Source organism: Zophobas morio, unplaced genomic scaffold, assembly GCF_036711695.1.
Source record: "Zophobas morio isolate AGI-343-1 ecotype UQ-CSIRO unplaced genomic scaffold, CSIRO_AGI_Zmor_V1 ptg000227l, whole genome shotgun sequence".
NCBI lineage: Eukaryota > Metazoa > Arthropoda > Insecta > Coleoptera > Tenebrionidae > Zophobas > Zophobas morio.
Genome location: NW_026972331.1, coordinates 1 through 125,703, shown reverse-complemented (window position 1 = coordinate 125,703; position 125,703 = coordinate 1). Strand labels below are relative to the sequence as shown.

Below are 125,703 nucleotides of genomic sequence, written 5' to 3'. Positions count from 1 at the left end.
CTCATTTTCTTTTAAAAGTTAAGTTAGCTTTTTATTTTTATTATTAAAAAGTTTTTGGTAAATACAGTGATTATTATAAGCAATATATTTGTGTCTTTGTAGTATTATTATATACTTATAAATATATTTTTTTTAAAATATTCTTATTGTATTTGAATTACTTAATTATAATAGTGCTTGCTTAGATAACTTTCAGTAAGTAATTTAAACATTTAGTACGTATGTATCTGCCTCACTTTGAAAAACCAATTCTAATTATAGCGGTACTTTTATTGAGTTTCGCAACGGGATGATCAACATTAGCCCAATCGGTCGTAACTGTTCTTACAAGGAAAGACTTGAATTTCACGAATATGATAAGGTTTTAATAAAAACTATTATCAGATCTTAATTTTTTTACTTAATAATTATCCAAGTAGGTTCATCGCATCCGCGAAACCATGATTACCGACTTACAACACAAATTTCCGGAGATGGTGCGCTGCATAAAGTTTTTTTTTATTTCAAAATCTTAAATAAAAAAATTATAGGATATGCAGTTTTCTATTGGAGGACAGATTAGCTTTGACTGCTTTCCTGTTGGCTGGGATAAGACCTTCTGTCTAAGGCATCTCCAGAAGCACGACTTTCGCTTCATCCATTTTTATGGAGACAAATCGGAGGAGGTGCTAGTCTACAGTTTTTTTTTAAATAAAACTTTTTACGTTTCAAGGGAGGAACAGGGAGGAAACGACCACGAGCTCTTTTGCAGCAAGAAGACCATTGGACACGCGGTCACCTCTCCGGAACATACAGCGGCTCTTGTTGAAAAACAGTTTGGTCCGTTGTAAAAACTTTTAGCTAAAGTAAAAAAAGTTTATAATATTATTAATACATTTATGATTGTATTTAGTTTATTAAAAAATGCAGATTGTATTTTGTATACGCAAGAAAGTTATTCAGAATAGGCGAAGAAAGGGCTGGAGGTGGCCCCGACCGCGGCCCTTCTACTAGAATTTGGTGTAATCAATATCAAAAGAGGTCATATTTCGATTGGCCCGAAGCTGCCTGTTAAGGGTGTAGTTGCACTTTTTTTCCAAAGTCATTCTAATAGCGTTTGTCACGTGACTTATCTCGTATCCAGCAAAGCTCTGATAACTTTTTTGGGGAGCATTCATGGTGCTTCGCTTTATTTGACAAGCACATTTAGCTGATGCACCTGTAGAGTTAAAGCACTAACAGGAGTTGAGGGAGACTTCAACAATATTATCTACCAATCACGTCGAGGGATGTAGAGCTCTTTATGCTTTCTAGGTTTTTTGTAGATGCCAAGTCCATTTTGTTAGCGATTACAAGAGAAGGCTTTTCCAACATTTCGGGCTTAAATAATCTTAATTCTGTCTTCTCCGTTCATTATATTAATTGTAAATATCATCACTACCAGAAAGAAAAATACCTGAAGATCCTTGAGATCGTCAGCAGGATTCCTGCAGTCGACTCCTGGACGCAGTAACAAAGCCATGGAACAACCCAAGTTATATATCTGGTGAAACCTGCAGCATCGATTATATAAACAATCATCTTGCAGCGTTCGATATGCCTCAAAAACTTATGTCCGAGGCCGACATCCTCGTGAGCGCCCCTAATAAGACCGGGAATATCCGCCACTGTGAATCATAAAAAATCCATGTGTTAAATTTAGTTATATATTTATTACTTAAAATTCTGTAATGATCAGAATAGTCGATTACGCCGATATGCGGATTCAACGTTGTGAAGGGATACGGCGCGATTTTCGGGTGCGCGCAGGAAACAGCTGTTAGTAACGACGACTTTCCTTTTTTTATTCATAAATAATAACCGTGCGCATTAAAAAAAAAGAAAGTAGAGAACCGGCGTTAGGAAAACCAACCAGTCCCACATCGGCCAAACTCTTCAGCTCCAGAAAATACACGTGTTCTACGGCTTTTATAGCAAAACATTATAATAGGTCAGTGGAGAAAGCGCAGAGCTGTACCCGGCTGCCCCAGGGTAATTGAACGAGGTGCCTGATTCGTTGCTGATTTAAAACAAGTGTTTCCTATTGGTAGTTGATAGCTCAGGGGACGCAATTCTTTTAACCCGATTGACAGATCATAATTGGCTGTACCAAAACCTCCCAGTCCTCCGAGGGCTCCGCAGTACTCTTGACCTGCCTCAGTAAAATCGAAGAGGATTTCCTGTATATAAACATTACAGTTACTCTAAAATGTAGACAGCGGATCAACTTTATGCTTTACAGAGTTTTCGTTCATAAGAAGGGTGCCTATAGGAAGAGGAATCACAACGCTTTTTCCAGCCGCCCCCTTTCCTGTTGTAGAAATAAAATAAAAGTCAATAGTTTTATAAAAAGTCCTATATTTCTAACTAACGAAAACTGGAGCCCCCTGGAGCCCCCGCCTCTGCAAAGTTCAAAGTTTTCAAGTGACTTAAGTCGTGGTGGTGACTTTCACACCTGAGTATAACATCCCCTCCTTTTCCCCCGTCGCCTAGTAGAAAAATACGCAATTAGTTAGCAAACTTAATTTAAACATAAAAAAAGTCAATTTCATAACTATTAGTTAATAATAGTTCAAGCGTAAAATCTAATTTTAAAATATGTTTTTATAAATATAATAGTTAGTTTGTATCAGCAAAGTTTGTAACAGCTTCAAAACGGTTTACTACATAATATAGGGAAACCTCCGTCAGGGCCGGCAAATTCTTTGTACTTAATAGAAGCGAAACTGCACCTCCCATCGCCGCCCTTCCCTGAACGGACAACAATTCTTTTATAATCGATGAATCTTCTATTCTTTTATATGAAATTAAGTAGTAAGATACCAAAAGATTGAAAATTAACAAATTTAATAAAAATAAATACATTTTTTGCGGCAAGATTATATGCATTAGCTACGCCTAAAAATCGACAGCAGGGCAATAATGAAGGCACTACATACTTTGATAAATAAAAAAAAGTACTATAAGGATTAAACTCTTACAGACCCTTAAAGACAAAGACTAATTTTCCAATCATCAATAATAGAGAATTTTAAGACGTTGATAATAGTGCAAGACGCTGGCTTTAAAAAGAAGGGTATAGAAGTACTCTAAGCTAACTCAACTTGAATAAATGCTTCATTTCCTGAGCCACAAAGGAGCGTACTCTTTTTAAAGGCTTTAAACCACTTTCCACCACCAGTTAATTTTTCAATTTTAGGATTGCTAAATTGTAGTTATTATCCACACCGATTAACAAATTGTAACTATTTATTTTAGTAATGTAACACTTATAGCAATAGTTATACTCACGCTGTAATTTAACTAAGTTTGCTCTCACTTAACTCTATACCCAGCTGTCCCTTTCTGGTCCCTCTGTATATGTAGCCATTTGTTATATGTTTATACATTCATAAATTAAATTTTTTAATTAGGAGCACAGGTCAAAATTATGCTCTGTAACCCTTCGATCATTAAATTTAACCCAAGATCAAGTTGTATCAGGAGTACCTTCAACGCAAGACTTACATTCCTCTAGCACAGTTTTTTAAGTATCCCTTTTAAATCATCTTCCGTTCAGTTAAACATTTTGTTAGAATAAAGCGTTTCATTGATCGAAATGTAATATTATAAGTTTATAAGCAGACTTATTACGGCAGTTATTTGTTTTTAAAAGTTATAAAGAGTTGATGCCTCATATCCGCCCTTTTCTTTTTTTTAATTTAAGGATAATTATATATTATTTGAATTGTTCTTTTGGTTAATAACTTTTCACTACTTACCTCAAAACCCCATTAAGGAACAGCAATGTTAAAATTTTATATTGCCTTTGCGCATAGGTTGTAAGGGTTTTCTACTCGAGGTGTCTGCGCAAACCGTCTTTTTAGGGTATGTAACCGCATTAGGGGCGTAAATTACAAACGTCTAGTCTGAAGTAAACTCAAAGTAAATTCATCGATACACCATAAATATTTAGCTATTTTAAAGTTTTGAAGTTGGATAATAGTTCGAAATTTAGAATTAAACAAAAAAAATTAATTAAATATAGTGTATAGGTAAATTGGTTCTAATTTGAGGATTAGGCGTTACATCAACCAAGAATTTTTTGCTCTTATTGCGAAATTCAGCATGAATGCGTCCATTAAGACAACGTTCCCATAACTGGTACACCAAGAAAAGCAACTGCTTGTGGAAGATTTTTAAATGTGAACCAACTCGCTAAACAGCCCCTTATGTTCAGTGATAATTAAGCCGAAAACAAGTAAGAACTAGTCTTTAGATGATAAATTTAAGCAAACTTATGTAAGACAACTTTTTAAGAGTGTTTACAAATGCTCCTCGGCACTTGCGACTTTCTTAATAGCATCGTGAAGGCAAAGCTTGGACTACATAAATGCTAAGCGCTTAGCCGGAAACTCTATTGAAGCAATCGAAGAATAGTACTATGGGCTATTAGCTATGTCCATAAACTAAAATACTCTGTTTTCTAGATTTAGACGATCTAAACATCTTTTTACGTGAGATAATAACTCCAAATACATGCTTTTTAAGAAAAATTCGACAATAATATTGAAGAATTAGTTATAATAACAATATATTAAATAATAGTAATATGAGAGACAATATGGACTAATCATTGCTACAATAGTTATAGTAACGCAGTTTTAACAATAAATCTGCATTGTATCCACTAAAAAAGTTAAGGTTTAACTACTCTTTACTAATCATTGCTACGACAGTTATAGTAACGCAGTTTTAACAATAAATCTTCTGCGTAGTATCCACTAAAAAGGTTAAGGTTTAACTACTCTTTAATAAATTAAATTAATATTCTGCACAAGTGATTTTTCATATAGTTAAGGCCCTACTAGCGTAGTCTCTTAAAATTACTATAGCGCTTATAACAAAAAAATTAATATAGAGGTAGCAAGTTTATTGGACTATTCTGCAACAGCACCTACAAGACAAAGATTCAAAAGAGACTGGACTTTTTCTTAAAAAAACTACTTTGTCTTCTTAATATAATTAAACAAGTTGCTCTTGTAACCTTGGCAATTAAAAAAGTTTCCTCCCTAAATTCTTAAAAAGAGACTTCTCAAGCTTGGTTAGTCAAGTTAAGAGGTATAGTAACTAAATGCTTACTTCCATTTAAAAAAAACACTGTAATTTTAAACTAGATACATAGAAAAAATCTTAACATAACCATTGGAAGACGAAATAATGACTTTTCAATAATAAAGTTTTAACACGCAGAGAATTATAACAGAAGTTAATGAGCTTCCTGGAAAGTCTAATAAGGTAGAATAATAAAGAATTATTGCCATTAAATAATTAAAAATCTAGTGAATACCAACTTATTTCCCACAAATCATAATACTTTAAAATCCAATATTTGTAGTTCTAATGATGCAGTACTTTTAGTAAGTAGAGCAGGTTAACTGCGTTGGGACTTACAAGGGCTACAGGCTATCCGGCTCTAATAAAGTCGTCACTTATAATACGCCAGTGGTAACTGTCACTACTGTTATCAATGCAATATTTATGCAAGAGATTTACACATATTTATTCTTATGATAAGTAAATAAAGTATATATTATTAAAACAACTTAAAAGCCAAATAATAAAATGGTTCAAGATTCTTTCAAGTGATCGCTAAAACAGTTGTTCAACACTTTTACAGAAGGATCCTAAATAAAGCTTTGCAGAGTTTTATAGCAGTAAAATAATGATGCGAAAACCTCCACAAAAATTCCAAGTTTGGAAAAAACTTCATCCCGCAGACGATCACATTCTTTTAATAAATCTTTATAACCACCATTTTCCAGATCTCTTTTCTTAAGCAAAATATAAAAAAAGCTAAAAACACTGACCATAACTACTACGAAACCTTGAGGGCCGCGAGAGAGATCGACCTCACCACGCTTCGAAAAGAGAGAAATTGTTTTTCTAATTCACTCTGCTCGCTAAAAAAAGCAGAGCGTAAAGTCCGCAATCCCAGCATACTGAAAAATGAGATAACGTAGCGAAAACACTCGCTTATAACGAGGCTATTCACAGCAGGCCGGACGGGTGCTGCAGCAATTGAAATTCTAAAATCTGTAGAATTGGGACCTTCTTGCAAATAATTATTTGCAGCGTTTATTAATTTAAACACCTGCTCAGAGTTTAAGTATATAAAGAAAAACTTCAAAAAAAAATCACCTGGCGCACAGCTTTTGGAGTATCGAAGTCACTTTTAAGATAATCATGGACTAACGATTTAGTTTGCATAAGGCTGGGGAATTAATTTAGAAAGATCCGTGCTATGGAACTATTTAATTACGTTTCTTTAAACTTTAAGTCGCGTGGGGAAAAGCGGACCGTACCGCACGCCAAGTTGATGCTCGCTACAAAAATTAATACTAAATGGTTCGTAAGAGAATATATATAAGCAATACCGAGCCGGTGTGAAACATTTTGAGCCCTGCATAGAAAAGCCTGGAGCCTCTCTACTAATACTATTGCTTCTTTCAAGGCATCGTCAGAGTAATTTATTACTGAATTATATCTGATAAAAAAAGGTTTGCACTAGATTAGTAGAGGAAAAAATAAAGATTATGACTTGAAAAATTTGTCATAGCTGGAAAGCCTTACTTAAACAACAAACAAAGCATTCGCAAATGGTCAGGAAAATAACTTTTAAGAAACTCTTGAACAGATACAAAGCAATTAGAAGACTTCGACATCTTTTCATTGTGCAAATTTACAAGCCCTTCAAAATATATTATTATAAAAATTCAAAGATAAGCCAATTAAATCGAGTCCAACACCAAAATGGAGCCAGTAATTAGCCCATTGATCAACGGCATGAAATGCCTCCGATTGGGCCAACTCGTTTTCGTGGTGAGGATAAAGAAGATCCCTTCCCCCAGAGTGGATGTCTAAGTGTTTGCCGAATAGCGAACTAAAGAAAAAGTCAAGGAAGCCGTGCAGGACTGCTTTAATACCAACGGACCTGGCCATGGCCGAGCACTCCACGTGCCAACCCGGCCGTCCTTTGCCCCAAGGGCTATCCCATAGCGCACCTTCGAAAAAATTTTAAAAAATTTAAACAAAGCATAAAAAGAAAACCTTCAATCTTAAGCTCTCGAGCGTTACCGCTTTTCCATAGTGCAAAGTCTCTTTCGTTTTTTTTAAGATCTAAAAAGTATTATTATACAGCAAAATTCACTTAACCAATCCTAATGTGGTAACAAAAAAAAGACACTTTTTTTTCCTGGTGGATATTCGGAGAGAAGGGCTTCGGGGAACAACTTCCCGTACCTTCCACCGTGGACTTCGGTGTCAAAGTAGACACTTCCTTCGAGTTGATAAGCCTTGCTTATATTTTACAGATGAACTAATGCTTAATACAAGGCAGAGCCGGAAAACTATACCCGCTGAGAATTAGTTTCTCAATAAAACGTATAATATCATCGATATGCTCCGATACACGCAAGATAGAAAAGGGCTCCAATATCTGTTATTAATAAGGTAACAAAAGCTTTTTATAATAAAGTAGAGCTCAAAAATTATACTATTAATTATATAATTGACTTACATTGAAAGAAGTCATATCTTTAAAAAATAAATTCTCGTATTTCCTTGCAATAGAAAGAGCACTGCAGTTTAGCTTTTCCGCGACGCTAATTATCTTGTCGTCAATATCAGTTATGCCTAAACCATGAAAGCTAAACGTAAAATAGGTGCAACCATAATAAATAATTTAAAGGTGTGCTGCTCACCCAATGCAGAAACTACGTTAATTTTAAAGTAGTCAGTAAGTATTCTTCTTAAAATGTCCCATCTTAAGTAGGTACACGCATGACCGATATGTGATATATTATATACAGTTGGCCCACACATATACCTTAAATTTTATAATATATAGTTATTGACTTCTAAAAATAAATAACTACTCACCAATGACAAGTATTATTTAATGGAATATATAAAGGGACTTGAGACCTTGTTAAGGAATTATATAGAGTAATACCAGTGTTCATTCCATTAGGTACAACCCATTTACCACCTTGGTTTATTAAGAAATTAAACCTGAAAGATAAAAGTTAACTAGAAACAATATATTTAAACAATGACCTTTAGGAAAAATGACTGGTTTGGTTGTTGTGCTGTAACGCTCGAAACTTTTTAGAGGAAAAGTTAAAGGTTTCTTATGATAATATTCGCAAGGTAATAAAATATGGAAAATATTTATTATTTGTACAGTTTTGCTATGATAAAACTCACGTCTAAGTTTTTGAAACATTACTGTATTTAGATGCGTGTCGTTTATCTATGCCAGGTCGAAGAAAAGTGACAAATGGCTTAACCTACCACTAACCTCTCCCATGTCTGTTTGTCAATATGGTGTACCTTTAAAACGAATTTACTGCACCCAACTGTGGGGGTGTCCTCTTTTGGAGTTGTGGTTGTTATTGAGAGCATCCACATAAATTGCATTTCATCCTTAAATGGGAATTGCAGTCTAAAAGACCGAAATAAGAAAAATTTAGGTACAGACGTAAATATTAATTTCATCAATATATGTTAAAACATAAAGTTATATTAATAAAAGGAATTATTGTAGTAATATTAGGGGTTTGCCTTAAAAGTTTATTCTAATACTTTATATACGCAGAATAGTATCCGGAGCTCGTGCCATTGTAACCTTTTTAGGAAGTAGTTTTAAGCGGTTTTTACTATAGTATAAAAGTATTACAAAGAGAAATAATATAAGAAAACATAAAAAAAATAAGAATAGTAAAGGGTGCAAAGAATACAGGTACGGAAGCAGAGTAACTTATTATTTGCTTCTTCCCATTGAATGCACGTACATTCGTTTAAAAATTCAATACTCTACAATGAGGGCTTCATGAGACTTGGTTCGATAGCAGATGCCAAAGATTAAGATAATTCCTATAATTTGTAGTAACTTACCGCGCTTGAATCTAAAGAAATCTAATGTGTATTTAATTTAAATAAATTTTTTTTTCTGGATTTCATTTATCGTGAGAAGCTGCAGATTAGGAGGTAGGTAGGTCTCTGACTAAACTATAAAATTATTTGTAAACATACAAATTGTTTTACATCATGATAACCCAAAGAAAGTGACCTAAGTTAAGCATTTAAACTCTTACGAAATAGACTTTATTTAAAATAAAAAGGTTTTTTCTGTGTAGGCATGAATATAATTATTAAAAGCTCGTTTCCCTTTTAAATAAATATAGTTAGTACATTTTTCTCATCTTAGTTTAAAATTTATTACTGCCCTAAACTACTTAGCTTAAGAACACTAGGATATTTCGATGTCTAAAAGCACCCTTTGTTCGGTGGCTTGCATTTTATACTTATCAATTATGGCCCTGGTTTTAGGCATAGTATTAAGTTCTTAAATATTGTTTTCTGTTATTATAAACTGATCCAATTTATGACTTTTAAAATGTAAAAATATTGCCACATCATTTGCAAAAAGACGAGTCAGTATTCGGAAGTCGTAGAAAGTCATACATGAGCTCGAGAAAAGCATTGATAATAACATTGAGCCAGCCACCCTAGTTGAATATCTTTAAGTTTTCTAACCAAAAACCAAGTCCACAGTAAGGGAAGGACAAAATTGTTTAGATATATAAATAGGCCAGTCGATACTGTTTTCTTATAACGCCCCGTCGATAACCAAAAGCAAATGGTGTCTTGTCTTCAGGCCCTTTAATAGGTTATATAATTTTTACAAAATATCGTCAGAAGTTATAGTAGTTACCTGCCCCAATCATTGGTTCACACGTTAGGAAATGCAAGTGTGAAAACACCACATGGCGCAGAGTATTTCACCTGGCAGTTCTCGAAGACTCTAAGAACTGAGCTTTGTTTGAGTAATTTTACTAAACTTTTTGTGTCACTACTTTAGATAGTATCTACTAGGGATCAATACATGTTATATTTAGCCACGTATCGTATGCTATATATCTCATGGATCCTTTTTTCACTCTTCGAATCATGAGACTTTAGTGTAGACTTATTGTATCAGTAATGTACGTTATATCATATGTGTATGTAAGGCATTTAAATTCTGTTTTTGAAATTACAGAGAATTGTTTATTTCTAACATTATATATTTAATTTTTGCTTTAAAAAATTTTTAAGTTTCTTGTAAGTCACCCAGAAATGTAAAATCACTTACATCTTAACTCCGCCATCTTTTTTTTAGTATACATACTTATTAATTTTGCTTAATTTATAGCCATACTTTTTAAATCTACAATTTAAATTTTCGTTTCAAAGAAGTTTTGATTTTCTAAGCCCATAAAAAGCAATATTTATAGGACGGCGTATTTTCTTAGTTTTATATCTTGTAGATAAAACATAACCTGGTGTTGTGTAAAAGTAATATTTTATAAGGCAAAAGCCTAAGTTCCCAGTATATTTAGAGTTTTTTCTTAGTATAGTATGTAAAACAGAAGTAGAGATGTTAGTGTATGATAGGTTTATTGTTTATTAACGTTATTACCATAAATCGAGGACGAGGTAGCTGTGCAGTATAGATACACATTTTTTCCGGTGAATTTACTACTAACTTGCTTATCTATCATATTAACTTAATTTTTTTGAGAGAGAGATATATATTTGTATATACCGCATAGCTATTACTAAATTAATTTTTTTTATTTTACTTTTCACTGTTCGGTGCGAAAGTGGTTTATTCTTTACGGGCATGAAGGTGGGCTTGAAAACCCCTTAACCCTTTTAGTTGAAGCTATAGAAGAAAGCGAGACAAGCAACCTCTCTTATTTTTGCAATGAAAATAATGCTTATGACTATTTATTTTAAAACAACTGTAAGCTCATGTTATACAACAACTTTTATATGAATCTTTTTAATAGCTTTTATTACCCCATCACTACTTCATTTTCAGTTTTTAACTATTTTCTCCGCCAACATTTATTAACTAGGTTTATTAATATTGTTTTAATTCATATTTTTAAATCTTAATTATATTATACTCTATATATTACGGTTTACCAGGTATACCTATACTGACTTCTAATGAAAGGGCACTCAGTTGTTCCCAGAACAAAAAAATATGGAATTTCGCCTCTCCCAACTAACAGACACTCAATGTATGAAAATTCATATGAGCTTAGTTAAAATTTCTTCATGGGCCAAATATATATTTGCAATGTGTTTTTCACTTATAAAAGCTTTCTTTGGAAGTAATTTTTTTTTTTGTATGTAAGATTTGAGGAAAATCGTGGTGAACTACAACTAACCAGTAATCTAATAGTTATATTAATTAGTTGTCGTTTAATTAACTATTTTAAGTTGGTTCTTTAAGAAAATTTTGCTCTCCGAGGGATTGTGACTTGAAAGACATCTACGTTTCAGTAAGCCTTCTTTGTTAGAAAATTCATTTCTATTGCTTATTTTATATAATAGAGTAGTTCGATTAATTTTTTGTAAACAGATTCAACTGATTACTTCGGGAATTCCAGGAGAAACTAAGTTCACAAAGAAAAAGTCTGAGCTTAATGCGGTTTATCTGGAAAACTTCACGTTGTATGTCTTGTTTTTCTTCTCCTTTAGAATTTCAATGCAGCGATTTCTCATCACTGCAGTTCATGCGCCCATATTGATCTCGTCTACGCCCAGATTAAAGTCCTCGGCATTCTTGTAAGTGGCGGAGATTCTGCGGGAGCTGAAGAGCTCGAGTATCTGCTTGGAGAATGCTTGCATCCACTCAAAGTAGAGAATTTGAATTGAGCTTTTATTTTGCGGAGTGCTTTTGAAATTTTAAAAAAACTCTTTATTTTTTTAGGTTTTAGAGTTGGACGGGGAGCCTTTTTGGATCCGCGCTTTCAAGCAGCCGAATGGTACTCTTTTTAAAACTTTGTATAAGAAATTATTAATTGTTTACTGTGGAAATCAGAGCCTTCAGGTGCGCTAGACAGCAGCCGAGCGATAGTAACTGCAGGGGAAGTCCAGCTTTCAGGGACTTTTGATTATTATCTTAAAAGGTTAGCAGTCAATCATGCTGAATTTGAAATCTTTTAACTCTTACTGCTCTCTAAATACCCCTTTTAGTTTTTTATCTGAGATTTCTTTTTTCGTTAGAGGCAAAAAAGAGGACCTCACAATGGATATTATAAAAGAAGATGCAGAAGTTGTTGCAGACGCTTTGCTTCAAAAGGAAAAGTTGATTAGAAATAAAATTGGGTATTCCGCTTTATTGATTATTTTTATTATAAATTATTTTATTTTATTTGCACAGCCAAAGAAAAAGTTGTCTTTTCGATTTAGAAACTCGTGCTGGCGACTATTTAGAAGATGGTTCTGTAAATTCGCTTAAAAAAGAAATAGACCAAATTGAAAGGGAATTAGGTTCTTTAAGAAAATTTAAATTTAAAAAGAATTAAATTTGAGAATTGCTTTTGGCTCATTTTTAACGAAAAGGGCAAACAACTGCATCTCTTCCAAAAGCTTCAGATATGGGTAGAAAAAGTTTTTATAGTTTTCCTTTATTACTAAACTTTGTGGTCGCCACTTTTTCTGTGCAATAATTTTTTTTGGTAGTTATGCGTGTTTTTATAATTCTGTTTTTGGATTCACTACCTTTTGTGACGTTAAAAATTTATTTAGGCGGCCTGTCATTTTTTTTAAATTTATTTTGTATAAATATAGCACAACCGCGAGTAAACAGCAGTAACCTTACGCGCAGGGAACGTGCGCGTCTGGTGGCCTCTACTTACCACGCCTCTAAACAAACGGGTACATCCTATTTGTCATCCTTCCCAGTGGGGCTTTTTAAAGAAAAACACATTTTTTTAAGGAACCAACATTTATGGGGAGGTCAGTCCCTTCATGGCAGGAGCGAGCATCTTTAAAAGCGAGGCACAATGAACTGTTTTGGCTTCGCTTCAGTTTGCTCACACGCACGTGCACAATCCAGCATCGCCCGTTGCCGCCCGTCGAATCATTAGTCGTTCAACCGCTAGCCGAGACGGACGGCCGCCTGAAAGCAGTAAAGCCGCTTGTCGAAGGCTTGTATAATTTTTTCAAGCATTCTTATTCATAAGGCGGTTGCGGAGGCATTGCTACCGGTTCTCTGCCGTCTTGACAACCTGCAAAGAGAACTCTCGTTCTCGCATGTAAGCAAAAGCGATGCGTCCACCGACGTCGACACCCGCATCGTCCAGCTTGAAGCGGAATTGGCTAGAAAAGAGGCGATAATCGTACAACTGGATTTGCTTCTTAAGAAAACAAGTGACTGATTGGATGCTCGAGTCCATTTCCGTTATTATATATGATTTGAATTAACCAAAGTGCTGAGTTTTGGAGAAAATGCATCGTTGTCGGTCATGCAGGAACTAACAAGCTTTGATATAAAAAATGGGCTGTATGTTTGTTGTTTCCTTTTTTTTTTTTTTAAAAAATATTTCTTGCATAATGAAAGAGAAGTTTTTAGTGATGAAGAGGAAAATCAGCTTCTTAAGAAGAAAAATGAATTACTGAGAAGTTTATCGGTTGCGAATAAGAAGGTTTAAATAACCAGAACGTTTTTTTTAAGCCGCTTTTTTTTTAAAAATTTATTAAAGTTTGCTGAAGTTCGGCTAAGAAAATTAAGAGAAGAAGTGAACGAGCTGGAAATTTCCTTAAAAAAGGTGACTATCGTGCTATTGCTTCTGCCCTCATACTTAAATGTAGTATCCTCCAGAGTCAAGCAATACCCGCTCCGTCGCCACTATCTGCCCCCGCCTTGCCGATTCCGCTCAGCTCACCCACACCTGCTAAGGGCGTTGTTCCCCAGGACATCGACTCGGTTTCCCTTATTACAGCTTTTTTAGCGCAGTGCAGTGCAGTTTTTGCTTTATCTGTAGCCCTTTCAGTATTTTCGAACTGACCCAACAAAATATTTTTACGGCCTTCATAAAAGATCTTGACGCAGCTGGAAAAACTCGATAAGCTTGACAGCATCCTCACCAAACTAAACGAAATGAACGTTCCCCGTTTGAACCAGTGAGTTTCCCGTCCCACGTGGGCTTTTTGTTTTTCCTGATGGTCCGTGCGGCAGAGGTTTAAGCGGCCCCATGCGGAGTCTGGAGGACATTCAGGGGGATATGAAAAAGGAGCTGGAAGTCATTATGAGCGAGACCGCCACGGAAAGGGAAAGAGAAGTAGTCGCCAACTTCCTTTTTTTTTTGCAAGACCAACAATCCCTTTTAGATGGCCAACATCCAATACGAGCAGCTCATTGCCGAGATGGAGAAGTGTCCCGAATTTCAAGAGGAGCAGAAGAGGATAAAAAAACAAAAGGAGGCAGGACTCTTCAGCCCTTCCTTCACTATTATAATAGCTAATAAGCTTCGACTGTCTACCGGCTGCTAGGAAAAAGAGATGCCCCTTAATCGCGCTGCGTGGGAGAAGCTGAAGGACGAATTTTTACCAGACCGATTGATTAATGAGGGTGTGCACTCTTTATTAAGAAAGCTGCGACTTTTGGTTTATGGCGATTCCTCAGACGTACGAAAGCGTCTCCAGAGGAACCCCGAACTGGCCTTGATAAGTATAAACAAAGAGCAAATCTTACAGCGCCATGCTAATGACTTCCGCGCCTTTGTGCTAAACGGTATACTAGTATTATAATGAACCGTCTTATAACTTGCCATGATTGGATGTCAGGGTTAAGCTCAGAAGAGCTCAGAGCGCTCTATTATAACCTGCCAGACTTCAAACAAGATCAACCTGTCCAATCAGAAGTATGGACCCGCTCCTACCCACCACTCGTTGATTTGCATGCGCTAAATTTCTTGCTTAATTACTAGTTCAAACAAAGGGTCTTTGAGAAAATCGATGAGACTGCATGCAGAGAAGAGGAACTGAGGAAGAACCCTCAACCTAAGAAGGTTAGCGAATGCTCTATTATAATTGGCAAGTCGACACGTGTCTCATTATAATTGAAGGTTGCTAAGAAACTGAAGTTCCAAAAAGTTTCTGGAAACTTAATGGATGAGCTCGCACTATTCCAACAAAAGTTAGCAGCACCAGGGGAAGAATGACGCGCTCGCATAAATAAACAGGAAAAAAGAAAGCATTGAAAACTTTATTACTTTATGTTCATTGGTTAAAGGTTGGCCACTTTTCGTCTCCTACTCATAAACAAGTTTGAAGCAGAAGACGTGTCTAATCCGAGTTGATCTTGGCCTCTTTTTTTGTTGTCTGCTCGTGAGTTTTAATGGATACTGATAAAAAACTAAGAGTAGCTAAAAAAAACGCCCACCACTCATGCTAGGAAGTTCGATTCTCCGCAATACCGCCAATAGTTCGTCCACGTCCACCAGAGGGTCTCGCGTGGGCCCTGTTCATTATAAAAAAAAGGGAAACTCTAATCCATACAAAAATAGACCTCGTGGTGACGTAAACTTCATCAATTGGAGAACAGAAAGGGGAGCCTAACAGTAAATAAAAGGCGTCATAATAAAGAGGGGGAAACTAATAACTTTTCAAAGCGCAACTCACCAAATACTCCGGTGTCGTGCATTCCGCTTCCGGATTGAACTTGATCATTTGCTGGGTATCAGGCATCGATACCTAAGATAGTGCCGCAGTGCTCACAAAGAGATTGGCGGTTGCGTCGGAAAGAGAAGCCTATGTACGTCGTGGACGGCAGCGTCCGCTTTCTGGGAGCCGTCTCGGGCGGTAGTGGCCTCCATCGCAGGACTAACGCCGAAAAACTTGCACTCTGTCAATAAGATAAGAATAAACAGTAACAGTCACATGAGTTGGTGTGCGGTACCCAATCCGGAGCAAGGAAGCAAGTCTAAATATCGGTAGCGTTCGATAGTCACGGCCATCCTGGAGTCCTGCTTGCTTTCTTTATAAACGAGATAGTCCTAATGCCCATTAATAGTAATGAGCAGTTATACGCAATGAAACTAATAGAAAAGTGCCTTTTCCACGCGGTTTATTATTTGCAAGGGAAAATGGTTGACCACAAAACGCATGTACCTCGACCTATCCGAAAGCACGGCAGTCGTCAAATACAGGGATCGAGCACTAAGAAACAAACACACCATATTTCATCCAAATGAACTGGAGAAAAAGTGCGCAGCATTTGTCGGTATAAAACTTCAATTTCGTTGTGCTAATTGTGAGCCAAATCGTTAAATTTGAAAAGAGAGAAAAAAAAATCTAAACTTACGCATTTGTAAAACGCCAAATAGTCAATATACTTGAACAAAAACTCTTTATCCGTAGCGCACTTCTGCCTTCCTAATGCAAAAACCTTATTGGCGAACTCTGCCTGTCGCGTGGTGTTTGCCGTTAGAAAGGCAGCAGGAAAGGCACTCCGCCGCCAGCCAATAACCTTGCCAAAGTGGTGCTCCAGACTGGCATTAGCAATCCAAATGTGGTAAGTGCATCTCCCTAAAAGTTGCTTTACCCCTATTAGCTATCAATTCTTTATTAATATGGCTACCATCTTTACGAGCCCCGCGAAAAATCTCCTATAGAATAAAAGTTCGCGAATCCCCCAATCAGAAAAGGGCTAAAAAAAATTACCCTGACTTTGTCCATTCCGTACACCCTTTTTGCAAACTTCATAAACTGCACGTACACCTTTCAAATAAAATATTCATAAAAAAAAATAATTGTCCCTAAAAAAAATTGACAGACCAGAGTAGGATCAATGTCGTTTCTTGCAGCCAAATTCTCGTATATGTTCTTTGCAAGCTCGTTGTTTCCGTGGCGCTCCTCGTATTCAGCATAAGAGAAGGCAATAAGAAAGCTGGTTGGGTTGATCTGCAGAGCCTGCAATGCAAGGTAATCCGAGAATGCCCGAGCGAAGCGGGTGGGTGTTCGTATAGGGACCTGCTGGAACACGGCGGCACACGCGTCATGCTGGCCGTCTAGGAAGGAAGCGTATTGCAGCCTAAAAGAAATTTAAACAAAAAATTTTACAGAGGGAAAATTAGAACACGTACCAAATATCGGAATGAAAGGAATAACACTGCAGGCACTGCTTATAAGTAAAGATAACCCGCTTCTGTAGATCTTTAAGATCAAGTTTTAAGGAATTTTTTTTTTCCCAGTCTAAAACAAAATAAATCAGCAGAGGAAAAAAACAAAAAAACAGTGCAACACCAATATATTCCTTCCATAACTTTACTTGCTGTCGCTCTTTAGCTGAGTCTGCTACAGGTACAGAAAGAACATTTCTAACAATTTTCTAAGCAAAAAATTTAAATTTGTGTGAATCAGTGAATTGTCTCAGAACAGTACACACCTCCAGACGAGACGTCCGTTCGACGAGTGCAGAGCGAGCTAACATGTAACTTGCAGTCAACTCTTCTCGGAATTTTCTCTCCATCAAAATTTGGCCTCCAACCTAAAATAAAAAGATTCCAAAAAAAAAAAAAAAGCTGGGTGTTGCGGGAGACGCATTTACCCCTCTTTCAAAAGCTTCGTATTCGCTCCACAGCTATTATAAGGATAATTGCTGAAAATATTTTCAGTTGCAAGAGTAAATTAACCGCTTCTAACTGGTAAATAGGATTCTTTATAGCCTCGTGGTAAATCTGACGCAACATTAAAATTTTCTGAGACTCATCAAAAGCGACTTCAGGTTTCCATTTCTGAGAATAATTGTTTTACATATGTTATTATAATTATACGAAAACAACCATACTTTAATAAATTCAATGTAATCTCGGTATATAACCGTGCTCGATATATCAATCGAAACATTCTCTAGCGCAAAATTAAACGCTTTCAGCATGACAGCTCTATTGAATAGTTAACGAATATATATATTAATATAAAATAAGAGTCCACCTATACTCCATCTGCTCTAAGCCTTCATTTTGAGTATCGACAAAATGAAGATAACAGCGCCAGAGTTCTATATTAGCGCTGCTCTTTAGATGTTTTTGGAAAATGTTCTGTACAACTCCTACATTTCCACGCTAAACATTCCATAGAAACATATATATACGTCAGAAAAAATCAAGAAATCTTCGAAAAACCTGAAGCTCAAAGTCTATGTATTCCTTGAGTTTACAAGGGGACAATGGAAATCGCCGAAAAAAACAATCAAAATAACTACTCATAAAGAGATGATAAGCTATTTTTTCTTTAAAAAAAATAAGAGATTTGAATCTTACAAACGTCCAGTGTCTACAGAAGAGGACAAACTCTCCTTTAAAATTCCTAACCAGGCCTAGTTAATTGCTTATGTATTTAATAGCATAAAAAGAGTACTATTTGAATAAGTCAGGTATTATCTTGTAAAGTAAGCTACAATAAATAAGTATCCCCTACTTTGGTATCCCATTCGTTGGAAAGAATTCTTTGCTCACACCGTAGAATTCGTTCATTCCTTTTGATTGCGGAATTGTTATATAAAGCAGGCTCTTCCGGAAGGATACTACTTTTCTGCAAGGGTTCAAATATACTGCTTCGTCGAAAAGGATTTGTATTCTGTATATTTGAGCTTTTGGGAGGAGATGAAGAACTTATCAAAGGTTCAGCTTCTTTAACGGGAGAAGTTACTTGAAAAAAATAAACCAAAGGAGGTTATATACTTGATTTCTACAAAAACTCACCGGCCTTACTAGAAGTTGCTTCTTTTAAGGTTAAAGAAGGAACCGTTTTAGAAGAAGTATTTGAAGGATGTTGTTGCGGTTCGTTTGTTACATTCTTCTTCTCGACAGTATTTACTGGAGAACTAATAGTGGCCTGCCCATCTTGCAAAGAATCAGTGGTAACCTCCGTACTCTTCTGAGTTGAGGACATAGTTTATTTTTTTTATTAGCAATGCAAAATGCAACTATCAAAGGAATCAAAAAACTAATAAATAGTTTTTAGATATATATTTAAGAACAATGTAGTAATTTTATTATCATGCAAAGAAAAGGTTAAAAGTGATTTTATTTGCAAGCTCGGCTTTACTTGCCAGTTGGAATATAGGAAAAGCGAGGCGCTCTTCACGTTGCTTTCCCACGGGGCCGCGCTTTTCCCGCTAGTGTGTGCGAGAGCAAGATGTTCTTGCAAAAGTTGCGATCTAACACGGTTTGCGTACTCACCGACCATCACTTACGCTTCTTTGTGTGCTTCTCGATTTACAACGTACATGTAGAAATCCACTGCAAGTCATAACAAAAAAAGTTAATGCAGTTGAGAGCCGGTACCGCAACGACATGACCTTTTCATGCTGGGTTGGGAATAGAACAACACTTTAGAGCCATCCTCTTGTTGCACGTACTCGGAGACGCTATATCTCAATATTTGTATGATTTATATGAAAAGAGTATATTAAGGCAAGGATTAATTAAAATATGTATGATAATCTTTATAATTAAGTAGAATAATGTAGTGTTATAAAAAATATATAGATACAAATGAAAGAAATAAAAAGAGAGCAAGGAAGGAATTTTCTTACCAGTTTCGGTCTGTATTTATTCCTTAACAAAAGGTCGAAATATGCTTCATATATGTACGGAAAATTAAAATTGAACCAGATAAAATTTTACTTTGTTTAGTTTGTTTCTAATTAATAAGGTAGATCAAAATAAATTTTTTATGTTAAAAAAATTTTAATTCTCTTTTCTTGAGCTTTATTAGTTGTTCTTCAGTTTTCTGATTGGATTAATCAAGAATCATTTTTTCTGCGAAAAGTTAGGAGGTTAGTGTTTTGTGTTTGCGTTCATGGTTGCATGTATGTGTTTTATGGTGGTGTACTTTACACTTAATATATTATATAATATGTTTTTGTAATCAATTTTTATTTTTGTTTTTCTATTTTTGTTTTGTTTTTTCTGTATAATGTGTTTTGATTTGTGTATTAGGAGTTCTGTAGACTGTGAATTTAGTATATTTTCTTGTTGCATTGGACATAAAAGATAACTTGAGTTAGTGAACGCGCTGATAATATATAAATATAGATTACGCAGTCTACGTTTTAAAAATGTCGAGCTACTGTAAAATTAATTTATAAAAGATAATAAAGCATAGCTTTGCCATACTAATTTCATTTCTTTTGCACTAAGATAACATGACCGCACTATTTTAATTTTAATTAAAATAACATTTATTATATATACTTAGAATATTATTAGCTACCGTTATATCTTTAATATTCCTTTTTTTCCCTCTAATCTTTACTTTACTGTGAAGGCTTATAAATTAAACCCCTTGGTAAGTTAATGTCATGTGAGTTTTTAATACTATTTTCTTTTAAGTTAATATGAACAATAATTTTTTAAAAAGTTATAATAAACCTATTATTTTATAATTATGAACAAGAAAGTGACTTGTATACTTCAACCTAGGACCACTTAAACAAAATACTAGTGGCTAATTAGTTGCATTCTTGTCGTTGTTTAAAGAAGCAATCCTTAGTTTTTTAAATAAACCAGCTTCCTTTAGATTTCCACTTTCTAAATTTTTTATAGAATAAAATTTGAGCTCTATCTTTTTGATTTCTTTAAAATAGAGTGTTGATCACCGAGATTTTTTTTTTTTAGGGAGAATCGTTCCTTCGTAAGTTATTTAGGCTTACAGAAAGTGAAAAAGAAACTTAATTATTTAACTGTATAAATTTTATGCTCCTCGGGCCAACCAAAACCCAGTTTTTTTTAAGTTAGTGGGCGGATTGATAGCTAAAAATAAAGTTTAGCCTACTTTGAAGTATGATTTCTATTGAGAATTTTAATGTTATTCATAATTTCTAAACTTAAGCCTAAATAGAACAAACTCAGAGCACATGGCACGGGCAACATTAGGATCGTTCCTCCTTATAATTCGTAGTGAGTTCGCTTATCAGTAATCATTTAGTATCCCCGATTAGCCGTTTCGTTGATGGAGTTAGCCCTGCGATGGAGTGGACCCCGTTTTAAGAGTTGGTGTAGAGCAACGTTTCATAAGCGCGCTCGTTATAACGTGCAGTAGCATACCGACGCTGATTTTTGCGCAACGAGGGTCTAACAAACAAAAAAATAAAAAAATCAAGAAACGAGGTCCGGAGTTTATTTTATTTAGTTATTACTAATGATATTTCCTGGTGCTCGTTTGGGTAGTAAAAGAAAACACCAAATTTAAGAGTTCTCAATAGGGGTGTACGCATTACCTTTAAGATTGTGTTGAAGCAAACTCATATATATATTAAAAATAGTTCTACTCCTAACCCATATTATATATTTTGAGTCCATTGCGCGAACGGAGATGACATGCGCAGGCCCAGATTTCTAGACGCTGACTGAGCCGTTCGTAGGTAACGATGGCATTGCGTCGAAAAACGTTTCTCAGAGGTTCAATCTGAAGGTCTTTATGTTAGGCATCGTTGCGAACAAACCACGGAGCTCCCGTCTTAAGGTGTAGCAACTTGTTTTGTCTTACTTGAAGCGAAGAGACTATTGCCGTAGACCCAAGCAGTTACGCGTACGTCATAATCGGTCGGATGCACAACAAATACAAGCGTCGTTTGTTGTGCAAGAGTTTGCTTCGAACCCAAAGTAAAAGGTAAGAGTTTGAACCACCTTCTTGACCTTGGCCGCGATATAGTTTACGTGCGGCCGCCACGAGAGCTTAATATCAACAATGACATCCCAGGTACTCCGCCTGAGGACACCAAGGAATTACCTTATTTTCAAAGGTGAGCGGCGGTGGTGGTGTAGTGCGCTTCTTTGTGATAAAAAGGGCTTTGCTCTTTTCCGCATTATAGTAATTTTCTAACGAGGACGCAAGTTGGAAAACGTCGATAGGTAGTACCGCATATGCTGGAGCAGTATGGCGGGTGACTGACGAGGAGTAATTCTCTGTGTCATCCGCATATAAGTGAAGCTGCATGTGAAAGTTGTCTGGCACTGGCAATGGAGGTTTGAAGTTTATGAAGCATTACATCCCTATACATATGAAATTTAATGGAGCGAGAAAAAAATTAAAACAATTCGGGAAGATTTCTTAAAAAAGTCATGTTTCTTGTTAGTCTGCTCTCGACTAAAAGTATAAAGTACGTTGCTGTTCACTGGGTAGTGTTATGTGGGTGCAATGCCCTTCTTCGTAAAAAGAAAATGTTATTGTTTTTTTACACTAGCATATTACGTTCAGTACTAATCTTAAAACCGCTTAGTTTAATTTCCCCTCCAAGAGGAAGACGGGGCGTGAATGCCCTACGGTGCATTTCCCCGAAATAACATGACTCTTTCGGAGGAGTAGGAGGTAGGAGAGATGATATCTGTCTCAAATTCCCGTTATTCAACCTAGAGCGGCGGAAAACCCCTAAAAACCACCACCATGGAGGAACTCTTAAGTACTAGACCTGTAGCCACTTGGAAACCAGCCAGTCACTCTCCCCGACTAAGTGTCCCCCGGAGGGGAGGGACCTTCAAAGATAATCTTTTTCTCTCTTCATCCGCTATTTAAAATTTTCGACCAGTTCGCAAACACGACTAGATAGCACTGCCGAAGCTGACAAATGGGGCTAGTGGCTTTAGCAAAAGGTAAATTCCTTCATCTTATGCATGTAAGGCATTCTTCTTGGTAACCATGCTGAGGCATGTTTTGCCTTAAAGCCCACAAAGCAAGGGGATAAAAAGAGCTCAATGTGGAACACTGCAGTTAGCGTTAAAAAAGAAAATGTTTACTTTTAAGAATACTTGGAAACAATAAAATTCCTATAAATACAAAATTTTAATTTAAATGTTGTCCCCGCTCTCATTTTTCTCACTCCTTTATTTGGTCTCGTAGTCTTTATCATGACCTTCTTTAGTTGCATTTTGGTAACTGTACACCGCTTACATATATGTTTAAGATGCCAAACGTTAAGGTTAAACTTTAATGCGCCGGAGAAGACACCAGTAAAAACTATGGCGCCTTTATGATAATATATAAAAAACGTTAAATGATTAATGATGGAGCTAAGTAAGTTACACTTTTTTACCTTAAAAAAATTCCACAAAAATATTTTCGGGCCTACCGCTGAACGAAGGCAAAGTGCTAGGTTAACATGTGTAAAAAGAGGTCACTGCATTTCCAAAAGTTACTAAAAAGTTCTGTATCCTTACTTTAAACTTTTTTTATGATTGCGAAATACATATGTACAGCTAACTTATATTCTTCTGGATATAAAAAACTAAATAAACATCTGCTTTACACTCTTTGGAATAATGTGGGTTATACCACCTCAAACATTAATTGCAAGGAAGCGTTGCTCGTTAAATTTCACTCGGTGAACAGCAGACTCTACAATAATTATCTTGTTTTAGGAATTGAAACAAGCTGTGATGACACGGGTTGATCTATTAACTACTCTTTTTACAACTAAATTTTAACCTCCATAAAATAGGTATTGCTATTCTCGATTCTCAAGGTAAAGTCTTATCGCACGTAAAGCGAAATTACTGGGAAACGTTAAGAGAGAAGTTTATATATAAATGACTATAAAATGAAAAGATCGGTTTAGTCTTTTAAACATTTCAGCTGGGGAGGAATCAATCCTGTGAAAGCAAAGATTATGCACGAAAATCACATACACAACCTTTTAAAGGAGTGTTTAGCGCAGGCGGGCGTCTGCTTGAAGGTATTATTGAAATCTGTTGTTTTATGTAACCTTTCAAACTTCACTTTCTTTAATATTTTAGGATATTGATGTTGTTGGAGTTACTCAAGGCCCCGGACTGGGTGCTTGCCTAGGCGTAGGCTTAGCGCTCGCTAAGGAAATAGTAAAGGAAGATTCAAAGTAAATTTGTTATTTAAAATATACTTAAATTTTGAGATTTTTTTATTGTCTTAGCAAACTGTTAATGGGAGTGCATCATCTTGAGGCTCATCTCTTGACTTCTCGTTTGACTGATTTTATTGAGTTCCCATTCATTGCTCTTTTGGTATCTGGCGGTCCGTTTGTTATGTTTATTAACACTATTTTATTAATCAAGTTTAACGGGTTGTAGTCTTTTTTTTTTAGGCAACTGTCAACTGATCCTCGCTTCCGATGTAGGAGATTACTCTATGCTGGGATACACTCTCGATTCCGCGCCTGGAGATGTTTTTGATAAAGTAAATTCTCTTCGTCGATGAATTTTGTTATAGTATCCAAAGTTATTATTGAGGTTGCACGTGCCATGAACTTGTCTAACGGAGCAGAGCTGGAACAGTTGGGTATATTTTTTACTTTTTATATATTTAATACTCGTTATTAATTTAACTTAACTTTCAAGCAAAATCCTCTACAGAATCTTTACAAGGCCCGAAAATACTGGGCACTTACAGGAATTGCCACTTTTCTTTTGCTGGCTTACGAAGTTGGGCATCCGGCTGCCTTGAAGATTTTGGGCCTGCCGTAACAGAAATTGTTTTAATTTAAATTATTTATTTTTACTTGTAACTTATAACTTTTAATTTTAATAGCAAAAAGCTAACGTGGCTGCGGCCTTTCAGGAGGCCGTTATAAATCATCTTATGATTAGACTTGCTAGAGCGATAAACTACTGCGACTTCTATAGAAGGACACCCATCAAGTCTGTGGTATGCACTTTTATGAGCTTGACTAATAATTTAAATTCTGTAATTCACGTGTGTCGTTATGTCTTTTTTTAATATCCCATGTGTGCGCAGTATTAATATTTGGTAGCCAATTATTCGCTCGCTATTATTCTTATCTAGCCCTTCATTGATTTTAACGTGAATCTGAATATCCATTAACATTATTATCATTAATTATTTTCGCAGGTTCTTTCTGGAGGTGTTGCTTCTAATGAATCCATTCGAGTGAATATTGCAAAATTGTGCAGAATATACAATAAGACTTTTTTTGTTCCTCCTAAAGAACTTTGCACGGACAACGGGGTGATGATTGCTTGGACGACCATAGAAAGGTGGTTTATTATTATTATTAACTTAAACTTTTTGTTATATAAAAAATCTTTATATTTAATATTTTTTTAATAACTTTTAACTATAATTTTTTTTCTTATATATATACAATAACTATTATTATTTCTATATATAAAACTTTTGCAAGAATAAGATTTAATAAGTTTGACAAACTTAATGAGGAGCAAATTCAAAAACTTCAATACCGCATAGATTGGCCTCTCGGGTTCATTAATAATAATGATAATAATAGCAATCATAAAAATAATAATTAAGAAATAGTTTAATAAAAATTAGTAAAAAAATTTTAAATAATGATATTAAAATAAAAAATGGCGATAATAATAGTAGTAATAAAAAATAAGTTGTAAATAATAATTAACGTTTTTAAAATGAATAATAGTTGTGATAATAGTAATAATAAAAAGTAAATAAATAATAACAAATTAGTACTAGTATCAATTATAGTAATAGTTATATTAAATATAAAAGTATAAATTATAGTAAGTAATATATAATAATAAGAGATAATAGTATTAATAAAAAATAATTATAAAAAACAAGATAACAGTGGTAATAATAGAGAGTAATAATAATAGTATGAATAATACGGAATAAATAATAATAGTAATATTCATAGTAATAATAGTAGTAGCATTTAAAATATATAAGAAACAATAATAATATTATATTAAGAGTAGTAATAACAGTAATAATAAATAATGACAAAATAATGATGGTGACAATAAAAATTGTAAATTATGAATCACGATAATAAATTTAGAGCCGACGAATCAGAATTTGTCGAAAAGTGCAAAATAAGAATTCGAACGAGGACCTTCGAACATAGGTACAAATTTGTACATTCAAAATAATAAAAAATTGATTCTTTTATTTATTCTGGTAGTAAATAAAAGTTTATATCCTATAAAAAGTTTCAGAATTAGTTTTGAAGAAGCGAGAGAGCCACATGTTTAGGACACGTGTCAATTCGACTTTTATTTCCAGTATTTTTGATACCTTTTTTATAAAAAATTGTAAAATAATAATAAATAATACCCATAAAATATAATTTGTTATATAAATATTAGTATTATTATAAGTTACTAACAAACAATGACATTTTGCTATGCTCATAAGAATTATTATTATCATTATTATGAACCGTAATAGCAATCCGCATATTCGAGCATTTCTGGATGGAAAGTGGTTACTATAAACTGATTGTGCTCTTTTAGTGAGTTTATACGCTCAGCAATGGCCAATCGGTACACACTAAAAAGTAAATGGTTAATACTTTTATGAAAAATAAAAAAAAATTAATATAAAATACAAAAATTAAATAAAAATGTATAAAAAATATTACGTAATATATTTATTTTTTTTTAATTAGAGAGGTTTTCGAATAAATTATAAAAATTATGAACAATAAGGAAAAAAAATTAGCCCTACTTATAAAAATAAAAAATTATACAGTAGTAATACGTTTATATTATTATTATTATTAAAATTGTTACTATTATTACTTATTACTATATTGTTATTATTACCACTATTAAACTACCTGTCCATGGCCTGGTCAATTTCATCGAAAATATAAAAAGGCGCAGGATCCGCTTTCTACTTATTAGTTATTTAAATTACAATTTTTATTTTTTAGTCAGTCACCTGAATAGCAAAAATAAGGGCCAAAGCCATAACCGACTTTTCTCCTCCGGACAATTGGTTAACTTGGGAGTTCGTTTCTCCCCATTGGACGTCAATATCCACGCCTAATAATATTTAATAATAACATAATCTTAATAGTAATTACTTACCAATATATTGGCTTTGTTCGTTTTCGTCGGTGAGCATAATGAGCCTTGCACTCCCCTTTTTGCCTTTAGCAAGTTCAGCGAATATTTCAGAAAAGTATTCTTGCACCTTTTAGAAACAATAATATAAATATAAATATAAATTTAGTGAAAGAGAATTAGTTTAAAAAAAATTTTATACAAAAAAATATTTTATTTAAAAAAAGTTGTAATGTTCAAAAATTAATGAATGAATGATTGGATATATTAATAATAATAATCACTTGGCGAAAAGTTCTCTGGATAGCCTCATCTTTTTGCTTGTCCAAATGGTTAATCAGACTCTCGATGGCCTTCAGCATACAAAAAGAAGTGAACCGAAATTAACCAATTGCAAAAGAATTAATTAGGCAAAAATAACTATTTTTTTTACTTTTCTGCTTTGATTGAGTTTTTTTTTACGCTCAAGAAGTGTTTCTTTTTGCTCGCTAAAATTAATGAACTGGTCCAGTGCCTTTTTGTTCACGTGGCTAAACTTTTTCAAGTTTTCGTTGCACTTTTGAAGTTTATCGTGGAGCTTTTGGAAATGAAAGTTGTAATAGAAATAACAACAACAATAGTAACAGTATAATGAAAATAATAAAAATAATGAAACCTGGTTAAGAGTATACGAGGCAAACTCACGTGTAGAGTTAGTGGGAAACGAGCCGAGTTCCCTTATTTTTATTAAAGTTTCTTCCTTTTTTCTTAAGTAAATGCTTCTTTTATTTACAAGATGATCGCGAGATCGAGTTTGTTTTTCGATATCTTCTTGAATTTCTTTACTTTTAGCCTAAAAAGTATAATAATAGTAGTAATAATGGCGATAATTAATAATAGTAGTAATATAAGTTTTTAAAGTTGTAATAATGGAGACTTGCAAGTCTTTGATAAGTTCTTCTACTTCTTGAATTTCGTTATCCAACATTGTGAGTCGATCATCCATTACTGTAATAATAATAATAATAATAATAATAATAATAATAATAATAATAATAATAATAATAATAATAATAATAATAATAACAATAATATATAAAAATAACAATAATTATAATAACAATAATAATATATAAAAATATGAAAAAAGTATGTAACAGAAGGAAAATAATTATATTATAATATAATTTTTATTATAGTCAACGAAAATTTGAATAAACGTTTAAGCACGTTGAAGTTCTCTTTTGGTATTCTCAATAAAAGTATTGAGAATATGAAGCTCGCTTTGTCGATCTCCTTGAGTTACTACACCTGAAAAACTATAATAATAATAATAGTGATAGTAACGGTAATAGTAATAATAATAATAATATAAATAATAATATTAATAATGATATTATCCGTAAAACTTCAAATCGAGGAGATGTTGCTCAAGTTCGGCTTCACGAATCAGAAGATTCGAGTTGATTTCATTTTCGAGAGCCTTCATGCTTCCCTCCGTCTGTAGATAAATTAATTTTGAGCCGTTTTAAAACTGTGAAAGCGCTTTTATACTTAATTCGGTTGATAAAATAACCCCATCGGCGTCAAATAGTGTGCTGCGCACTTTTTTTAATGTTAAACGGACTCAAGAAAACGTACCTCTGTGCGCGCGATTCCACACTTTTCAGTCTGAAGGCGCAGTGCGGATAGTCGCTTATTGAGGGTCATTACTTGTCACGTGTTTTATTAAAAGGAGGTTAGCGATTGGTGGTTAGTATGAAAGTTAACCAATAGTTATGAATTTTAACAAAACACTTAAACATAAAAGTCTACTATCATTTTTGAGAGTTTGCCTAATGAAAAATATAATATTATCTCCTTTTGAAAAAATATTTTATCTCAAAAAAAGTTGAAACGTTAACTGTTTACTAAAAAAATATATAATATAATAATAAAGTTGTAAGCCCAAAATAATTTAATGAAAACTTTATTAATATCTGAGCGTTTAAAATAAATAAAGCTTAGATGCTGCTAGCAATGACATATAAAAATATAAATAATAATTCTACTCAAATGTAAGTGTTGTAATGGTATTAATTTTCATTAAAAAAGCACAAATAAAATATATTTTTATTATAAAAATATAATTAAAATTAAAAATATTTTTTCAATATAAATATTATTAAGTATAATTTTTAATGGTTAAAATTTACATTCACTATCCTCAGCACGTGACAAGGAAGCCACCATTGGAGAGTGGAGTTCCTTTTCCAGTAGTTTTATTTCCTGCTGGAGCGAATCAGTGCTGCGCATTAGTGCATCGAGATTGGTTTTCTACATTAATGATAATAATAATAATAATAATAATAATAATAATAATAATAATAATAATAATAATAATAATAATAATAATAATAATAATAATAATAATAATAACAACTTTATTTTGCAAAGCTTCCAAATAAAATTTTTTCTTTCCAAGGTTGTCGCGGTACTCTAATTTTTCTCTTTCATATCTATTAAAAGTTTCATTATTATTATTATTATTATCCCTCTAATGCAAAGTTCACAAAAAACCTTGCTAGGGCTTGTTTGTGCAACGTGAGCTCGCTTTCATAGTCTCCAGTCACAGTACTAGCTTTGAAAGTAGCCGCTTGAACCTGCATGCGAAAAGTTACCATCCCTTCCTTACTTAGTAATATCCAATTAAAATAATAAGTTAAAAAAAAGCTGCACACCGATTTGGTGGTTTCCTGAAGCATCAGTTTAAGTTGCCTTTTCTTTTCTTTAAGGCTTTGTACCGCGCGAATGGCAGATACACGAGACCGGCGGGCATCCAGAAACCCGCCAGTAAGAGAGCCTTTATGACTGACTTTATCGCCTATGACAGGCCGTTGATAAAAATAAACCAATGTGCCAGCTGTGTTGCGGTGTTATTAATGAAACATACCATCAATCAGCACACAGTCAAACTTAAACGACTTGGCCATGTGGATGGCTGTAGGAAAGTCTTTGCATAGCATCGTTTTACCAAATATCTTATAAAATATTATTTATATATAATCCGTTAAGCACCAACTAGATGTCATTTACTAGTTCAATAAGAATAGTGATGGTAGTTTGCAATAATAATAACGATATATATTTACATGTTCCATAACAGGCTTGAAAGATGGATGTTTGGGCTTTATATACTTAATAAGCGGATCTGCGTTCTATATGAAACATAATAACTTAAAAACACGTGTCCTTCCAAAAATATTTTATAAAATTGTGAAAAGCAAAACTACTGGATGCTCAGGATACGTGTGAGTACGGATACGTAGTTGCTGGAGTGGCACAAACGTTACTCTGCCGCTCTTTTCTCGCTTTAAAAATTCAAGAATCAGCGAGGCCGTTTCTTCTTTGTCGACAATGACATAAAATAAACTATATAGTAATGAAAATAATAATTATAATAATTATAATAATAATAATAGTAATAATAATAATAATTATAGTAAGTAAAGCCTGTTGCCGCTGGATACTTCTACGGCAGTATTAAAAAGTCTGTCGCAGGCAAAATTCTCTATAACTGGGCCAAAATAGCCTATTATGTGTAGATTTTAGTTTTTCATTGCACATAGTAACAATAACCTGAAAAGGAAAAGGTCTTCACAGAAATAGTAGAAGGCGAAAAAACTGATAGTCTCATTAAAACTTAATAATTTTATAGTGGGAGTTAAAATGGTAGGTTACACTATTAACGGGGTTTTATTAGGTTGTTAATCATTAAATAAAGAGAGCTTTTATGATTAGTAGTAAAACAGCTGAAATGGTATAAGGTAGCGATGCCTTGACCTTTGCGCCAGTATTATTAGTCAATGAGAAGCTTATAAAAACTGAACGATCATAATAGATTAGTCTGATTTTTTTTATTAGCTAAAAGTACTAAAGAAGAATGAATGATACGGAAAAACTAAAGATGGCTTGCACTATATCGGTGGTCTAATAAGACGAGCGCTCCACTATTTCCTTTCTTAGTAGAAAAAAAATGAATGAACAAAAGAGAGAAAGATGCCTTTTGGAATTCAAGCAGAATAACTATAAGCTATTCACTAAAACTGTGGAGGGAGAAAATAATGAAAGCAGCCCTAGTTAAAGAAAAAGAGGCAATGTACGCTTAAATAAACGCTAATGGACGCCATTTTGCTACGCTAAGAATAATATTTGACGTCCTTTGGATAAATTGATTATATATGTTAGTAAGTCTACCGTCGATTATTCTGTCTAATTGATCTTTTTTATCGATAAAAAGGCCCAATAGAGGTAAGGAAATTAAAATAGCAGCTACCAAATAAGGAATTGATTACCGCAATTTAACTATTAATAAGCATTTCATAAAATTTTCATATGCAGGAAAAAAATTATTAAAAGAAATAAAAGAAAACAAAAAAGTTAATTTCGTTAACTATAGAATAATTTAAATAATAAGAAAAAAAAAACAAACCTTCAATATTATTGTTCCTCACAATTCTTTTTACTGCGCTCAACGCGTGAAAGTGCGACTAAATAATTTCATTAATTTAATTTTACTTATTTAATATATATCTTTATAAAAATTTCTACTTGTTTAATATTTTTATTGATATTATTTGTTTATTAGTTATTTTATATGTTTTTCTATTTAAAATTTTTAATATCTAAATAATTATAGTAAAACTTTATTCATGGTGGTTTCTTGATAACGTTTGGCTCTTTGAAGATCCACTTTGACAGTTTCCAACTCGCGTTCAAGTTGTTTTTGTTTAGCCCAAAACTTTCTAAATAAAAAAAGGTTATAATTTTTTTTCCAGAAATAATTGATTAAAACCCTATAAAAATTAATAGTTTGCGTTAAAAAATGAGATAATTTGTAACAATATTAGTTAAGGGCGCTAATAGTACAGGAAAATATTCAATGGCTACAGTATGTGGTCTATCTGACCAAATTATGATAAAGTTGGTCTTTATTAGTCAGACCTAATTAAGATAACGTTAATCCAATTGTGTACATAATATTCTTTTATGTTATTGGCCGAACTTTCAATTTCAATAAAAAGCACAAATAATTGTTGAACTGTTAAACATTTATATGAAATAAAAAATATTGTTGCCGTATTAAAAGTATTTTAAGGCTATTATTGTACATTTTTATTAAAGTAATACTTTTATTTATCTATTTCATAGTTTTATTTAATAATTTAATTTATTTATTTATTGTGTTTACAGTTTATCCCAAATTTCTATAAAAAGTTTTATGAATATACTCATTGCTATTATTAATTTTTTTCATATTATTGGTTCATTCTTATTAATATGTATCATTCCTTTTAGAATAATTCATTTTTATTCGGATATATATTATTTATATAATATATAATAAAAAAACTTTTGCTCATTGAGTGCTTCATCGCGAAGTTTTCGCTTCTTAGTAATTTGTTGTTCACTGTATTCAATGTTTTTCTTAGTTTCTTCCAATCCCTAATGTTATAAAATTAATTAAAAAGTTATGAAATAAGATGAATCGGTAACAAAAGGGAAAAAATTTAGAAAAAAATAAAAAGTTCCAAATTGGGTAACATTGAAGCGTAAAATGGGGCCGATCCTCTAGCAAAGCACCAAATAAAAAGTGCAAGACTATAAATCTTTAAGGTATGCTCACACGCGCGTCCGTCTAACTAAAAGCCTTCACTCATTAAAAACTACTGAATAGACGGGCACCCTTGTTCCCGAACGACCAATAAAAGTTGATAAAAATTAGCACTCCGCCAATGACAACAACTGAAGTGGTTTAATTACAAAAAAGGTGCAGGTATTGGTTGGACTATAAGTAGTTAACGAAAATGATACAAAACTTTACTTTTATTTGGAACTTCAACGTTTCGGCCAACTTTTTACTTTGTAATTCGGTGGTTTCATAATTTTGTTGTTCTTCCTCAAACTTTAATGAATTTATAAATAAAATTTACTTATTAATATAATTGAAAAGGTATATTAATAGTAATAAAATCAAATTAAAAATATTCACTGAAATCATTAAAATAATTAATTTAACAATTTATGTTATACTAATAAACATATTGATGCTCTAAAATTTGAATAACTGTGAAATATTATATATATTTATAAAAATATTAATTGTTAACGTTAAAACTTTTAATAAATAAAACGTTCAGTAACAATTATTTATTGAAAATAGCACAAATAGAGTTTTAATGTATACATAATTTTAATATATAAAGTTATTAAGTTATTTTTTGTATACATACAAAACTTGTTTAAACGCGATAAAATTCTACAAATAAGTAATAATTATATATAATAAAGACAAAAGAATAACTACCAATATATATTTTTTTAATGTATTAAAATTTGGTATAATAATACTAATAAATTTTGTAATAATAGTATTTATAAATATATATAATTCTCATAATACATTGTCTAATAAAAAAATAAAAGGTTAAACGAAGAATGTATACTAATAGTGTAAAGCTGTAATAATAGTTTGAATCTATAATAATAATAATAATAATAATAATAATAATAATAATAATAATAATAATAATAATAATAATAATAATAATAATAATAATAATAATAATAATAATAATAATAATAATAATAATAATAAATACCAACGATAGTTTTTCATTAAGCTTTTTTCTAAACAAGTGAAGTTGTTCTTTTATATAAATATCGCGGTCTTCTTTTTTGGTGAATTGCTTGGACCTTCCTTTTTTCTAAACAAGTGAAGTTGTTCTTTTATATAAATATCGCGGTCTTCTTTTTTGGTGAATTGCTTGGACCTTCCTTGCTTTGTAAGCAATTCCTGCCTGCGCAGCTCAGCGCTTTCCAGTCTAAAATAATAAAAATACAGTAAGCCACAAAAACACTAAAAAAAATATTGAAATAAGAATAATTACCTTCATCATAAATATTAAATTTTTTTTTTTTTTTAAAGACTACAATTATTTTATATTTTACAATTTTATAAATTCATGAAATATTTCTTCTATTTTGTATAAAAAATTTACAATTTTAATAGAATTTTTTAGTAATATTGAAACCTTCCCCAACTCATTATTTTTTATGCTCTTTTACTCCACAATTATGATTTGCGTTCTTTACTCATAATAGCTTCAAGCGTGACTAGCATAACTATATAATCTCTTTTATTATATTAAAGTTTTACTTATGGGTTATTATAAAAATACATAAACAGCATCCCAAAACTTTTCGATGCTCTTCACTATATTTTCTGTATTTTTCACTATTATTTATTATTATTAATACTTTTTTTTGATTAAATATTTCATAAAATTAAATAAATTTTTTTTTTCAATTTCCCTTTTTACTATTATTATTCCAAAAGTATTTTCAACACTATCCACTAGTTTTTGCGTTTTATTATTTCAAAACTATTGAAGAAGGAAATTCTTAAAATTTCATGATATTCACTTAAATTTATGCTTTAATGTTTTACTACTAAAAGTTTTATTTTTATTTAAATAAAATCTAAAAAATTATTTATTCTTAAAAAAAACATTATAATAAACATATAATACATATATAACTTTAATGTGTTATAGATATATCATTTTTTAAACTTTTTAAGGTTAATGACAATATTATTATATAATATATTGCTTACAATAAAAAAGGAATAATAATTATAATAACAATAACAACAACAACAATAATAGTTAATAATAATATAAATAATAATAATTAATAATAATAATAATAATAATAATAATAATAATAATAATAATAATAATAATAATAATAATAATAATAATAATAATAATAATAATAATAATAATAATAATAATAATAATAATATAATAATAATAATATTAATAAACTTTTGAATGGCCACTGCCTCTTCCGCTTTGACTTTTTCATAGAGAGGAAGAAAACTTTTATACTCTTCACGCTTCTTATTGATGGTTGATTTGAGAATCGCAAGTTCTTCATAAACTTGTTTCTTCAAAATATTCATTAAATAAAGGGGGTTTTACTTATATATTAAAAGAATGTAATATTTCATAGTACTTGTAATATTTTGCAGTGTACTTAAATATAGTGAGAATATGTACAATAATAATAAAATGAGGAATGATGAACTTTTTTTTGTTCTTTTTCAGCTTCGTCATTAATAAGATCGCTCAGTTCTAGTTCGAGCTTAACCCGTTTCTGTTTGAAAATATTAATTATAATAGATAATAAAGAATAATAATCAATGATTAATTATAAAATAATAATGGACTTTAATCGCTCCTTCAAGTTCCTCTTTTTTGGAAATTCGATTGGCTAGTAAAACGTCTTTATCAGAAGTTATTGCTTTGTATTTTTCTCGAGCAGACTGAAAGTTTATATAAAATATTCGAGAACATTAAAAAATTTATTATTAATAGTATATTAGAAATAAAATAGTTCTTAGTTATTATTATTAATTACTTCACTATCTGAATATATTTTTATAAGCAAGTCATTTTCTTTGGAGCTTCTGTCATTATCTTTGGAATAAAGTATTTCAACCTAAAATAAAAATAGTAATAATAATAATTATTATAATAGTAATAATAATAATAATTACATCATCTAAATTTGACTGAATCTCTTGAAGTTCTTTTTCATATAAAACGTATTCAAGTATGCGTTTTTGTTTATCGAGTTGTTGATACCTTTTTAGCTAATAATAAAAATTATAGAAATCATAATAATAGTAGTAATAATAATATACTTCATTCTTTTCTTCTTCCAGTTCCACGAGACGCTCCTCAATGTAATTCAAAACATTTTTTATTTTATCCGCCTTAGCGTCTTTTATAGAAAATTTTTTGTATTTACTTCGTATTTTAGATAATTTTATTATTATACTATATTTTTAATATTTTTAAAAAATTTTTATTTTGGAATATATACTTTAAAAATCATAACAGTAATATAATAAAAACCGCTGCTTTCTAATATGGACAGGCTTTCTTTTCGTCTCTCCTCGTACACACGTGTTCCAGCTACTTCTTTAAGTAACTCCAAACGGTCTTCAGGTTTTGCATTGGTTAAGGCCATGATCTTTAATAATAATAATAATATATAAAATAAAAATATTATTGTGTATAATTGGATGAAAAATTATATAAAAGTAACAAAAATAAACGTAGTTTTAAAAATAAATAATATAAAAGTATAATAAATATATTTCAATAATAATAAATTACGTAATAATGAAAATATAGTAAAAATAACGCAAATATAATGTATATAAGCCAAAAGTTGCAGGCTAGTAGGTTTTATTATAATAATTTTTACTATTCATATTTTTCTTAATAATTTCTATTTATTGTTTTTATTACTATTTAAAAATAATATGTATACCAAACTCTAATAATGGCTCAACGCACCAGCAATAGTAATTACATATATTCAGGAAATAAAATATCACTAAAAAGTGTTACAGTTTTTCTTACTTAGAAATCCTTTTACATCTAGACAATTTTTTCTTCGGTGTTCCAAAAACTTTAACTTATTATTGTTTTATACATATTTTAGAACTCTTTCTTTATTTTATTAATATTTATATTAAAAAGCTTTAGTTATATTTTTTCTTAATTTACAATATTATACTTTTTAATACTTTTTATTTTTTTAAACTATTTTTTACTTACAATAAATTGTTGCTCCTAAAAATTTAACTTTTTTCGCATTTTTCAAACTTTTTTTTGAAAAACGGAATTGCAATTAATAATTGTTATTATTTTTAAATAATATTCAAAAATTATTAATTTTTTTGTTACATATAAATAAGTTAAAATGTATATTTATTTATTAATTATAATATTTTTCATTACAAACTTTTTCTAATACTTTTTGTTAAATTTTTAATTATATGATTTCTTTTTCAGACCTTAAAAAATTTCTTTAATACTTTAATAATCGTATAAACTTTTTTTATTTAAAAATATTATTAAAATTAATATAATAACTGATAATTTTTCAAATTCTTTAAATAAAATAAATAAAAATATTTAAAACACGAGTCCAAGAAGCAATAAAATTTAGTTGTAATATAAAATTTTTAATTGTATAATTTAAAAAGTTTTTATATTATAACTAATTCTATTTACATTTCATTATTTAAAATGCTTTTCAAACTTTTCGTAGATAATATAAACTCTTTTTAAGGTTAAATGATATATTTTTTTCATTATATTGTTTATTATATCTTTATATAACTTTAAGATATCTTTATGGCGGGCATAACAAAGTTTACTAAAGATAACTTAACAGCTTTACTATATTTTATATATTTATTGAAAATTTTTTAAATATATTTACTTTATAATACATCTATATAACTTTTTTAATAAATAGTTTTTGAGTTTATAATAGTATTATAATAATAGTTAATATGCAACTGAAAAAATTATTAAAAAAAAGTATTAGATTTCATTATAATTTGCAGTTTATTAACTAAAATAAAAAAAATTAATTCTTATTATAGATTTTTATTATGCATTTCTATTATAAAAGTTTATACTTTAAGTACATATAATATTTCATACTATATTTTATATAGTTTTGATATTTAATAACAAGTTTATATTTTAATTTTACTTTATATATATATATTCTATATAAATTTCTATTGTAAAAATTATACTTTTAGTACTTATAATGATTTATACTATATTTTACATTATTGTGTTATATAGTAATAAGTTTTTTTTTATATTTATCTTATCTATAACATAAGTAAGTGAGCTGTTTAATTTTATCATCTCTTTTATTATAATAAGAACCTTTCCTTGTTGAACAATATAATATGGGTTTGATCTAGAAAAGCCCGCGGTTTCTAAAAGATTCATTACATCTTCTTTACTGAAAATATAATTGAAATAAATAGAAGTAAAAAATAAAAGGTGAATCATATGAATTATATATAAATAAGAGTATATTATATAATATATATATCCTCTTTTGATAATAATTTTAATATAAGTATAAGACGGATCTATTATTATCTTTTTATCCTTATCTTTTTATCCAATTATATTGAAGTAGCACTAATTAAACAGTCAATAAAAACAGTTTAATACATAAACAAGTAGCCTAAAAAGTAAAGGCTCTGATAAGTTTTTAATGAGCTACGCATGCTAAAAAGATTTATTATTTTTTAAAAAATCAGCTGAAAAAAAATTTAAAAAAAAAAAAATTCAAGAATCTCGTATAAGAGTATATAAAGCCGCTGGAAAAAAATTTATACGTATGACCCGCAAAAAAACCATTTTTACTCAAGCTTGCATTAAAAAATATAGAACGACGTTAAACACGTGTTTTTAAAACTCACGAGGTCATTTTTTTATTAAGATAATATTCTCCTTTTTTCATTCCCAAAGTTCTTCTCAGTACAACTTCATCCTCGTCAATCTTTTATTAATAGCAAAAAATAATTGTAAAAGATAAAATTTAGAGTAATATATAATAATAATAATAATAGTAATAATAATAATAATAATATAATAGTAATAATAATAATAATAATAATAATAATAATAATAATAATAATAATAATAATAATAATAATAATAATAATAATAATAATAATAATAATAATAATAATAATAATAATAATAATAATAATAATAATAATAATAATAATAATAATAATAATAATAATAATAATAATAATAATAATAATAATAATAATAATAATAATAATAATAATAATAATAATAATAATAATAATAATAATAATATATAATGTACAGGAATAGTGCGGTCGGTATTATCAAAAGTAATCTGAACATAACCAGAAGGAGCGATATGGCCGTCATCGCGTTGCTATTAGACACAGAAAAACGCTTAAAAATACCGTAATATAATAAACTATTATATATAAAAGAAACATAATAAACATAATAAACTATAATTAAAAACATTATAATAACAATGAATTATTATATATACAAATACTATATATTATAAAATGAAGAATTTTTTTAAAATTATTATAAAGTATAACAGGAAATATAACATTCATGAATTTAATATTTATACCTGTATTATTAATAAATAATTAAAATAATAAATGAACTTTTAAATTTTTATAAATATTATAAATATCATCTTAAACATATGTTTAATCCGATAAAATTTTAAAATAGTTATATAGTTATACTTCTGAACTAGAAGCTTTTATTTATTAAAAGTTTGTATAAATTAAATAATATTTTTAATAAAAGCATAAAAAGTCAATAGTTTGCTTTTAAATATATTAAAGTTAATAAATATATTATTATATAAGATATTAGCCTTAATAATAACTTGAAACGAAAAGTAGAGATGTATAGAAAAATTTCCTTCTAGTATTAAAAAAATTAATAATAGTAAATAAAATATTTTCTGGTTAACTAAAAATATATTTGCCGAATGATATTTATAAAAAAATTTTACTGTAATAAAAATAAAAAGATGTACTGAAATTTTCGCTAGTTTTTTTTTTTAATCTTTAAATATTAAAAAAATTGGCTGGTTTTTTTAAAGTAATATCAAAAAGTAAAATTACTTTTCTTTTTAGTAATATAATAGATTTAAATATATGAAAGTTTTAAAAAAATCATTTATAGTATAAAATTTGCGTAAATATAAACAAGAAAAAAGTTTGGTTTACTAATTTATTATAAGAAATACCATTTAAATAAAAAAATGTATTGAAATTTATATAGACTTATATCTGGAATATACTGAAATTACAAATCAAACATAAAATTTATAGAAAATAAAAAGTTCTAAAATATAACTTAATATAATTAATAAAATGAAATAGAAAACGTTTCAGTTTATTTTGTGTAAAACCGAAATCAAATTTTTTTTTAATAGTAAAAGCTTATTTATATTCATTTAGTAAATTTATTTTATAATTAAAGTTGGTTTATTATGAAAACATTAACTTAAAGCTTTTTTTTATTATAATAATTTATATTAAAAATAAATGCCACATAAGTATTTTTAACTACATAAATAGTAGTCATTATAGTAGTGATAAAAATAATTTTAAAATTTTAAAATTTATTATTTGAATCAATTATACTTTTTTTAATAATTTTAAAGTTTTTTAAATTTTTGATACAAGTAAAAAGTCTATGTTAATACTAAAGAATAGACCTGGATTTAACTTTGTTTACTTATAAAAAAAAATCCAAATTTTCTTAAAATTTTTTAAATTATAGTAGTAAATATATATATATATTTAGTAAACTTACATGTCTCAGTCCAGCAACCGATCGCATATCGTGTAAAACAAAACGGATGGCTGACAATAAATAATTCATTATATTAATTTTAAATAAAATTTTAGTAAAATGGAATTATAAAAAGAATATTTATAGTTTAAAATTGAGAACTTTTACAATTTCAATTTTCAAAAAAGTAAATTTTAATAATTGACTGAAATAATTATTTTTATTACAATTTAAACTGTTACTTATTATGTAGAAAAAGCAATACAAGGATATTAATTTTTCCAAAAATTAGAATTTCATTATTAGTATTTATTGGATTACTAATATAAGGACTTCATGTCAACAACTTTATTCTAGATTCAAAAATAATTTTTATAAAGTTATATAATTAATTATTATTTAAATTTTTTATTATTAAGAAGTTATAAATACTTAAGAATTTAAAACAAAAATTTTTTAATTTTTTTTTATTTTACTATAAATACTAATTAAAAATTTAAAAAAGAAACAGGTAAAACAGAAATTAAAGAAAGATTTAGAAAGTAGAAATTAAAAATATATATGTTATGTTATTTAATTTAGAGTAATAAATGGTATAAAACTTAAAAGTTCTAAATTTTTTAATAAAATTATTTAATAAAAAAAGGCAGTGTAGTTTATATATTTTACAAATAACTTTTTACATTTTTTAGGAGAAAATTTATTCTTATTTACTTTAATCAACATTGAAACAAAGTTAAGAATTTATTTAATACTTTTACTAATTATATTATGTATTTTTCAAAAAAATTTGAAACAATTTTTAAAAATAATGTCTTTTTATAATTGTTTATATTTATATTATTATTATTCAAAAGAATATAAAAGTATTAAACGAGGTTGGCTGAAAGGAAATTAAGTTAAAATTCCTTTTTAAATTAATAGCTAAACTTAATCTACTCAAAAAGAATAAAAATAAAAAAAGGATTTATTATAAGAAACAACCTTTCAAAAAATTACTTTTTCCAGAACCATTTTTCCCAACTAGGATTATTACAAAATTAAAAAACAAATATAATAGAATAATTAAGTTTAAAAAATTCGTAAAAGAAATGAAGTTCTCACAAAGTCTACAAGTTTATTGGTTTTATATATGATAACTAATACTGGAAATATTATTGACTAATGTAATAAATTCTACAATAATTTATAATTTAAAATTGTTTTGCAATAGAAAGTGTTTCTATTAGAATTTGTAAAGTCTTCAAAGTTATTTATAAAACAATTAACTTTGAAAATTATACGAATTAATAAAACAATCTAAAAATTAACAAAAATACAACTAAAAATTCAGTCAGTAAAAACAAAAATTGATAATTTTTTTTCATTAAAAAGATTCCTTATATGTAATTAAAATATCAGCGTCATTTAGTAATTAATACTTAAAATTATTTGAATTTTTTGAACTTCAAACTGTTCTACTTGTGAAGAATTTTAAAGAAAATATTGATTAATAATATTACAGAATTGCTATATATATAATTAAAACATCAGCGTTATTAAGTTTTTAAAGAGTTTAAAATTATTCAAATAATAATTAACCTCACGGTATCATAAGAACTAACAGATAAAATTCAGTTAAACGAAAATTCTTGAATCAAGAATACCTATAACGTTAAATTTTGGATCAAATTCTTCAACGTATGGACTTCCTTTATTATCACTGGTATATGTAGCATACTCGTAGCTGGTAAATCCTACAATAGCGACCTTATAATTATTTTAAAAGTAAATAAAAGTTTATCACGAAAAGTTAACATCTAATATATGAGCCTGTACCTGTTTTATATGCATGCTTTTTACAGGGAGGAAACTCTAAAATAGAAAAAATATATGAAAACTTTTAAAAATGATAGCATATAAAAAAATTTTTTTTAAGATTTCGAATTTGTACAAACGACTTTAATAAATTTCTCAGACACGAAAATTTTAAGTTAATAAAAATGAATATAATTTTCAGCTATTGTAAAAGACTTACAGGATGAAAGAATACAGTAAAATTGATTAGTTTTGAATATTTGCATATAAACTTAACTATTATTCAACTAAATTTTTAAAAAATGATAATTTCCTTTCCAACTGTCTGCCCCAAATGAGGCTTTACAAGGACAAGAACTACCGCCAAACCGGAGTGGACTAACTTTTTGTGAATAGCTTTACCCAACACCAGTAGGAATTTAAATGTTAGTGGATTAAGACTATGACCTTTCTGTATAATATTTTTTTAAACCGGTTGTCATACCTGCGGAGCGCACTTACAAAATGATTTACTTAATTTATCCCAGTTTTACGTTTCTGAGTCCATGGCTTTTAAGGACTAATAAATATGTATAAAGTGAATAAGAAAACAAACTTTAAATTTAAAACTCGATTTCATTATTTTTTCAATTAAGTAAATTTTACAAGCAGCCCTCAATTGTAAACGACTAAGTCTTACGAACTTTATTATAATAGTTTGAAAGTACTTCTTTTTGCAATCTAAGTTCATCAGCTGTTGGATTATAATATTACACAAAATAGTGTAAACTGCATTACTAAGGATAGAAGTTGTGGAAGGAAGGAATGCTTTATCTACTGCTAGAAAAACTTATTTTATTAATTATTAATATTTTTCAATAAAACCAGAAAGTTAATTTTAAAAAAATAAGGATAGTTGAGTTGCCCTCTATATTTACTGTAGGTAACATGGTAGAGGATACTTCCATAATTTATGTAAGCTATTTAGATTTCTTTCTATGAAGTATAATAGCATTCGTCTATCCAAAAGTTTAAAAAAAGCAAATTATTTTTGTTACAATAAATAATAACTTATAAAAACCTCAAACTATCGCTTCTAATATATTAGTAGGGGCATGACAACTGTTTTAAAGAACTATAGCAACAGTTTATTATAATTTTTATTAAGCATGAGTGAAAGTATTCCTTATTCAATTATTTATAAAGCGTTATTTTGGGATTAAAAATCTGCAGCAAAGTTAATTTAAGACTGGTATAATATAGTAAAGGGATATAGATTACTTTGTTTAGTTTTTGAGGGTAATTTTTTTCTTTAAAAAAGGCATAATAATAAGCTATATTAGTTAAACAGCGTCTGTACCAAGTTTTAGAGCAGTGGATAATTAACGGATCTTTTTAAAAAGATCAGGTACTAAGTAAAACAGGATTGTCCTTTGGACTGAAGGAGTAAAAAAAGTTTTTACTTGTCTTTTAAGTAAAATATAAAAAAGCAGAACAAGACTGCGTACGCCTAATTAATTCAATTATTTGCCAATTTGAAAAAGAAAAGGATGAAAATAAGGAGGGTACAATAACTTTTAAAATAATGTCTTCTATATATTCGTCACTCAAAACATCTACGCTCTTTGCTTTTAAAAATATGAGTAAAGTTCTAGAAGTTCAGAGCACTCCCTTTAAAATATTTTTGTAAATATAATCTTTATGTTAAATTCTAAAATCAGTTTAAATTGAGGTTTTAAGCGTACATTGAAGCTCCCACCATAAAGAGTCGCAATTTAACTTTTTGCAGTTATCTATTTCGAATAACTGGATATCATGAGTATGCGTCACTCAATATTATATATTGTATAGTGCGGTTTTTCTGCATACAACTTTGAACTTTATTTACGTTAATAAATGCAAATACCTTTAAAATAGAAGCATTATTCAATTTGAACAAATTCTAGTAATATAAGTAAAGGAACACTTATTTTGTAGGACTTACATAAAACGACTTTAATAAGGTCTAATAAAATTAAACAGAAATTTTTGTAAGCAATTTAGTAAGATTTATTCACTGTTGCACTAAAAAAGATAATTATAACTTTTAAAATTTAGAAGTTTTTGCAAAATTTTATTTTCATAGATCTGAAAAATCCTCTTGACCCTTCGTAAGTGTTGTGGGGGAGGACTTTAGTCTTGGTTCCTTTGCTCACTATCCGTCCTTGATAACGCGAGGAGTATACATTATTTAGTGTGCTAGCTTTATAGTGTAAAAGTCCCTCTTTCCCTAACACAGGGTAGAAAGCATCTAAAAAATGAGAAAATTATTTGCTAAATTCCCATTGTTTATGATGATTCCTTAATCTGGAAGATCAGGGAAAGGGTTAAAGAAACTAGAAAAAAAAACCCTCCACCCATAGCTTTATACATCTGGCCTTTATCCAGAGGTCATAAACTTAAGTATGCTATATCAACTTAAGTTATAGTAAATTTTATTATGTTTTTTACTTACAATAAATAACATAAAGAATATGAATAAGTTATTCGGCCGCACTAAAGCTAAGGAGCCTCCTGTTACCTTAAACGATACTATTACCAAAGTACATAGTTTAGGGGCTCTAGATATATAAAAAGAATTTAAGTCTTCTATATAATAGAACGACTTGCGCATAGAAACTTTTGATAAAAAAATTTCACAACTAGAAGGTGAGTTAAGAAAATATAAGCAACAAATTGCCCAAACAAAGAGCCCCGCAACAAAAGTGTGTTTAAAAATCTTTGTAGTTTTAGCTAAAAAGTTAGATATAATTTTTTTTAAAAAAAGAATATGGTCAAGCAGCGCGCAGTTCGAATTTTAAAACAATTAAGAATGTAAATTTTTTTAGCTTTATAAAAATATATATTTCTACCATGGAAGGTTTATCTATAGGTATGAAAAACAACGAGACCAGCTGTTGCAGCAAAGCTTTAACTTTGAGCAAGCCAACTTTGCTGAACAAAGTATGAAGGATGCAAAGACTACAGTTTCCCTTATTTTAATTTTTTCGAATTTCTGTTTCAATCAAAAGCTTTTTTCTTTAGGTTTTTGCCATGAAAACTGGAGTAAAAAGTATGAAAACTCAGTATAAAAGTTTTAACATAACCGAGTTGGAAGTATACATTCTTTTGCTGGACAAATAAGATTTTACTTGCTACAATTTTTTTTAAGGATGTTCAAGATGAATTACAAGACATGATGGAATATGCTGAAGAAATAAACGAAACACTTTCGAGGTAAAACTTATTTATTTTTATATTCATTAATTATTATTATTTAATTTTTCTACAGATCTTACGATATTGGGGATGTGGTGGATGAAAATGAATTAGAGGAAGAAGTTTTTCTTTCACACTTTTATTGCTTAACATTTTATTTAAATTAATTTTATTTTTGAAGTTTAACGCTTTGGCTGACGATGTATTCGAAACGGGGGAAACTGAAGGAAACTATTTAGATGATGCAATTAACGCCCCAACGTCTAAACTACCATCCAGCGATTTGGTATTATAAATTATGAAAATTACTATTTTGTTAAAAAAATTATTTTTTTTTAACCTTTTTTATATTAAAATTTTACATATTTTATTTTATTTTAAAATAAAACTATAATTTTAATAATAGCTGGTGTACCGACTGCATATAATCGGAAAATTAATTATTGATAGTGTATACCATTTTAAAAAAATATTATTTTAAATTTTTGTTGTAAAAATATTTGCTTGAGCATAATTGTATTGTTATTAACGGCAAAAAGCTTTTTTTTTTTATCCAAGTAAAATAATATATAAAAGTCTCAACTGGGATAATTTGAGATTAACGGTTAAATTTTATTCGGAATTCAATAATTATTATAGTAATTTTTACAGGTGCGTGGATTTTAAAAAGTAAGGAAGCTAACAATTTTTAATTTTCATACAGATTTTAGATTTTTATTAAAAAATCTTCACTTCGTGAATATTAAAAAAAAAATTATAAGATAATATGTGCTTTGTGTATTAAAACGCCACTTGCTTTGAAATAATCATTAATTACAATACTGTTTAGAAATTTTTTGGCCCATATATGTTTATGCAAAACATGAATTTAAATTTTTTTTTGATGTGTTTTTGTTTATAAATTTTATTTTTTTTAAGCATCTTAATTTGTTTAAGTTCATCTTATTTTTTAATTAATAATAATTTTATAGATTCTTTTTATAATATTATTAGTCTAAATTTTTACCAAAAAACTTTAAGATTTAAAAATAGCATTCTAGTATTATCTTTAGTTATATTTATAATTCCCCAAAAAGAGTTCTATTTCGTTAATGTTTCATTAAATTATTTTTCTCAGTAATCTTTTTTAAACACTTTGGCATATTAACTTTTAATATATATTTTTAAATTTTTACTATATTTTTGGTTATCGTTATACTTTCAACTTTAATATAAGTTTCTGAAAATAATTCGATTCGTGAGTTATTTAAATCTTGCAAAGTTATCTGAATCGAAAGTTCTTAAAAAGAAAATTCCTATTATACTTTTTCATATTTTCATTTATATTAAATTATTATTAAGAACATTTTTTTATAACTTTATATCATATAATAATTAATTATTTAAAAAGATATTTTTTAAATATAAACTTATGATTAGTATGCACATATTAATATTCATGTAAAATATTTATTATCTTTTATTATTAGAAAAATTTATAGAACTTTTATTATTAATAATAAATATCTATTTTTAAAAAATAAACTTGTGATTATGCAGATTTTAATAACTTTTCTATATTTAATATTGTTAATATTAATTATACATTATTATAATACAATTTTTTTTAGCAATTACAATGTTAGTTTATTAGTGTTAATACGATAATTATAATAATTCACTTTTATTTTATTTTTTATATGTTTATTCAGTAATAAATAAATCTTAAAAAAAGTATAAAGTTAATAAAATAAAATATATGAAAGTATTTACTAAGTTTTTTTTTTACTAACTTTACGGTTTTAGTACGAAAATTTGATTATAGAATTTTAATATTTATAAAAAAAAAAGAAAGATTTTTTTCTTTTATAATTTAAAAAAATAATGGTAATTATCATAAAGAAAATATATAAAAAGTTGTAGAAATAATAGTAAAAAAGTATCTTCTAATTTTTATATTTATAGTATTTTTACGTTTTCTCAAAAAAATTAATTTTTTTTCTTTAAAATTCGAAAATTTTAATAAATACTTTTAACTTAAATAATTATTATATAACTTTGGTATTATAAAAAGTAATATTTTTCCTTTTATATTGTAATTCTTTATAACCACACTTTTTATTATTTTATTATATAGTACTAATAATTAAATAACAACTTTTATTAAAAAGTTTAAATTTTTTTTATCATTCTTAAAAAAAAATAAAAAGTTCTTTACAATTTAGTTTTTTAATTTTAAATTATTTAAATTATTAAAGATTTATAAAAAATTAATAATTTTTTCATTATTTTTATATAATTTTATTTTATTTGGAAGATTTTAGTAATGGGATTCATTAAATAAAAAAATTTATTTTTTATTATTTTGAATTTTGGAATTTAAGTTATAATTCACTATAGTTTAATAAGAAATGGATCAGATTTTAAATATTTTTATTAAATAATACTTTCATCATATTCTAGCTATTTTTGCATTAAAACTTTAAATTTTGAAAATTCAGTTTTTTTTTTAGTATGCAAACAGCTATTTTCTAATTTGTAAGATAAAAATTACAGTTTATATTATTTTATATTTAAAAAAATATACAAAGAGATTAATATTCATTAATTCTTATTTTTTATCATAAATTTTTTAAAAAATTTTCTTATTGTATTCTCTTAAAAAATTATACTGAATTTTTAGTAAAAAAAAGAAAAGTTTATATATAATAAGTTTTTATTTAAAAATTATAAAAACATAATATAAGAATATTATAATTTTAGTTATAATTTTTTATAAAATAATTTATAAATAGAGCTTTTTTTTATCTTTTAAAATTGATAAGCAGATTGGTTCTTTTTTTAATATTTTTTATATATTTTTTCTTTTGTTTTCTTTTTTTAATTTATAATACTTTTTTCTAATTTCAATTTTTAATATGTAAATTTACATTTTTTTAATTAATTTTATTTTATTTTATTTTGTTTTTATTAACTATTTTTAGTTTTCTATAACTAAAATTATACAAAACTACTTTTTACAATAAAATTTTATTATTTTTAATTTTTCTTTTTTTTAAATTTATTATATAAAATTACTTTTTAGTAACCTATAATTATTTTTATTTTTTGTTCATCTATTTTTTTATTTTTTTGGCTTAATTAATTTATAAGAAAGCTTTAATTTATTATTTATAATACTTTTTTGATATTAAACGGACTTTTTATATATACTTAAATTTTTTATTTATTATAGATTTTAGGCAAAAGTCATATCTTTACAGTAATAAATAATGAATTCAAATTACTTTTGTGCAGCTTAATAAACTTTTACGCCGCAAAAAAGACCTTTATTAGTTTATATAAAATATAACTATAATAATTTTTTTACTTATTAAATATAATTTATTATTCTTATTTTTGTTTTATTTTGAAATTTATCATTTCACCTCTTTAAACTAGTTAATCTAAAAACATTAAATTTCTATAATTATTCAACAAATCTTTATTATAAAATTAATGAATTCATAACTTTTTTAATTTAGTAAGAATTTCATTTCTTTTTAAAAAATAAGTTTATCTGGTTTATAACATTAACTTTTTTTTTTATTTCCAAAGAAAATTTCTTCTGAACTGGATGAGTTCGGATTGCCTCAGTTGAATTCATAAAAAAAAATTATATATGTTTTTATTTCTTAGCAAAAGTTAGAGAATTCTTCGAAAGCACTGAAAACAGACTTCCTGTAAATCTTTCAAAAATTTTAAAATTTATATTATTTTTAACATTAATAAACAGTTACAAATACTAATTTTTTTTGAAAGTTTTTTAATAATAATTTACTAGGAAACGTCATATAAATTACGAATTGACATTTTTCATAATAGATAATAAAAATATTGAACAAAAGGCATTCAGTTATACTAAAAGTTTTTTTTAATAAATTAATACCTTATAAAATTAGCATCAAATATTTTAATTTTATATAAAACTTAAATAATAATGATAAAATTTTAAATAAGTAAACAGTTTTTATAATAATGTTTTCTTAGATGTTAATTTATTTTACTTAATAATTTTTGTAACAAGAAAATTTACCATAAAATATTGTAAATATTTTTTTTCATTAAAAAATTAAAATATATTTAAAGAGCCAATAATGTTAATAATACTTTTATAAAGTTATTAAAAAAGGGCCATTAGTATCTGATAAGAAGCGAAAGCAATCAGTGATCAGATATAGTAATAAATTAATAGAGTTGTGATTGGTTATGTTTTTTATAAGGAGATGTAATAAATTTTAATATTGATTCAAGAAAATTTTGGCAATTAGCAACATCATTGGTGTAACCAATGATATTATTATGTATATAAAAAAAGAAGTTATGGATGTATAATAATAATAGCACAAAAAGTAATGTATCTTGATGGTCAGTATTTACAATACTTTTCATATAATTATAAGAAAAGGTCATACAATCATTTACCACATAAAATAATGCAACTTGCAGTTACAATACCTACCAGTAACCACTAAATTAACGGAGTAATAACTAATAGTTATACAAACGAGGCTATCACTATAATAAAAAAATTAGGCCTATTATGTGTATTTATAACAAGTAATGTGCAACAATGAGCAATAATAATTATATAACAGCCAATAGTAATTATAAAATAGTGATTAATAATATGCTGAACAGTTTTAAATATAACGAATTGGAAAACTAGCCAGTATAACGTAATAATACATGCTATTATTTCCTTTATGAAACAGTGCTGACCAATAGTAGCTAATATAAAGTATAAAAATAATAAATAACCAATAACATATCAATAAACTCTATTAGAGAGAATAAGCACGTTTCTATAAAATAGTAATTAAAAACTTAATAAAAAAGTATATATATTATTATTTATTAAGCAGTTGTAATGGAATGATTACTTGTAATGAGTACCGCGTTGACTAATAATAATTGTTGATATTTTTAGTATACTTTAAAATAAACCCATGAAAATGCTAAAATGCAGCATTGACCAATAATAATTTATATAATCTATAGAACTTGAATTAATAAATAACATGTAAAATTTTCAACTATTTACTAAAAAAAATAATAAATCTCCTGTTTTAAAGAACGAAATATTACTGGATTATATTAATAACAAAATATATGGTGAATTGCAATGGTGACCAATTATAATTTCATGAGGCTCGTTTAGTCAGTAATAATGTAATATTAAAAATTCTTTTAATAATAAAATTATTTTAAAATTTACATAGATATTTATTTTATTAAATAAGTTTAAGTGTATAAAATTAAAAAATGCGGTGAGTGGTCGAGAGTTCTTTTTAAAAATATTTAAAATATAGAGTAAATAAGTAGAAAGTATTTATAATAACAATATTTTATCTGCAATAACGAATTTAAAAATATATATTTTTTTTACTTAATAAGAATTACTAGTAAAATTTTTATTTAGTAAATAGTAAGAGTGAAACAGTTATATATGAAAAATAAGACTTTATATATAAAAAAAGTTATTTTTTTTAAGAAAAAAGTTTAAAACCAATAAAACGGCCAAAAAAATAACTTCCTAGTTTCGTTGGTTAGGTTATGTTGGGGTAAATTGGCTGGCTACGTTATTGTATTACTTATAACAGCTGCTTTTAGTGGATAATAAAGTTTATAAGTGAAGGTGATTGGTGGCCGGGCATAATTATTAAAAAAAATAGTAACAATAACGATAAAATATTAGCCAATAAAAGTAGTAATACTTTGGAAGAGAGTGGTTTCTAGAGGAATCAGAATTCTTTAAGAGTGGCTTTTCCTAATTTTTTTTTAAAATATTATAAAATTTTAAACCACAAAAAAATAATAAAAGCCAATTAAAAAAAGTCAGCATTCACTTTTGAGCTTGAGCTTTTGGAATTCGAGGAAAAAGTAATCATCATTGATTTAGTGTTCTGCTTTTGAACTGTTAATGCTGCGCTCTTTTTTTTTTCATAAAAAAAAATTAATAAATGTAAAAGCAATCCAGAAATAATAATGGATAGAAAACTCACAAAAGAAGATAAATGATTGGCCCTCTTTATTAGAGAATGTTTAGGTTGGAAGTTCTGCTGCTTAAGAAAGCGTGGCCCTTCTTTAGAGCCAATCAGAAGACTTTGGTTACCTTTAATTATTTTTATGGATAGTTGTTATTACAACTATTATTAATGCTATAAAAATTTTAAATAAAATATTTACACGTGTTATAACTAATACACTTTTTAATATCTACTGTGTAATTATTAATCACTATAGCAAAGTTTATAATTATTTTATTTCATTATTATTGCGTTATAATATCATTATACATTGAGAGCGGCTGCAAGCAAGTTTTACTACTTCCGAACTTTCTTCTTCAAGCTCGTTCAAGCCCTGCGAGTGGTCTTTTTTCTGTGCGTATAATAATAATAAGTATAATAATACACATAAAAATTATAATTCCTACCGATTCACTAAAAAACTTGTGTTTGTCCACCATTAGAAATCTCTCTTGGATATTTTCTTCTTTAAAATTTAAAACTTCATCAAAAAATCCAAAACCAACAACACCGTGGCCGTTTCCTATTGTTATATAAAAAAGGTTCACAAAAACAATAGCCATTTTTCACTTCGGTATAATTTTTGAAAACCTACCATATTATTTTATATCAACCAATATAATAAAAATAAAAAATTTCCTGCATCCTTGTACTTTTCCCGGTCTTTTTTAGCTCGTCTTCTTGCGGCAGCCAATAAGGCCTCTTGCTCGTCTTGAAATTGATACATGTGCCTTTTGTATCCGGAAATCACCTTGAATATTTTTTTTATAATAAAAATAATTAAAATAAAATAAATGGAGCACACAAAAAAGAAAAATAAAACAAATATAATAAATAATCGATTAATAAGAAAATATTAACAGTATATAAGAAATGAAGCTTAAAATATATAAATAATAAAAGGTAAATAAAATTATAATATTAAATGATAAAAAAATAAATACGTGAAGTATAACAGATAAACAAATAAAAAGTAAATAAAAATATAACAATTAAATATATATAATAAATAATAAATAAATATAAATGAAGTACAAAATTATGTAAATAAGTAATAAAAAGTAAAAAATTTATAATATAAATAATAAATATTTAATAAAATAAATAAAAAATGAAGTGAAAAAATATATTAAAATAATGGAAAGGAAAAATTATAGATAAAAATATTAAATAAATAATGAATAATAATAATGAAAATAGTAATAAGGACTAAATGAAGTTTAAAATTATATAAATAAATAAAAATAAATATTAATTTTTGAAGTATACAAAACAGATATATAATAAATAGTTAATAAATAATAAAATAATAATAATAAACAAATAAAATACTAAATAAATTAATAGAGTAATAATAAATAATAATAAAAAATAATAATAAATCGAGGATAATATTAAGTAATAATAAGAGTACACAAACTAATTGATGAATAATTATAAAGAAAATTACTTCTGCCTTTATCGCTTCCACTTCTCTCGTATCCCGTTCTTTTTCCATTTCTCTAATGAAAAAAAATATTCACACGTTTATTATTTTATTTTATTATTTTTTAAAAACTGTTTTTTAAATTTTAATTGTTTTTGTTTATTTATAATAATAAGCAACAAACTTATGAAAGTAAATAAAAATAAAAAAAAATGAAAAAACTTTTTACTAATCATTACTAAAAACTTTTACATTCACTTATATACCGAATATAAAAATAAATGACACCACGGGTTTCCCCAACAAAATTAAGAGGATCAATAAATTTAGTGAAAAACCTGATTTTCTTAATTAAATTCTTCTCGTCCTGCTCTTCTTCAGAATCTTCATCCGCCAATAGAAAACCGTCATCTTTAAAATAAAAAAAGATTTATTTTTAGTTTTCATATAAATTTTTTAGTGGCCTAATAAATATTTAGCTCCAACAAAATACTTTAGTATAAAATTTATCAATACAATTATTGAGCTCAAAATAATAAACTTTACTAAAAGTAATGAATTAATATCCAATTCGTTGTTTACATCGTTGTGTAATGCATTCAGTTATCATTTATCATTATAAATTATGAGAAAAGATTTTGTAATAAAAAAATAATCTCATATTTTTTACATAATTTTTTAAATTATTAGCCAATAAGGAAGGTGCTTAATGCCTTTTAACCAGATACCTGCTTCAGAGCCCTCAACTTGTTCGTCTTCCGATACGTCCGACCCGGAAACTTCGGCTTCATCGTCTAAAATTTTACCTTCATTTTCTAGTTTTTCTGAACTCGTAGTTTTCATAGGGGGAGGTCCCAACAAAGGCGCGCCTAAATAATAATAAATTATTTATAAATAAATACAATAACTATTACGAATAATAAATAAATAAAGAAAATAATAACAACTCGAATTCTTTACGGGAACTCCAATTTCCTTCGAATAAACTTCCTTTTCCTCGTTTTCTTCAGTCAATTCCACGCGCTCAAGACTTTGTGAGGGTAAAAAAAAGTTTTCAGAGTTCATGTCTTTTTCCTTTTTTTTTTTAAATATAATAAAAGAAATGATAGGAATAGTAATAATAATAATCAATAATGCCTGCGTAATAAAATTATTATTTGAACAAAGTTGAGTAATACTTTCGCTCAACGAACAACGATTGTCAATATTTTGTTCGTCATAATCATTTATTCTATATACAGTTATAAAAATAAATAATAAATGTTTCAAAAGATTCGTAATAATAATGCATAACCGAGAAAATGGCGAAAGCGATAAGCCGGATAAACTTACTTTTTCTTCATTAGCAGTTCTTATATATCTTTAATAAAAGTTTCATTAAAAATATTATAAATATAATCGTTTCTCCTAGTTTTTAACAATCTTTGTATATATTTATTGTAATATCTATAATAAATTAAAAGGTACCCGTTCCGGTCAACAAAAGTGGAGTTTCCACAAACTTCCTCTTCCTTTTATTATTAAAAAAAAGTTTAAAAATATATTTTAAAAGTTATTAAATATATATATTCTCAATATAAGAATATATAAAAAATGTTACTAAATACGTGTAGTTCTGTAAAATATATCAAGAATGTTATTAAATATGTATTATTTATATATAAATACTGAAAAAGTTACTGAATATATAAAAATTACAAATTAAAAAACCTTTTAAAGTCTATATACTATTTATATATAAAAGTTATCACAAATTTATAATATTTATTTTATAGTTTATATAAAAGTTATTATATATAAAAATAATATCGATAACAAAATAAAAAAAAGTACGGTTTCGATATGAACCGAAAGAGCCGTTGCAGTATCCATAACAGTTTCTTAAAAAATAAATATTAAAATAATAATAATGGACAGTAAATACTGAGAAAATAAAAGTTTGCATAGTCTATTTAATAATTAAAAAAAGTCAGCCACCCCCTTACCGCCGCTTCTTGACCTCGCCTAGAGCAACCCTCATACTGACCCTTGCCTCTACCACGTGGAAACTTGAAATCTAACCTTAAGAACTTGCAAAACACTTGTAATTTTCATTTTTAATACACTTAACAAACTCGTTTTTTCATTAATTACTTATATCTATATGAAATAAGGATCGCCACGAGTCCCTTCCTTAAACCACGTGAGTTTAAAAACTTTGACTTTTATTCATGGCCAACTTTTTTTAATAATTAGAAAATAAAGTTTGCCAATTTTTTTAATAGAAAAAAACTAATAAAAAGGTTTCTTTTAAAAAATTGTTACAAATAATAATCAATGAAAGAAATGATTACAGCACATTTTCTGCGAACAACATTGACTGGTCAATTTAATTTTTTGACCAATCATATTTAATAGTTTCACTAATTACTTTTTTTTAATAATAATTATAGAAATATACCTTCAGAAAAGCCATATTTCGTAATATTATCTTCATTTAAGCAATTTTTTATTATATTTTGCTCAGAATTATCTTTATTTATGGAAAATACTTCTTCCTCTTCATTATTACTTTCAACATCACTATAAATTTGAAAATCATTTTCTTCATTCGTATTATTTTCGTTAGGCTCTTCAAAGTTATCAGGCTCGAGTGGGTCCTAAAATTCTCTAAAATAGTAAAAATACTTGAGGATTGGTGAAAAAAAGTTATTACAGAAAGCGCTCCATCGTCCTGTTCTTTATTTTTACTGGTTCTTCTAGCTCTTTTAGTATATCATTAATATTATTTTATATACAAATTTTAACAATAATTACAGGTGTGGAAATATATATAAAAGTTTAAAAGTTTATAAATAAAATAATTTATATATATATATTTATTAATGTAATATTAAGCATAAACTTTTTTTTTAAACGCAATGTTTATAAATATATATACATATAAAAAAACATAATAAGTAAAACTTTTTTTCCTTGAGTTATTGCTTATAATAATAATTATTATTATATCAATATTTATATATTTATATTAGCACCGCTGAAAATAAACTATTGACTGCAGTTCCTCTCGTAAGACAGAGCGCGATAATGGATGCCTTTCGTCGTTAATTTTTAATTGATGCTTTAAAAATAATGATTATAATAATAGTATTAGTAATAATAATAATAATGATTAATAGTAAAATTCAAGAGAAAATTGAACCTCTTTTGTTTAACATTTTTATATAATAACAACCTACTTTACGAATATTTTAAATTATTAAATTATAAAAATTATAACTTCTAACAATTTAAAAATTTTTTATATTATAAAATTTTACTATTTACTTACGAGCATAATGGTGATAATAAATAAAATATAATAATAATACATATATAACTACTTAAAATTATAAAAACTAATTGAAAAAATACGAATAGTAATAATAATAATTAAATAAATATTGATAAATAAGAGGAGTATTTAAAAAATATTAAAAAAATAATGATAATAATTTATTAAGTTTAAATATTTAATATTATTGTTATTATTAATAATAATAACAATAATATTAATTATAAGGATAAATAACCGCTGAACTATACTTCACGGGCACATTCTTGCCTTTACTCAGAACGGGAATAGTCTTTAAAAGATCTGAAGAAACTCCTTTTTTCTTTAAAATATTCGTAACGTCGTACTCTTTTTTAGAGCTTCTAAAAATAATAAGAAAACTAAAGTTAATAATAATAATCATAATAATAATAAAACTGAAAGTTCTGTGTACTTCCCACACAATAAAGTTTTTATTTATATTTTTCTTTAATAAATTTTATTTACTATTAAAAATATGATTTCATTTTTTTATAGTAATAATTCAAAGTTTAAAAGAATTTTTTATTATAAAAATTAAGTAAAAGAATAAAAATATTAGGAAAAAAAAGTTAACTTGTAGTTTTTAACGTCATGAAAAATATAAAAATAAAAAATATATTAAAAGTACAAAAATAATAATAAAAATGAAAATTTTTTTTTGAGTTTAGTTTTTGATGAAGTACCAATAAATAGTGAAAAATAAATAATAACAAAAATAAATAAATAAATGATAAATTAAAAATATATTTACTGCCTTTTCATAATAAATTTTTGAATAAAAAGTAACAAGGAAATTTATTTTTTTTAAATAAAAAAATTAAAGAAACTAATAATTCTTGTATACATTTATGTATTCATCACTATTTAAAAAGTTTTTATATATATTTAAAAAAAAAGTGATATTATCTATAAAAAATTTAATTTATTTTTATATAAAAAACTTTTTTTACTTTTAATTATTATCTGTTTAACAAGTATTTTAAAGTAATTATAAAAAATATTTTTAAACTATTTGAATTTAATAAAAAAATATATATTTATTTTAAATTCTTTTAATGTAAAAAAAAAATTGTTATATTTTTTAAAGCAACGAATATAATATCTTAACCAAATCATAATAAAAAAAAGTGAAATATATTTTTAGAATAATTACTTTTAATACAAACATTTTTATTGTAATTTTTTTGTTTATATAAAAATTTAAATAATCATCAAAATTTTATAGAATAATCGAAAAATATATAATTTTTTTATTTTTGTTATAAATTATTATATTATTCACAAGCGAATATAAAATAAAACTTGGTTATTAAACTTTTACCTGACAATAAATAAAATAATCTTCTAAATTTATATATTAATGTTATTAATAAAAAATTATAAGAACTTCAAACTTTGCCACAAAATATTATGAAAAAAATAAAAAAATTATTATTTAAACTCTTTTTCTTATCATAAAATTTACTAAAAAATAAAAGGAAATAATAATTAGTTTTACCGTATATGATTTAGCAGAGCAGACTTTTCTTTAAGTTTTACTATAATATTTGCTAAAGACTTCGGCTTTGGTTTAGCGACAGTAATTCTTCCAGTTTCTTATTTTTATTATAAAAAATGATATATCATTTTAAAAAGGTATAAAAAGTATAATAATGATAAAAGAAATGATAATAAATGTAGAATCTCTTTAAGAAATATACAAAAAGATATAATTTTATAGAAATAAATAATAATGAAAACCCCATCTACAAATATAATATATGGAAAAAATTTTTGAAGTATAATTTAAATATAACTAAGACATATACTTTTATAAATATAATTATTTAAAAAAATAAAGTATCATTTTAGTAAAAAAAGAGTTATATAAATTTTTTTCATGAGTATAAATATTTGCAGATATACATATTAAAAAATATATTTTTTATACCTTATAAAAATTAACGATTTTATTTTAATAATAATCATTATTACAATTCGATATTATAATAATAAGTTGTAATGATAATTAACAGATTTTGATGTGTTCTTTTTTAATTAAATTAAAGATAATAATTAATACAAAATTTTAAGAGAATTTTTTTTATAATGTAATGATAATAAATTTTAAAGCAGTTTTTATAGCATTAATAATAAAAAAAGAGAAAAGTAATTTATTTATAACTATGCAAGACTAATAATAATAATATATAATTATAATTATAATTAATAAAAAAATATGAATCGGTTTTCATCATCATAATGATCAAAATACTTATAATAAGTAATCTACGTTTAGTCAAAACACCTCGTGCTGTCCAGTATTTAGTGAAATTTTGTTGTAATAATAATGAAAATCTTAAACTTTTTTCTTTGAAAACAAAAAGTGTTTATATATATATTACTAAAAAATTATAATTTTTTAATTATAATAAAAATATATTTCATTATATTTACATCTTTTTATATAATATAAAAATATTAAAAAAAAGTATTTTTTGAATGTCTTGATAAAAAGTTTCTGGAAATTTTCAGTTTTTTAAAATTCATTTATAAAAATAAAACCGTTAAAAGAAAAAAGTAATTATTACTAATTATTACTAAATTTTTAAAAGTTCATATTAATTAAAAAAATTTAAATCAAAATTTTTAAACTGCAAAAGCAATTATTAATTATTATTAATTATTTTCAATCACGAAAAACTCCTTTAAAAATTTGAAAAAAATAATATAAATTTACATAAAATTTAGCAAATCATTTATTTTTCTAACTTAAAAATTAAAAAAATTATTCTATAAACACGCAGATGATTTACAAAAAAATTTTAAATTCTTAAATGAATTATGAAATTTTAAAGAGTAATATTTAATTTTCTCACTAGTATTATAATTATATAACATTAAAAAAATATTTTTTAATAAAAAAATTATAATTATATATGCGCGCTATATAAAATCATCAGTCAATTTTATAAAAATTATAACAAGGTAGAACTGAAAATAAAATATTTATATTGAGTAATTAGTTCTGTTATTTTTAAAAATATATTTCCTATACCTTTTTTAAGAAAATTTAGTTCAGATTCTTATTTTTTATTATATCTATAAAATACTAAAAAATTAATATAAATTATATTGAAAAAAATAAATTTTGCTGATAAATTTAATAATCATTATTTATATTTATATTTTTATTGTTATTAGAATACTTTCAATAGTTAACATAATTTAGATTCAAATATAAATAAAATTTTATAATTGAATTAGTGGCATTGACTCCATAATTTTAAATTTTTTTTAATATTAAACTTATACGTAAATATAATATATTTAAAAAATTAAAGTTAATAGCTATTCTTTTAAAAATTTAGTATAATTTTGTAAGAATAATCAAATTAAAATTAAAATTAAAAAAAATCAAAACTTAAATTCAGTAAAGATTCTTTTATTATTTTATTTATTTTATAAAATTTTTAAACTTTTTAAAAATTATTTAAATTATATTAAAGTATTGTTTAGTTATAAATAATAATCAGTTCTTGAAATTTGTCACAATCCTTTATAAAAGTTATTAATTTTTTATAAAACTTTTAAACTTATAAAAGTTTATATAATTTGTATCTATAATTTATAACAATTATTCTATAAAATATGAACGTGTTGGCAACTTTTAACGATTGTTATCAATCCGTGTAAAGTGTAATAACCAATTAGCTGACTCATTAATTGCAATTTTAATTGGTCTCGGATAGTTCTAATTTAGGAGAACGCAGAGTAAGTAGATTAGTCATATAGAGTAAATAACTTGTTACACTTTGGTAGAACAAAAATAACTACCACTTTTTATTTCCTTTAAATATATTTTTAAAGATCAAAATTTTAAATTAACCTTTTTATAAAGCAGTTATTGTAATTTGAAACAAAATTATTTACTTTTACTTAATGTATTTAAATTTTTTTAAAACTTAAAATTTAATTTTAAATACAAAATTGATTAACATTTCTTTAAAAAATCAGTTGTAAGATCAGTAAATCCTTTTTTTAATTAAAATTTTTAAAAGTATAAATTTTTTCTTTAATAATAATTTAATTAAATATAAAATCAATCAAATATAAAGTTCAGTAACAATCGTTTTATACTTTTATTAACTTTTTTTTTCTAATATTAAAATTTAAAGAAATTTAATATGATTTAAAAAAAGTATTATAATAATGAGATCTAAAGTTATATATAAAATTTCAGTAAAACTCTTTCTTATTACTTACTATTCTTTCAAAATTATTAAACTAAAAAGTTCATATAATTCATTCTAAGAAAAACATTTATAGTAAAAAATCAATTCTTCAATTCAGAAGCAAATATTTCCATAAGTTTACTTATAATACTAAATTAAAATAAAGTAAAGAAAAGAGCATTATAAATTTTCGTTCAAAATAATTTGTATATAACAAAAAAATTTAAAAAAATTCAGAGAAAAAATAATTTTTTTTGAAAAAAGTAAAATTAGCAAAATTAGTTGGAGCAAAAAATGTAGCAGAAAGTATTACTCAAAAATTATCTTAAAAAAAAATTAAAATAGTGGGGCCTTAAAAAAGTTAAAATTTAAATAATTGGATAACAAGCCCGGTACATATAAATAAAAATCTATAAAAAGTTACCTCTTATAACTTTTTGAGCTTGTATATGAGGATCTTGAAGGTGTTTTTTATTCTTCTTCTTTTAAATAAAAAAAATAGTAATAATGAAAGGTAAATAAAGAAACAAATCTAAATCATATATAATATTGTATACTAGAAACTTAAATTTAAATTAATTTATAAAAATAAAAATAACAAACAAAAATATTTTATTTGTATACCTATAGTATAAAAGAATTGTCTTATTAAAATATTAAATAGTAGTAAAATATATATGAGAAGCATATACATACGAGAAAGAATAAAATAAAGAAAGTAATAACTTTGATTAAGATAAAAGTTTTAAATATATAAAACCTTTAAAAAATAGACTTCAAAATTATACAAAAAAAAAGTATTGAAGTAAAATTAACACCTCCTGCCTTTGAAAACCACATAGAATTTGTTCAGTTTCTCTGTAGTCATCATCGCCTAACTGGTTAAGCTTTTCGGATAAAGCTTATATATAAAAGTAAGAAGTTGTCTAGATGGCGAAGTACTTATCATTAACTATTAAGTTTTTTAAATGAGCCAAAGTGAGAAGACTGAAATGCTTGAATATTGTTTTCGGCATCTTTTTCATTTTGATGTTCTTTTTCCAGTAAAGAATTTAAAGAACGGTTTTCTTGCGAAGTAACAGAGACGCTAATATCGTCTTTGGAAAAAGATTTTTTCTTTTGCAAGTCGGTTAAAAAAATTTCATCTTCTGAATTTTCTTCTATAATACTTATACGGCTTTTACGCCTTACAAGGGGAGGATCACCGTCATAATAGCTAGAAATTAAGTTGGTTTCTAGATTACTTTTAGCTATTTCGTTTTTATCCAGTTCTAGAAGAAACATGCCTTAAATATTTATACAAGAATAGATTTTCTTTATATATATATACTTCTAATGCTTTTACAGTAGAAGTGGAACAATAAACACAAACACAACGTTAAGAGAAAGTAGCACTCCCTAATATTAGTGGTATTTAGGCTCCCCGCCTTGGCTACAAAAGAAGTGATGAAAGAATTTTCAAATTTACAAAACTAATAACAATAATTTAGTCCTCATGTTTTTAATTGTGTCGAGCTACCTTTTTATTCCAAGACGAATGTTATGATAGTTAAACGATTGCATTGAAATTATTTAAGTTATTAGAATACTATAATATATTGCTTTAAAATTTTAAAGTTGAAAAATGTATTATTTTACCTTTATATATACGTTAGTTAAATATAGTTTAATTGGTATTTATCATTCTAAAGAATTATTATACTTTACCGTAGCACAGTGATAAGAAAAGAATGCCAAAACTTTTTATTTTATAATAAAAGTTCGTGGGGAGTTAAGGAAAACAAAACTTTCTTGCAAAACCAAATTCCTCTTTTACTTTATTATATTGTTCACTGTATAAAACACTTTGAGATCACTAGAAAAACAAAACTTCTTTGTATTACTAATATGTCGTTGTTGACTTCTAACTTTTTACGTATAGTAGAAATGTAAAGTTACATCACCTTAATACTTACATTAATACAAGATCTAGTAATGACAGAATAGACTGCTTCCTATTCTTTAAAAATAAATGTTTGATTACCTTTTATTTAATATTAACTTAAATAAACTCAATTTACGATACTGAACATATATTATATAAGGTAAGTGACTAAGAATGTTTTATAGATTTAAAAGGAGGTCAGCTTAAATTGTGTTTTTAAAAAAATATACCCTGTTACTTGATTGAACAATCAATCCTATTTTCTACCTAGTTCACCATGTAGTTTGGTATCCTTTTTTTTCATAATTACTTTTGTGTATCCTTTATTTTTTCTTTTACAAAAGTTGTAAACACAAAGGATATATTCCCAGTAAACTATAATTTCAATTTTTTGTTTTCTAAAAACAAGAGCTTTGCGCCCGTTAGTAGATAATATTAACTAATAACAAAATCAAAATAAAGAAGAAATCCAAAAAAAATGTTTTTAAACTTAAACAATGTCACCAACATAAATTAAAAATGAGAAGCCTCTCAGCCTCCCTTTGCTAAAATTTTTGTTAGAGCGCTCGGCGTTCTTTATATTTATCATGTTTGCGTTTCCTGTGATGCAGTAGCTTCAAGCTCGCAGAGCAAAAAATGAGTTACATAAGAAACTAATAAAGTTTTTGGGTATTCTTAAATTTGATAAAGTAAATGCTTTTTTAAGCAAAATATGTTTATCAAAAATAGCTCGAAGCTGCCAAAAACAAATTTGCGTAGGCGATATTAGTTAAGGCCGTGTAGAAGAGAAAAAGTTTTCATTACAAAATTTTTCTGCTGTTTTAAAAACAAAAATAATTGCTTTATTTTAATTAAAATATGTTTATAAAGAGAAATGTATACTGTTAAATTAAAATGGTTTAATCCTAAAACAAGGGGGGGGAGTATATAGCACGCTTAGCATTCAAATCTGTTAATACTGTGCAAAAAAAACTGCTAAAAAGATTTTGCTTTGCAGTTAATTACTCCTCTCCACCTAGAACTTTAGGATCTCAGTTAAATGGCTTCTTTGTTGTTGTAAATATTTTTTTATATTTTTGGGTTTTATAAATAGTTATTCCTTTTTGATTAAATCTTGCCTGCTGTGGGCTATACTGTGTCAACAAATTTTTATTATAAAATCTGTTAAGTCATCAGGTTTAGGAGTTGTAAAGTTAAAGAACTTCTTTAAGTCCATGTTAGACTTATCAACAATCTTTAGAAAAGGAGCAATTATGAATTCATTGGATAGGTAATAAATTTATTTAAATTGAAAAAAAGGAAAGGATCTCGATGCATTTTTAAAAAAATTCAGTAGCTAAAACTTTTTAGATATTACACAAAAACTAGAGCAGTTGTCTTTTAATGGAAAATTTTTTTACTTAGCCGGCTGTGAGTGATAAAAAAAGACTAAATTTCTAAAAAAAGATGACTTGAGACACCACTAGTAGTCCCTTTAAGCCAGCGTATGCCCTAGGGAAGGTTATATTTTTAAGACGAAACTACATAAACAAAATTCATATAATCAATCTTTTAATTGATGGCGTAAAATATTAATAAAAGTCGTGCTTCCAAACAAAATTGTATTGTCTCGACTACTCTAGTCTACTTTTCTAGTTGAATTTAAGAAAACGGTCACCTCAATTGAAATGCATTCACTTTAATGTTCTTTAAGATGATTTTATAAATGTGTTTAATGCCTAGGTTAACATGGAAACAACCTTACGCCGCATTTAAAAATTTTGACTCGGTACAGCCTAATGTCGGTGAGAACATTTTCAGTTGCATATTGTTAGCTATGTGCATTTTTATTAAATGAGCCCCAAATGGGGAGCCACGGATTAATATGCGCTAAATTAAAAGTTTGATTTAAAGATAGCGTATACTTAATGCGCTAGAGCCAATTATACTAATTATAATAATATGTTCATGTGAGCAGCGTTTATAAAAAACCCTAAAACGAGGTACTCAATTTTATCTGTCGGTGGTGTAGTGCGGCGTATTCAGTTTGCTCCTACCTTCTTTTTATAATATAATTAAGGTGCTATAAGAGAATCGTAATAACTAAGAGAAGTGGAGGTTTAGAATAACGATATATAAAAAACTTTTATGGTCCCAGTAAGTGGGTCCCCCTTTTTGTGCATATATCTCATGTCTAAAACAAGAGCCATTCCTTTACAAAAAACAGTGGTGGCGGTGAATCCAATTCGACAAAGCCTCGTTTATATGTATAATTTTGTTACAAAGAAAAGTTAATAAATTTTATTTTTAATTAGGAAGTGTCTTCTAAACCTAAAAAAAGGGTAACATTCGGGTATATCTTTTGCTCAAAATCATAAACCGAGCACAGAGTTTGCATCCTGTATAATTATATGCATAGCATAACTACATTTAATATGAACTTCCTGTAGTACTTAAATTTGAATAATAGAGATGATCGCTGCAGTTAGTCACTTTTAATAGATAGTTGGCCCCCTTCAATAATTCTGAAAAGTTTTACGAGATTTTCATATCCGGGCCCCTTTTTCACACTTACTTTTAGCATGCCTATGAAGAAAACCGTTAAAAAGCAGAGAACACACACTTCTAAGAAATTACTTAAATTTAGGACAAACTTTTAAGCATAATTTTACTAACGCTACGTCCCTTGACTTTTTCCATTCTAAAAATTTTATTTGTGCAATTAGAAAAGTGGTACGTTACTTGTTAGCTTTTATATATTTATTTCATTTTATTTATTATTGTCAAGTGATTATTCAATTTTAATTTTAAGTTTTGGTATTTTAAAAGTTTCATGTAATTTTACTTAGTTTTTTAAGTTTCAGTGAGTCCTAAAGTTATCTTTGTCTTTTCTTGTAGGCTGTGCGCTAAAGTGACTTCCCCAGTGTGACTTTTAACTGAAGCTCACTCTCCTTTACCAGTCTTCTATAAACTTTGTTTATAACAAAGGTTGCACAAAAAAGTTTCCCGCCATGCAGATTAGTGATTCTGAACTCTGCATACTACTTCAAAGTGTTTTAATAGATTTTTACTTTGACTTTTATATAAAAATGACCAGATTTTAAATTATATCCTCAAAGTAAGTAAAATCTTTAGCCTCGGCTTTGTTATACTTTTGTTAAGAAAAAATTATTATCTTTTTTAATTTTAAAAGTAAAGCTAAATAAGTAAAAAGTATTCTAAAAAAACTGATCTACGGATACAAAAGACCGCGTGTTTACAAATTTTTCTGGTAATCCAACTTGCAAGTGGTGGTCCGCTTTGTTTTATAAAAATATTTTTTTCATGTAAAGTTATTATTAATGACTCCTAGTTTAAAGTAGAAGTGGACTTCTTAAAGCTTATGTAAAACATAAACTACTTGTAGGTAAATATGTATAAGAAATTCAGTAAAAAGTAAAGTTTTATAAGATATATTCCCTGTGCGGAAGTTTATTGTATAACATTCATAAAATAATTTGTAGTAAAAAGTTAAGCTTATATAATTTGAAGTGTTAATATTGAAAAAAAATCGAAATTATAATCTATTTATTTATCTTTTTAAAAGTATATATTAGGATAATTAGAGTTTAAAAAGTTATATATATTTATTATCCATATGTGGTTTATAATATGAAGAAGCTTCATAATTATAAGTAAGCTCCTATAACTCTCTTTTTTTTTATCAAGTATAATAATTTATAATATATGTCAAATTTAAAAGTTTTTATAAACTTCTGACTTTACGATAAAATTTCATAAAACTTATACTAGTAGTTCTTTCAAGTTGTGTTTATTGAACACGAAGTATAGAAAATCATGTATAAAAAAATCTTTACTATTAAACTATGTTTAGGAGCAAACTTTGAATTTTTTTTTTTAAAGGGGAGCTTATAGTGAAGTGGTCTATTAATAAACTTAAGAAATATACATACCGCTAAAAATTTAACGTTGAAGGAATTTAAAGTTTTAAGAAATATTCGGAAGTGTTCTAAGAACTAGGCATATGCACTGTATTTACTATTTTTTTATAAGTCTGTGACATGTTAAATTCTTTTTTTTCTAAGTACTGTTTACTTCCCTACTTTAAAATTTTTATTTTCATTTTTATGGAAGAAAACTTAAAAGAATCAAGGATATAAAGTTTTCTCTTAGATGGTTGCCGACATGTCCAAGGACCATAGCGAAAGTAAAACATATATACTTTTCACAAGTAAATGACTTTACAGTTATCGTAGCGCTCACTCCCTCTTCAACTGTACGCTCTCCTCCAGCGAAAAGCATTTCTGCTACGGATTCTTCCTTTGCTGTCAGCAATAGAGATATTGAAGATAATAATTATCTTAACAAGTGGCATGCTGGACAAGTTAGTTCATTTTTCTGTAATAAGCAAACACCTAGCGCATCATACCAACCGGCGCTAAATCGTGAAGGGACACTTTTGCACGCTAACAAACCCATACGACCGCGTATACCTTTAAGGCACGCGTCCTTTCCAGAGAGACCAGTCATTACGACGTGTACCAATACAAGTGGTGTTTTCTCCAGCGGCCCTTTTAGAGATCCGTCAGAATGTACTAAAACTAAAAGTGGAAGTGAGGCGAATTTAAAAAGATGCGCGGAAGAAGATCCTGAAAAACTTTTTAGAGAAAAAATTGCTGAAAAGTATTTTTTCTTTTGAAAAAAGGTGAATTTACCTGTGTATATCTCACGTTTTTTTCCTGTCTAATAGAATAGGAGATAAACTTAACTCTGACGTTCAGAGTTTAAACACCTTTCAAGGCTTGCAAAGGTCGTAGCTGGTTCATATTGATAAAGCTCTATTGCCAAAATGTTTTTTAACATATTAAAGGAGGGCAATGAATTTTAGAAGCCTTACGCCCGTTCTGCTGCCATTTCACCTTTTTAAAAAAAAAAGACCCTGCACCCAACTAGCAGAAGAAGGTATGGCTTCTTTTGGAATAGCGATTTCTACCAATCTTATGCAGAATTTAATAAATTTAACTACAAATTTTTTATTTATTTTTCCTTTTAAAGACGATCGCAACTTCGAAAAAGCATGCGAGTTGGCCTACAACTGGAGCAGACAGAATTTCTATAAGTTTTCGGAATTAGTTATTGAGGAAGAGAGTGTAGGATTTTATCTGTTACACAAATTTTAATCATTTTTACCTTTTATATGATTTAAAAACTAGTGTAACCGTTATATAGACGAATACCTCTTATCGCACGCAGCTTTGCAGACTATAAAAAAAACTCAAGATGGTTTATAATATGAAGAGGAAACGGATGTAACCTTTATATATTTGTTTTTTTTTTAGTTACCCACAATATATAAAATACTTGTATTCCTTAATGAGATTCTTGCGTTTAAGACCCCGGTGCCCCTTTCGAACTTCAAAGAAAACTCGGATGGGAATAATATAGAATTCGATACCAATTATTATACTTTTATTAGTCATTATATACACTATCCCTCTAAAAAAATTGTTTTAAATTTTTTTATAGAAATTCTGTAACGCCTTAGTTAATGACTGGTTATCTTGATCCTTATACATATATAAGTTTGGTTTAAGATCTATTTAGTGTAGTTTGTATTCGAGGAATTGCTTTCTTACTGAAGTCTTCATCGCTTTTGAAAGTTTGGGTATCGACTGAACCGATTTTGCACCTGGCCCCCCTCTGTGCAAAATTGTTTCTATGTTTATATGAGATTTCATGGTCACTCAATCATAGCGGGTTTTTTAGAGCGTTTGAGTGACTATAAAAAGTAGTTTATACAGAGACCTTAATTTAATATTGCGTAAACTTTCAGTCAATAAAGAAAATGAAGTAAATTGCCTTTTAAATCATGACAAACCTTATACTGAGGTCCTCGTGAATGTGGTGTCACTAAAACCTCAATATCCCGGATTAAAGCTCATTATGATCTAAATTATCCTTGCACTAAACCTGACTGGCGACAGATCGTGAATAACCGGAATGTAGCTCGACTTGTACGTCAAGTGACATCGGGATTCGTTTGAATTTGCACAGAAAGCTATATAAAGGTCATAGAAACATAAGATAGACCAATTTCAAGATCGACCACCTCGGGAGCATTACAGTTTGCTGGTCTTTGTGCGATAAAACTTTAACTAAACTCGCTTTGACAGACCGTCACAAGCGACTAAGATTCAAGTTTGCCAAGAAATAAAAACATTGGCCCATTTCAGAACGGGGAAAAGTATTTTTTTTGGACGCGGCCAAGATCCATTGATATGTTCAAATAGTATTAAATGGTGTGGAAGCGATCTGGCGATAATCAAGTACTTCAACAGTTGGTGCAAATGTAAAACATGGAGGAGGATTATTTATGAGTTAGTCCGTATAATATCTAAGGGAGTTGAGAATTAAAAAAGAGTGACAGGGAACATGACGACAAGCACGTATTTAGACATTAAGAATGACTTACCCAGAACAATAGGGTGTTATTACCTTGATGTACTAGTTTTTCAGTAGGACAATGCTTCGTGTCACACTGCACTATCGGTGCGATCATTGCTCCATTTACAGTCGTTCCAAGTGCTAGACTGACCTCCGCAATCTCCTGATCTCAATAACATTTAGCATGCATGCATGGAAAATCTTGAAGACGGGATTGGGATCATACGAATCAGCCCCTGCTAACTTGGGCGAGCTTTGGACCCTTGTACAATTAGAATGGGAAAATCTAACGCCGTATCTATGCTACAATCTGTTTGCCAGTATGTCAAAGAGGATACAACCAGTTATTCTGGCTAATGAGCCATTCGCAATTTCGCTGTATTAATGTTCCCATTTATACTTTTAAACATGCCTGGCTTAATCTTTGAGACAAGCATTTGACTACTGGCAGGCTCAACCAAGTATCAACCATGTCGATGTCTTTAAAAAAAAAAAATAGAATAGAGTGAAAGGAAAAAGAAAAAACGAGGAAAAGTGATTATACCATTAAAACCTCGTTTACGATATTATATTTTTAAACGTGCAAAATTATTTTATAATCTCTCAGCTTTATTTTTTCGCATATTAAACCAATTTAAGATCGAGTATTACCATGTAGACAGAAAATAGAAGTTTACTGTGTATTATTTTAAAGTAGACAATTTATTGAAAAGTAAACCTATATTAAATAAAAAATACATTAGGCTGAGACAGTTTTGAACCATAGTGTATGTTGGCGTTAGTAAAATATTGAATAGTAGCTGAAAAAAGAAATACTATTTTTTTCTTCAACTTTGTGCTTTACGAACTTATATTCCTTTCTTTGCTCACTACTAGAGTTATTATCTAAATTCTGAAGTTTACAATTTTTTATAAACTTAAACTATTAGTCATATATCGAATACTACCAGCTTTTAATGGAGTGTGTGTGGAACCATTTTTACATAGACCACTCGTCGAGTCATACATATTTATGTGTGTGGGCATACTATATTAAAATGTAATTTAGTAAATTAGTAAATTTTACTCAATGCACTTTAGCTTATCTCTTTTTTTTTGTGGGGAATAAAAGTCAACTGACCATGATGGGAATAAAACAAGGATTAAATAAATTACATGTTAGAGTAGCACAATAAGTAGCACTTTAGTAAAGGTAGGGTCTGGCACAAGTGAATGACATTGTACTTTGTACCAACGGCATCCTTCAAGCAAAGTATATTTTCTACTTGGAAGTTAAGTGCTTTAGTTATTTTTAATAACAGTATGCAAATTATATAATAACTTTCAATAGCCGTTCATTTTTAACATTTTTTGAAACCGGAAAGGGTAAACTGTTTCTTCTAAGCTATTCACAACTTCGACTACGAGCCAATATTTTATTATTATTATTATTACCTGACTTACTACGCTTAATCTGATCTAAATGCGCACGAATGTACATTTCTATAGAAGACCAGAAAATAGATCGGCTATAACATTTAAATTTTCGCGTATACAAACTTTATACCAGCCCTTCTTATCAAAAAGCCCCAAAAGATTCTTTAAACCTGTTCTTTCCAATTTTTAAATAGTGTACGCGAGGAAACTAGCGAAATATTCGAGTAAAAAGTTAAATCTTCTCTGCAGTTGCTTCGAAAACAATTGGAGCCGTGTAGTGCTGTATAGTACTTTTGTAAATTGAGTATATTCGGAAAAAGGTGTTTTACTATTCTGTAACAGTTTTCAACAATAAATATTTATTAGATAGTTTTTTCGAATAAATTTGCTGCCTATTTAGTTTGTAAAAAAATTGTTAATAAAGTAATTTTTATATTTTTAAATAATAAAATGTTTTTGCAAGGCTTCATATATTCAAATCAATTCCTTAATTTTTTTTATTACCTGGGTTTAATTTTATAGTAAGGTCGTCTACTGGTAAAGTAGTTGACTGTTACGGTGTAGGAATTTTTGTCTTCTATTATTTATTATTAAAAGTATATGTATTGCTTTTTGGTTTATAATATTTCTTCCTTCCCTTTTTTACTGCTGTGATATAGCTTATTACTGTCACGGGAAATAGTTTTTTTTTTTTTAATAACCTTATGACTTTCTGTTTGCTTTTTTTTTTCTTTCAAGACCGAGCTTGTCGGCGTAAAATTAAAAAAGTTGGCCGTTGAGATTATCGATATACGGCAGTTAGAGGGCGGATGCACTTAGTTAAGGCCCTTCTCTAAAACAACTGAAAAATATACAACAAGGGCGTATCGATCTGAGGGAATAGTGTCTTGCTAGGGTGACTTGTAAGCTGCAGATACCGATACGGGCTCCTGGCTGGTTAAATGGAGAATAACATTAGCCGCCTCAATTCTTTGTAGGGCTGGCAAAGATAACACACCGCTTTTAAACAATTTAAAAAATCATTGTTTTAATAATAATTATTCACTTTAGCATTCCCTCATTTTTTTTCTATTTAAATTTATCTAATACCTTATATTTATCTGCACAGGTGTAGCATTTTTACATAATAAAGCTGATGATAAATTTAGTTTTCTAATTTAACCTGTAGATTTTATTGTAACCTTAAATTAGGCCAAATATGCAGCATCTATCTTTGTAATAATTAGAAACTTCAAATAAAAAAAAGTTGCACAATTATTTATTAATTATGTTCAAACAAGGGTTCACGCTTCATTTTCTATATAAAGTTTTCACTGCTAAGATTAGTAATAGCGTTGCGCAGTGAAATTTCTAAAAATTAATTTTATTGTAAACGTTTGCTTTTTAAATAAAAAGTCGTAGCAGCGCTTACTATCAAAAAAGTTTTCGTGCAGTAAAGAATGCAAATTTCTAATAAAAAAGTATTAGTAGAAGTTGTAAATCAAAACTTCGTTGACTCCTTTAAAGCAAAAATATATTTTTTTAATTTCGGCTCTTAAGTATTTTATTATTTATTAAAGGTTATGTAATAATTATTTTAATTGTATATAAAACTCAATGGCGAATCAATTATAAAAAAATATTTACAATGCCCGCTAGCATAATTAATAAGTCCTTATAATTTCTTTTTTTCCAAAAAAAAGTTTTATAAAAATTTTTTTTTTATTTAAGCAAGTTATAATCTACGTAAAAAGGATTCGTTCAACGTGGTCCGTTTTTCTGTTTGTATTTTTAATGAATCCCATATAATGAAGTTCGGTGACGGCCTCCATAAAATAAACGCTTAAATAAGCAGAAAATAATTTAATTTGGTAGGACTAAATAAATAAAAGTAGCTAAACTGTAACTCATTTCTTCTTTCAGTATTTATAGTGACATCCAAGTTAGGTTCAATTAATTCACAGAATGAAGTAAAAAGATCGTATAAGTTTATAAGCCTGAACGTTTTTTTTATGTATAATAATACATTACTGTTAATACTTATATTTTTTTAAGTAAAAATAGTATGAAAAAAAAAAAACAATACAATAATGATAATTATTCAAAAAAAACTAATACTTCCCGCAGTTTAGGTATATTTTGTAAACCACGCAAATGTAGGGGCTCGACCTGCATTATAAGCAATTTTTTAATGAAAAAAAAGATAGTTCTTCATAAAATAAATTTTAATAAAGAAGAAATAATGAAAGTTTTATCTATTAATTTTTATTAGTAATAATAGTAATAAATAAAATTAAGCACCAATAAAAAAACGAAATAACTTTACAAGCCCAATAAAAAAAATTTCTACAATTATAATAATTGTTTTATATATTACAGAAATAACTCTCTTTCAAAAAAGGTCAACAAGAAATTCAAGAAAAAATTTCCATATGTTTAGTTTAATATTTAAAGGTTTAAATATTGTGATAAACATTAAACGCATAAAGCAATTTCACCCCTTAAAAAATTAAAAAAGCAAAAAAAAAACTTTTATTGGTATATATAATAATTTAATATAGTTTCATAATTTATTTATATAGAACCCTTTTCGTAATTTTTATTAATATAAATATAAAACATATTTAAAACTAAAATTTATAGGAAATATTTTATTAAAAATTAATATTTATATTTTTTTTGAAATTGATAGTATAAAGAAAATAAAGAATTATAATTAATAAAGAATTCATTTATTTATTTCAGTAATAATGATAATGATTTAGTACTAATATTATTAATAATAATAATAATTATAATATAAATATGAATAAAAGTAGTAATTATAATAATATTAATAATGATAGTAATAATAATGATAATGAAACCTTGCGAATTCGTATAGCGACTCTGTAACTTTTTTAGAATCCAAACGCATATTATACTCCTCCGGATTGGCCAGAGCATTCTGTTGAGTAAAAATCTGCGCAAGAAAAAGATACATAAATAAAAATACACCAACCTGTAACCGGCTTATATACGAGCCTCCAGTCTCCTTTTTTAACGAGCTGATATCAGTACAGTAAAAAAGTTCAGATAAAGGAAGTTCACTGGGTTTTTTAAAGGCTTTCCTACCACCAATGAAAACCTTTAAAAATTAATACAAAAATAAAAATATTCATTCATATAAATAAATTCTCAGGACATGTCATAAATGGTAAATGTGTTTTTTTTATAAAAAAAATAATAAGTTACTCAAAAAATGAATGAAATATAGATATAATTTCTTCTTTAAATATTTCATAATTCGTTCGATATCTGCAAATAATAAAAAAATATATAAAAAAATAATTATAAAAATAATTTTACTGGGAAAAAATAATAATAATTAAAATAGCAATAGTAATAATAGCAAAACTAATAATAATAGTAATAATTACTATATAACAGCAATAAGCAATTCATCCTAAAAATTGTGTAAAATTATATTTAACTGCTTTGGCTAATAAATAATATTTTTAGCCGATAATATTAGAGATGACTTAATATAATAATATTAATATTAATATTAATAATATTTATTTATTATTTTATAATTAATCTTATTGCAATTTTTTTATATTCTTTTTACAACTTTAATATATTATTATAAAGTATTAATAAAAATAATGAAGTATAATTAATTTAATGGTAATATTAAATTCATTCAATAGTTCAAATTTTTTCAACCGCAAAGTTCCAGCGAGATTAGAATGCTTGGCTTCTTCAGTATTCGTTAAAAGTCTTGCGATCCGTTTTTTCTTTGCTAAACTCCTAAAATACCAATTTTATTAGTAATAACTTTATAATATTAATAAGCTTATAAATAATAATAATAAAAATAGTAATTTAGATAATAAAAAAATAACAACCAACCAGGACTCTGTATTCAAGTTCTGGAAAGCCGTTATAGTGCTGTTACTCACGTGACTTCGGGTCAATATTTTTCGATGGTCCACATGCTCAACGGACTTCTCTCCCTCTACGACGCGTGGCCCGTCGCCAAGCTCAGATACAATAAGTTTTCTAGCGAAAAAAAATTAAGTGCAGCATTCATTTTTATACTTTTTTTTTTTAATATTATGAACACTATTATAAACGTTATCAAAAAATTTAATTTTTTAATAATATTTTTATAAATTTCAAATCTTTTATATTTTTATATATTAATACTTTTCCACATTAAAAAAGTTTTCTGGACATTCATCTTCTTTTCCTTCGTAAATCATATTTTCAAGTACTTTGCAAGCTGCCTTCAAGCTGAGCATAAAACTTTTCACGTCCTCTACGTTGGGCCGTAACCATTGAGAAAATTCTTCAGAAATATTTTCAGTGTCTGTCCAGGTGGGCGGTATAAAGGGATACGACTTGATATGAGTGGAACAAATATTGAGATAATTTAAAAGTTCTTCACTTTCCACAGTTTTTCTGTAAATATTAAAAAGTTTTTATTAAAGTCTATTTAAAAATGTTGTGCAAAAGAATTGTTTATAATATTCATAAAAAATAGTAAAAAATTTTCAACTCTCCATTACTATTATCCTTATTGTTGTTGTTTTTTTCTTTTTTTTATATTCAATGAACTTATTATAAATATGAATACAAGTAAGTAAAAATAAAAATATAAAAAAAATATAAAAAAGAGGATAACAAAAAATAATAACACACTTAAAAAAAATTAACTAAAAGTAAATATAAAGTACAACTTTTCTAGTAAAAATTCTTTTTCTAACATAAAAATATTGCAAAGTTTATAAATTTTAAAGTATAAATATAATTAAAAATATTTATAATAATAATAATAAACCTCCAAGATAATAATAGTTCATTATAAGTTTTACTCGATATTATGGAATGCTGCAAACTGTACAAATATATATCAGATATGGAGTTTCCGAACTCACATGCACTGACTTTAAGCATATTTATGAGCTTAAATAATAATAATAAGAATAAATAATAAAATAATTTAAATAATAATAAAACTTCTGCAAAGAACTTGAAAGCAATAAACTTTTTATAATGATAGGTATCGATATCTAAAAATAAATATAAAAGAAAACAATAAAAAGTTATTGTTTTCTATTAAGGCAAAAAGCGTTACCTGCTAACAATTTTCTTATTAAAAGTTTCAAAACGTAGTCGTTGTCCAATAAGAGCAGCTGAAGTTTGGGTTCATTTTTTAGTTCTCTTTCAAAATAACTAGAGAGAATATATAATAATGATAGTAATAGTAATTATAATAATATAAAAAGTTAACAGGCGAAAGGAAAACAGAGAGCGTAGTTGTTCACAATAGCGATGAGGCAAAGTAGTTAAAAAAGTACTGCCAATTTCTTTACTACAGAAAAAACCGAGTTTTGCATTCATTATAAAGTCTGTAAGCATATACTGAAAATAATAACAATAGTACTAATAATAATAACGATAATAACGAAAGTTTACTTTGTAACTTTCGGTAAAAGTAGAAAAACAAAGTTCGTAAGAAGTGAAGCGATCAAGCAGATAAGCAAAAGAGCTGGAATGAAGGAAAAAGCGATATGCCGGATTGATACACACTTTCTCAATAATATCGTCCAAATAAACGTGCGGGGGCTATATATAGATACAAAGGTACCTAATTAGTGGTAAAAAGCAACATTGTATTTTTACTTCTCATGAATTGTTATTATTACTATTATTATTATAATAATAATAATTATTATTATTATTATTATTTGTAAGGAATTATTATTATTATTAAGAATAACTTTATAAAAATATATATAAATTAATTAAAAAAAATTAAAAATAATAATAACGTGAAGGCCGAACTTTTCCGTAGCAAGCAAGGAAAGAATATGCCCTAAAAATCGTTAAAAGTAAGATTTGAAAAAAGCAAATTTAAATTTTATAGAATCAACTTTTTTTTTTAGAAGTATAATTCGTATATATTATTAATAATAACATTAATATTATTATGATAAATACCAGGATACTTCTGAACCACATTTTGTAGCAAAGGAACATTAAATACGAAAACAAATTTGACATCCGGTTGCATTATACTAATGATTTCAAAAAAATAAAAATTATAATAAATAATAATAAATATTTTTTAAAAAATTAAAAAAAAAATTGAAACCTGCACTGCGTTAGGAATTCACAAACGGCCTGCACACTAAAAGTTTGCAAATCTTCAAATAGAATAACGATAGGAATAACGTTTTTGGCTTCGAAGTATCGCTTTTTATACCTAAAAATTTCAAATTTTCATTAATTATAAAAAAAATACTTAGATTTAAATATTTTATGTAAAATTAAATTATTAAAAAATAATATTATTTAATAAGTTAAATTAAAAATAAAAAAATAACTAATAAATTTTCATAAAAAATATAAAGATTTTTATTATAATAATAATTTTTTAAAATAAATGATATAATCGATAGAGAATTTAAATTTTAAATTACAAAATATAAAAATTTAAATTAAAAAATATATAAAATTAATTTAGTTTAAAATAATTGAAAATAAATACAAAAATTTTATATTTATAATAATCTAAATTAAAAATGATTACCAAGATGATAAGTAATTAATTTCTCGTTTACTAGCTTTTAAGTCGTACTGAAATTCCTTTTCATGCTTTAAAATTTTTTAAATAAGCAGTAAATTAAAATAAATTAAAGATTTTTTGGATGAAATAATGATAAAATGACCATTTAAAAAGGTTTTGAGTTTTTTATTTAAAATTATTAATAATAAAATTGAGGCTAAAAAAAATTAATAATTAAATAAAAATATTAAAATTTATATAACCTACTTGTAAAATCTATAAAACTTTTCTGAAGAAATTATAAGAGTACTTTTTACTTATTAATAACTTCTTATTAACTTTTTAGTGAGAATATTAATTTTTATAAGTTATGATTAAAAATTAAAAAAGGTGCAATAAGTTATAATAGAAATTCAAGATTGTTAGAAATAAGTTTAATAAGTGGATTACAAATTATAGAAGATAATCAAAGTATAAAAAAAAATAAAAAACTGTTATATTTATATAATTTACTTCGCAGGCTAAAACTTGTAAAAGAACATTTCTCACGATGGCCGTTAACGAAGGATTTTCACTACTAATAAGCCTTACCAAATGCAAATGCTCGTGGTTCTTATTTTTAAAATTATGCAAAAGTAAAAAATAATATTTAACGTAATCAAAATAACTTATATGATTATTTAAAAAAAAAATTTAAATAAAAAACCTTAAGATAATCACACAAAAGGGTGAGAATCAATTTATGATCAACTAAATTAAGCCCTAAAGCGAGTTTTTTTTTAAAAAATCTTTAAGAAAAAAAAGATGAATAAAAGTACCAGTAGAAAGGATGACGGTTGGAATTTCCTGTTTTGGAAGTTCCAAAAAACGGCTACTTTCATCGCTTTGAAAAATAAATTCTTTTATTTTCTCAAAAATTTTTAAATTCAAGTTCATTAAGGAATCCTTTCATGTTGAATTTTGAATTTATTATCACTCAGAAATCAAACAAACTAATAAAAAAAAGAAACCGAAATTGTCTTCTCAAAGTTTTCTTTAATTTCATTATACGCTTCGTAACGGCCCTTTGCGTACTCGTCGTCGTCATCTTCAAATCCAAAATATTTATAAATTTCTAAAATTTTTATTTTGAAATTATAAGAGCGCCTGAAAAAAAAAAATAATCTTCTCCTTGGCTTTATTACCATCTGCATAACCAGCAGTAGGTGGAGAATAAAAACTAAATTTTACAATTCGTTCTTGTTCAGATAATTCTTTATATTCGTCATACATACTCTTTCTCACTCACAAATAGTCTTAATAAAAAACTTTTTTTTTATTTAAAGGGTTGGAGGTATACAAAAAGCAGCCTTAATACATCTGTATCAACATTTTATTTTTCTATTAGAAAGGCTAGCAAACCTTTACATATTAATAATAGATATTATCTAGTAAAAGTTTATTTAGCGACTGGGGGCTCCTCCCTTCATGGTGAGAGCTCATGATCGGAAAGGCCTGCATGGCAGAGGTGCTTGCCGGTGTTTCCAGGTGACCTCGGGTCTTGTACCCAAGGCCGCCTCTCACGGTGGTGGTTTTAAGTAGTTTTCTGCCATACTAAGCCAAAGGGCGAGTGTCCGGCCCCGATATTTTCCGCTTTTTCAGTCCTTCGGACAGTCATTGTAGCTCTATAAAGAGCGTACACTGGTGGGCACTCGTGCCTCAACCCCTGCGGAAGAGGGGAATTCAAATTAAGCGTTTTGAGATCTGAAGAAAACTGGCAGTGGTGTGCCTGTGCTAAAAAATAGTTTATAACGTGAATTATATATATATTCTCTTTGAGTTGGAAAAAAATTATCAGATAAACTTTTTATAATATATTATAAAAAGCTAAAAATATAGTAATAAATATATATACCGTTTTTTAATAAGTAAAAAAAATATCTCTTCTTTAAAATCCTTTTTTCTTAAATAAATATAAGTGAAGAACGTTTAAATAGCTTTATATTGTTCAGTGAGAAAACGTTAAAAATATCATTTTTAATAACTTTTACATAAATCGTCAACAGTTATGACTTGTTCTTAAGAACTATTTTTATCATTTTCTTTAAGCGAATTTAATATAATTAGTTTATTTACACCTAAAGCTGCTTATTTTAGTTTTATTACTTAAACTTAATATAAGTTATGCTTCGTTTTTCTTAATTTTATAATTATCAACTTGTTATTAAACTTTTATATTAAATTAACTCGATACTAAATCAACGTAACTTATATATAGCATCCTAGATTAATATAGTTTCCAAATTATTTTTTATTATTATTGAAGTTGAACTGCAAATTTGTAACTTCATTGTAATAGAAAAATTTAATTTTCTTAAATTTTAAATAAATTGAATTTTAAAGTGCTGTAGTGTTTTTAATCTACTGTTTATAATATTATATTCTTAAGGAAAAAGTCATTATAATTCTTGTAAATCTTGTAGAGATGGTTTCAATGAAATGTAAAAAAAAACTAACTTTAAAAAATTTATATTTTATGTCATTAATATACTTTACTGTAAATTCTGTTAAAGTTTTGTTAAATAACTTTTTCCTATACTTTACTTATGTGCCTTATAAAAGTAATATTAATAACAAAAGTCTTCTTTTAGGTTAAAAACAAAATATTTTTATATTTAGTGGTTCTTGTTTAGAACAAATTCGTATTGATTTATACAATCTAAATAAATACTTTTTGCCAATACTAAATACTATTATAACAGCTAATTATTATTATATATAATTTTATGTTCCGTAAATTCTAAATAAAAGAGAAAACTTAAATGTGTCTGTTTATAATACTCTTTGTATTTATAAAACATAGATACATAATTACTTTCTTTTCAGCTTATATTTATTTTTTATTTCTATTTCTTTTCTTTATAAAATTATTAAAAGTTCGTAAGTACTAATTAAAAAAGTTTAAGTTTGTACTTATTACTAAATTCATTCATTTCTTTTATTATCGCAAATTAACTTTTTATTTCTTCCAACTTATCGCATTTTTACTTTTTAAAATTTTTACTACCTATATAGTAAACGTTCCTATTTTAAAACCCTTACATTTATTATTTTTTATTCTTACAACAGTATAAATTATATACAATATTAGGAAATTGCAAGTATAATAAGAAAAAAAAAATAATTACTTTAAAAAAAAAACTTTTATTGCCACTTAACATGGACAAGTTGGTTGTAAATTAAAACTAACCAAAAATATACTGAACAATATTTGCATTTATTAGCTTTTAAACAGGCATAAATATACAAATTAGTAAGCCTTGTAATTATAAAGACATCCTCTTATAACTTGTAATTTTCTGCTATAAATAATTTTTTAATCAGTATATTGATTATATCATTAACCTTTAAATATCATTGTAATTTATTTTTCTCTTTCAAGTTCTTGTTTTATGAAGATTCGAAAAGCTCCGCACTTTATAATATAGTCCATAATTTCGAGAGCTGCTTTCAGATGGGCCATAAAATATTTAAAATATGTAATCAGTTCCTCGAGATCAACACCTTCAGTAATTTCGGTATCAAAATTTCTAGTTTATAAACATATTTAGTCAAAACATTATAGAAGGTTTAACCTTCCATTTCCGCATATTAAAATAACTTTTAGAGATAAATATATTTTTTTTACAATTATTATTTTCTATAAAAAATCTACAACTGTTAATAATAAAATTTACTATAATAAATGGCTAGTTAATTCCTATAAACGTTAGATACCTGGGACACTCAAGTCTTTTACAAATTTATGTATCTTTAATATATTATTATAATATATATTAATGTCATATTGTTTTATATTTAAGAATGTTTTTTAAAGCATTATTATGTGCAAATAAAGCTTTAAGCTAAACACACTTGTTACGTCTTCTGGCCTCTCCCACTTGCAACAGTAAATGGCCGTAGAAATACTCAAACCCTCTTTTGCATAAGTTTGCTACTTCTTTATTTAGAGTTATTAATCCGGGCGGATCCTTCAGGATGAATCTTTTCATTAATCGATTCGCCTATCATTTAGTAAGAATGAATTATTACTAACCTGAGCAAACAAACTTTTTTTATGCATACTGCACCGCCTTCGCTGCTTCTTGAAGCGTCTTCAGTGAATATTTTTCAGAACACAGAAAAGAGTAAGCCTTCTTATAATCGAGCGCTTGCTCGTAAAAATACAAATTCTCTTCTTCGTGGTTCTGGATCATAAAGGCTAGAAAGCGGGATCGAAGAAATTCATTATCCATGTAAAACCAAAAAAGTTCTTCGATGGTTAACCTTTTTTTTTAATGAAGGGAAGCAGACATAAATAAAACTATAAACAGGTGGTAACATTTTTACTAAAACTTTACCTATTTCGCTTTTTAAATGGGAAACAATAACTGCACATCCTTCGAAACATTAGTATTACAAAATAATGGGTAGCAATGATAAAAAATTGTATAAAACGGTATTACAATGAATTTTAATGAATTCTACGTCTCTACAGTTATTTCCCTTATATACTAAAAGGCCTTAAACAAAAGATTTTTTTTATTCTGAAACTTCAAGTGAAAAAAAAAAGCTTATAATTTCCGACCAAGTTCGTTATAATGAGTTTAATAATAAAGTTGTGGTGTCACTTTATATATAGAATTTATGGTAGAATTTATGGTACATATAATATTACAGATGCTTTCAGTTTCTTAAGTCATCTGTTGCTTAAATTTTTATATAAGGGACTTACTAAAAATAAAATCATACTAGCTTTGGTTATTGGTAATATCTAAAGTTACATTCCCCCTCTAATGGCAAACGTTAAACTTAAATAAACACTATTTCTCCTTTTTAAAAAAAAAATTTCGTAAAATAAACCATTTATAAAAGTTTTTAAACAAATTTATATTATAAAAATGATTGAGACTATACAAAAAGGGGAGTTATATTTTTTTGTTAAAATTAAATAATTGACATATAAATTTATGATGACGCAACTAAAGGGCTACTTAATCTTAACGTCTCACTTTTAAAAGTCGTTATCTGCATTATTCGTCCATAAAAAAGGAAAGGCCTCATTTAGTTATGAGCTATATATATTTCATATAGTTGACTCTGTGCTCTTAAAAATTATAGTCGGTTGTTATAGGTTCTATGATAATATTTTATAAATCCATTAAGCTTTTGCTATTGTCACAGTATAAATTAAATAGTTTTCTTAAATTATACAAAGAAGGGTTTACACACAATTTTTTCTTGGCAGTAAACGCCCATTTAAAAATAAATTTAAAGAGGTAACGCATCTTATATTTTTATTAAACACAGTGTACGCTCGTATGTGAGAATATTTAGTAATAATTTCAAAATTTTCAAGACGGATACTTAAAGCTAATACTCTTTATACCAAGCCGTACTATAAATCCTTCACCTCCTGCTCGATTCTTACATGATAAATGTTTAACTTGTGGTATAAAAACTGCTAAGCTTAGTAGTGATCATAAATTTGATGGAAGCAATTTAGAAGAACTAGAGATTAAAGACTTCTGACTTATTCCTCGTTTTATTTAAATTGAGGGGAGAAAGCTCTGAGGTAAAATCGGTGAAAACAAGCGTCTCACAGTATCCTTCCTTTTATTTTTGTTGAAAAAGTACCCTATTAGTAACGTTTCTTAAATAAAGGACCTATGAGAAAGCATCCTTAAAGAAACCACCATTAATAAAACCATTAGTTTATTAAACCTGGTAAACACTAACAAGCTAAGCAACGAACATAAAATTAATAAAATTCTTTCTTTTTAGATTTAATTTTTTATTATATTTATACTTTTTCTTTTGGCATTGGCATATTTTCTTTCTTATATGTTCGGGACTTGTAAGAAACTCAAAACTCATGGTCTGAACGCAGATTAGTCTTATAAAGTAACTTTCATTAAACTAAAAAAAAATTTGAACAACCTTTATAGAAACTAATAATTTAAAATTTTTTATGTAATAATTAGTAATTAATTTGAATTAGCAATATTTAAAAACAATATTATAAATTAATTATTTAGAATAATACAGACATTACAGTTAGGGATATGTATACTATAATAGTTTATATAATGTAGTGTTTGAAGTTAAGTTAAGGAGCTCTTTTGTAATATAATTGTGGTAAAAGTTACTTTTATTAAAAATTTTTGAAAAATTTGCGCAGCAGTTGTGCGTTTGAGAAGCAAATATTACTTTTGTTTTCGGAGTTAAGACCTTATATTGCCCTAATGAAACCTTTTTCATTTTTTATATAATTTATCCCTTTCCTGAACTTAAGCTCTTTAGATTCAAATTTAAACACATAAAAAAGAGTTTAAAATTAATATAAGATATTGTTGATTAGTTTCTGCTGTATTTAAACTCCCAGCAAACGCCAATATTATCTTTAGCAGCTTGTGTTAATTTATATCCTCTATTATTTAACCAAGCTGCAAGTTTTTTAAAATAAACTCTTAAAATAATCATGAAACTTCGTAAATCATACGTTTTAATTTTTAATATCGTAACTAACATTGGAAAATTGTTAATGTTTTCTTTTTTACAAAATGCGAAGTAAATACTATGTAATATTGTGAACTTTCCAGTAATTGGTAAGCCTCCGCCGTTAACTCTAAAAGACTTCCATTCGAGGGGATTTCATCTAACGCAGATCGCTAGAAGCGTACGACGATCGCCACACCCCCTGCGCTCTCCACTAAAAATAAACGGATTTGAAAAATGCGACTTCTTTTGGACATTTGAAGTGTGGCATAAATTTAAAAAATCGCATAAGTGTAATTGGTTCATTTAATGCAGAGAATTTTGTATTAAACTTTGTAATTGCCAGGTGGTTAAAGCTACCACAGGTGAAGTTTTCATTGTTATTATCGAATGCTATTGTTACATGTAAAATATACTATGAGGGTTGTTCAAATCGCAGCAACAATACATAGAAAAGTGGGTGAACACGTGTATGGCTATATTTTTTAACGTGCTCTGGCCAGTTTGCCTGCCGGTAGTGCTTTTGGGGGAAGTAAAAGTTAAATAAATACGTTTCTCATTTTTTTTAATTACTTTTGTTATAAGTATATTATTTCCTGCAATATGCCAGTTCTCGGAGCTAATAATTTGTGAAATTAACTAAATTTTTTGTAATTAATAAGGGGATCTTAGTAAATAATAAACGTTCTCGAAAAAGTTTTAATAAAGCATTGAAGTTGCCAAATATTTTTGTGAAAAATTTTGCAAAATTAAGAACGAAGTAATTTTTTTTTTACCTTTTAAATAGTATAGTAATATATATGGGAGAAAATTACTTAGAATTTTAAAGCTTGAGTTCACATTTATCTAAAAAAATAGAGCAAAGAAAATTTTTCCTTTTCTTTTAATTTGTTTTAAATTACTTTTTACTGACTTTTTAGAAAAGATGATTGAAAGCTACCTTTCTAAATGTTAAATCTTGACCCGGCCGCGTTTGTTGCAATTTTAGTTCAATTTCTCTTACTGTAACAGAAATGGAACAAAGACACTACCAGTTTACTTAATAAAAGTTTCTTTTTATTGAGTATAAATACTATCCAAAGTTATTAAAAAAAACCACTTTTTTCAAAAACTGCTTTTATAATTTTTTAAAGAAAAACTATTAAATTTAAGTTATTTCCATAAAAAAATATGTTGTATGCGTAGAAGAAAAGAGGACTTTATTAAAGTTGTGCAGGATCTAGAATTTCCTTAAGCAGTTCAAAGAAACTATACTTAATTTCGTAAAGTGTATTTAATTGAAAATAATGATAATAAAAAAGTTTGGTCATATAAAATTAATAAATATTTTAAGTTTAAATTGAAACAAACAAGAAGCATATAGGCACTTCACAACTAATGAGTCAAGTCTTACCACATGTAAAGACAGAAGGATCTTTTTGATTTTACTGGCCGTCTTCTTGTGCCGATAATTCCTTTCAATTTTTTTCCTTAGAACTTATGCTCTTTTTTTTTTTTGCACGAGAACAAAGATTTCAGCAATAACATTTAAATATTTTGACTTTAGTATTTTCGATATAATATCTATTAAAAAAATTAGATATTTTTATAAGAATCTTAGTATCTTTCAAAATGTCTCAAAAGCGCAGAATTGAGTTGAATGATTTACATAATAAAAAGGCTTCTAGCATTAATCCTTTAACGGGTAATTTAGTAGCTTTTAATTTTATTAAGAGAGTATCAGATTTGAATATGGTTATATATATATATATTTTTCAAATCGCTTACAGGGTTGCCCTTTAGGCAAAAATACTATGAGCTTTTAGAAAAAAGAATGGCATTGCCTGTTTGGAAACAAAAAGATGAGTTTATAAAGAAATTTAAAGACAATCAATGCCTTGTGCTGGTTGGAGAAACTGGAAGCGGGAAAACTACTCAGATTACTCAATGGTGCATTGATCTTAATCCTTTGTACAGGTGGTCATCTTAATGCTATCTTTTTTATGGATTAGCTAACAAATTATTATAAATAAATTATAGCTGTATTTAATATGCCCTATATATTATATATTTTAGTTTTCTTATTTATATTAATTATACATACTTTTATTTTCCTTACAGTAAGTGATAGTTTTTATTAGTATTATTAAACATACTTATGTTATTATAATTTATAGTGGTTTTCATCTTTATTTATATTATATATGATATTAATTTTAATTTATTAAACTTATTATTAGATATATAAAGGTTATAAATATTATATACTTATTTTTCATTCTTTTGATTTTTTGTAATAATAGTTATAATAAAATGTTAATAATTTTTATTGCATACAATTTTTTTTGCCCATAATAATTTTGTAGAGGAAAAGGGATGATTGCCTGCACGCAACCACGACGCGTGGCGGCCATGTCTGTAGCAGCACGTGTTGCTGAGGAAATGGACGTCAAGCTTGGCGAAGAAGTTGGTTATAGCATTCGCTTTGAGGATTGTACTTCTTCAAAAACTAAACTCAAATATTGCACTGATGGTTATTTTTATATAATAATAATAATAATTATATTGAAGAAGTTATTTTAATTTAGAAAAGTATTAAAAAATTATTTAACTATTAAAAATTTAAAAATTGAGAATCGGTTACACTCGTTTTATCATTTTATTATTGTATAATGATTATATTTTCCAAAGGCTATAACTAATATAGTGTAAGTAATACTATACACCGAAAATTTAAAATAAGTAGAATTATATATTTATTATATTTATTAACAGTTTATTATTATTACTTGAAATAAAAGATTTAAGAATTATTTGCTTTACAAACTTTTTATTAGTAATAGTTGATTATAAATTTTTTATTGTTTTTTATAGTATATTCTTTTGTTTTACTCCTTATGTTATTATTATCTATTATTTTTTAATTATTATTAATACAAGTTTATTTTTATTACAATAAATATATTATTAAGTCCTTTATTATTGTTATCTTTTACTTTTTAGTTATTACTATTTTTTCTAATTATGATTATACATAAATAGTTAGTATTATAATACGTATAAATTTTTTATTACAACAATTATTATGCAAGTCTTTTATTATTATTATTTTAGTTATAATATTTATTATAATTATTCTACATAAATAGTTATTATTATTCTTTTATTACTTATATTACATAAAATGATTATTATTATGGAAGTCACTAATTGTTATTATTTATTAATTTTAGTAATTATTATTTATTATTATTTACTATTTAGTTATTATATAAATGGTAATTATTATTTAAATAAAATTTTTTAGTTTTATTTTTTTATTTTTTGCTTTAATAAGATCATTATTGTTCCAAGCAGAAATATATTTTTTACAATTATTATTTATAATCAACTTTAGTTTTCAATATTTTAAAGAATTAAATTGTTCTAAAAAATTAAGAAAAAAAAAAATTACTAAACTGGTGTTTTTTTGTTTTTGTTTGATACATATTAATAAATTGTAGCTATTAAACTATACAGGCATTTTATATTGTTTTTATTGTTTAAAAATTTTTTTATCTTTATTAATGTTTTTTTAGTTAGTATTCTTTATTTTACTATAAATCGAGTGGAATAAATTTAAAAAGAAAGGTTTAGCCAGAAAAAAAATAATAGAGAAAAAAGTTATCAAGAATTTATAACAGTATTGAATAACTTTTTGGCAAGGAAACTCACTCACTCAGTAGAAATTAAAAATACTAATTTTATTATCTGGTTCAGTAATAATTATAAATTTGGACATTTTTGTTAAATTTGTGCAAGTTATTAGGAGAAGCAATTTACTATTTTTTTGCTTATTTGGTTCGATATGTGAGGCGAATTGAATATTATAGTTAAAACTGTACCCTTATTAAAGACGTAGCTTTGCTTGTTGGTTAATTTGTTTAAATTGTTCTTTTTTAATTATACTGGAAATTATATTGCTAACTTTTATTATTAAATGCGACAAATTTGTGTTATTTTCCTGAATTTTGTAAAATAATTTGTAATATGGAAGCAATTTAATTTAAGTTAAAAGCAAAATTGGATTTTTTATTATTTGTTGTTTGATGCTAATTAGATACAAAATAACTGTTTTTATTTTAATCGGTTCGATTGATAGGCATAACTGAACATTTTTATCTGAGTTGCATACATTTTTACTTAATAATGCGCCAGTTTTAAATATAAACAACCTTTATTTGGCTTTTTTGCTATTAAATTTTTTATTTATTATATTTTATGTTTTACGCTCATTTTTATGAGAAATTTCTGCTCTACGACTATTTTAATATATTTATAATTATGTATTATATAAATAATAACTATTTCATAACTTTTGTATGTAATAATTCATATATTTTATATATTTTTCTAATATAAATTTTCTAATACTAGTTTAGTAATGTAATTTTTTTTATAGCAATGTAAATAAAATTTTTAGTCGCGTATATTTATAATATACATAGAAAACTATTAATTTATAAAAAGTATAATCTATTGTCTAATATAATTTTAAAAATAATTATATATATAAAATTTTAAGAAATAATAACAATAATTAGTAATACGTTAAAAAAAATTATAAAAAATATAAATTATAACTTTTTATAAATTAAAAGAATATCTATACTTATTTGTCTTATTAAATAAAAATTTATTGATGATTATAAATAATTTATTAGTTAATAAAGAAGTATAATATATTTTATTTAAATTTAATTCTGTGTATTATCGACTCATTTTTAATAGTTATAATTTTTCTATTTTTTAATAACTTATCGACTTTCTTATATTGTTTTTATCATTAATTTGATTAAATTATAATTATAGCATTATTAACGAATGAATTTTACTGTAAACTGTTATTTTTTTACTTTTAGGGGTTGGACTTACATTTTATGTGTAATGAATATTAATATAATCATATTACTTAATTTTATTTAAATAATTAAATGTTTAATAACTTTTATATTTTTTTAAGTTAATTTCTTATGAATTACTTTATTATTATTTTTTAAGTTTATATTATTATTATTGTTATTAATTAATGAATTTGTTTGGGTAGAAAGAAGGTTTTATTTTTTTTTTTCTGATATTAAAAATTTAACAATTTTTATTTATATTTTACTATTTATTAAGAATATAATAAATTTAAAGGAAATATTTAAAACACTTCAAAAAAATTAAAATTTTTAATAAAAAACCAGTAATGCAATATTAAATATAATTATTAACAATTTTTAAACATGATTGGATGATAAAATTATCTCTTTAAATTAACCAATAAACGATCAGGAATGCTTCTTAGGGAAGCCATGGCGGATCCATTACTCGAGCGTTACAGCTGCGTTATTCTTGATGAAGCACATGAAAGGACGTTAGCAACTGATGTTTTGATGGTATATTAAATAATTATAATAAATAAAAATATATTAATAATTATCACGAATTTATCAAATAATAATAATTGTGATAGATATTATAAAACCGATTTTTATATCTTGTTTAGAGTGACCTATTGTTAGTTATGAAGTAATAGTAATATGTATAAATATATATCTAAAAATATATAATTTATTTTTTGAAACTCTATTATTGCTAATTATAAAGTTTAATAATAATACTAAATTAATAATACCTAAATATATAAATGCGTCACTTCATTTTTTTATATTTTTACTTACTTCTATCAAAAGTTAATTAGTTATTATGTTTAATATATTTGGGACTATCATTTTCGTAGTATTTATTGTTCTATATTGTTACAACAAAATTTTATTATTTGTATAGACTTTTTAGTATTTTATGTTTTTTATAATTTATATTTATTATTCGTATTAAATTAAAGACTAATATATTTATTACTAATTTTTTTTGTTAAATATTATTAATATTATTATCTGATGCTGATTGTCCTCGTTTGGTTTCTATTCTGTTATATGCTACCTATTTTATCTTGTAAATTAACGTCAGGCACTAACTATTATTATTTGGCTCCCATTTTGTTATTTGCTACCCATTATTCATTATTACATTTTATAAGTCGCTAAATTATTTGGCTCTATAACATTGATTGCTTCTTAATATTATTTTTCTTCTACATTATATTATAATTAGGCACTAATAATTATTATTTGGTTTCTATTTTATTAATTGCTACCTATTTTCCAATTATATATCATTTTATTATTAGGCGCTAATTATATATTTATTGTTTGCTTATTTTATTTTGCAACTTTATTATTATTAATTGGTACTTAATAATATTAATGTTAGTTGTTTATGAGTTTTCGGGTAGTAATTAATGTATTTACTATAATTCGTAGGTACAGTTTGTGTAGGAATACTTCACTTCTTACTTTTATTTTGTATCAACGATTGATTTTTTTTTTATTAAAATTTTAGTTTTAGCTTATTTATTGTAACTGGACTCTTGAAAAAAGTTATAAAACAAAGAAATAAAAAATTATAGTAAATAACAACTTTTAATGAAAAAATAATTATAATAAAATTAAAAGCATTTTAATTATATATTGTGACATTTTATTATATCTTACTTGTATCCTCTTTTTTAACTTGTACACATCATCTGTGATTTAGTAGTATTTTGGTATTGGTTTATTTATAATTAATTTTTGGAACCTACAGACTTTAAAATTGACTATAAATTAATTATTAATTTGGTCTTATTTTTATTATTGGGATATTTTTTGACAATTTTTCGAATTTTTTTCGTCAGTTAACTTTTTTTTAAGATATTTTCTATAAATATATATAAATGAATTGAAAAATAATGAAAAAAATTACAAAAAGTATATATTTTTTTATTAATAAAAGTTTTATTATTATGTTAGGGATTATTAAAGGAAGTTATGGAACAACGAAAAGACTTGAAACTTGTGGTGATGTCGGCCACTTTAGATGCTGAAAAGTTTCAGTCTTACTTTAATGACGCTCCTCTCATGGTAGTTCCAGGTTTTTACTTATTATTCTTGTTATTATTATGATTATAGGTTTATATATTATATATTATAAAATTGCTATTATTATTATTATGATATCAATATATATATGCTTATTACTTTTATTTACTGTTATTATTATTATTATAACCAATTTTTATATGCTTTTACATTTATTATTATTATTATATTAATATTTTATACACTTTTACTTTTATTTATTATAATTATTTTAATATTTTATATGCTTTTACTTTTATCATTACTGTTATTATAACAATATTATATATGCTTTTTACTTTTATTTATTATTATTATAACATTATATTATGCTTTAACCTCTATTGTTATTATAATAATGTTTTAAATCATTCACTATTATATTATTATGATTTTATTAACAACACAATAATTATAAATTTCGTACTATAAGCTTTTTTTATATATATGTATATATTAAACAACTTAATGCTTCTGTGTTTTTTTTATTTACTTTTAATTATATTTTTAAACAAGAATATATACTTTTACTTTTATTTATTATTATTTTTTTTTAATTATAATTTTTTGAATGCATTTATATTCATTATATTATTCAAAACACTATATATATATAGTTTCTTTTATAAGCTTTTGTTTATTTTTTTTTACTCTTTGGTATTTTTTTTTAAAATATTATATATTCTTCTACTTTTTTTATTTATTATTTTATTTAACACAATTTATGTATAATTAATTTTTTCTATAAATTTTATTATCATTAAGTATATTTACATGCTATTATTTTTATATATTTTTGTTATTTTACTTTTTTAAATAATTATTATTATTCCATTTATAATTATTAATCTTTTTTTATTATAAATTTTATTATACAAAATTTTTTATTTATTATAATATTTATATATTATACATGCCATCATTATTATTTTAATTCTTTATTAACACTATTACAATTGTTATTTATAATATTTTATTATTATTATTATATATATTATGTTATTATATTTTTTATTTATTATTTTTATTTATATTCATATTATTATCGTTAAATAAGTTACTATTATTGTTTATATATTATACATTACATATATGCTTTTACATTATATACTTTTAATTAATTCCTATATGTACTATATATTAATATTTTTTAACTGTTACGACTATTATTAATTTTTTTTTATTTATTATATATTTTTTTTATTTATTACTATTATCTTTGCTATTACTTTTACTATTATATATTATTATTTATTTAATTATTATATTTATATTGTTCTTATTATCCTTTATTGTATTATTCGTTTGTTATTTATTATTATTATTATACTTTTTATTAATTATTTTTATTATTACGTTCATTATATTTTTTATTTTTATATAATTATTATATTTTTTTATTAGTTTTTTATTATTAATGTTATTAATTATTATTATTACATTTTACTATTATTATAATGTTATTATTTTTTATTATTGTTTATTATTATTATTATAAGGACGTACCTTCCCAGTAGAACTTCTCTATACAACTGAGCCTGAACGTGACTATTTGGCTTCTGCTATTAGAACTGCCGTGCAAATTCATTTGTGTGAAGGTTCTTTTTAATTTTTTTCTTTTTTTTTATTGGCTTATTTATTTATTCATACACTGATTAATTTATCTATATCCTTTTCATTGGTTAAGTATATAACTGATTTTTTTTACTATTTATTTATACTTTTTATACGTTTCTTATGATAATTATATAATATATAATTACTTTTTTTTAATAACTTTTATCTATACTTTTTTATATCTACAAACCTTTTTTGAAGTTTATTTTTTATTTATGGTTATATAATTACTACTATTTTTATTATTTTAATACTTTTATTTATAAGGCGAAGGCGATATTTTACTTTTTCTTACCGGAGAAGAAGAAATCGAGGACGCCTGCCAGAAAATCCGGAATGAAATTGCTGCGGCTGGCCCGGACGCGGGTGATTGTAAAATCGTCCCGTTATACTCTTCATTGCCGCCGAAATTGCAGCAAAGGGTCCAATGAAGCATTATCATCATTAATTTAATTATTTTTTATTTTTTATTATTTTATTATTTTTAAATTGTTTTTATTATCTATTTGTATATTTTTTATTGTAGTAATATTTTTTTATTATGTATTTATTAAACCAAAGTTTTGTATTCCGTTTAAATATTATATATTATATTTTATTTTATACTGTATTTTTTATATTATGTATATATTATTATTTTTTTTTAATTTATATATTTATTATTACTATTATTTTTATTTTTATATAACAATTTTATATTTTTTATTATATTATAAATAATTTTTATTATTACTTTATTTGATTTTATAATTTTTTATTGGTTGTATCATAACAATTCTTGTATATTTTTATACTACTATTTATTCATTAATATTTTTATTTTTATACAACATTTGTATATTTTTTATTGTTATTGTATTATTTATTTATTTTATTTTACAAATTTTCTTGTATATTTTACAAATTTTTTATAGTATAAATTTTTTTATCAAAAAATTATATTCGACATTAACTATATTTATTTATTTATTATTATAAATTTTATATATTCTTTATTTTTTACGATTATTATATATTTAATACAATTTATATATTATTATTACATATTTATTTATTATATTAATTGTTTATTATTATTTAGTTATTTAATTTTTTTTATTGCTCTTTTTAGGTTTTTGAAGCCGCCCCTCCCCACAAATCAAATGGTGCAATTTCCCGAAAGATTGTTGTATCCACTAATATTGCAGAAACGTCACTGACCATTGATGGCGTGGTATTCGTCATCGATCCAGGATTTGCTAAGCAGGTCCACTATTTTTTGTTGCGATAATATTATTACCAATTTTATTTTTATCACAAATATTCTAATTATTATTATCAATTCTACTAATAACTATAATTATTTACATATTATACTTAAAGAAATAGTATATTAATTATTTGTTATTATAAATAATTTTTTTTTGTAGACTAATATTTATTATTTATATATATGAACTGATGATAACTTTTTAAAAAAAGTAATTTATTTAAAAGTGGTGTTGAACTTTTCTAAAAATAATAATAATTATATAGTAGAACTACTATTTTTAATAATAAAATATAGTTAAAACAAATTCTTACAGGAAATAAAAAAATTATGAATTTTTTTATAGATAAATGTAATTTTATATTATTTTTTCAAACTTATTTTTATTATCTTTGCTATTAGTTTAGTATTAATGAATGTAATAATAATAATAATAATAATAATAATAATATAAAACTATTTTATTTATTAGAAAGTCTATAATCCCCGCGTGCGCGTGGAGTCTCTCCTAGTAACGCCGATTTCCAAGGCAAGCGCCAAGCAGCGTGCGGGTCGTGCCGGACGCACTCGGCCCGGAAAGGCTTTCCGGTTGTACACGCTTCACTCTTTCACCAATGACCTTCAAGAAAACACATATCCTGAAATTTTGCGGTCGAATCTCGGCGGAGTCGTCCTGCAGCTTAAAAAGTTGGGCATTGCCAACCTCGTGAGTTTTGACTTTATGGATCCGCCCGCACCAGAGACTCTCATGCGCGCTTTGGAATTGTTGAATTATTTAGGCGCTTTGGATGATGATGGTTATTATTATTATTATTATTATTATTATTATTATTATTATTATTATTATTATTATTATTATTATTATTATTATTATTATTATTATTATTATTATTATTATTATTATTATTATCAATATCATTATCATTATCATTATCATTAAGGAAACTTGACAGTACTTGGAGAGCAAATGTCCGAGTTTCCATTGGACCCGCAAATGTCTAAAATGTTAGTTTCGAGCCCGGATTTCCATTGTGCTGAGGAAATTGTGTCCATCTGCGCCATGCTGTCCGTGCCGAACGTGTTTCTCCGCCCGAACGATTCTAAGCGAGCCGCCGACGATGTCAAGGCTCAGTTCTGCCATGAAGACGGCGATCATTTGACTTTGTTGAAAGTTTTTCAGGATTTTAAGGAAAACGAGCTGAACTCTCGCTGGTGTTTTGATAATTTTTTGAACCAAAGGTTTCATTTATTTATTTATTTATTATTTTTTTATTTTATTTTATTATTATTAGATCTCTCAAGTCTGCAGACAATGTCCGTACGCAACTCGTGCGTATTCTTGAGCGTCTCGGTCTTTCTTTGAACAGCAGCGAATTCACTAGTTCCCAATATTTTGTGAATATCCGGAAGGCGCTTGTGTCCGGCTATTTCATGCAAGTGGCGCATGCAGGCAAGTCGGGCGAGTACATGACTATTAAGGATAATCAGGTTGTGCAATTGCATCCTTCGAAATCGATGACGAAGCGTCCTGAGTGGGTGGTTTACAATGAGTTTGTGCTCACTGGCAAGAATTATATCAGGACAGTCACGGACATCCGCCCGGAGTGGCTTCTTGATCAGGCCCCACACTACTACGATTTGGATAATTTTCCAAAATGCGCTGCAAAATACGCGTTAGCTCGACTGCTTGAGGCTCGAAAGCGAAAAACAAGCATCAATAATAGTAGTAGTAATTCTAGTAAAAGGGAGAAAGCCAGCCGTTGGGATTAATATTTAAAATTATTCACCATTGTTATTTGGATTGTATAAAAAAATGTATTTATAGTTTAATCTGACTAATAAACTTTATATATTATTAAGTTATTTTTTAATGAAACTTTTATATATTTTTTAAGTTATAGTACATACATATATTATTTAAACTTTAACACTTAAAAAAAATTTTAAGCGTGAGTTGAGCCAAATTCCTTTTGGTTATATCTTTTATAGTAATAGATAATTTGCAGATTTATAATGCTGGAAAATATTTAAGTCGGTATTAAGGAAAACTTCTAATAAACAAACTAAATAATTTATATCCAATAAATAAAAATAAATCAGTGATAAAATATTTTTAAAATAAAATTTTATAAATTAAAATTAAAATATTTTTTTATTACTTTAAAGCATGTAATACACAAATTATATAAAAAAATAAAAAATATTTTAATTTAAATATACAAGGAGTATTTAACAATTGAAAAATAATATCAAACAAATTAAAAGGGATAAAGTTAAAAAGAATTTATTTTAGTAATAAAATAAAACTTTAAAAGTGTGTATTACACAAATTATAAAGAAATAAAACATAAATTTAACAATAGTAAATATATTTTCAATAAAAAAAGTAAAAAAAAAATAACAGACAAAATCAAAAGTAAACTTTACAATAAAATTATATAAATCTAAATTATTTTAAAATCAACAATAAATATATAATACGAGTCTGCTAAGCAATCCTAACTATCGATAATAAGAAAGTTAGTTAGAAATTAATTGGTATTTTTTTTTTTAGAAAAGCTAATTTTTATAAAACATCAATCAACGAAGTATTGAGAAAAAAAAATCTTGACATTTTAAAGTAGGAAGATTAGTTAAAAAATAGCCTTTAGTTTTTTTTTAAAGCTAATTCTTATGAGCTTAAATTTAACAACAGCAACAAAAAAATTACATAAAAAAAGATAGTTAGTAAAGTAGGCAATTTTCTATAGAAGATTAAAGTTATCTTATTTGATATACAATTAAAATTAAATTTTTTTTTTCAACCATACAAGGATTTAGTTGCGATTTTATAAGTTTTTCATGGTTTAATTAGAATTTAAAGACAATTATAATATATCAAAGAACAAGATTTTCCTGTAACATATTTTATTATCACATTTAACTTGGATTCCATTACTCCATCTTTTTTTAATAGTTGAATCTGCTTGAAAACGAATTTATATACAAAGTTTTAAAATATTTTTATTTATTTAAAATTAGTTAGAATGCCAAAAAAAAATATTTCCAGATTATAAGGTTTTTGGTCAAAAGGATTTTTTTTAAATGACCAAGAAAACAAACTTGCTATTTTTTAATAAAAAAAAGGTTTATATTTTACAAAAAGGAAAAATAAAAAAATTCTAATAGCTTTATAATATTGATACGATTTGGTAAGGGAATTTGCGTAATACCTAAAAATTATTTAAAAATATATTTAAGGTGGTTACGAGGCCGGTACTAAGGTTCTTAAAGCCGAGTAATGTACGATGGAAATCCTTAAATCTCTTTCAAAACTATATTATTAAAATTGTTACGATATGAGTAAGTGAGATTAGTGTGATACTTTATATGAAAATCCTTAAAAAGTTTATATTCAGTGAAACTGTGATGGTGCGGATAAGGATTTCAGATTCGAATATTATTTTATTATGAATACCCTTTATTATTAAAACCATTACGATACTAGTAAGGATTTTAGTTTAGCGTAATATTTTCTTATGACGAATCTTAAGAGTAATTTCAGATCTTATTTATTATTAAGGCTATTGTAATTAGGATATGGATTTTTCATTCGAGTAACAAAAATTTTAAATCTCATAAAAGAACTATATAAAAGTTAAGATTGTTTTAAAGTAAGCAATAAGAATTTTGGATTCGAGTAAAACCCCATATTGATTCTTAAAACTCAATATAAGTAGTATTTATTACCAAAACTTTTACGATATCGGTAAGGATTTAAATTTAAGCAATACTTCTTTGTAAAAAAACTAAAACATAACAAAAATTAGTAAGGATTTTAAGTACTATAAATATACCTATTATAAAAACTTTTAAATCTCAAATAAAGAATATTTATTATTAAGATGGTCACGATATTAGTTAAAAATTTAGATTCGCGTAATAAATTATAAAAATTCTTAAAACATTGTAAAATAAAATTATTTCTCACTGTTACAATATTGGCAAAAAAAATTATTAAATTCGTGTAACACTTTAACATAAAAACTATATTTATATTAAGTCCGTTACGATACCGTTAAAAGATTTAATTCGCGTGATGCTTATTCCACGAAACGATAGATATTATGTATAGAATGTAAACGAAATTAAGCTACTAAAAATAATTTAGACTATTTTCGAACATTACTTATATTCTATGATATGATATTAGAATTGCAGTATATGGTGATGTAACCTAATAATAAAAACAATTTCTTATATCTTTACTTCTCAGTTTCATTTTGTCAGAATGTAACAAGCTTTTTGTATGGGTTTACTTAATAGAGTTATCTCTTTCTCGTTATTTATGTATGATCTTTTATTTTTATTGATATTTGTATCTATTTTACATATTTACATATTGTTTCATAAAATTTTCTCTAGTTTTAATATACTTTTCTATGAAGATACGAGGGCAAAACGAGGTGTATATATATATAAGCTCGCGAAGGAGCAAAATATTTAATTCCTTGCTCCATTTTATCAGAATGTAACAAGAGTTTACTATGAAAATTCAATGTATTTTATAAGAAAAAATTATTTATAAAATTTAAGAGACCATACCGGTTTATCTAATTATTTTTATATATTTTTAAAATAATTATAAATTAATATTTTAATGATTTTATTCATTTTTTCTAATAATTTTTTATATTTTTTTTGATAATTATTTTTTAATATTTATATACATATTTTTCTAATAAAAACTTTATAATTTTTTTTAAAATAAATTTTCATTTTTTATTTTATTTATATTTCTCTAATTATTTTTATACTTTTTTAATAATTATAAATTATTATTTTTTAATATTTTTATTAATATTTTTCTAATTATTTTTTTAAATAATTTTTTCCATTATAAAATACTATTTTTCAATACTTTTATTAATATTTTTCTAATTAAATTTTATAAACCTTTTAAATAATTATAAAATACTTTTATTTGGATTTTTCTAATATATATATTTATTAGTAAATATGAGTTATTTTTTATATTTATTAATATTTTTCTATTTAAAAATTAATGTTATTATTTTTTTAACTTTTATTGATATTTCATCAATAATAATTATTTTATTTTATTGGTTCAATATAATTATTTTTTAAGAACGTAATTAGAACATTTTATTAATAACTTATAATTACAATTTTTTTATAAATAAAATATAACTTTTTACATTTAATACTTTTGTTCATATTTTTTTAACTTTTCTTTAAAATAAAGGTAAATATAGTTTTCTTTCGATACTTTTATTAATAATAAAGACAAGATAATAAAAATTTCACATTATAATTTTCGGTTCGTGAATATCTTCAGAAATAGTTTTGTGCGGTAAAATTTTAGCGCCTTTTAGAAAAAAATATATAATAAAGAAAGTTTTAATATTTAAAAATATAATATAAATAAGAAAATATAAAAAATAGTTTGCAAAAAATAATAATAATTAAATAAAATAAATATACATAAAATAAAGAAATTTGTAAGTATTAAAAATTTACAATAATTATAATAAAAATTATTATTCAAATAGTAAAATTTTTATAAATATTAATAATTAGTAGCAATAAAAGTATATATAATAATAAAAATCTAAAACTAATAATAATAATAACAAACAAAAAGTATATAATAATAACAATATTCACCATTTATATAAAATTCATCGTTTATAGTAACGTCCTCGCCCAAAACAGAAATATTATTAACTCGACACCATCTTGAAGTATTATAAATATATAAAAATTATATTTTAATAATTTTAATAAGTAAATATACTTTTATAATATAAATATTACTATAACATAAATAATTATAAAAGTATAATATTTAAAGTTTATAACTCACTTATAAAAAAATATAAAATGTTGGAATAAACAAAATTTTTATAAAATATAACCTTTAAATAAAAATTTTAGTTATTTTAAGTACTTTTCGTAAAAGTACATAAAAGAGAAATTGAAGTTTTTATACTAAAAATAAAATAAAATATAATTATTATATAATAGAGCTATTAAAGTTGTTAATTATCACAACAATAAAAAAGAAATAAAAAAAATTTTAATTTTTTAAGAATACATATTATTTAAAAAAAAATAATAATTTATTATTTTATTTATAAATATTATAAAATAATATTTTCAAATTAATTTAAAAAATTTTTAAAAAAATTACTTTACAACTTTTTTAAAAAGTAATAAAAAGAGAAATAAAATTAAAAAATAAATAATTAGTATATAAACTAATTATAAAAAAAGTACTATTCATTAAACAATAAATAATAAATAATAAAAAGTAAACAATTTAGTTTTTAATAAGGAATTTATATAAAATGAATTTATATTTTAATAAGAATTCGAAAAGTCTTAAAATATTTTATTTTATATAATTACATGTATTATAAAATAACTTTAAATAATAATAATTATTATTTATCGTTATTCCCAAATAATTATTAAAAATATTATTTTTTTTTAAATTCCTATAATAAATGATATTAATAAATAACTTCTATTAATTTAATAAAAATTTATTAAAAAGTAAACCGTTTATCATTTATTATTCAATATATATAAAATAAATTTTTATTTCTCATTATTCTAAAAATTTTAATTTATACTATTTTATAATAATTATAATATAATAAATTTTAATGATAATTATTATCATTTAACTTTATTTACAAAAATTACTAAAAAAAAATAAAAAATTTTTAAAAAATTAATAAAAACAAAAATTTCATAAAATATTAAAAAAATTATCATATATAATTGAAGTTTTAGAATTATTATTAAATAATAATAACTTTTATTATATTAATAAAATTCGTTAAAAGTGAATTTATTTTTTTATTAATAATTATACAAAAATTAATTTTTTTATTTAAAATATTTTATTTATTATAAATATAATAATTATATAATAAATTTTTTATTATATAATTTTTTAATTTTATTTATATTAAAAATAATAAAACATTTTTTTTAATATTTATAATAAATGATATTAATAAATAAATAACTTTTATTATTTATACAAAATTTTTAAAAAGTAATAAATTGGTTTTATTAATAAATTTATATAAAATGGATTTATATTAATAACAATTCTAAAAAATATTTAAATATTTTAATATATGATTACAATTACAATAAAATATATTTTAATAATAATAATAATTCTTTTAAAAATTATTAATGATAATATAATATTTTTCGAAAAAGTATCAAAAATAAAAATTTTATATTAATTTTTAATAATTGAATAGGAATATTAACTTTTTCTAATATAAATAAATCTATCAAAAGTAATTATTTTCTTTTATTATATTAATTATATAAAATAAACTTTTATTCTCCACAATAATCTTCTAAAAATTATAATTTTTTTAAAGATTTCATATTAATGTACTTTTTTATATTTTTTTAATAAATGTTTTATATTTTTTAATACTTTGCCTTTACTATTTTTATAATTTTAAAATTTTTATAAAACATAAATTTTATATATTATAAACTTTATATGTCTTCATGTTTATTCTAATATTTTTTTTTACTTTTCTATATATTTTTATATATTTCAAAAAAAAATTGATTTTTTTAAATAATTTCGAAAAATATAAAAAAAAAATTTTCCTTAAACATTTTAAGTGAAAATTAAAAATATATTGTTTTATAAAGTTTTTATTAAATAAAAAAATAACTTTTACTTTATTTCAATAATAAAAAAATTTATTATGAAATATATTAATAAAAATATTGTTAACCTTCACAAAAAAAAAAATGAAAACAATAAAAAATAACTTTTTAAACGTTTTTATAAAAAAATTACTTTCCAACACTTGACTTCCAGCCAATAATAGAAGAGTGTATCCACGCGTAACTTTTAATAGTAGAGCCGTCTAAAATGCAGGAACGCGATATTCGCACGCCGTTTTCTATCAGAACATTAGCACTAGAAAAAATATATATAAATATAAATAATGAAATAAAAATATTAAATTTTAATGAATTTTAAAAAACAGACTTTAATGCATTTTTATATTAAATTAAATTATAAAAAGTATAAATTTTGGTATGCTTTAGATAAAAGTTAGAAATCTTTTTAAATGTAAATTATAATAACTTTAAATTTTTTTTCATAACAAAATTTCAAAGTAAAGAAAATATAAATTTTAGTGATTTTTAAAGTAAATTTTTTTAAATTTTATATTTTTACATAAAAATTTTTAGTTGTTTATGATACTAATTTTTTTTTTCAAAGTAAAAATATATAAATTTAAGTGCTTTTAGAATTTTATAAAATTTTATATAAATTTTTTATATATATATATTTTAATTAAAAAATAGTAAGTTTGGTGAACTTAAAGTAAATTTTAATAAATTTTAAATTTTTTCATAGAAAATATGAAGTTCCATAAAATGAATATCCAAAGTAAAAAATATAAATTGTGGTGAATTTTAAAGTAAAAGTTATTAAATTATATATGTTTTTATAAAACTTATATATTTTTTATAATATTTTAATAGTAAAAAAATTATAAATTGTACTGAATTCTAATTAAAATTGTTAATAAACGAAAATTTTTTAATTGTAATAAAGTTTGAAATATTTTTAAAATAATAATGAGATATAAAATAAATTTAATATTATTTTAATACGATATAATTTTGGAAATATATATATATTATACTGAATTTTTAAAAAATTATTAATATATAACAATCTAAAATATTTAAGATTATTTTTTTATAAAAAATATAAATTTAAATAAATTTTAATGTTATCAACAAAAAAATTATTTCTTTTTTATTCATGCTCTAGACTCTAATTACTATTAGTGCTACTATTATAATTACTATTACCCATTATTATTAGTAGTAGCATTTTTATTATTTTATTGTTACTATCATAGTTATTACTACTATAACTACTACAATGATTACGACTACTATCATTATTATCACTAAAACCTTTATCATTACTATTACTATTAATACTATTACAATAATAAAAAAATAACTAATATTATATTAAAAATATATAGTAACTATAATTGAATAATAATTAGAAAAGATTTTTAACGATCAATTAAAATCTTTATGTGTTTTTAAATATAAAATATTAAGTCGTAATAAATATAAAAGTAAATTAAATAAAAATAAAAAAGTATAAATACAAAAAATATAATATATTAGTAGTAAATAAATATAAATTTTAGTGAAGTATTAAAAATTTACAAACAATTTTAAAATTATTTATAAATATTTTATATTACTAGTTGTGATATAAAATTTAAATAGTAAATAATTTAAATTTTAATAAATTTTTAAAACATTGAAAATTTTATAATTTTTCATCATAAATTTTAAATTATTTTTAGATATAAAATTTAATATTTAATAAATTTTAGTAAAGTTTTAAAAAATTATTAGTAATTTTATAATTTTTAAAGAAAAAAAATTTTAATCATTTTTTTAATATAAAATTTTAATAATAAATTTCAGTGAAGTTTTAAGAAATTTACTAATAACTTTATTATTTTTCATAAAAATTAATATTATTTTTTAATAATATATATATTAATAGTATTTATATATATTATAAAAAAGTTTAAATAAGTTATTAATAAATTCATAGTTTTTCATGAAAATTTTAACATTTAAGATATAAATTGAGTGCAAATTTATAAATTTTAGTGAATTTTTAAAACAATTAATAATAATTTATAAAATTTTATAGTAAATTGAAAAAAAAAATTACTAAAAGAATTATTGTTTTTAATAAAAAATTTGTTAAAACTATTTTTGTGATATAAAACTGATCTAATAAAATATAAATATTTTAACGAAGTTATAAACATTTATTAAAAATTTTAGAATTTTTCATAACAAATTTTGAACTATTTTAGAAATAAAATTTAAATAAATTTTTAAAAAAATTATTTATAACTAGTTGTACTGCAAATTTATAAATTTTAGTGAATTTATGTATTTTCATAAATTAAAAATCTCTATAAAATTTGATTTTTATAATAAGAAATTTTTTTATCAGTTTTAAATATTTTAATGAATTTTTAAAACAATTAATAATTTTATAATTTTTCATGAAATCTTAAATAATTTTTGAAATAATAAATTTTAATAATAAATAAATATTAAAATTTTAATAAATTTTTTAAAGAAGTTGAATAATTTTGTAATTTGTCTTAAATATTTTAAATTATTTTTTTTTAACAGAATATAAATAAAAAATAAATATAAATTTAGTGAAGTTTAAAAATTTTATTATAATTTATATTTTAGTAAATTTTTTTTTAGGGAATTCTTTATATCAGTATAAAATTATAAAAACATTCCCTATAGATCTAAATTTTATTGTAAAATTTAAATATTTTATATAAAAAAATTATTTTAAGAAATTTTTTTTTTAAATATAATAATTTTAATAGAATTTTATAATATTTAATACATGTTTGTGTGTAACTGTTAAATATTTTAATATTAATAAAAAATTAAATTTATTATAAATTCAATTTATTTCTTATAGAAATGTAAAATTTTATATGAATTGAATTTTATTGCACAATGAAAATATTTTTATTAAAAAAAATATTTTTAGTGAGTTTTCAAAATTATATTAATAATTTTAAATATTAAATATAATTTAATAAATATTAAAATATAATATTTTAGTATATAAAAAAATTTATTATAAATTTAATTTATTTTTCATAAAAATATAATAATTTTTGTTATAAATTTTAAATTTTTTATAATGATTAAAGTAAATATTTATTTATTATAAATTAATAAAAAAAATATTGAATATTAAAAAGTGGGAATTAAATTGGATTTTATAGTAAATTTTAATAAAAATTTAAGGGAAAATATAAAAATAATTTTATACTAGTGATTAATTTTTTAATTTATCTATTTTATTAGTAATAACAGTTAAATTTAATTTATACTTTTTAAATATATTTCCTTTACTTATTATTGATTCATATTTTATATTTAATACAATTAATAAATATATTTTACCTTTTATATAATTTATTTTGAATGTCCAGTTAATAAAAAATTTATTATTATTTCTTATATATATATTATTTTATTAATATTGTATTTTTTATTTCTTTTATAACTGCTCTTATTATATTTATAAAAAAAATATCAAAATATAAAATATTTATGTAAAAATAATAAAAGCACCCAATAGCCACGTGCGGCCCAATAATGCAGTCTTGTCCAATAATAGCCGAAGGATCCTTTTCATACGAAATAAATAAATTTATTATTATTTTATGTTCACTTTTAATTGTTCATTATTATTTTTATTATTAATTTATTAAAATAAATAAAAAATAAATAAATTGATATAAATAAAAATTATATAAAAAAAGAAATTTATTATTATTATATAAAAAAAATTAAATTATAAATTCGATATAAAAATAAAATCTATTTATAATACAAAAAGAAATTTATTTATATTTATTATTTTACTCATATAAAAAAAATATTAAAAATTTGATGTAAAAATAAAAATAATATATACTTCTTGTTATTATTTATTTAAAATAATAAAAAATAAGGAAATTTAATATATAAATAAAAATTACTATAAAACAGTAATAAATTTATCTTTATATTTATAACTTTTAATTTTATTATTTAATTAATACATATAAAAATACAAGAATTTTTAATTATATTTAATTATTATTTATAATACAAAAATAAAGTTATTATATTATTGTTAGTATCAATATTTTAACATAAGAAATGATAAAAATACTAAATATATAGATGATTTTTATTAATAAAAATTATATATCATTTGTAATAAATAAGATAATTACTATATTTTTTATTAATATTTTTATTAGTATTGTATTAAAATATAGAAAAATATATAAATAATAAATGATAAAGTATATAATAATAATTATTATTTACAATTATAAAAAGATATTAATTATAATTAAATAAAAAAATTATAAAAAATAAATAGATTAAGTCTTTGTTAATATATTCATTAGTATTTCGGTATAATAAAATAAATAACAATTATTTACAATAAAAAAAGATATGTAATGCATTATTACATTATAGATTATACTTTAATACAATAAAATAAATATAAAAATAAGAATTTTATAGGTAAAAGATAATAATAAAAAATTTAAAAAATAAATAACTTATAACAAAAAGAAATATTGCTAATTATTATATTTATTGTTATTTTTATTAATATTTTAATAATATAAAAAGATTGATTAATGATTTATAAAAACAAACAAATAATAAATAATTCTATATAATATAAAATGTTAGTGATTATTATTACTATTTTAATAAGTAATATCAGTAAAATAATAATAATATTAATTATTATTAATAATTATAAACAGATATTTACCATTATTATATTAATTATGATATAAATAAAAAATTAAAAGATTTTAAAAATATATTAAAAATTTTTTATATCTATAAGAAAATATTTATTATATTTGTTATTTTTTTTTATAGTATAACAAATAATATATAATATAAAAAAAATTTATTAGTTAAAAAATAAATAAAGCATAAGAAAATTAATTAATATAATTTTTATAAGTAAAATAATATAATAATATACCTAAAGAATAAAAAATTTAGTAAAATAAATAATAAAAATTGTTATAAAAAATATTTTTATATATTATTATAATTCATATAATTATTATTAATATTTTTATAAAACAAATAAATAAATCAATAAAACCTTTAAAATAAATGTTTCTTTATAAAATATTATAATAAAATAATAAAAGAGTAAAAGTAATTATTAACAATAAAAATATATAAATAGTGAATAAATTATAAAAAAAATTTAATACCATATAATAAATATTATATAATAATAATAAACAATAAATATAAATAATAAAGTATATGGATGCTACATTTTTATTTAATAATAATAAAACACAAAAAAGTTAAAAAGAAAAATAAAAAAAAGTAAAAAATCTTATAAAAATATTTTTTTAAAAAAATGAAAAATTATAAAAAATTGTAAATAATAATATAAAAGTTCATCAAATCATACTTAAAAGTAATAAAAGTTAAGAAAAAAAATAATTATATAATCTCCATAATACAAAAGTATATATCAATAAGTAAAAAAATAATACTTCTTTATAAAAAAAATTACGAAAAACGAAAAATAAGAAGCTATAAAGTAAAATTTAACACTATTGATATACAATAAGCACGGGGTCAATAATATTGGGGCCTTCCGAAAGTTCTTTGCTGGCAGTTTTTTGCAGGTGGTCCAAATAGAGAGCCAATCCCGTTAAATAATCTTTAGGCTGGCCTATGTCCATCCAGAAACCTTTTGAAAAAAATTTATAAACCAATAAAAATCTGGATAAATAGCTAATCAAACGCGAATTACTTTTTTAATATTTTTATTTTTAACTTTTTTATAATTTATCATAATTATATAAATTATTATTTGATTTTCTTGATATACTATTATATTTTTTTTTTAGAGTTTTGAGCTATATTCAAATTTTTTACAATAAAATTAATAGTAAACTAATAGAACTACTAATAAATTAGAGAAAAGAAAAGGAACCGTCAAGATCCATGCAGTACAACTCCTTGTCGTGGGCCATAAACGGAAAAACTTCTTTTTCTATAGAAGTTGGCTTTAACTAGAATAATAATAATAATAATAATAATAATAATAATAATAATAATAATAATAATAATAATAATAATAATAATAATAATAATAATAATAATAATAATAATAGTAATAGTAATAGTAATAGTAATAATAGGTATAATAGAAATAAGGAAACAGATACATTGTCCAACGAAAATATATAAACTTTGCTTTATTTAGCCAATAAAGTTAGAAATGAAGTCAATGGAGTTAATTTTACTTCACATAAAAAATATTATTAAAAAAAAACCAAAATATTATTATAATGTAAACAATATATTAATAATAAAAAAATTATACCAGAAAAAAACTTTGAAAACTTTTTTTTAACGCGTTGTAGTCGATAATATAAATTAATATGAAAGAGATAAATATTATAGAAATAAAAGTTTTACTAGTAAACTTTTGATTATTATAATAAATGTTATTATATAAAAATAAATATAAAACGAATATGCCATAAAATAATATTTCCTAAAAAAGTAAAAAGTTTTACTAATAACGTCTTTTAACTTTTTATTATTAAAAAGCATATTACTAAAATTTTATTATTTTTATATAAATTATTAAAACGTGCACAAATAATAATCTTTATAAAAATATTGATAAATAAGTAAAAGTCTGATAAATTTTTATTATAAAAGATATTTGACTAAATAAAAAGTAAAAAAAATATAATTATAAAATATAGCTTTTTATAAATAATACTATTATAAGTTCTAAGTAAGATGCTTCAAAGTTTTCAGATATTTACTAAATAAAAAAAATTACTAAATATAACAATTAAAGTAGACATTTAATAAAAACATAGTATTACGAGTTTTACTTAAAAAGCTTTAAACCTAATAATAATTTACATAATAAAAAAATATTAGTAAATAAATATAATAAATATTTTATATGTAAATAAATTACTAAATAGTTATTTATTAATCAACTAAATAATAATAAATGATATTAAAAAATTGATAACAAAAATAATAATTATAAATAATAAACTACTATTTAAAATTAATATAATTATTAATAATAATTTACTTAACTAGTAAGTAAAGAAGAAAAAATAAATTTATTAATAATAACAAAAAAATAAAGTAATAATGAGAAAAAATTTTTATAACAAGAATAATAATTTACCAAAAAAAAATAATAAAAAATAGTAAAAATAATAATAAAAATAATAATTATTAATAATAATTTTTTTTAGAAAAATTATTGACAAGAAAATAATAATTAATTAATGACTTATTATATAAAATATATAATAATAGTAAATGAAAAAAAATATATTAATTACAATAATAATTTACTAAATAAAAAAAAATTTATACAATAAAAATAATAATAATAATAAAAGAAATAAAAAATTACATATTATAATTATAAATAATTATTTACTAATAAAATAATAACAAATGATAACGAATTATAAAAAAAATAATTAATGAAAAAAATTTATTTTTAACGATAATAAATATAAATAATACTTAATAAAAAGAAAATATAATAATAAATGATAACAATAATTTATATAATAATTGTTTACTAAAGAAAATTAATTAGAATTTAAAAAAAAAAGTATATATAAAAATATAATAAATAAATATATATTATATAGATTAAATAATAAATGTTTCACTATATAAAATATAAATAATAACAAAAATATTTACGATATAAAAAAAATATTTAAAAAAATAATAATGATAAATAATTCTAAAATATAAATAACTATAAATAATGAAAAAAAATATATTTATATTATAAAAAAAAATAATAAATAATTCTAAAATATATATTAAAATAAAAAAAAATTCACAGATGAATAATAATTATACAAAAAGAAGTCAATAATAATTATTAAAAACAAAAGTTTTAGTACTTATTAATATTTTTATTATATTACTTTTAATAAAATATAAAAACTTATTAAATAATAAAATGTTTTATAGATGATTACAATAAAAATACTTGTAACCAAAATAATAAATTATAATATAAAAAGTAAAAAAACGGTAATGATAACAAAAGAAATATTCGTAAATAATAATTTCTTAACTGTTGTATATTTCTACTGAAGTTAATTTTTTATTTATAAATTAATAAAGTTTTATTATAAAAATATTTAAGTGGATACTGCAAAAAAAAACCAAATAAAGTTGACTAATTTTGCTTAATAACAGTAAAGCTTAAGAAAAAAATTTTTTTTAAACAATATTTGTATAAATTATAATTTACTAAATAAAGAGTAAAAAAAAATTTAACAGAAATAATAATTATAAATAAAAATTTACTAAATATTAATAAATAAAAGTAAATGATAAAATTTTTATATAATATTATTAATATAAATAGTCACTAAATAAAAAGTAAAAGTAATAATTGATAACAAAATTAAATATTTATAACAAAAAAATATTTTATTAATAATAATTTACTAAATAATAATAAACATAAGTAGGTAAAAGAATTTTTTTTAAAAATAATATGAATTATAAATTACTAGGTATAAAGTGAAAAGAATAACAAATTAATAATTAAATTTAACAATTTTCTTAATAAAAAGTAAACTTAATTGTTGGTAATAATAAATATAAATTTTAAAAAAAAATTATAAATTATATATATAAAAAAAAAAAAGTAAAAAAAAAAATAATAAATATAAATAATATTAATAAAAAATATATATTCAAAATAATTAATAATATTTACTAAATAATAACAATAATGATAAAAAAATAATTAAACCAATAAAAAATTACTAAATCTAAAATGTATAATAATATGTTTATAGTAATAGTTATTATTAACAAAAAATGTGTATTTTAAAAAAATATTTATAAATAATAATTTATAAAGTAAATAATATAATAAGTCATAAAAAAATTATAGATAAAAATTACTAAATAAAAAATAAAAACATAAATGATAACAAAATATTTACAACTAAAATAATAAATAATAATCATTAAAAATATACTAATAAAAAGTAAAAATAATAATTTACTATGAAAATATAAATAAAAGTAAATGATAATGAAATAATTTTTTTAAAAAATTCGTCATAAATAATAACTTTCAGATAACAAAAATATTTTTTATAATACTTATTTACCAAGAAAAATAATTATAATACTTATATCATAGAAATAATATATACTTATAGCAAAAATAATAAAATATAAATATATTACTAAATAAAAATATGTATTAATATGAATGAAAACAAAAATATCAATCATTAAAATTTACTAAACAAAAGCAAACTAAAAAAAAAATAAAAAGAAATGATTATAAAAAAATAATTTTTTATTAAAATAAGGAAGAAAATAATAATAAAAATCTCTTATAATTACTAAAGAAAGATAATAAATACTTGTAACGAAAATAATAGTGTATAATATCAATTCCTAAATAAAAAGTAAAAATAATAGAAAACGTTACAATAAAATATTAAAAAAAAATTAATATTTATTAATAAGTATTTATTTAAGTAACAATAAAAGTAAATATTAAGAAAAATTTTTTAAAAATTCTTTTATTAATATAAATAGTTAAATAATAATAATGATAATAATAATATTATAAATATTAATTTACTAAACATCAATAATAAAAAGTAGATAATGAAATAATGAAATATTAATAAAAGTTTAATAAGAAAACATTAAATATAAAAAAAAATTATTAATAATAATAAACTAAATAAAAATAATAAAAAGTGAATAATGAAAAAAATTTATGATAATAAATAATAACAAATAAAATATTTATCATAAAAATAATAACTAACTAAATAAAAGTATTACAAGGTAAATGAATAAAGAAGTTATGTTCATTAATAATTTATTCAATAAGTAATTACAATAGGCCATAAAAATATACTTTTTAATATTTACAACAATTAACAAGAATAATAATTTACTTAATAATTATAATAGTGAGCAATAACAATAAAAAAATAGAACTAAAATGATAATTAACACTAAATAAATATATATAATATTGTATAACCAAAAATTATATAAAAAACGTTTTATAACAAAAAGTTTTTTACTAATAATAGTAAATAAAAGTTTTGCAGTATGATTTAAGAAAAAAAGACCTCTAAAAAACTTTTATACAAAAAAATATATATGAAAAAATAAAAAAAAACTTCAATGCGCTTTAGTATTGAAGTCTCAAAAATGTAAATTCCGGCGTTGATTCGATTCGAAACGTAAACGGATGGCTTTTCGACAAATTGAATAATTTCTCCATTTGATTTGCTCACAATAACCCCTTATGATATTATTTGTATTTGTTAATTTTTTTTTAATTTTATATTATATTTTCAACTATTTTTTTTATTTATTAATTAATTTATAATTAATATTCTAATATTTTCGTATCAAATAATTATATTATTATTATATTTTATATTTTAGTTTTTTTATTTATGTATTATTTTTATATTTTATTAATTATTATTATTTTATAATATTTAATATTCTATATTTTTTTATTATTTTATTATAACATTTTATATACCATTATTATTTCATTATTTTATACTTTTATATAACATTTTCTTTTATTTCTTAATATAATATTTATATTCTGTTATAATTTTATTTTTTATTAATTTATTATTACGTTCTTTTATTTCTTATTTACTTATTATTATTTTCATTGTAGTATTTTATATTTTATTATTTTTTAATTTATTTATTATTGTTATAATATTTTTTCTTTTCATTTTTTATATTACTTTTATTATAGTATATTATCCTTCATAATATTATTATCATAATAAACTCTTCTCTGTGGTTTCTTTATTAATAAATAATTTTTATTATAATATATTATTATCTACTGAATTTCATATTTATAGTATTTTCATTATTTAATATTATTTACTATTTCCTTATATTTTCATTATTTTCTATTTACTAATATTACTGAAACGAAGCAATAAGTTTATTTATACTATTTATAATTATTATTTAAATTTATTTATTTAATACAATTTGTTTAACTTCATTATAATTATATTTATTATTTAGAATTATAAAATTTATAATAAAGTCTATACACTTTTTATTATTAATATTATAATGTAATTTATTTATAAAACTTTAATATAAATAAAATATTTACTTAGTAATTCAGCTCTATTAGTATTATTATCATTTTAAATTCTCTATAATAATTTCTATTATTTATTATTTTATTTATATTTATATTAATATATTATATATTTTTTCCCGATAAGTAACCATTTTTACTTATTAATTATTTTTTTCATATTTATTAAATATTATTAAAATGAATTCTTAAACATTATATATTGATATATGACTATTCTATTTAGTTTATTATTTATTTTTCTAATATACTTTTATTATTATTCATATATATTTGATATTACGTGTTTTTCTTCTTTATATATATTTTTATACTAATACTTTTCTTTATTAAAATAAGTATTTTTATACTTATAAACTATTAATATGCTAAAATGCTTTATTTATTTATTTTAATAATTTTATATAATAGTTATAATACTATATTGATTGCAAGTTCTTTTCTTTATATTATTAATTATTTTATATTTATTAATTATTATTAAAATAATTCTCCATAATACTTTTATTATTAAATACTATCGTCCTTATTATTTATATTTTTATATAATTATTATTAAATAATTTTTTTCCTTAAGATTTTTCTTATATTTTATTATTTTATGTCTAAAAACTATTATCATATATATTTCACCAGTTTTATTTATTATTATTATAGATACATACATCTTTTATTCATTTTCTCTAGTTTTATTATTCAATAATAATAAATATTTTTATATATTTATTTATATGTTTATTAAATTATTATTTATTATTTTTATTAAGTTTAATCTTTATATTAAAAAAATGTTACTCATAAACTTTTCCTTAAAAATATTATAAATATATAAAACTATAATATAAATGTTATTATAAGTTGCATATAATATTATTTATTACTACTCTTTATTAATTTTACTTATTTTATATTTATAATACTTATTTTTATTTAATAATATAATAATCAATATATAAAACTTATACAAAAATTTTTTAATAATAATTCATAAAATATTATTATTATTATTTAAATTTTATCCTAAAAATTTGATGAGTTTATTAAAATATTAATATATTTAATAATCTTAATATATTACTAATAGTTATTATTGTTAGTATTATTATTATTTTATTTATAATTAGCTTACCGTAAGCCGACGGATTAGGGACTTTAGTAACCAATATTGTACCTTCTTTACCGTGTGATTTATGAAATTCTATATTATTTTTAAATCAGACTTAATGCAATAAAACAACATGTATATAAAAAATATTAATATTATATAATAAATATATAATAATAATAACTCAAGACAATAACTTTTTATATATTATTAAAATTATCTAAATTATTATAATTTATGAAATTATAATAAAAGCCAAAAAAATTAGAGTATAATTATAAGTTATTTACATTTTATTATTGATATTGAAAATTATATTAAAAAACAAATTTTATATTATTTATTAATAATAAAAAATTTATTTATATGATTTAAATTTTTATATTTATATAATTAATATTTACAATTATAAATAATAATTATTATATAATAGCTATAAAGTTAGTAATAATCGATAATAATAAATACTACAAAAAAAGAGCATTAATATATAAAGGTCGGATATATACAGCATCATTTTTTAAAAAAAGCTAATTAGAATATTATAAGTGACGAATAGCGTGCAGTATTTAAAAAATCTCAAGAATAACTTACCAATAAAAATAACGCAACATCAAATGTTAATTTAATTTACCAATGGCCTTTGTAATAAGTTATTGATATTAAAACAATGTCGAATGGTTAGCATTAAAAATAATAAAGCCAATAAGAAACTATAAAAATATGCTAAATAATATTGGGACATTATGTATTTAAGAAAAGTTAAAATAAATATCTCGACTAATAACGTTGATAATAAACTGATAACCAATAGCGTTTGCAAATAATAAACTAACCAAGAAAATGGCGTAAAAAGCATAAAAAGTAATTAATGATTACACAAATAGGGTTCATTAAAAAATTTACCGTCTATAAAATTAAATTTTAATAAATTTTAACCAATAAGAAAGAGAAAATGTAAAATAGATAGAAAAATAATGTTAACCAATCACCTTCATTAGTAATATAATACACCAACCAATGGGGTACTATAACATAGAGGATAACAAGCCGTTAGGCCAATAAGTATAGCAATAAATAATTTATAAATATAAAGAAACATTAAACTATGTTTATCCATAGCTAATAAAATTCATTAAAATTAATGAAATAATTATTCTAGTATGTTTTTATAGAGAAAATTATCCTTAAATTATAAAACATACAAAATTTTGAAGGACCTATAAAAAGGGTGCCGTTTTAGCATGTATTTTCACCAATTACAAACCTACCAATCAAAGAAGTCTTGCCTATAAAGAAACGGATCCAAATGCGCCGATTGGATAATGAAGAAAGTTATCAAGAGCTAATAATTAATAGTCGCCTTGATAGTATAACACTCGTCAAATCACGTTACGTAGGGCGGCAGGCTTCAAGGCAATTCGATCAACAAAAATAGTGTTAAAAAAAATCAATAGAATGGTGTTTAAAACGGGAGCATTTAACATTTTTTATTTGTTTTAACAAAAAAAAATTGATAATAAATTTCTCTGAATAGTTACTTATAATAAATTGTACGTGACGAATAAAACTTTTTACATCTTTAAATTCGACTAATAAGAGCAATAATAAGAAAATTTTTAAAAAATACAAGAACTTAATTATGTAAAATTTTTATGCGTTGAAAAATTTAACAATTCATATCGTTAATAAAACATGCAACAATAAACGTTTAGAATACATACAAATAACCAATTAAATTGTAGTAATCTTAAAGTTATTATAAAAAGTTAAATATATATACAAGTCCTCCGCAGGAAAACTAAAATAATTATAATAAATATATAGTATAAAAAAAGAACTTTAATAAAATTCACCAAGAAATTTATCTTTGATAAAAGTTGATAATTACCATATAATATTTAAGCAATAAATAAAAAATTATATAAAAAATGAATTAATATGGTTATTCTTAAAAACATTTTTTACTTTTCTTTACTAATTTCTATAATTCTTAAAACTACTTTATTTTATATAATAAAAATATTTTTTTTAACTTTTACATTTTAAATACTTTTATAAATTTTATTCACTTTCACTATTTTTATATATATATAAAAATATTATATAATATTATTATTGTTAGTTTTATATTTATAATAAATATATGTTTTTTTTACATTTATTTTTTATTTACTTTTATAAAATTGATAAATGTTTGTTAATTTTATATATACAAAAAATATAAATATATGTTATTATTATTTTTATAAGTATTTTCATTTTTTTACAAATTTGCTATTATTTTCAAAACTTTTTTTATAACATAATATATATTTTTTCGCATTTACTTTTTATATTCTCTTATTAAAATTTATAAACTTTTATTATTTATATAAACACCAAAATATTTTATTACATTATTATTATTTTTACTTTATATAATAAAAATATATTTTTTTACATTCATTTTTATTTCCTTTTATATAATTGTTCACTTTTTTTATTTATACAAGTATAAATATAAATACATACGCAAAAGTTTATCGAAAGGAAAGTTGCAAACAACATCGCTATTCAAAACAAAAAAAGGTTCATCATCTGATTGGAGGATATCTCGAGCTAAGGCCAGAGGGCCGGCCGTCCCTATTAATTATTATAAAAAAATTTTCAACTATAAACGTTTTAATAATAACAACTTCAATAATTTAGTACAATTAATAATAAAAATCGTATAATTCAAGTTTTGATATCTAAATTTTTAATGGTAATAAAGCATGCAGCAAAATTTCTTAGAAGTTTTGCTATAATATTATTTTTTTATAAGCTTTTTTATAGTTAAAGAGTAGGAATTTTGTAAAGCTTTTTTTTATGCAAATTCCTATAAATATTGTTATAAAAAAAATTTTATAGTAGAATTTTTATAAAGTAAAACTCGTAAATTTTCAATTTTTAATAGTTATAAAGCGTCCAACTCCATTTTTAAAGCGTAATTTCTTATATTGTTATGTAAATATTTTTTATATATATATATTTTTTTATTTAATTAGTAGAATTTCTGTAAAACTTCTTTTTTTATGCAAATTTTCTATAAATACTCTTAAAAATATACTTTTAATAAGTTTTTTTTTATAGTTATAAAGTAGAATTGTAATAAATTTTTAGTAATAATAGAGTGTAAGCCTTCTTTTTTATACAAATTTTCCTATAAATACTGTTAAAATATTTTTTTATAATTTTTTTGTGTAAAGTACAGAGGCCCTCTAAGTAATACTCTTTCGTTTTTAATTTTTGAGATATAAATTTTTAATAGAAATATTACGTTCAGCTTATATATATTTATCAAAAGTTTTTTAATAGAAAAAAACTTGTATATATTCAATTTTCATTATATAATTTTTTTATAGTAATAAAATAGGAAGTTTCTTTTTTAATAATAATAATAAAGTTCACCTAAAGACTCATTTTCTTCAGAAACGATAATCTTTACGTCAAGCAGTTTTTCATAATCTTTCAAAAACTTTTCCATCACGTTCGACCGGTAGTTGACGGCGAGAATAATAATAGAAACGCCAGACTATTATTATTATTATATATTATCAATTCTATTATATAAATATTAGCATTATTTGATATTTTTTATTATTATTTTCATTATTCGTATTTTAATTATAAACATTTATTATTATTATTCATTATTATTATTATTATAAAATTATTTAATATTTGATATTATTATATTTATTAACATCATCTATTATTTAATATTATTAGTCTCATTTATATTATTTGTTAATTCGTTTATACTATAAAATTATTATTTATAATTTACCACTTATATTATCCACATTATTTCTATTTATTATTATAATCAATTATATTATTTATTTTTAATTACTATTAATACTATTTTTATTTATTATTATTATGTTAATCATTATATTGTTATTATTTAATATCATCCATAATTCTATAATAATTATTTATTAGTTCGTTTTAACATATAATATTTGTTATTATATAATATTTAATATTTATATTAAATATTTATTAATTATTACTCATTCATCATTATTTATTATTATTATAATTATTATTTATTTTTTTGTTGTTTTATAAATTATAATCATTAATTATTATTTATTATTTAATATATCATTATAATAATTATTTTATTATATATTCATTGTTATTATTATTCAACTTTAGACTTTATTATATGCTCTACTAAACATAATAAACTCTATAATTACTTCATAAAATAAATTAATAAAAATCAATAGCCACGCCAAATTTATAATAATGCAAACAAAAAAATGATAGCATTTATTATTATTTATTAATAATTATTAATAATTTTATAGTAATTGTAGTTTCTTTAATAAAAATATTGTTATAATTTTTTTGAATAATAATCTTATATTGTTAAGATTACTTATTTTCATCTTATAAAAAAAGGAAATTACTATAATTCAAAATAAAGAATTTTAAAAAAAAAACAATTACTTAACAAGGTTTAATTAAGTTATATATATTATTCACTACTTATAAAAATATACGCTCTTTAAAAAAAAAATTTAAATGAATTTCTTATAATAATAATAAAAAGCGTTAAATTTAAGGATTTCCTTAAATATATGATGTGTGAAGATAAATTTTAAATTTTTTCTTACAATTAGTGTGTAAAAAGTTAAAAATCTAGATTTTAATATAATTATGTAAAACGTTAAATTTCAATAATTCCTTGGGATTACTCCGTAAAACTTTAATATTTCAAAAAATATTTATAATTAAGATAAATGTAAAGTTTAAAATTTTTCAATGATTATTATTATAACATAAACTGAAAATTTACTTATAATTATTATGTAAAACGTTATAAAATTCAAAATTTTCTTATATTTTTTTAATGCAAAACAATAATTTTAATATTTTATCCTAAACCTTTTTTAGCTCTTCTATTTGGCGGACTACCATCGCTTTATTAGCAAATTCCACCATGGGTTTGGGTTTTGAGAGTGTCAAAGGCCGTAATCTCGTACCATAGCCTCCCACAAGTATCAAAGCTTTCATTCTTGGACAATAAGACTAATAAAATGATAAAACTAAAAAAGAAAACTTCAAAAAAGGAATAAATTTTTAGATAAAATTGAAGTTATTAACACCTAATATTAAGATTTCTAAAAGAAAAGGCTATTAAAAGAAGCTAACTAAAATATTTTTCAAGCATATTTTAAATTATTAAAAGTTTTAACACAAATCAAATAGAAATAAGTTTTGTACTTTTAATCAATAATACATGATAACCCCCAAAAAATAATTATTACTAAACAGAAACAGATAGAGCAATAGAAAATAAAGTATAAGTAAATACTTTTTAAAAATAATATACTAAGTAGCCAAAAACCTAAGTTTTAATAATATACTATAGATGACAACCGTTAGAAAGATATATATTTTTATCAACGCGCGTGTACTTTAGTAGTTATTTGTAAAAAAAAATTAACACTAGCTAATGCACGTGCTATATCGAATTTATTAAAGCTGTGCTATTGGTAGATCCCTTAAAATAAAATGCTTGTTACCAATAAAAAGTAACTGATTCATAAATTATACTCTTTTTATTTCTTTATATCCATTGTATATATAAAAATAACTTATATAACTTTTAGTTATTGTTAATAGTATTAAAGAGTAATACCTCTATAAAGAACGTCGTGATTATAAATAGTATTATTTAAAAATTAATTATAAGAAAAAAAGGGGATTATAACGAAGTTAGGCTCACTATTAAAGCAAAACAGGTGAAGCTCGCCTAGATGAAAATAAGTTTTCGGGGTTTAATTTAAACAGGTTATTATTCATGTTTTTTTATATATAACTTAAAAGTGTGCGACTTTAAAAGACTGTTTAAGAAAAGAAGAATATAAAATAAATAACAATTATAATGATATTTATAATAATTTTGGATATATCGTTTAAGTAAAATAATAATATAAATTTTTATGAAATTAGTGAAATGCTTCCTTTCAAATAGTTTTTAATATCATATAAAAATGTTTCTGAGGAAACAATTGCGCATTAAATAATTCCTGTAACTCTCGACAGTCTTTATCTTTCGGGTGTACTGTGAAGCAATTCAAAAATAAATAGCTTTATTTATTTTTATACGTTTCTTCATACTCCTTTAAAAGGTGCAACAATTTTATTAAACTATTTGAAGTGAATTTACGAATAATATATAAAAAATTGGCCTATAACAAGTTTCGATTAGCATGTTGTTAAAGTGTTTTTGATACTGAACATTAAAGTGAACGAATAAAAAAAAATATATCATTTTGATATATATTTAAACGATAAAAATAAATTTGAAAACGTATCTTATAATATGAAAAAGTACTTACTCATACCCTACTTTTTAATCTATAAACAAACTTTGGATTAATTTTTAGTAGTAAAAGGTAATCAAAATGCTAAAGATACGTGTACGCAGCAGCCAACGGAAGGAAACATTAACATTAAAAACAATAACAATAGCTATAATTTTAATAATTTTATTTAAATATACTCTTATCAAAAGCAGTAGAAATGAGTTAAGCAAGCTATGTTTGTTATAATTAATTAATATTAGACCAAAAGTTGTCGATATTTTACAGCGAATTTAAATCGTTCTGCTTATTCGTCATAAAAAAATTCTCATCGCGAGATTTCTTTTTGCGCTAATAATAATAATCTATATAAAAAAAAAGATTTAGTAGCAATAAGAACTGAAGTTAAAACACAGCCCATCTTTTTAGAGGCTTACTATCCCCTTTAAAACCACAGAAGACATGAACTTAGACACAGGAGGCTGCACAACCAAACCAATTATCGCTAATGCAGCATCGCCATTAATCCTTATAGCTCAGCGATAAAAAGAGCACTGACGGTAGAATTAAGGGTCATCCTCGTAACCATTTTTATCGATCTTTGGTGTTTGCATACACCTCGCTTCATAGATTCTGATAAAGTAGGCGCCTTTGAGCCACAGGTTTGTTAACAAATGGCGAAAACTAACCCTCCAGACATCTTGATTAGCACGTTAAAAAAATTGCAATTAAGGTGTAGTCTGCTCCAAATGGGAAACGGATGGGGACATAGAGAGTATTCAGCTCTTTATGGACTTGGCCAGTTAATTGATTCTCCCTAGCGATCTTTTAACCATATCCAACTATCATTGACGGCACCTGCTATTACCAAACATTGCCATTGCCGAGTTGTAGGCGCAGGGATCAAGTCTTACCACTTCACCACAAAAACACATAAGGAATACCACTTGATGGCTGCCTGATAAAATTTACACGATTATCTGCTAGCGTGGAACCCCTTATCCGTGCAACCATGATGTTGCAGCGTAGTGAGAATAAAGTAGCGCTAAACTGAATCCACAGCGTTAAAAGATGACAGCACTCCATAATCCTTGCCCAAAGAACAACTTCACGACGGCCAAGCCTGAGATACAGAAATGTGTGCGTTTACCTCTACCTTCTTTGTGCGACGACACTTTTGTATGAGGACGACCTAGATCAGAGTAATGTTTTGGACGATAATATGACTGCTCAGTTTTTGCCCTATCTCTGTTGCTGTTCCATCACATTCGTTATTTATTAGATTGTTAAAGCTCTCTTAAGAATGAAAGACGACAGACCCGTAGTTCATCATTAGCTCGATTCTAAATTATAAGCTCATAATGGCGAATAAAGCGTCCATTCTGCCTTTTAAACTCATCCCTGACCTTCACCCTCTTTCTGTTGCTGTTGTGATGCCGCTAAGGAAACTGATCAAGTACAGGTCCAGCAGCTTCTTTTGTAGGCGGTAAAATATTGGTGTTATACTGTACCGTTTAAAAACGTGTGTCGCGGTCGCAAAGTTTATATTAGCATTCCGCTATGGCTACAACAACTTCTCTGTCTACCAAAGCAGATGCCCTCTCCTTCAATTTCTGAAAAACTAAAAGTGCAGTATATTCTTTGACATCTTAAGTCTTTTCAAAAGAGATTGCACCTTAAGCATACGGAAGAAATAGGTAACTGATGATTTGGCAAAGGCCTCTCTACTAGCGCCCTTGCTCATCGCGCTCCTTGTGTGCACTGTGTTTCCGGCCGGCAACGCCCACACACAGAAGGTCTTATTATTAAATTGTTAGGTAATAACTACCATAGAACAATCACTTGCTACCATTTACCTTATAGTGAGCGTTATATCCTCGTGATCCTCAATAAAATGTTTAGCTTTCATGTTTGCTCAGGTGTTCTAATTTTTATTTTGAGATTGCTTAAGTCGAAATCAACAGAAACTCTAATAGAAAGACGACCCCAGTTGGGTGTGGTTAATCCTTTATGTGTACACGTTCGATAGTTTACTTTACCTACTTATAATTTTTTTAAAGATGATAAGGGGAGTAACTCGTTGCAATCCTTTTGCGCTAGCATTTCAGAGCTGTCTATTCGTTTTTGCTGACCCAAAACATACCTTGAAGAAGCGCGCCTCACCTTCTTCACGCTGGCCCCATGTCCTTCCCTAGCTAAATGTTTGAACAGAAATACTTGAAAATTATTAATGTACTTTTATTTGTCACTCATTGCAACTTTATGTTTATGCAACTAGCCAATCATAGTCATGAGTTTTTTGTTATACCCAATTATCGTTAATAATACGTCTTCTCTTTAGAGAAGCGCGTTTAGTTGGCGAAAACGGTGTCACTTTACAACATAAGACAGAAAAGAGGCAATCAACCACACTCTTTTAACTATTTGGTCGGACCATTTATATACCTTTACTAAAAATAAGATATGTGTTCATATATGTATATTTGTTTAGATTTGGTTCAAGATTATTTGTATATACTTGTTTAAATTGTTTTTGTTCAAAAGTTAAAAAAAATTAGCCGGATTTGTTTATAGTGATATTTAGTTTACAAGGTTTTTTTCTTAAGTAAATTTTTGATCGGTGTAATCCCTTTTAACTATAAAATTAATGGTTCACGTAAATTAGTAAATTTAAGTTTAAAAACTTTTATATTATTCTTATTTTAAAATATATAAAATTTTAAGATTATGTTTTAAATAGTTCAATCAATGTGTTACTATTGTTACTACTATTACTTATTTATTTATGCTATGTAGTTTTGATGTTAAAACTAATTTTCAGTTCAGTGCTAATTTTTACCTAAAACGGTTAAGACCTTCCGCGTGTTGTGCCTTGGTTTTCTGTTATAATTAAAGCCAACACCATGATTAAAGTTTAAAGAATAAAAAATAAATAGATAAAAATTTACTAAAATTTAGTATTTAGGCCAACATATTATGTATGCTATCAATCTGGTCTATAAAATTGCTATACGTATCCAACTTGTTCACTTTTCACAGCATATAAATTATAACAACAACGCGCTCAGTTGATAAAATAATTTTGTATGCAGTGCAAAGTAATTTTTAGAGCTAATTTCCTTAAATCGTATTCATTATTATTTTTACACCTAATTATGTGGTCGTTTCTAACACTTTTTTATTTAAATTTTAGGATGGTCTTTTAAAAAAAGTGCATTTTAGAATCTTGTTATCATAAAAATATTAATTCTTTGAAGTCTTTCATCTGTCACTACTGATTAGTGATTGAATTATTTTCTTCACCTAAGTATTTTTATTTTTTACAAGTATTAATATACCTGTTTACTTACATTACTATCGCGGATATATTGTGTTTTCTCTGCCTACAGTTTGCATATATAGAAACCTTTTTTATTAGCGTTTAAGGTTAGTTTATAAATAGGCCAGCTTAGTATGGAGGACAAGGTTTAAAAACAATTTAAATTTTTAGTAAAGATGTTGCCTTTTCAGCATAGAAAACACACAAAAGCGATAGTAAAAGCGATTGCATTCTCATGCTTACAGTATGAAACACAACTGCCTGGAAAAAAAGATTTGAAGCTTTAAAAAAAAAGTCAAGTTTTCGTAACAATTTAATTAAATGTTTTATAATCTCATATTTCAGCTGTTATTAACTGAGAGTTTAACAAAACTTGTGCAAGTTAATACCATCTTTATGTAAGCAATAAAAAATATATTTCTTAAATTTTTAAGAAAAACTTTACTTTTTTTGTTTGGTCTCTTTGTTTTTGGTAACAAAATTTAGTACACAAGGAAAATTTTTGTATAATCACAGTTTTAAAAAATTTATATAATCTAAGCAATTTAGTAAAAAATACAAGGTATAGAATCAATATAAAAGCGCAAGTTCCGTTGCTCGCCTTTTAAATTAACCTTAGAAGATGCAAATACTTAACTGTGCTTTTACCTTCATAGTAGCTAATATATATATATATATATATAATATGAAGCCCGTAACGTTATAAGTGTAGATCTTAGTAAAAACGTAAAAAAATTAGTCTTAGTAGCAATATAAAAGCATGAAAATCATTTAGCAAAGTTTTTACTTCCAAGCAATAAAATTCTTAACGGATTATTCAAAGTTGCTTCAGGTTTTTAAATATGCTACACGGCTTTACAATTATATAAAATTAAGCTAGATTATAAAATAACCTTTTATTTAAGTTCCACAACTTAAGCTTCACTCTCACAAACGCTGATAACATAATTAAGCAAAATATGTACTACAAGGAAATATTATGTGATATTATGTAATATTTGAATAAAAATTATATTATTTTAAGATCTACTAGTATTGCAGACAATAAACATCTTTCCTTCAAAATATTTATTATAAAGGCTTCTCTAATAAACTTTAAAGTACCATATATTTCTATTTGAAATGGATAACTTGACAAAAAGAAATTAAAGAAAAAAGTGTTTTATTAAAAATATCTCAACAATTCAATTATGGCTAAGGCAAGAAGTTATTCATACTATGAATATTGTTGCCTTTTTTTTTTTAATTAAACTACGAGGAAAAAGTCAAGAGTGTCGTAAGCTTCTTTAACAAAAACTAATTCAAATACTTGATTAATTAATTTTAAGCCATAAAAATCTGTTGTTTGCTAATTTCTAAACAGCAGATTTTTCTGGAGAAGAATCTTCGCCGAGTAAATTTAGCAAAGAATGATTAGAATTATTACTTGAACCATCGAGCATAGTGTGGAATACGTTACTACTTAAATTATTAGAAACGAAAAGATCGTTTTTTTCTTCGTCAATAAAACCATTTTCCTCATAAACATTTGCAGTAGCTTTCCTTACTTTAACAGTACGTTGATCATCAGTGAAATTTAAATTTTCGGTTATTTCTTCAAGTATATTAAGATCACCCGAATTAGAATTTCTTAAGTTCGGATCCTGTTTGGCATCTCTTATGCCGAATAATCGAAGCCCAAAGCCATCACAACTAACTTCAGAGAGCTACATAGTAAAACAAAAAAAAAGATTATATATAATTTAATGGTATGTAGAATAATATCATGAAGTGAATTGATACGTTTGGCAACAGTTTACTTTCTGATGAGGCCGGATGAACCTATTAATATATGTACAATTACACAGGATTATTTTGCTATAATATAGTACAAATAAAAATACAAATATAAATATATTTAAATAAAAAATATACAGTGTCACTAGCTTCAGAATTAATCTTATGCACGGGCCCCTGTGAATTAAAAATTTTGTGTTAAGTTCATTCGTTAAAACGAACATTTAAGACTTGGTATTAAATAATACTTTAATATACAACTAAATTTAAATTATCGAATATTAACTTTTTGAGGATTATAATTTGAAGCTTGACTTTGACAAAGTTCTGTGGCTTTCTTAGATCTTGTAGGATATGACTTTGTAGTTTTACTCTTTACATTGACAGAAGATTGTTTGTAACCGCACTTACTATTATCCTTAGCCAACTTGTTTTGAAAACTATTATTTTTGTCGTATTCCGAAAATTTTTTACTTTTAAAGCCACTATTTAAATCCTTCTTACCAAAAACTTTTGCAAAAGAGCTAATGTTAGAGATATCAGTGGGCCCAGCAGTGGTTACTGACTTACTTTGCAGGTCAAAAGGCTGGAAAGATCGAGGATCCGCAGAATTATTTTGAGACAAATTAAAAGAAGTATTTATAGTTGTCCAAGGAAATTCTAAAAAACTATCAGAATGGTTGCCGGAAATTAATAAACTATCAGGCTGCGTTAAACTTGGAAACTGAGAGGATTGTATAGAAACAGAATTTTGAGCATCGAGAATTCTGTGAAAAAGTTTTGGCTTTTTAGATTGTTCAGTCCGAAATTCAGATTTGTTTAGACTATCTATTTCTACACTATTTAGGCTTCTTGGAAGAGAGAGATAGGCATTCAAATCCGGACTGGATTGACATTTTTCAGCTGTAAAAGGGAATTGAGGATCGGAAGTACGTGGAGGTATTTTTTTTTTGGTGAAGTCGCTTTTAGCAGTCTTATTAATGACTCTTATTAATATTGTAAACTAGCTTTGAGATACTGTTACGAACGCCCTTGTTATTGTTATAATTAGTTTTATTTTTGGTATTAGTGTTATTATTACTAGGAACCTTTATAGTACTTCTGGTATTATAATTAAAAACTGTATTACTGTTAGATTTTAACCTTTTTAATTTACCATCATGCTCAGAATCTAAGCAGTCCTTGCTATTATTAATTTTTTCCTTTGGAGAACCTACTAGACTTGGAGCCTTAAGAGTAATAAATTGAGTTTCTTGAGAGGCTACTTTCCAACCATACTCTAATTGAAGCGGGGTGGAAATTTCTAATATTTCCGAAGCCTGAATTACTGTAAGCTCTACTGAATTTTGTAAAGTCCACGTAAAGTCTCTGTATTGTTTTGAATTTTTACATGGTTTAAGATATATTTCAAAGGAAGAAAGATCCTGTGATAAATAAATTTACGATTATTATTACTAGAACAAAAATTGCAGAACCTTCTCTCCCTCAAACACTGAAGCCCACTTTTTAGCGAGATGTTCAATTATACTTGGCAAGGTTTTATTTGGCTTAAGTGTAAGCCTGACGGGGTAATATTTTTATAGTATATATAAAATTAAACAGTTACGATAAAAGCTTGTATACTGTAATAACGGATTAAAATTTTTTTTTCTTAACCGTTCACGAAAGTAATTGTCCGCTGGGAAAAGCTGCACAATTATCTTTGCTAGTAGCT

At 24.4% G+C, this 125,703-nt stretch overlaps 16 protein-coding genes and 5 long non-coding RNA genes across 22 annotated transcripts; 7 read left to right on the top strand and 14 right to left on the bottom strand.

Annotated features, from left to right (window-relative positions):
• Positions 1–266: 266 nt before the first annotated feature.
• Positions 267–1,293, top strand: LOC135146406 (uncharacterized). Its single transcript, XM_064078573.1, has 5 exons — positions 267–361; positions 420–476; positions 531–665; positions 723–845; positions 893–1,293. Exons 1-4 carry the CDS (start codon positions 290–292, stop codon positions 828–830), a joined length of 372 nt encoding a protein of 123 aa, XP_063934643.1. The 5' UTR covers positions 267–289; the 3' UTR covers positions 831–845; positions 893–1,293.
• LOC135146405 (GTPase Obg-like) lies at positions 990–3,091 on the bottom strand. The gene is made up of 13 exons (XM_064078572.1): positions 3,004–3,091; positions 2,882–2,949; positions 2,701–2,812; positions 2,391–2,507; positions 2,259–2,329; positions 2,129–2,198; positions 1,997–2,059; positions 1,873–1,944; positions 1,697–1,816; positions 1,533–1,646; positions 1,436–1,479; positions 1,254–1,380; positions 990–1,198 (listed from the first exon to the last, which is right to left on the bottom strand). The coding sequence occupies exons 1-13, from the start codon at positions 3,032–3,034 to the stop codon at positions 990–992; spliced, it is 1,218 nt and encodes a 405-aa protein (XP_063934642.1). The 5' UTR covers positions 3,035–3,091.
• Positions 3,092–5,627: 2,536 nt separating this feature from the next.
• LOC135146419 (probable cysteine--tRNA ligase, mitochondrial) lies at positions 5,628–8,478 on the bottom strand. Its single transcript, XM_064078584.1, has 16 exons — positions 8,360–8,478; positions 7,939–8,070; positions 7,761–7,885; positions 7,577–7,692; positions 7,413–7,495; positions 7,244–7,356; positions 7,108–7,176; positions 6,992–7,061; positions 6,807–6,940; positions 6,631–6,748; positions 6,435–6,544; positions 6,320–6,383; positions 6,199–6,271; positions 5,885–6,151; positions 5,736–5,831; positions 5,628–5,684 (listed from the first exon to the last, which is right to left on the bottom strand). The coding sequence occupies exons 1-16, from the start codon at positions 8,476–8,478 to the stop codon at positions 5,628–5,630; spliced, it is 1,746 nt and encodes a 581-aa protein (XP_063934654.1).
• Positions 8,479–10,850: 2,372 nt separating this feature from the next.
• Positions 10,851–15,193, top strand: LOC135146401 (uncharacterized). The gene is made up of 27 exons (XM_064078569.1): positions 10,851–10,964; positions 11,038–11,132; positions 11,250–11,284; positions 11,335–11,396; positions 11,477–11,568; positions 11,628–11,754; positions 11,828–11,882; positions 11,939–12,026; positions 12,124–12,225; positions 12,281–12,390; positions 12,463–12,501; positions 12,691–12,777; positions 12,839–12,900; positions 12,959–13,030; positions 13,086–13,272; positions 13,333–13,405; positions 13,463–13,547; positions 13,605–13,670; positions 13,724–13,828; positions 13,943–14,025; positions 14,081–14,183; positions 14,233–14,325; positions 14,395–14,473; positions 14,528–14,635; positions 14,689–14,765; positions 14,832–14,912; positions 14,970–15,193. Exons 2-27 carry the CDS (start codon positions 11,059–11,061, stop codon positions 15,063–15,065), a joined length of 2,241 nt encoding a protein of 746 aa, XP_063934639.1. The 5' UTR covers positions 10,851–10,964; positions 11,038–11,058; the 3' UTR covers positions 15,066–15,193.
• On the bottom strand, positions 15,124–15,891 carry LOC135146402 (cleavage stimulation factor subunit 3-like). The gene is made up of 6 exons (XM_064078570.1): positions 15,803–15,891; positions 15,663–15,748; positions 15,526–15,597; positions 15,413–15,458; positions 15,287–15,364; positions 15,124–15,225 (listed from the first exon to the last, which is right to left on the bottom strand). Exons 1-6 carry the CDS (start codon positions 15,858–15,860, stop codon positions 15,131–15,133), a joined length of 435 nt encoding a protein of 144 aa, XP_063934640.1. The 5' UTR covers positions 15,861–15,891; the 3' UTR covers positions 15,124–15,130.
• A 50-nt stretch (positions 15,892–15,941) lies between these two features.
• Positions 15,942–18,871, bottom strand: LOC135146418 (uncharacterized). The gene is made up of 19 exons (XM_064078583.1): positions 18,609–18,871; positions 18,325–18,536; positions 18,168–18,223; positions 18,030–18,105; positions 17,839–17,969; positions 17,693–17,789; positions 17,538–17,639; positions 17,453–17,485; positions 17,291–17,392; positions 17,149–17,233; positions 16,989–17,097; positions 16,876–16,936; positions 16,681–16,815; positions 16,567–16,623; positions 16,484–16,511; positions 16,373–16,431; positions 16,208–16,309; positions 16,080–16,150; positions 15,942–16,020 (listed from the first exon to the last, which is right to left on the bottom strand). The coding sequence occupies exons 1-19, from the start codon at positions 18,796–18,798 to the stop codon at positions 15,942–15,944; spliced, it is 1,785 nt and encodes a 594-aa protein (XP_063934653.1). The 5' UTR covers positions 18,799–18,871.
• Positions 18,872–20,781: 1,910 nt separating this feature from the next.
• On the top strand, positions 20,782–21,923 carry LOC135146412 (uncharacterized). Of its 2 annotated transcripts, XR_010283809.1 has the most exons (4): positions 20,782–21,274; positions 21,338–21,522; positions 21,613–21,655; positions 21,725–21,923. It is a non-coding gene; the product is annotated as an uncharacterized LOC135146412 (long non-coding RNA). The 2 variants fall into 2 exon arrangements; XR_010283808.1 differs by having other exon boundaries at positions 20,782–21,522.
• A 990-nt stretch (positions 21,924–22,913) lies between these two features.
• Positions 22,914–26,138, top strand: LOC135146417 (tRNA N6-adenosine threonylcarbamoyltransferase-like). The gene is made up of 15 exons (XM_064078582.1): positions 22,914–22,923; positions 23,106–23,294; positions 23,348–23,423; positions 23,482–23,581; positions 23,643–23,740; positions 23,795–23,895; positions 23,966–24,057; positions 24,111–24,159; positions 24,219–24,352; positions 24,409–24,525; positions 24,730–24,875; positions 25,022–25,099; positions 25,658–25,723; positions 25,781–25,880; positions 26,047–26,138. The coding sequence occupies exons 1-14, from the start codon at positions 22,914–22,916 to the stop codon at positions 25,785–25,787; spliced, it is 1,263 nt and encodes a 420-aa protein (XP_063934652.1). The 3' UTR covers positions 25,788–25,880; positions 26,047–26,138.
• LOC135146403 (structural maintenance of chromosomes protein 3-like) lies at positions 25,794–30,045 on the bottom strand. The gene is made up of 19 exons (XM_064078571.1): positions 29,918–30,045; positions 29,777–29,842; positions 29,578–29,665; positions 29,366–29,508; positions 29,205–29,287; positions 29,068–29,143; positions 28,841–28,961; positions 28,287–28,357; positions 28,055–28,146; positions 27,876–27,964; positions 27,583–27,653; positions 27,322–27,498; positions 27,100–27,243; positions 26,951–27,019; positions 26,691–26,796; positions 26,542–26,645; positions 26,438–26,493; positions 26,039–26,148; positions 25,794–25,893 (listed from the first exon to the last, which is right to left on the bottom strand). The coding sequence occupies exons 2-19, from the start codon at positions 29,783–29,785 to the stop codon at positions 25,817–25,819; spliced, it is 1,686 nt and encodes a 561-aa protein (XP_063934641.1). The 5' UTR covers positions 29,786–29,842; positions 29,918–30,045; the 3' UTR covers positions 25,794–25,816.
• A 76-nt stretch (positions 30,046–30,121) lies between these two features.
• On the bottom strand, positions 30,122–42,042 carry LOC135146415 (uncharacterized). The gene is made up of 22 exons (XM_064078581.1): positions 41,916–42,042; positions 41,717–41,752; positions 41,545–41,647; positions 40,883–40,921; positions 39,920–39,969; positions 38,424–38,498; positions 38,005–38,084; positions 37,457–37,535; positions 35,612–35,729; positions 35,398–35,477; positions 35,251–35,346; positions 35,112–35,192; positions 34,921–35,016; positions 34,779–34,847; positions 34,517–34,638; positions 33,429–33,508; positions 33,287–33,384; positions 32,509–32,589; positions 32,038–32,129; positions 31,330–31,429; positions 31,117–31,174; positions 30,122–30,216 (listed from the first exon to the last, which is right to left on the bottom strand). The coding sequence occupies exons 2-22, from the start codon at positions 41,729–41,731 to the stop codon at positions 30,122–30,124; spliced, it is 1,707 nt and encodes a 568-aa protein (XP_063934651.1). The 5' UTR covers positions 41,732–41,752; positions 41,916–42,042.
• Positions 42,043–44,167: 2,125 nt separating this feature from the next.
• LOC135146410 (charged multivesicular body protein 5-like) lies at positions 44,168–48,596 on the top strand. The gene is made up of 9 exons (XM_064078578.1): positions 44,168–44,256; positions 44,314–44,418; positions 44,481–44,527; positions 44,586–44,679; positions 44,738–44,809; positions 44,865–44,929; positions 44,985–45,033; positions 45,093–45,197; positions 48,488–48,596. The coding sequence occupies exons 1-9, from the start codon at positions 44,188–44,190 to the stop codon at positions 48,536–48,538; spliced, it is 657 nt and encodes a 218-aa protein (XP_063934648.1). The 5' UTR covers positions 44,168–44,187; the 3' UTR covers positions 48,539–48,596.
• LOC135146411 (uncharacterized) lies at positions 48,551–51,477 on the bottom strand. The gene is made up of 6 exons (XR_010283807.1): positions 51,366–51,477; positions 51,229–51,310; positions 50,935–51,044; positions 50,779–50,862; positions 50,647–50,699; positions 48,551–48,618 (listed from the first exon to the last, which is right to left on the bottom strand). It is a non-coding gene; the product is annotated as an uncharacterized LOC135146411 (long non-coding RNA).
• An 85-nt stretch (positions 51,478–51,562) lies between these two features.
• On the bottom strand, positions 51,563–53,449 carry LOC135146414 (uncharacterized). Its single transcript, XM_064078580.1, has 5 exons — positions 53,332–53,449; positions 53,113–53,253; positions 52,723–52,795; positions 52,409–52,460; positions 51,563–51,709 (listed from the first exon to the last, which is right to left on the bottom strand). Exons 1-5 carry the CDS (start codon positions 53,447–53,449, stop codon positions 51,563–51,565), a joined length of 531 nt encoding a protein of 176 aa, XP_063934650.1.
• A 233-nt stretch (positions 53,450–53,682) lies between these two features.
• On the bottom strand, positions 53,683–54,891 carry LOC135146420 (uncharacterized). The gene is made up of 4 exons (XR_010283811.1): positions 54,825–54,891; positions 54,218–54,264; positions 53,852–53,895; positions 53,683–53,744 (listed from the first exon to the last, which is right to left on the bottom strand). It is a non-coding gene; the product is annotated as an uncharacterized LOC135146420 (long non-coding RNA).
• Positions 54,892–65,170: 10,279 nt separating this feature from the next.
• Positions 65,171–67,388, top strand: LOC135146408 (uncharacterized). Its single transcript, XM_064078576.1, has 9 exons — positions 65,171–65,244; positions 65,742–65,869; positions 65,973–66,045; positions 66,095–66,521; positions 66,589–66,648; positions 66,709–66,800; positions 66,894–66,988; positions 67,052–67,147; positions 67,217–67,388. Exons 3-8 carry the CDS (start codon positions 66,012–66,014, stop codon positions 67,127–67,129), a joined length of 786 nt encoding a protein of 261 aa, XP_063934646.1. The 5' UTR covers positions 65,171–65,244; positions 65,742–65,869; positions 65,973–66,011; the 3' UTR covers positions 67,130–67,147; positions 67,217–67,388.
• Positions 67,389–71,428: 4,040 nt separating this feature from the next.
• On the bottom strand, positions 71,429–72,781 carry LOC135146399 (uncharacterized). The gene is made up of 5 exons (XR_010283805.1): positions 72,679–72,781; positions 72,545–72,624; positions 71,796–71,846; positions 71,579–71,674; positions 71,429–71,519 (listed from the first exon to the last, which is right to left on the bottom strand). It is a non-coding gene; the product is annotated as an uncharacterized LOC135146399 (long non-coding RNA).
• A 126-nt stretch (positions 72,782–72,907) lies between these two features.
• Positions 72,908–75,011, bottom strand: LOC135146413 (uncharacterized). Its single transcript, XM_064078579.1, has 8 exons — positions 74,956–75,011; positions 74,800–74,897; positions 74,682–74,734; positions 74,503–74,627; positions 73,869–74,123; positions 73,572–73,721; positions 73,386–73,469; positions 72,908–72,974 (listed from the first exon to the last, which is right to left on the bottom strand). Exons 4-8 carry the CDS (start codon positions 74,616–74,618, stop codon positions 72,908–72,910), a joined length of 672 nt encoding a protein of 223 aa, XP_063934649.1. The 5' UTR covers positions 74,619–74,627; positions 74,682–74,734; positions 74,800–74,897; positions 74,956–75,011.
• A 53-nt stretch (positions 75,012–75,064) lies between these two features.
• Positions 75,065–77,479, bottom strand: LOC135146407 (uncharacterized). Its single transcript, XM_064078574.1, has 11 exons — positions 77,418–77,479; positions 77,244–77,347; positions 77,052–77,178; positions 76,940–76,995; positions 76,747–76,845; positions 76,258–76,322; positions 75,820–75,930; positions 75,666–75,742; positions 75,497–75,540; positions 75,141–75,290; positions 75,065–75,073 (listed from the first exon to the last, which is right to left on the bottom strand). Exons 3-11 carry the CDS (start codon positions 77,167–77,169, stop codon positions 75,065–75,067), a joined length of 729 nt encoding a protein of 242 aa, XP_063934644.1. The 5' UTR covers positions 77,170–77,178; positions 77,244–77,347; positions 77,418–77,479.
• A 6,873-nt stretch (positions 77,480–84,352) lies between these two features.
• LOC135146400 (putative pre-mRNA-splicing factor ATP-dependent RNA helicase PRP1) lies at positions 84,353–94,366 on the top strand. The gene is made up of 11 exons (XM_064078568.1): positions 84,353–84,433; positions 84,519–84,705; positions 85,095–85,261; positions 88,045–88,148; positions 89,604–89,724; positions 91,211–91,309; positions 91,596–91,750; positions 92,440–92,574; positions 93,050–93,374; positions 93,519–93,816; positions 93,870–94,366. Exons 1-11 carry the CDS (start codon positions 84,361–84,363, stop codon positions 94,345–94,347), a joined length of 2,142 nt encoding a protein of 713 aa, XP_063934638.1. The 5' UTR covers positions 84,353–84,360; the 3' UTR covers positions 94,348–94,366.
• A 3,514-nt stretch (positions 94,367–97,880) lies between these two features.
• Positions 97,881–117,599, bottom strand: LOC135146409 (mannose-1-phosphate guanyltransferase beta-like). The gene is made up of 11 exons (XM_064078577.1): positions 117,471–117,599; positions 115,980–116,103; positions 115,062–115,172; positions 112,572–112,640; positions 110,472–110,596; positions 106,223–106,301; positions 105,849–105,976; positions 103,810–103,865; positions 100,427–100,549; positions 98,245–98,315; positions 97,881–97,945 (listed from the first exon to the last, which is right to left on the bottom strand). The coding sequence occupies exons 1-11, from the start codon at positions 117,597–117,599 to the stop codon at positions 97,881–97,883; spliced, it is 1,080 nt and encodes a 359-aa protein (XP_063934647.1).
• A 6,136-nt stretch (positions 117,600–123,735) lies between these two features.
• On the bottom strand, positions 123,736–124,522 carry LOC135146421 (uncharacterized). The gene is made up of 4 exons (XR_010283812.1): positions 124,276–124,522; positions 124,128–124,166; positions 123,996–124,034; positions 123,736–123,919 (listed from the first exon to the last, which is right to left on the bottom strand). It is a non-coding gene; the product is annotated as an uncharacterized LOC135146421 (long non-coding RNA).
• Between the last annotated feature and the right edge of the window lie 1,181 nt (positions 124,523–125,703).

Excerpts from the sequence above, each read along its gene's own strand:
- LOC135146414 (XM_064078580.1), bottom strand. The coding sequence starts at position 53,449 with ATGAACTCTGAAAACTTTTTTTTACCCTCACAAAGTCTTGAGCGCGTG. Across the intron at positions 53,254-53,331 it reads AGTTCCCGTAAAGAATTCGA|GCGCGCCTTTGTTGGGACCT; the intron begins GTTGTTATTATT and ends ATTATTATTTAG. Across the intron at positions 51,710-52,408 it reads TGGAAGCGATAAAGGCAGAA|GTGATTTCCGGATACAAAAG; the intron begins GTAATTTTCTTT and ends AAAATATTCAAG.
- LOC135146409 (XM_064078577.1), bottom strand. The coding sequence starts at position 117,599 with ATGAAAGCTTTGATACTTGTGGGAGGCTATGGTACGAGATTACGGCCT. Across the intron at positions 112,641-115,061 it reads TCCTTTCGATAAACTTTTGC|AATTTCATAAATCACACGGT; the intron begins GTATGTATTTAT and ends AAAATAATATAG. Across the intron at positions 100,550-103,809 it reads GGGCCGCACGTGGCTATTGG|TGCTAATGTTCTGATAGAAA; the intron begins GTGCTTTTATTA and ends TATTTTTTCTAG.
- LOC135146406 (XM_064078573.1), top strand. The coding sequence starts at position 290 with ATGATCAACATTAGCCCAATCGGTCGTAACTGTTCTTACAAGGAAAGA. Across the intron at positions 362-419 it reads AATTTCACGAATATGATAAG|GTTCATCGCATCCGCGAAAC; the intron begins GTTTTAATAAAA and ends TTATCCAAGTAG. Across the intron at positions 477-530 it reads AACACAAATTTCCGGAGATG|GATATGCAGTTTTCTATTGG; the intron begins GTGCGCTGCATA and ends AAAAAATTATAG.
- LOC135146419 (XM_064078584.1), bottom strand. The coding sequence starts at position 8,478 with ATGCAATTTATGTGGATGCTCTCAATAACAACCACAACTCCAAAAGAG. Across the intron at positions 7,886-7,938 it reads TTAAATAATACTTGTCATTG|GTATATGTGTGGGCCAACTG; the intron begins GTGAGTAGTTAT and ends ATAAAATTTAAG. Across the intron at positions 7,357-7,412 it reads GAGAAACTAATTCTCAGCGG|CAAGGCTTATCAACTCGAAG; the intron begins GTATAGTTTTCC and ends GTAAAATATAAG.
- LOC135146400 (XM_064078568.1), top strand. The coding sequence starts at position 84,361 with ATGTCTCAAAAGCGCAGAATTGAGTTGAATGATTTACATAATAAAAAG. Across the intron at positions 85,262-88,044 it reads ACTCAAATATTGCACTGATG|GAATGCTTCTTAGGGAAGCC; the intron begins GTTATTTTTATA and ends ATAAACGATCAG. Across the intron at positions 91,751-92,439 it reads CGCCGAAATTGCAGCAAAGG|GTTTTTGAAGCCGCCCCTCC; the intron begins GTCCAATGAAGC and ends TGCTCTTTTTAG.
- LOC135146410 (XM_064078578.1), top strand. The coding sequence starts at position 44,188 with ATGAATAAGTTATTCGGCCGCACTAAAGCTAAGGAGCCTCCTGTTACC. Across the intron at positions 44,810-44,864 it reads TTAACATAACCGAGTTGGAA|GATGTTCAAGATGAATTACA; the intron begins GTATACATTCTT and ends ATTTTTTTTAAG. Across the intron at positions 45,198-48,487 it reads AACTACCATCCAGCGATTTG|AAAATTTCTTCTGAACTGGA; the intron begins GTATTATAAATT and ends TTATTTCCAAAG.
- LOC135146418 (XM_064078583.1), bottom strand. The coding sequence starts at position 18,798 with ATGTCCTCAACTCAGAAGAGTACGGAGGTTACCACTGATTCTTTGCAA. Across the intron at positions 17,098-17,148 it reads GTTATGGAAGGAATATATTG|ACTGGGAAAAAAAAAATTCC; the intron begins GTGTTGCACTGT and ends ATTTTGTTTTAG. Across the intron at positions 16,021-16,079 it reads GTTCATTTGGATGAAATATG|GTCGAGGTACATGCGTTTTG; the intron begins GTGTGTTTGTTT and ends GCTTTCGGATAG.
- LOC135146402 (XM_064078570.1), bottom strand. The coding sequence starts at position 15,860 with ATGGCCGTGACTATCGAACGCTACCGATATTTAGACTTGCTTCCTTGC. Across the intron at positions 15,749-15,802 it reads GCTTCCTTGCTCCGGATTGG|AGTGCAAGTTTTTCGGCGTT; the intron begins GTACCGCACACC and ends TCTTATTGACAG. Across the intron at positions 15,365-15,412 it reads GAAGTTTACGTCACCACGAG|GGCCCACGCGAGACCCTCTG; the intron begins GTCTATTTTTGT and ends TATAATGAACAG.
- LOC135146405 (XM_064078572.1), bottom strand. The coding sequence starts at position 3,034 with ATGATTGGAAAATTAGTCTTTGTCTTTAAGG. Across the intron at positions 1,945-1,996 it reads AATTACCCTGGGGCAGCCGG|CCGTAGAACACGTGTATTTT; the intron begins GTACAGCTCTGC and ends TTGCTATAAAAG. Across the intron at positions 1,817-1,872 it reads GGTTGGTTTTCCTAACGCCG|GAAAGTCGTCGTTACTAACA; the intron begins GTTCTCTACTTT and ends GAATAAAAAAAG.
- LOC135146413 (XM_064078579.1), bottom strand. The coding sequence starts at position 74,618 with ATGCTTAAAGTCAGTGCATGTGAGTTCGGAAACTCCATATCTGATATA. Across the intron at positions 74,124-74,502 it reads GAACTATTATTATCTTGGAG|AAAAACTGTGGAAAGTGAAG; the intron begins GTTTATTATTAT and ends TAATATTTACAG. Across the intron at positions 72,975-73,385 it reads AATCTCGCTGGAACTTTGCG|ATATCGAACGAATTATGAAA; the intron begins GTTGAAAAAATT and ends TATTATTTGCAG.
- LOC135146415 (XM_064078581.1), bottom strand. Across the intron at positions 35,478-35,611 it reads GTCCATATTAGAAAGCAGCG|ACGCTAAGGCGGATAAAATA; the intron begins GTTTTTATTATA and ends TTTCTATAAAAG. Across the intron at positions 34,848-34,920 it reads AACTTGAAGGAGCGATTAAA|AAACGGGTTAAGCTCGAACT; the intron begins GTCCATTATTAT and ends ATTTTCAAACAG.
- LOC135146401 (XM_064078569.1), top strand. The coding sequence starts at position 11,059 with ATGAAAGGGCACTCAGTTGTTCCCAGAACAAAAAAATATGGAATTTCG. Across the intron at positions 14,636-14,688 it reads CCGCGCCTTTGTGCTAAACG|GGTTAAGCTCAGAAGAGCTC; the intron begins GTATACTAGTAT and ends ATTGGATGTCAG. Across the intron at positions 14,766-14,831 it reads ATCAACCTGTCCAATCAGAA|TTCAAACAAAGGGTCTTTGA; the intron begins GTATGGACCCGC and ends CTTAATTACTAG.
- LOC135146407 (XM_064078574.1), bottom strand. The coding sequence starts at position 77,169 with ATGAACTTGAATTTAAAAATTTTTGAGAAAATAAAAGAATTTATTTTT. Across the intron at positions 76,996-77,051 it reads AACCGTCATCCTTTCTACTG|GGCTTAATTTAGTTGATCAT; the intron begins GTACTTTTATTC and ends AACTCGCTTTAG. Across the intron at positions 75,743-75,819 it reads GAATTCCTAACGCAGTGCAG|TATAATGCAACCGGATGTCA; the intron begins GTTTCAATTTTT and ends TGAAATCATTAG.
- LOC135146417 (XM_064078582.1), top strand. Across the intron at positions 23,741-23,794 it reads ATAGTAAAGGAAGATTCAAA|CAAACTGTTAATGGGAGTGC; the intron begins GTAAATTTGTTA and ends TTATTGTCTTAG. Across the intron at positions 24,526-24,729 it reads GGACACCCATCAAGTCTGTG|GTTCTTTCTGGAGGTGTTGC; the intron begins GTATGCACTTTT and ends TTATTTTCGCAG.
- LOC135146408 (XM_064078576.1), top strand. The coding sequence starts at position 66,012 with ATGGTTGCCGACATGTCCAAGGACCATAGCGAAA. Across the intron at positions 66,046-66,094 it reads GTCCAAGGACCATAGCGAAA|CGCTCACTCCCTCTTCAACT; the intron begins GTAAAACATATA and ends CAGTTATCGTAG. Across the intron at positions 66,801-66,893 it reads CACCCAACTAGCAGAAGAAG|ACGATCGCAACTTCGAAAAA; the intron begins GTATGGCTTCTT and ends TTCCTTTTAAAG.
- LOC135146403 (XM_064078571.1), bottom strand. Across the intron at positions 28,962-29,067 it reads TGGAAGCTTTGCAAAATAAA|AAAACCAATCTCGATGCACT; the intron begins GTTGTTATTATT and ends TCATTAATGTAG. Across the intron at positions 27,499-27,582 it reads AACTTATCAAAGACTTGCAA|GCTAAAAGTAAAGAAATTCA; the intron begins GTCTCCATTATT and ends TATACTTTTTAG.